Source organism: Hydra vulgaris, chromosome 04 (assembly GCF_038396675.1).
Source record: "Hydra vulgaris chromosome 04, alternate assembly HydraT2T_AEP".
NCBI lineage: Eukaryota > Metazoa > Cnidaria > Hydrozoa > Anthoathecata > Hydridae > Hydra > Hydra vulgaris.
The window spans coordinates 13,105,199-13,249,377 of record NC_088923.1 but is presented as its reverse complement, the minus strand read 5'-3'; the positions used below and the strand labels follow the sequence as shown (position 1 = coordinate 13,249,377).

Genomic DNA, 144,179 nt, shown 5'->3' with positions numbered 1-144,179 from the left:
GAGCTTTTCTCTGCTCTCGTGCTCATTTTCTTCCGCCGAGGCCTATATATATATGTATATATATATATATATTTATAATTCACCTCACCAAGGCCGAGAAGACCACTACAGATGAAGAGGCTACTTGTGGTTATAACCCTCTCTCAACTCTTTAACTCCGAAACACGAACCTTGACGAACAAGGTCACTGCGCGGAGAAACAAGTTGAGCGCGGTACTACCAGGGACGTGGCGGGAATCGAACTCGGAACCTCTCGCTCATGAAGCGAGCGCTCTACCACTACACCACTACTGAATTATATATATATATATATATATATATATATATATATATATATATATATATATATATATATATATATATATATATATATATATATTAGTGTGTTCAATAAAATAAAAATTTTCAAAATGCAAATATACAAGAGGCACAATTAAAAATGGAGCAAATATAAAAAAATGTGATTACAAAAAAAAATTACAAAAATTAGACATTTTCTTTGTGCTCATGCGGCAAAATATGTAGAAATCATAATTTGTAGATATTATTAAAAAAGGAAAAAATTAACAAGCAAAAAGTATTGGTAATAGTTGTAATAATAATATAATATTGGTAAATAAATAGATACTAAATTAATTTAGTGTATGAAGCAAACTATAAATTATAGTTTGTTTTTATATTTAGTATAATAATAGTTACTATTAGAAGACAGTTATTATTAGAATTTACTATTATTATGATAATAGTAAATTCTAATAGTTACTATTAGAAGACAGTTATTATTAGAATTTACTATTATTATGATAATAGTAAATTCTAATAATAACAACAACAAGAAAGTTAGATAATATTATAATAATAATTACAAATATATTATTTCGTAGTAGTAAGTTAATGGTTTATAAGGACTTTCAAAGAAGTCTGATGAAAGAAGTGATACCAATTCTTAAATATGCCTAATAATAAGCATATAGACATAAAGCGTAGATTTAAAAAATAAACATGTAGAAATCATTTGTAAATATTATTAAAAAAGGAAAAAAATAATAAATAAATATATATATATATATATATATATATATATATATATATATATATATATATATATATATTATTCTGATTTACTTCCAACAAGGCTGCAAGCAACCACCATTAAGTTGGGAGTTACTAGGAAAAAGAAGAATAGAGTTATAGAGCAAGGAAGCAAGGGTTGACAGAAAGTCAACTGTTTTCTTGAAACAGTTAAAGAATTGAAGATTGTATGAGTCAGGAAAACATGAAGTTGGAAGAGAGTTCCAAAGGGTTGAAATGCGGGGAAAGAAACTAGACAAATAAAAGTTTTTAGAGCATGTAGGAACATATACAGTAAACAAATGAGACTAAGAAAACTCCAACTACCTTTACAATGCATTTTAGAACCTTTTCTAGAAGAAAAAGAGCATCATTAAAAGAACCAGCCCAAATATGACAAAAGTATTTCATGCAGGCATGAATAAGAGATTTATAGAGGTAAAGAATTTAATCAGGAGTAAGAAAATGGTGAGCACAATAAAAATAAGCAACTTTAGTGGATGCTAATCTAGAAGAAGATTTAGTGAGAGAGTTGCCATTTATAAATATAGTCAACAGTATTGTGATAGTTGTTTGCAGTAAATAACTGAGTTTTGTTGGAATTAAAATTTACAAGCCACTGTGAGCCCTAGTCTGTTACAGAAGTCAGATCAGGTTCAAGATCGGCAGCCTGTTCTAAGCAATCAAAAAGAGAAGACTTTTTGTCTAGACAGGAGTATAAAGTTAACAGCAAAAAGAGCTACTTCAGATATAAGGTTGTCTGGAGGATCAATAATGTAAAGAAGAAACTAGACAGGATCGAGGATAGAACCTTGAGGTGCCCCAGAAGTTACTGGAAATAAAGAATAGTGTTGGCTAGGGTGGCTCTTAAAACAACATTTTCGAAAAAAACCTGTTCCTACCCTTTTACTTTGTTTTATATAATACTAAAACACTAGGTTTAAAATTTTTTTTGAACAAAAAATTATTTTAGGGGTAGCTCAAGACCCTTAAAAATTTGACTGGTCCCTAAAATTTTGAAAATAAAAGTTCTTCTAAAGTATGTCAACCTGGTACTCAAAAGAAGCGAAATTATATAAAAACTTTAAAAATAATAATCAATTTAACAAAAGAATAACTTTTTTCTTAAATAAATGCATAAAAACTATTGTTTTTAAGCTGAAAATAAAAAAAGTCATTATTTTCAAGTTATAAAAAAATAGTTTTTTTAAACTATTTTAAAAAAGGATTAACAAAAAAGATCACCAAGCCACATTAAAAACAATGAGTTGTGATTTTCTATCTAAAAAGGTTTTTTAATATAGAGATACATATATATGTAGTGGGAAAGAAAGGATATCTTTAAATTATTGAGTGATTTCTTCTTGTTCTTCTTGCTGATAATGAATTATGATTAAGCTCTCCATACAATGGGCAGAAATAAAACCTTAGTTCCCCATTTATTTAAACCTCTGAACCAAATTAGCAAAATAAAAAAACTTGTTTCTTTGCTTAAATGTTCCTTTTGCCATAAGATTATATCAAAGAATTGAACTTGAACAACAAAGCATTTTTAAGATTTTGCAAGTTTCCTGGTATAGTACTATACAACCCTCGGAATTAGGAAAAATGAGGTCAGCAATAATTTGCCGACCTCAATCTTTTTGAGGTCGGCATCAGGTCGGCAAAAATAATTTGATACAAAGGTTTAACCATAAAGCATAGAAACGAGGTCGGCAAATTTCTGCCGATCTCAAATACTTTCAGGTCGGCAGTTAGGTCGGCATTGCCGAATGCCGACCCTAATTCCGAGGGTTGACTATATGAAAATGTCTAGATAAATAAATTATATAATAAGAAATAAATGCAGATAAAATAAAAATTATTATGTAATAAATAATTTACGAATCATCAGATGAAAGTGGTCTAGGAAACTCAGTAAATAATTCGAAATTTTAAAATTTTCCTTGATATTAAGTTCAGTATATGACTTTTTTTTATAAGGGCCTACTAGTGTTATATATTTTTTTGACAAATATAACAACATAAAACTAAATTACTACACAATATAAAAATTCTTAAAGAAGTTGATAATCTCAATAGATTGCTTATTTTTTTGAGAATTTGAAGTCTGATATTAAATTAGCATGATAATACAAGCCTCTGCGGTAAGTGAGAGGTTTAGTTCTGGCTCTTGCCCACTCTCTCCTAATGTTGTTTACAGGAGCAATTTATGGCTCTCCCTAAAGTATAATTTTTTATATATATAAACCACATTCTTTTTATTTTTACATTATTTTTAGATATCGATTAGAATAGTTAAAATTTTTTTTGCAAACTACATCAAAATAAACAAAAAACAAAGTTCCAGTTTCAGATTGACTTTTCTATTTTTTATTACAAAATATGTGATTATTACAAAATTATGTGATTGTTTATTTTTAGTAAAGTTCTATTAAATAAATGGATAGCTAGTTTGAAAACCTAAAGAAAACGCTTGTCAAAGGAATTTTTCATTGAGAGATAAACAACTCTCGTTATGTATATATTCTGTTAACAATAGCGTTACAAGCAAATGCTTCAAGCAAGAGTAAAATTTAATTTTATATTTAATAAGCAATTTAATTAATAAATAAACAGATAGCTTGCCCAAAAACCAAAAGCTCTTGCAAAAAGCTGTTTTGAGGAGCAGCTCGCATGGCTCACCATGTTTGTTTCATGAGAGCTTTGCTCTGTTCCCACAATCATTTACCCATTTAACTGTGATACTCTCATTATACATAATGAGAGTATCACAGTTGTTCGCAAGTATAACATGACTAATAAACATTCCCATACAGTATGCGTAGATATATAACAAACTTATAGCTAATTTAATTTTTTCATTAAAAATATAAGTTAAATTGGTGTTTATACATGTAATTGTGCTTTTAATGATCATACACTAAAAATATACTAGAATAAAGGAAAAGTGTTTCAAAATTTATGCCAAAAAATTGCTTAAAAAAGCAGAAAAACACCAAAAAAACGCTAAAGGAAAAAAAACATGTTTTTTTGCAATTCTAATTATATATATGTATATACAAACAGAATTTCAAAAGAAAATAAGCATGTTAAGATATTATTGCAAAAACAAAGGAGAGCAAATAAATTTCTTAGCTCTACTTTTACTATTAATTTCACAATTTTTAACATGAAGTTTTATGAATTATTTAACTAAAAGTTTTATGAATATATCTTATTACTGGATTATATCTTGAGAGACAGAAAAATATTTTTTGATTTTAAATTTAAGTTTTATATAGAATTTCATATCAAGACTTTTTACATTTGTGTTCCTGTTTCTCTTCTAATTGTTAAATGAAACATATTTGTATAGTAGATATGTAAAAATAAAATTACACTTGATAAATATTGCATATAAAAAAAGAAATATTTTTATATGCAAATTTTAACAAACATAATTTTTTTGTTAAATATTTTTTACTGTTTATAAATAATTAATTTGCTCAAAATTACAAAGAAAAAACATTTTTCCAAGGTTCTTGATTTAATAACAACTACACCTTCAAAAGAAGTTTCACATTTTATTATGGTTGCAATCAATTGCATGGAAAATATATTAGAAAACCATTATGACATAGGAGCAACAAGCATTCAAGTTCAAGCTTTGTTATCATTAAGTAGTTTGTATAAGCAAGGTAAGCAAGTTTATGGTTTTTATGTATTATTCATCAGATATTAAAATATTTGATTACAGTTTTTTAAATTGTTTTTTTTTAATAACTAAAACAAAATGAATTTTAATAATTAGCTTGATTTAGACATGTTTTTATTGAGCATTGATTTGTTCGCATCAACAACAACAACAAAATGGAGTAAGCAACAATAAGTTTCAACCTATGATGTTTAATGTTGTTTACTGATAACTAGTATTGTTACTGTCACTAGATAACAGTTTACATAGATAACTAGATAACTAGTGTTGTTAACATGATGATAATAAAAAGTAAAAATAAGTGTATTACAGGTTGTTATAGCAACTTGTTACAATTTGTTATAGCATACAAATTTGTAAAATATTATTTATAACCAATCACAACCAATCAGGCCAAACAAGGATGCTTTATAAATTTTTTTTAGATTTTGTTGAAATTGATGAAAATGAACTTTCAAAGGAGTTGCAACTTATATGTAATGTAAGCATTTTTATAAAAGTTTTAAAGAAATTGCAATTTATATATAATTTAAGCAATTTTAATCACAATATTACCTTTTACAATTGTAATGTTATTTATTTTATTTCTACTTATATTCTTTTTTTTTTTTGTAAAGAGTATAATAACTACCCAGCTAACACAAAATGTTCAAGAACATTCAACGAACATTGCGAGCGTTCGAGAACATTTGCAACATTCGTTGAACGTACTTGAACATTTTGTGTTAGCTGGGTATATATACTATACATATATTTTTTGCACTTAACAGTTTATGCTGTTTATCACTCTAACAAACCTGTAAAAACATTAGGAGAGTCAATAATAGCAGTTTAAATGCGGTAGTGGTGTAGTGGTAAGAGCGCTCGCTTTGTAAGCGAGAGGTTCGGAGTTCGACTCCCACCACGTCCCTGGAAGTACCGCGCTCAACTTAGTTTCTCCGCGCAGCGGCCTTGCTCGGCAAGGTTTGTGTTTCGGAGTTAAAGAGTTGAGAGAGGGTTGCACCACGAATAATAACTAAAAAATAAAAAATAAAAAAAATAAAATAAAATAAAAAAAAAAAAAACACAAAAAAATGAGTAGCCTCCTCGACTGTAGTAGCCCCCCTCGGGCCTTGGGGAGGTGAATAATCTAAAAAAAAAAAAAAAAAAAAAAAAAAAACAATAATATACATTTTGTCATTTTATACCTTCTGTAGAATTATCAATAGAAAAATTTTCATGTAAAATATGCAAAAAAGATGTTTCTAAAAACCATAAATCCATACAATTTACAATATTGCTAGCAAAAAGTGTAGTAATATTGTTGTTTTTTTTTTGTGGTTATTAAGTTGCTTCAGAAAGTCCTTGCAGTCTCATTACAGAACACTGTTAAAGAGCATTTAACTAGGAAGTTCAAGCCTCCTTCACTATGCCAATAACTTTATATTAGTTATTGATCACAAGACAACTTCTTATTGGTACCATCTTTATTAATACCATCTTTATTTTTCTGTAGGCTTTGGTTAATTTTCTTTTTGCTGTTATAACTCCTTGACAGTTTACAATATCAAGAGCTTTCATTGGTGAAACTCCAATTGATATTATTGAACTGTCTAACTATTGCTCAATTAACTTTACTTTTCAACAAGGTCTTAATATTAAAAAAAAGAAAAGTTCTTTAAAAGTATGTCAACCTGGTACTCGAAAGAAGCAAAATAATATATAAATATCAAAAATAATAATTGTTTTATAAAAAATAAAATAAATTTTTTTTTATTTATATTAAAAACTTGTAAAAATGCTCCGTTTTTTATTTCTAGTTAAAAAACCAATTTCGCTACTTTTAAAACCCAACATGACATACTTTTGAAAAATTCTTTTTTAAATATTAGGGACCTGTTAAAGACCAAAGTTAATTGAGCTGTCCTTAAAATGCATTATTTAGGATTGCAATTTTGAACTAATTTTCCTGACCACGAACCACATCAGATCAAAAGGTAGCCCAAATAAAGTTCAAAAATTATTTCTTTTATATACAGTTTTGAAATTCCCAGGCCAAGCATGTGACTATTGGAGTCTTTACGAATTAGAGGAAGATACATCTATATACATACATACATACATATGTATATATATATATATATATATATATATATATATATATATATATATATATATATATATATATATATATGTATATGGGTTTCGATCTTCTCGTTCTACAGCTGATTTGCTAACAGTAATAACTGATAGGTTTTATTGTGCATTAGATAAAGGTGGAGAGGTTAAGGTCATTGCTCTTGAAATTTCAAAAGCTTTTGATAAAGTTTGGCATGCTGGTCTTCTCCATAAGCTTTCTTCTTATGGTGTATCTGGAACATCTTTAAGATTATTGAATCCTTCCTTTCCAATCGTAGTATAAAATTTGTCCTCGATGGACAGCACTCTTCTTCTTATTCTGTAACTTTAGGGGTTCCTCAAGGTTCTATCCTCGACCCTATACTCTTTTTAATTTACATTAACGATCTTCCAGATATTTTCACATCTAAGGTGGCATTGTTTGCTGATGATACTACCATTTATTTTTGTCGTGATAAGAAACCAACACTCTCTGATTGCTTGGACTCCCTGATTGAGCTTGAAAAAGATCTCACTTATGCTACAGCATAAGGCTTACAGTGGCTGGTGAACTTCAATACCGATAAAGCTCAATTTTTTTCAGCCAATCGTTATCACAATAATTTAGATCTTCCTATATTTATGAACGGCGATACTCGATGAGTCATCTACTCTTCATCTTCTAGGATTAACTCTTACTTCCAAGCTTTTTTAGAAACCATATATCAAATCAGTTTCAAAATTAGCATCTGCTAAGGTTGCATCTCTTTATCGAGCTCGTCGCTTTCTTACTTCGGGTTTTATTCTTTATCTCTATAAATCTCAAATTTTTTTTTTTTTCTTTTTTTTAAACATCTATGTTCCAACAAGGCTGCAAGCAGCCACTAATTAAAGTTGGAAGTTACTGTAAGAGAAAAGATGAAGGTTGTAGAGCAAGATAACGATTGACGGACGATTTAAAAGATTGCAAATTATATGAATCAGGAAAGCAAGATGAAGGAAGCGAATTCCAAAGAACTGATGTTCGAGGAAAAAAACTAGACAAATAAGCGTTTTTGGAGCACTTAGGAACAGTCACAGAAAAAGGATGACACTTCATTGAATGACGAGTAACACGAGAATGAATTTTAGTAGATGGCACAAGAGACACTAGCTCTTTAGAGCAGTGCCCATTATAGTATTTGTAGAAAAGAGAAAGAGAAGCAACATTACGACGATGTGATAATGGTTGGAGGTTGGCTGCAAGAGCAGGTCCAACTATGTTTACAATGCGTTTTTGCACCTTGTCTAAAAGAGAAAGGACATCATTAGAAGATCCGCCCCAGATATGGCAACAGTATTCCATACAAGGCCGGATTTGAGATTTATAGAGATAGAGAATAGAATCCAGAGTAAGAAAGTGGCGAGCTCGATAAAGAGATGCAACCTTAGCAGATGCTAATTTTGCAACCGATTTGATATATGGTTTCCAAGAAAGATTGGAAGTAAGAGTTAATCCAAGAAGATGAAGAGTAGGTGACTCATCGAGTACATCACCGTTCATAAATATAGGAAGATCTAAATTATTGCGATAACGATTGGCTGAAAAAAATTGAGTTTTATCTGAATTAAAGTTCACCAGCCACTGTGAGCCCCATGCTGTAGCAGAAGTGAGATCCTTTTCAAGCTCAAATGCCCCCTCCAAGCAATCAGAAGGTGTTGGTTTCTTATCACGACAAGAATAAATGGTAGTATCATTAGCAAACAATGCCACCTTAGATGTGAGAATATCTGGAACATCGTTAATGTAAATTAAAAAGAGTATAGGGCCAAGGATAGAACCTTGAGGAACCCCTGAGGTTACAGAATAAGAAGAAGAGTGTTGTCCATCGAGGACGACTTTTATGCTACGATTGGAAAGGAAGGATTCAATGATCTTAAAGATGTTGCCAGATACACCATAAGAAGAAAGCTTATGGAGAAGACCAGCATGCCAAACTTTATCAAACGCTTTTGAAATGTCAAGAGCGATGGCCTTAACCTCTCCACCTTCATCTAATGCACGATAAAACCTGTCAGTTATTACTGTTAGCAAATCAGCTGTAGAACGAGAAGATCGAAATCCATATTGATAGTCAGAAAGTAAGTTATTAGATTCAAGATGAGAAATTAAGTGTTTGTTAATTAAAGATTCAAAAACCTTGCTTATGATAGGAAGAAGACTTATGGGACGGTAGTTAGACGAATCAGATCGCTCCCCAGAATTTTTGAAGATAGGGATAACAGATGCGGCTTTCCAGCAGGCTGGAAAACAAGACTCTGATAAGCACTTGTTGAATAGTTTTGAGAGTATAGACGACAGCTCCGGAGAACACTTCTGCAAGACAGTAACAGGTATGTTGTCTGGGCCACAAGCTGTAGAAGAGTCTAGGCAGGAAATCACTTTAGATACATATGCTGGAGTGATATGAATGTCAAGCAATGGATCAACCTGTTTGTTGGCAATATCAGGTAGAACGCAATTAGTGGAATCAAGAGATGATATTGATGAAAAGTTTGTAGCAAACAGTTTGGCTTTGTCTTTAGGTGAGGTGACAAAGTCTGAACCATACAAGAGAGGTCGAATTATAGATTTGCCCTTATTATTGATATTATTAAAGATTCTCCAGAAGTCACGAGAGCCTAATTTTTGAGATGAGATACGAGATTTCATGACCTGAGAATAGCGGGTTTTGGCGTTAGACAAAACCTTTTTACAGATGTTTCTAGCAGTAATAAACAGACGTCTGTTTTCTGGAGAATTGTTTTGCTGATAAATATGGAAGTAACGGTTTCGATTGGCAATCGCAGCAGCACAGTGTGAGGAAAACCATGGAGGAGAGTGAGGCTTGACCTGGAATCGTCGAGAGGGAATAAAAGATTCCATGCCAGCCTGAATCCACGAAGTTATGTAAGAAGCACATTTGTCGACAGGAAGTTGAAAGATTTCTACCCCAGGGCCATCACGAAGAAAATCACAGAAAGAATCCCAGTCAGCTTTACTGTAGTTGTAAGAGGTTCGATAATAGGGGTATTCAGGTGATGAAGAAGAATGAGATATTAGTTTTAAAGAGATCAAACTGTGATCAGAAGCACCTAAGGGTGAATGTGGAGAAACTGAGCACTGACTAGGATCAGAAACAAGACATAAGTCGAGTAGAGAAGGTAAATGATTAGGGTTGTCAGGAAAGCGAGTTGGAAAGTTGACTATTTGAGTTAGGGATTGAGAAAGGCAAAAGTTGTGGGCTTTAATGCCTGCAGAGTCGCTGACACTAGAGCCAAGCCATTCAGAGTGGTGAGCGTTAAAGTCACCGACAACAACTATATTAGCTGATGGATAAAGAGAGAGGGCTTGGTCAATATGATCAGAAATAACATCAAAAAGAGTGCAGTCTTGAGATGAAGGAGAGCGATATAGAACAAAGAGAAAGGCAATAGAGTGAAGTGGTACTAAACGAAAGCACATGAAAGAATAGTCTGTGGATTCAAACCTAGTTTCACGACAAACAGGTGAATTCTTACGAATGTAAATGCCCAGGCCAAGCATGTGACTATTGGAGTCTTTACGAATCAGAGGAAGATAACCATCAACACTAAGATCACAAGATGAGACAGCTGAACTCAAATTAGTCTCACAAAGAGCAAGTAGGTCTGGTGAACTTTGCAAGAGATAAGACTCAACAGAAGAAAAGTTACTTCGAAGACCACGAATATTAGTGAATGATAGGTTTAGACAACTTGGTGATGATGATGGTTTTTTGTGTTTTCTAGTTTTTGGTACTTTATTCATTTTTAAATTAGTTTGAAGAACTTGACTTAAAGCATAGATAGTACTCAGAACACCGTTTAATAGCCCAAGCAATTGCCTCATTACTACTAATAAACCCTAAGCCGTAACAAAGGGCTCCAAATGTGGCCTCTGCAATGCACACCAAAAGTACAAACAGGGACACCATCCATGCGCAACATGGCACTGTTAATACTTTGATATTTTTCAGCTGTTGATGGAATCAGCCTCTCTGAGAGCTACCACAGAGTTCGGGAAACCTGACTACCAGCCGGCCTCAGAACCATAAAACTGAGTTTTAGAGCTGTACCCTCATAAGGAGATAATAGAATGAGTTGCCTAGTCGTAAAAACAGTGACACAAGCAAACCCATGCATTGAGTCAAGAAGATCCAGCATTCAACATCCTAAACTGGAAACAATGTATTAAAAATACATCTGCGCCAGCCTAATAGATGAAGAATGGGTGCAAGGCTGGTCAACAGATAGAATCTGTTTACCCCTTAAGTCTTTGCCTAGGAGGCCTTCTACAAGACAGTAGCTGGGTGCATTTAACATCTGCCCAAGATGAGTATTTTTATCGAGACACCATCTCTAGCCTTTAGTCAACCAAAAGCCCCAAGGCAGGGGGTGTTTTATATCGGAGTTGGCATCTCCTAGCCTTTGCCTAAAAAGGCGTATCCTACAAGGCAGCAGGACATGAAGCAGATTGTACTGGGTTACATGTTACCAGTAGCAGGATAACCTGATCTGACAAAAATCCGGCCTTGTATGGAATACTGTTGCCATATCTGGGGCGGATCTACTAACGATGCCCTTTCTCTTTTAGACAAGGTGCAAAAACGCATTGTAAACAAAGTTGGACCTGCTCTTTCAGCCAACCTCCAACCATTTTCACATCGTCGTAATGTTGCTTCTCTTTCTCTTTTCTACAAATACTATAATGGGCACTGCTCTAAAGAGCTAGCGTCTCTTGTGCCATCTACTAAAATTCATTCTCGTGTTACTTGTCATTCAATTAAGTCTTATCCTTTTTCTGTGACTGTTCCTAAGTGCTCCAAAAATGCTTATTCGTCTAGTTTTTTTTCTCGAACATCAGCTCTTTGGAGTTCGTTTCCTTCATCTTGCTTTCCTGATTCATATAATTTGCAATCCTTTAAGTCGTCCATCAATCGTTATCTTGCTCTACAATCTTCATTTTTTCTATTTCAGTAACTTCCAACTTTAATTAATGGCTGCTTGCAGCCTTGTTGGAAGCGAAGATGTTTAAAAAAAAAAATTAAAAAAAAAATTCAGACATTGAGGACCTTTTTCTCAAAACTCTAAAGATGAATTCTTTAAAATAGGATAGTTTTTGTTTAGTCCTTTGCTTTTAGAAATTTTTTAAAGGTGTTTATTTTCATGCCTTCATTTAGAAGTTATTTCAGATTTTTTGTTTAGTAAATTTTCTAATTTTTCTTGTGAGCATACATATATTTTTTGGAAATATTATTATAGGCAGGTGTAGTTTTTAGAATAGAGCAGTTTAATTTAAAAATAAGTATTTTTTTATTCAATTGCCAAATTTATTTATAGTCTCTTGAGTGTTTTTATGTTTTTAAAGATTGTTTAATGGTTAAATTAAAAAATTGTTTGTGGTTAGCGTAACACTTTCCACATTCGCCTTTAGTTAAGCCAATATAATGTTCATTATTTTGTGTGGAAACGATGTATTTGTAAATAATACTTTTTGTATAACATTTACCATTTATAGGGCAATCAGTTTTTTTAGTTTTGCCATTTATAGAGTAATCAGTTTGCAATTACAATTTTCATTATTATTATTTTTTTTAATTTGATTGTTTGTTAATTATTGCAACATTGTGGCTATTCATTATTCTTTCTGTGTTTTTTGTACAGCTATAACTTACTTTAATAGTATTTCTGTTAAAAAATTTTGTGCAGTTTATTAGTGGGAGGAAATGTTTATCTATTAATTTCAAATACGCTTTTTCAATATTCGTTGAAACGTTTTTTTCTGTACAGAGGGTTAAAGCAAATTATATTTCTATTTCGCTTTTTGCAATTTTTTTTTAAATTTTAGTTCAAAATTTATAAACCTGCTTTTTTCAAGACATATTCATACACATGTTTAGAAGAGTAAAATATTTTCATTAGAAGAGTTTTGATTTAGTCTATTGATAATTTAAATAGGAATTTGTTTTAAGATTTGAGGGGGGTGATTTGAATTTATGTTAATATACTATAATTTGTCATAAAGGTTTTTGTAGGGCTTTTAAGAATTTTCTGCGAGGTTAAATGTGACATCAAGAAAATTCACTATCTTTATAAAGTAGTGTTCATTTCTATTTGGAAGTCAATATTTTTGAAAGTTTCTACTCCATCTTAACTTCCTTGTCTTTTTTTTTTTTTTTTTTTTTTAAACATCCTTGCTTCCAACAAGGCTGCAAGCAGCCACTAATTAAAGTTGGAAGTTACTGAAAGAGAAGAGATAAAGATTGTAGAGCAAGATAACAATTGACGGATGACTTAAAGGATTGCAAATTATATAAATCAGGAAAGCAAGATGAAGGAAGCAAGATGAAGGAAGTCTCCTTATTAAAATAGAATTAAAAGCCCTCTGTAATTACTATGTGGGGTTTTTTAAATTCTATTGTTTTATCTAAAGTTTCTGCTGTAATTGAGGGGTAAATGAAATTGTTAATGAAAATTATGTCAACAAATGTGCATTCATTTTTGTTATTAATTTTAGAAAACTAATTTATAACATCAGTGGTATTTTTCCACTGTTTCATATTTAATATTATTTATTTGCCCAATTTAATTTTACCAACATGCCCTAGCTTATTTTTTGAAGGAACTAATAGCCCATAAAGGAGTTTGTTTTGAAAATTTGGCTAATGGTCTTTTAGTGTAATAAACACTAGTGCTGGTGCAACTGATTCAATTCTAACTTTTACAACTGTTTTGGCTTTCTAAATTATTTGCATTTTTTAAACTTTCAGGAACTTTTGCAATTATTAGAAATATTATTCCACAGTATTTTATGATGATTACCTGGGTAGATTTGGTATATGTTGCTTGTTTTATCTGCAAAAACTAAAATATTAGTATTTTTGATTATCAATGTCTAATTTGAGTTTTTTTTGAAAATCATTATTTATATTTCAAAATTTTATTGTTTTAATCAAGTGTAGTAAATCATTTGTCAATGACTTACTACACATATTTTAAATAGCAAAATTTAATGTTTTTTGGTTGAGTCATATTTTACTAACATAAACAAAAATAGTAAAAAAACATCTAGTGCATTTTAATTAAAATATTGTTTTAATTAGTATTATCATAATAATAAAAAAAAGGCAGAAAAAAAGTTTAATATTAAGTTAATATTTAAGGTAAAAAATTTCGTAATTAAAGACTTTTTCTTCTTATTAAATAAAATTAAAACATTTTAAAATAACTTTGTAAAATACAAGTTTCTCCTTATCACGCTTTTTAAATTAATAAAATTAATAACTTTTTTAAAAAGATAGTCATTTCAAAAGTTTTCCGGATTTTTAGTTGTGACATAAATATCTAACTCATTTATTCATCTAAATTTATCATCGATATTCATACATCGATTTTTTCATTTAAATATGAAAGAAGCCTGCAAAAATGCATTAATTAATATTTTAATTTATGTATAAAAAGTATAAATTGTTTGAGGTTAATTGTTAGAATTGTTAAATTTTTAATGTTTAAAAAAAAAAATTCCTTTTTTTAAAAAAAATGGCCTGATGAAGGGTAGTTTAAACATTGGTTAATTAAAAAAAAAATCTAATTGTTTTGATTTGCAGTTATTTTTTCTAAAAATATTAATAATGCTAATACGGGAGAAGCTGCTTTAACATCACACATGAAAGATAAAAAGCACAAGAGAGGTCTCTTTTTAGCAACAGTATTTAATCATTGATACCACCTGATTTTAAATCTGCTCCAGTTTTTGAGCATGTGTCAGAATCCTCAAATAAAGCAGAACACCGAAAAACAATAGATAACATGCGGATAAACACTGATAAAACTTTTTTGCTGAAGCTGAAATTTGTTGAGTGCTTAATATTGTATATTCTAAATATTCAATGAATTCTTCAAATTGTTCTGGATAATTATTTAGTAAAATGTTTCCAGATAGTGACATAATTAAGTTGTTTCAATGTGGACCGACCAAGGCCAGTTACATTCCGGCTTCCTTTTTTAAAAATGAGTTACTATCTATTGGTTAACTTGGTTATCTAATGGAGGTTATCTAATGGACCATATTATATCTAATGTCCATATTATTATATCTAATGGACCATATTATATCATATATCTAATGGACCATATAGATAACTTGGTTATCTAATGGACCATATTACACTGTTTCATTTTACAAATCTATAGAAAAAATTTTCAGAAGGGTTAAATGGACCTTTTAGTTTGATTTTGGGATGACAAAGTTAGTATAGTTAAAACTTATTATCTTAAATCAGAGTTTATGGGACACTCAACTGCATCTAACCTTATGCAAACATTCCTTAAACTGTATTTCTGACAAAGATAAATTAAAGAATTTTCAGGTGTTTGACAGATAGACAAAATGTAAATTTGCTTTTTTTAGATAATTAAAAGGAACAGAGGAAAGAAGAAAAACTTAATTCTTTTGTTGTTGGAACCTGTGGTTATGGTTATTTCTTCCTTAACATCGTGGTCTCCACATCATTCATAGTAGTTTTAAAACAGGGGCAAAAGCAAGTAAGTGGGAGCTAAATAGTTTATTAAAAACGATATGGCAATTTATACATGGCTCTCCTAGTAGACAAGCAACCTATGAAAATGTCACTGGAACACTTAATTATCCAATTCAGTTTTGTTCACATAAGTGGTGTGAAAATGAAAATTGTGCTAAAAGGATTTAATCACTCTTTAATAGATACAAAAAGTTTATTATATATTTCAGTAGTCTTAAGAAAAGGTAAAAATTGACCAAGCTAACTTAAGTTACACCAATAAAAGATATTAAAAAGATATATTAAGATAGAGATAAGAGAGTTTTTAGCTGGTCTGTTGACACACCTCTTTGAAAAGTCTCCTTTGAAGTTTGTTATAATACACACTGCTGTATTCATTAACCCAATTTTTATTTCAAATCCAAATTAAAAAAATACTTTTATTAATAACTTTTCAATTCTATTGCAAAAATTAATTAAATATTTGCCACCAAATTGCCACCAAAGTCAAACTAGAAAAAATCAGTAGCAAAAGTTCTTAGAAATAGTTGAAATCAGAAATTGTTTCAAGATTTTGATGTTAATAATGATTATCTTGATAAATTCTTCTCTTGCTTTTTTTGGGATGAATAAAGTTTATCGAGATTTAAAATGTTTTTAAAATAGTTGTGCTTTCATAAAGTCAATCTTCCATTGAGGTTTTAATATTAATAAACAACTTCCTGTAGTAAAATCTCTTGTTGCGTTATGTTTTATTAAAGACCGTTTGACTTCCTTCAAAGAAAATTAGTTGTTATGATTTTAATCAACTCAATTAATAAGAAAATTAACTAAGTTTAATAAGAAAATTAGTTGTTATGAGTTTTTATTGAATTATTGGATGCTTTTAATATATAACATTTTAAGGTTCCAGACAGGGGAGGTTTTGTAAATTACAAGTTTTTTGACCAATAATTTTTAATTCACAATTAATTAGTTAGGTAGCTAATGTTTTGACAATTTTTGTTATTTTGGGCCATCATTAAAGAAATTAAGTCCCAGAAAATCCTAGATTTTTTTTTTTTCTGTAAGTTTAAATTGTTCAATAAGAGTGTTTATATTTTATACAAAAAGTTTTCCAAATTCATTTAATTAGATTAAGATGGTATACTACAAAAATTTCTAGAAAGAAAAAAATTATAATAAAGCTATGTCTGCATGTCTGCATATATTTTAATGCCTGCATATATTTTAACATACTCTAGTGAAATTATAATAAAAATTAAAAAATTAAGCTCACAAATTATAAAATTACCAAGGAAACAGCAAATCAACAATATTCTACAGCAAGTCAACAATGTTTTAATGTTTTGAGTTGATATCATAGCATTTTAATACCCTGGTATCTTGTATTTAAAAACTGTCTAGTTAATTGCTAAATGTATTTCTATCAACTGTACTGGTTAGACACTTTATTGGAATGTGAGTATTGCAACTATACAATGTTTTGATTAATTAATGATTTTTGGTGAGAACTAAATAACCATTGTTACTAAATAATCATTTGAAATATTTAATTAATGTCTTATAGTTTTATTATATTTTATTTTTTATCATAGTTTTTGTTATTAAAGTTGTAAATAGATATAGATTTTTTATTGATAAATACAGTTTTTGTTTTCGTTTTTTTTATAGGTTTGTGCTTCACAATCAGTTGAAAATTTCATTATTTTGATAACTAGGAATATACATGCATGTTTTGTATTATATTGTATGATTGATCATCCTAATATAAAGTAATTTTTTACTACTACTACTACTACTACTACTACTACTACTACTACTACTACTACTACTACTACTACTACTACTACTACAAATCAAATATTATATAAAAATATAATAAAAAATTAATTTTTTCTTTTTAAGAAAAATGATAAAGAAGACACTTGTCTCTATTCTGTTAAAAAACTCCATAAAAGACTGCACTGACTTTCTTGGGTTCTTTATTTTACCCAAAAGTTCTTCTTCTACCCCACAAGTTTTACCTTGTGTAAAAATAAAATACAAGGGTAAAAATGATTGTTTTGAAAATCAAGGTATTACTGTCATTAGTGATCATAATGATTTCTTTGAAGAGTTGCTTTCATATGCAGAAATAACACTGGATAAAAAAATTAAATCTTTGATAAGCTTGCTTCAGGTTTCTTCGCTTGAAGAAATACGCTGCGAATTTTTTATTGGCTTGCTTATGCGTTTGACATCTTTGATTAAAAACGAACCTCGAAAAAATATTGATGAAAAATCTGTACTTTCAGGTAATAATCACTTATCTATATATATATTATCTATATCTACATAAAAATATCTGTATCTATATATGATATTTATATAGATATTAATATATCTTTATACAGATATCTTTACATAGACTTAAATTTAACTCTGTCTTTTTTTAATAGCACCATTGTTATAGGTTGTTCAGTGGAACTCTTACATATTGATAACCATATAGAAGATATCCAGGAAAATATAGTAGTTTTCAGTTTAATAACTGCACTTATGGACACATTTGGACATTCAGTTCTAAAAAATACACCACAGATTGTGAGTTTTGTTACGTGCATTCTGAGTTGGTCATGGTATACAGAAGAAAATTCTTTTATTATTTTGCACAAAGAAAATGAGGCCATTGACTTGTGTTTGTTATTACTTTCAACATTACTTGGAACTGGAAAGGTTTATTTTTCTTTTTAAATGTTTTTTTTACCAACTCATTTGTAATTTTTTAATTTTTAATTAAATTAGTTTGTTACAATTTATTACAAGTATTTTATTAAATTAAATAATTAATTAAGTAATTTATTACAATTTATTACTAAATGATAGTCTCGTGATTGGTCTAAAAGAAATTGCAGCTGAAAATTTAAAAGAAAAAATATAAAATACAAAAATTGTAAAAGAAAGTGCAAAAGAAATTTTAATTTTGATTAAATTTTTTTTTTTGTTTCTTACATTTATTTAATAGTTTTTTACAATTTATTTAAAAGTAAATAAAAACTAAAAAGTAAAAAAAAGAAAAGAAATCTTAATTGGCACATATTTTCTAAGTGAAATTATGCCCTTAGTGTACATGTAAAAACAAATTTCTCTGAATACTATGTATTTTTCATTTTTAAAAATTATATTCATCTCCATGGCTCCAATTCTCTCTCAACTCTAAACTTAGAAACACAAACCTTGTTGAACAAGACTGAAAAGGGATAGGTGGGTTTTCTACCACTAATTTACTACTACGTTTGCTGCATTTGAGGACATGTAGTATTATTTTTTATACAAAAATTATTCTTTTACAGTTATTTTATATAAATAATCATTTTTTTATAAAAAATGAAAAAGTGCTGTTTTTCATAAATATTTTTTTTAAAGTTGATTTTAATAAGATATTAAAATTTTTTATATATGTAAATTTGCTTATTTAGAGGCCCAAGTTGACTGAAGTTGTTGAGTTTAATGTAATGTTAATTACATTACATAATTTATTATAATGAGTTTATATATTATATAGTTTATTATAAACTATTATGTAATGGAATTAACATTATGTTATATATAAACTAAATATAATACTATTGTTTCTAAAATTAAAAATAAACAAACCAAAAACTTGTTATTTAAAAAAAGTTTATTATAATTTACAAGCCTTCTCAGGAGATACATTCAGTATAACTATGCACACAGTATTTTGTTTTGACAGCTTGGCCTCACCACTTTGTATGTTTTGATAATTTGCGTGTTTCAAAAATGTGCTGAAAAAACTAAACTGATGAGGAAATTAAAATAAACCATAAATTAAAAAGAGAAACAAAATCTTAACAAATAATAAAATAATTAAAACATAAACCAGTAAAAATAAAATCTTAAAATTAATATATATTTTTTAATTTAGAAGGGAATATTTAATTTGAATAATTAAGTCTAATAACCCATCTAATTGTTTTTCTGCTAACATTAGGTGCTAATTTCTACTAACATTGGGTACTAGCTATATTTGGGATAAAGAGTTAGTTAAATGTGATAGCAGTCTTACAATTAGTTAAATGTGATAGCAGTCTTACATTAGTTAAATGTGATAGCAGTCTTACAATTAGTTAAATGTGAAAATTAGTTACAATTAGTTAACAGTGAAAAAAAAAACGGAAAGAAATTATTTAAAAAAATAAAAAAGATAAGTTAAAAATAAAGTAAAATAACAAAAATATTTAAAAGTATAAACGAACTAAAAGATTAAAAAAGACGTCAAACAAGAAAATGAATAAAAAAGTAAAGCGAACAAATAGATTTAATAAAATAAAACAAAAACAACCAATTAAAAGCAAAGTTTAAAAAAAAAAGAAGTTCGAAGAAATGTTCGAAAAAATAACAAAAAGAACTACTTAAAACAAAAATAATTCACTACAAATTTTCTACGCTATTCTGTATCCGCCAAGAATAACAAATATAATTTTTATTTTGTAGAAGTTTTTGTGTTTGCCTTTTCGTTATGTAATTTTTGTTTTAGTTTTGTAGTTTTTGTGTTTTGCCTTTTTGTTTGCATAAAGTTTGTTATTATTTGTGCTGTTGTTGCTAATGATTTTTATTGTTGTTATTAATTGAGTGTTTTCACATTTTTTTTGTCTTTTTATATAATTTATTATAGCTTAATCATTATTTTTTTATAATTAATTTAATTTACATCTGCTTTCATTTATTAATATTGTTGTTGAATTTTTTGTTTGTTTGTTTATTTTATTTAGGTGTCACTCCAATGACTAGTTTTTAACTATATGAGTGACACCTAACCTAATTTTGTAAAATTATAAAAATTTTTAATTTTTAATTTTTGGTTAAATAAATGGATATAAATGTAATAGCAGTCTTACAATTGGTTTTAACCGTCATCATGTTATAAGTTTGGAAAAATCATGTTATAAGTTTGGAAATTTGCTGCCCGGCTCCACAACTACTTTGCAGAATCATAAATTGCGTCATAGAATTACTATCAATAGTCCTTCAACTGGAGAATCAAGCAACAGCACAAATCCACCACCGAAAAAAAAAATTAAAATCATGGACAATTATTTACAAAAAACAAGCCTTATAGAAATTGTAGCTGATCTAGCTACAGATGGTTTCGATTAATACGATAACTAACAACAAATTTATTCGCTCATTGATTCAATAAAGAGGAAATTTTCTTCCTAAAGGTCTAACAACTGTGATGAATTTAATCTATTAAGATTTTTTTGATTAAAAGGAAGTGATGAAACAAAAAGTTATTGAAAAATTCAAATGGGACATAAATTCAGCTTAATGCATGATGAATACACATCTTTAAGACACAGAAGGTACTTTGGTGTCAACCTGTGTAAAAGCGAATGTAAGAACACCTATAAAACTAGCATCATTAGGATTTATTGTTCCTGCCAGCTGAAAGTTTAATACAAAGTATTAAGGATCATTTGAATTCATTTGGTATCTGTATGGAAAGAGATGTATTAGGTTTAATTAAAAATGACGCAGCAATCAACAAGAAGCTCATGCAATTAAAGGACATTTTTGATCAGTTTTGATTTAACCATGCAATTCATCTTGGTTTATGCGACACGTTATACAAGAAAAATAAAGACAAAAACACCATTTCCCAAGGAAACGGAGAGTGATTCAGAAAAGTATGAACATGGAATTTACAATAATAATTTTAGTTTTGAATCAGTAAACAATGAGATTAATATTGAATTCCCTGAAATTTTGATGAATGTATGAAAAGTAGCGAAATTTTGTGAAGAAATTGAACTGTATTTGGATATTTATCATTGTAGGAATTCCCATTTTAATCAATGACTGCACCTATTTAAGAAACTAAGAAATTTTTATTCCAGTTTAGGCTTTTTGAAATTACTTCTAATGATGATGAACCACTGCTAGCTGAAGCACCATGTACAACATCGGAAAATTCACAGATTTTTCTTAAGGATGAATTAAATGTACTTCTCAATAAAGATAGCATTACACACTTGCCCAAATCTAATGATCAAATCAAATGGCTTAAGCAAGAGTTTTTGTTGTACCGAAATACAGGCAAAAAGAACAGAAAATCTTGGAAAAATTTACAATTCAATTCTCTCTATAAAACCCACATCAACAAATGTTGAACCCATTTTTTCAAGCTGCACTAGTTTCTGCACAAAAATCAGATCACAATTATCTGATAATTCGTTAAAATCTTTAGTTTTCTCAAAATATTTTTACAATAAAAATAAGCCATTTTAATTTTTATTTTAAAATAAAAAACATAATGTTAGAACACTTTGTTTAAATAACTTTTAAAATAAAAAATGCAAGATAAACTTACATAAGTTTTATTATTTAACAAGAAAAACCAAAAACCACAGTCAACTGCGGGTTTTTTTTAATTAAAACCGAAACCGCTGTTTTTTATAAATGTGGTTTTTTGGTAATCCTAAGTTAAATGTAATAGCAGTTGTAGATTAGTTAAATGTGATAGCAGTCTTACAATTAGTTAAATGTGATAGCAGTTTAACAGTTTGACATCTCTTTTAAACAGTTTCTTCAGCTTTGGTTTCCATACATTTTTATCATCTTCTAAAGATTTTTTCAAGGAATTTTCGATATTTTTTTATTAAGTTTAACTATCAATACATTTTTTTAAGTAGATTTGAACAATTGTAATAAACAAAGTTAAAATTAGTTGAAGGAAGTTGTAATTGATAAATTGGCATCACAATTAACTATCATAATATAATTGCTTGCGAATAATTGTATATATATATAAGACAATTGTAAATATCTAGGGAATTTAGTTGGCATATAAATTATGCTAAATTTCACAAAGAGGTATTGGTGTTTTACACAAGATTGACAAAAGTTGTTTCTTATGTGAAACTACAATAATATATATGTATATTTATATACTGTTATATTAATGGAATTTATATGGGTATTAAGTATACTGTTCTCCTGAAAAAAAAATTTTTTTTTTGAACAAAAATTTAAGATTTTTTTTTTTGAATGGAAACTAGAAAATTGGAAAACGCAAGTTAACAGGGAAACAGGTTTTTTGTCTCTACATGATTATCAAGATAAAGTTATTATCTTTGTTTTCTAATTTAGTTAACAAGTGCTGATTTTAAAGTTATGCATGAGCTTCTTCCTGCACTAAAAAATATATCTCTCAAACATGGAAATCAGAGCACTTGCAATATGGCTAATGATTTACATGTGTTTATAGCAACATACGGTGCAGTGACTTCAAAAACCAGCTCTAATATTTCAAATGAAACAGATAAAAAAACTGGTAATTTTTTTTATTTTTATTACATTAAAAACTAATTTTATATGTGTATACATACCAAATGAATACAATAAAAATTGAACTAAATCTAAAATCAGCATCTAAAAAATTAAAGTTGGCAGAAAATAAATGTCATATGCAGACTTAATAATGTCATATCCTATTCTAAATATATATTCACTAACAATCAGGACCTGTGATAAATTAAAAGTCTGTGTTCGTCACTCTACCACTTACACTTTACATACTATTTCGATAGCTTTTAGTAAATGCTACAAAAACAAGCTTTTTAGTTTTTAAACAATTAAACATCATATATTCTGCTAATGATTAATATAATATGTCTGCTGTGGGTACCAGCAATTAAATAATCGTCTGTAAATGTTTTACCACAACCAGCCCATCCAAAAAGAGTAATCTATACTGTTCTTTTTAGTAGTTAGGTGTTTAGTTTAAGTTGTAATTTAAACTACTTTACATTACCTAATGTAAAGTGGTTTAAATCACATAAATATATGAAATATCTTTTTATAGTATGTAGCAATACCTATTCATCTATATCCAGTATCTATTTATATCAATATATATTATTATATGCAATATCTATTTATTGTAGTTTGCTCTTTAAGAAAATAATTTTCTTGCAGCTTTGAATGGTCAATACCACAGATGAGTCACACGCCGTGCCTCTTGCTCTCACTCATATTCACTTGAAATCAAACAAAGAGGATAAGTGCAACTTTTTTCTCCTCTTTTTTACTTCACAAATTAGTTCTGCAGAATGTCCTTGTGGTAACCAAAATTACATATATTGGGGTTGGTATTTTACAAAAACAAACAGTTGATATTCTAACAACATTTACTCTGCCTTTTAATAAAAACCTGTTAAAGTAGTTAACTGAATGCAGTACTACTAAAATTAGCACTAATATAAATTAGTCATATTTTTAAGAGTAGTGCTAATATAAAATAGTCAAATTTATAAGAGTAGCCTCTTGTAAATTTGACTTTTGACTTCCTAGAATTTAATGACATAATTTTTTATAAATTAATCAGCAAACAGCACATTTTCTACCAAGATTGCAACTTCTTTACTTCTTTTTGCAACATTTTATAGTTACTTTGAGTTATAAACATTCTTACAAAAGCCTGAACAAGTGAGACAAGTATTGATGAGTTTCTTTTTTGAACAAGTTTTCTTTATTATAAACATATGTTAAATAAGTAATGTATATAATTACAATGTGTCAGCTTAGTGATATCAGGATTTTTGATAATCGTGAATGGAATAAACAAAAACATTTAATGTTGAATATAAAAAAAATTGTTTTTGATTTTTGCGTTGAATTCTGTTAATTGTTTAAATGCTTAAAAAGAAAAACATCACAGTTTCATCACATTTTTTATGTAAAGATTTTTTGGGAGTTTTAAACCAAAGTTTCGAATATAATATGATTTAGACAAAAAAAAAATATTTTTTAGATTTTTCCAGTGAAGTCGCTTACCATGATGCTATGAAAGATTTACTAGATCCTCTGCTTCCAACAAGAGGTCATGCTCTATTTCAGCTTTCAAAACTATTGCAAAAGCGAAATAAATTGGCTGTTAAAAATTGTGACAAGCTTCTAGGTATTAATCATATTGTGTTTTTACGCATAAATACATACATACTTATTATACATACATACATACATACATACATACATACATACATACATACATACATACATACATACATACATACATGCATACATACATACATACATACATACATACATACATACATACATACATAGATACATACATACATGCATACATACACATTTTTTTATCTAGACATAAAAAGAAATTTTTACTTTCGAGTTTCGATACCAATTTGGTTAGTATTATTTAATGTCTTATTTTTTATTTAAACTATTTTAATATAATTTAATCTTTAAAATTATCAAACTCTTAAACCCACAAGAGCTATATTATTTTTTACAGAATTCAATATAATTTTATCAAATAATATATAATGCGGTAGTGGTGTAGTGGTAGAGCGCTCGCTTCATAAGCGAGAGGTTCCGAGTTCGATCCCCACCACGTCCCTGGTAGTACCGCGCTCAACTTGTTTCTCCGCGCAGCAGCCTTGTTCGTCAAGGTTCGTGTTTCGGAGTTATAGAGTTGAGAGAGGGTTATAACCACAATTAAGTAGCCTCCTCATCTGTAGTGGCCTTCTGGCCCTTGGGGAGGTGAAATAACAAAAAAAAAAAAAAAAAAAAAAATATATATGTTAATATATATATATATATATCAACCCTCAGAACTAAGGTCGCCATTTGGCAATGTTGAACTAACTGCCAACCTAAAAGTGTTTGAGGTCATCAAAAAGTATATATATATATACATATACATATATATAACAAAATTTTTATTATATATATATAATAAAAAGATTATATTCAAGTATTTCAACTAAATCATGCAAAGGAGTGCCTGCTACATGATTTAGTCGAAATATTTGAATAAAAAATACATGATAATAAGGAGCCAAACAATGGCAAAGTACTACTGATACTGTGTTTAACCTGTTGTGTTTTCTTTTTTTTTTTTTAAAGTTTTAGAGTTGTATTTTTGAGAATAACAGAGTTGTATCTTTGAAATAAACAATTCAACAAAAAAATATCAACAAAAAAACATGACATGCATATGATTTGTAAGAAAGCTTTAACCTTTATTTTCTTTCAACAGAAAAACATTTAGCATGTAATAATAATTTAGATATTTATTCTTTGGATGCCTCAACAACTATTCTTTGTTGGTTGGGAAAGTTTTTTTTTGTTTTTTTTTCTGGTTCACTTCCGACAAGGCTGCAAGCAACTTTTAAGTATTAAGTTGGGAGTTACTAGAAAAAAAAATTGAGTTAAAGAGCAAGGAAATGGTTGACAGAAGACTTAAAAAGTTGAAAGTTGAATGAATCAGAAAAACTTGAAGATAAGAGAGAGTTCCAAAGGGTTGAAGTGCAGGTAAAAGAACTAAAGGAATAAAAGTTTTTTAGAGGATGCAGAGACAGATACAGTAAAAGAGTGAGAATTTGCTGAATGACGAGTCAAAAAAAAAAAAGAGGCTCAAGTTTAGCAGATAGAGTGGGTCCAACTACATTTACAATTTGTTTTTGGACCTTGTCTAGAGGATAAAGAGCATCATTAGAAGAACCAGCCAAAATATGACAACAGTATTCCATACAGGGACGAATAAGAGATTTTTAGAGGTAGAGAATGGAATCAGGAGAGTAAAAATGGCAAGCACAATAAAGAGAAGCAACCTTAGAAGATGTTAGTTTAGCGATCGATTGTATATATGGTTTCTATGAAAAGTCAGTAGTAAATGATAATCTAAGATGTAAAGAAGAGGACTCAGTGAGGGGTTTACCATTCATTTATATAGGAATGTCGACAGTACTGTGATAGTTGTTTGCAGTAAATAAATGAGTTTTGTTTAAGCTAAAATTTACAAGCCACTACGAGCCCCAATCTGTTACAGAAGATAGATCAGATTCAAGATTGGCTGCCTGTTCTAAGCGATCGAAAAGAAAAGCCTTTTTGTCAAGACAGGAGTATAAAGTTGAGTCATCAGAAAAAAGAGCTACTTTAGATGTAAGGTTGTCAGGAAGATCGTTAATGTAGATAAGAAACAAAATATACCAAGGATAGAACCTTGAGGTACCCAAGAAGTTACTGAAAATAAAGAAGAGTGTTAGCCTTTGAGGATGGTTTTAATAAAGCAGTTAAAAAGAAACAACCTACCTTTTTAACAAGGTTGTTGAAGATTTTCCTAAAGTCTCTAGTGCCAAACTTCTAAGATAACTTCCCGAAAAGGAAATATGAGTTTGAAGATTTAAAAAGATCGTTGCATCGTCAGAACTGCCTAAGGAAGAAATGGAGAAACTGAACACAAGCTAAGATCAGAGACAAGACATAAATCAGGGAGTGAAGGTAAAGGATTAAAGTTGTCAGGAAAACAAGTCACAAAGTTAACTATCTGAGTAAAAGATTAAGAAATGCAGAAGTTATAGGCTTTAGTGCCAGCAGGGTCAATGATGTTAGAGCCATTCAGTGTGATGAGCGTTAAAGTTACCATTAGCAACAATATTAGCAGAGGGGTAAAGAAAGAATGCACAATCAATTTGATCAGAAATTACTATCTAAAAGAGTGTAGTCTTGGGAAGAAGGAAAACAATAAAGAACAAAGAGAAAGGTGATTAGCAGAAGCACAAAAAAGAATAGTCAAAGAATTCCAACCTGATTTCACAACAAATAGATAAATTAATGCTTGTGGCTATTGGAGTCTTTGTAAATCAAAGGATAGTACCAATCAACACTAAAATCAGAAGAAGAAATAGCAGAATTTAAATTAGTCTCACTAAGAGCAAGCAAGTTTGGTGAATTTTGCAAGAGATAAGATTTAACTGATGGAAGGTTGCTTCGCAAAACACAAATATTAGTAAAAGATATATTAAAACAGTTAGGTGGTTTTTTATTTTTAATATTTTGGGTTACTTTTGGCATGATTTATGTTTAAAGAGAACTTGAAGAAGAGTTGCATAGCCACCATTAAGGAGGCACAAGCAAAGACCTATGAGAAAATTCAAGAAGATCAGGCATTCATCATTTTATGCAGGAAACAATGTAACACAGGTTTACATCTACGCCAGCCTAATAAATAAAGAAGGAGTTCGAGGCTGGTTAGCAGATTTGTTCTGCTTACCCCAAAGTCTTTGCCTAGGAGGCCTCCTACAAAACAGTAGCTGGATGCAGTTAACATCTGTCCAAAATGAGTATTTTTATTGAGACACCATCTCTAGCCTTTACTCAACCAAGAGCCCTAAAGCAGGTAAATTTTAGCTGGATGCAGTTAACATTTATCCAAGTTGAGTATTTTTATCGAGACACCATCTCTAACCTTTACTCAACCAAGAGCCCCAAGGCAAGGATTTTTAAGTTAAAGTTTGTTTCTCCTTGTCTTTGCCAAAAAATGCACACTCTACAAGGCAGCAGGGCATGGGGCAGGTAGTATTGGGTTTCATAGTACCAGTTGCAGGGTGATAGTGATGTCCTGAACCTGACTTAACCTGGCGTAATTAAAAGAAGCTACTTCCTGTAAAAAGTAACTTAAAACATTGAGCATGTTATTTTAGAAATTCATTAGGAAAAATATTACGTCTAACAAAATACTAGATATAAGGGTGAGTGCAGGTTTTATAGTTGGAGTGTCTTGTTAGTTAATGAGCTCTCACTGTATCAAAACAGATTTAAACATTTAAACAGAACATTTAAATAGAACACATAAATACGTAACTTGCAGGTGAACTAACACAGCGCCAGATGTTTAGAAAGAACTCAAACATACAGATAGATAACTTAAGTGTAAGTGAACACTGTACCAGAGGTTCAGACAGAATACTAACATACAGATAACAACTTACAGGTGAATCAAAAATTTGCCAGAGGTTTAGACAGAACACAAACATACATATAAAGTAGATTACAGGTGAGCTAAAACATTAACTAAGGGAACTCTAACTATATAAAAGAAACAAAAATATATATATACATATACATATTACTACAGGCATTTTACTACATACATATTACTACAGGCATTCCCACAAGGAAAAAGGACATGGAACAGGTTGCTCTGGGATACATGTTACCATTAGCAGGGTGATCATGAAGACCATGCACCTGACCTGACACATACAATAATAAATATGTTAACAGTACAATAACAAATATGTCAAATGTCAACTATTGATTATAATTAGATCATTTAGGAAATTAAAAAAAAAATGTGTTTCAAAATACAAATGGAAAAAAAGTTCAGTAATAATTATAATTGCAGACAGTTAGATAGTTTATAAAACTCTATACTAGAGATATCTACATTATTTTAACTAAGAAAATGCAAGTACTATGAAAAAAATCACAAAACATTATTTAAAACAATGTTTAATTTTATTTACAATGTTTAATAATTTATAAAAATGTTGATGTTTGATATTTTAAGTTGTTTTTTTTTAAGTTTGTTTAAGATGTTTCACTAAAGGTGATCAAAAAAACAACTTAAACAAGTTAAAACTAAGTAAATATTAATAAAGTAAATCTAGTAAATATAAATAAAGTAAATCTAGTAAATATAAATAAAGGAAATCTAGTAAATATAAATAAAGGAAATCTAGTAAATATAAATAAAGGAAATCTAGTAAATATAAATAAAGGAAATCTAGTAAATATAAATAAAGGAAATCTAGTAAATATAAATAAAGGAAATCTAGTAAATAGTGATTTAATAAATAAGTAATAAAATAGAGCGTTTTTATTATCATTATCATTATTATAACAGTTCATTTTTTTTTATTTGGTTTACATATTTTACTCTGATTGACATTTTACAATTGAATAAAACGTTGACTTTAGAGAATATGTTGACTTTTGAAATATTGATGGAAGTAAAACAAAATTGAAATCTAAATAAATATTATATAATAACTCTATAATTTTTAAATTTTTTTAGATTAGAATCTAAATTAAGTTCAGTATTTTCTGGTATCAATTATTCACAAAATACATAAAAGACAAAAAAGCAAAATCTTTTATTAATTATTTTGCTGGTTGAACTCAGTGTGTCAAATTTTAATTGACGCCAAGTTTTATATGATTTTTTTAAAGAATATTTTTTTAAATATTAAATAGAACTGTTCATTGTTTAGATATCTTCGAAGCCAATCTTTCTCATGAAGATACCTATTTATATCTAGCTTCTTTAGAAGGGTTACTGGCATTAGTTGATCTAAACCATAAACGTGTGTTACCTGTTCTTTGTCAAAAGTTTGCACAAATCCAAGGTTTATTTAATTTTTCTTAAAACGTTTCAATTGTATATAAAAAAAATAAAATTGTTGAGTTGTATATCAAAGACTCAAGCATGACTCAAGCTGAGTTGTATATCAAAGCATCAAACATAGCTTTTGCTTAGCAAAGTATTTTTATTTTCAATAAGAGCTTTGTTTACTTTTGAAAATTAATCTGATTTATTTTATAAATCAAGTGTAAGTACAGTTGAACTTGTGTAATTCTCTAGGGATCTCAAAATATGTTTAATAGGGGTGTTCAAAAAAATAAAACTTTCAAAACCCAAATACACAAGAAGCAAAATTTGGGGCAAATATAAATAAAAAACCATTACAAAAAAAATTTCAGAAATATTGACATTTTACTTGTGCTCAAGTGGCAAAATACCCCGAATGCCACCAAATTATTTGGCTTTGAGCTCAAGATAAATCTCAATATTTTGTAAAAATTTTTTTTCTAATGTGATCATAATGGTTTTAAGTTTTTTTTTATTGTTGTGTATCCTAGTCTTTTCATAATTATTGTTTGTATTAAAAAATAATTTCACAAAAAAATATTTCAGTGCAAATGCACATAAAAAGAATTTTGCGCAAATACGCAAAAAAAAAGAATTTTTTTTTGGTCAAATTAAGCGAAATCTTTTTTTTATTTTGAACAACACTTATGAAAAAACCAGGATACACAACAATCTAAATAAAAAATTTGGACCATTATGATCACATTAGAAAAAAAATTTTAGCCAAATAATTTAGGAACAATTTGGGCATTTTTCGGGGTATTTTGCCGCTTAAGCACAAGGTAAATGACAATATTTTTGGAATTTTTTTTTTGTAATCACATTTTTTTTATATTTGCCCCAAAATTTGGCTTCTTGTGTATTTGCGTTTTGAAAATTTGATTTTTTTGAACACCCCAAATGTTTAAATTACAAGGGTTTTTGAACTATAAGAGTTCAATCCTAAATATTAAACCATGAAGAGACCAAAGATTTTGTTTAATTACAAGAGTTCATATGTATATTGCGACAAGATTTTAAACATGTTTTTGTGAATTTAAAATTAAGCCAAACTTAAAACTGCAACTTTAAGTTTGGTTTTGAAAAGAAAACTTCTATATATTATAATAGTTATTAATAACTATTAATAATATTCATAGAATTATAAATTTTAATAGAATTTTAATAATTTATGGTTTTGAAAATTGATAAATTATTATTAGTTATTAATAAAAGATTATAAACTGCACTTGTTACAGGCTTGGATAGGAGTGGCGTGCGATGGAGGGCTATTGCTGACCACGCAAATGATTTTTATTTTTTTGACAACTTGACCACGACTGTTTAGATAGTTAAATGATTTTTAAACATTTTAGAAAAAGAAACACTAGCTAAACTTAAACTAGGAAGAAAATTTAAAAAAGTAATAATGAAAAAAGAAAACAATTTCTTACAAAAAAGAAAATATATAAGCACTAAATTAAAACTCAAAAAACTCAAACTCAAAGGGAAAATTACTTTTTGTTACATTTTTAATTGCGTTTAAAATAAATTACTCTTTTGAAACGTTTTATTAAAGTTACGCAAAATGCTTTTACAAATTACTTCTAATAATTGCGTAATGAATGAACAAATTTTATTTAAATTACTAAAAAGTGTTACATATATTATTTATTTTTATCATTTATTTTTTTCAAAAAGTTGTAAAAAAATATTTGTTTAAAAAAATATCGTAGTTTATTTAAAATAGTAATTATTTTTTTAATTTCATTCTCTGATTTCATTCTTAATCATTTCATTCTCTGATAAGTTAGTCAAGTTAAAAAAAAAATTTAAAGAATTCTTTGTAAAAATGGAAACAAAAAAAAATAAAGCAATTAAATCATTCAATTGAAACGGAAGATTTAGTTTAACTTTTTCATATATTTAAAGTAACTTAAAAAATTATCCTTCATACGATTTTTAAAAAGACATGGAAAAATAGTTTCAAACAAATTATTTAAATTTATCATAAAACATGCCTAGATAAAAAAAAATTTAAATATTACATTTGTTAATTTCCACAAAATACTTTTATTTTAAACAATCACTATAATTACTTTTTTATTTTATTTAAAGCTTTCGCTTAAAATAAAAACTTAAGAAAAGATCAACAATTAAAAGTTATTTATAACATAACAATTTTTTTTATAACTTAAGTTGTTAAAACATCAAAACCATCATGGTCATCGTGGTCAAATTGTAAAGAAAAAATATTATAAGCGTGGTCATTTACAGCGTGCAATTGCACACCATTCCTGTCTAAGCCTATGGTTATTTAGCCACTGTTTGGTTAACTCTGCACTGTTTGTCTAAAAATAATAATATTTGTTATAGGAAAAAATGAAATTTTATCAAGTGAATTGCGCATGAAATTGTGTGAAGCTATTGTAAAGTCATGTCACTTATGTGCAAGTTTACTTCCTACATATACTCAATTTGTAATACCAGCCCTTTTAATTGGTGTGAAAGATTCAGATCCATTTGTTCGAGCCAGCAGTTTGTCTGCACTAGGAGATGTTTCAGGGCTGCTACAATTTAGCTTGGATCCTTTTCTTGTTGAGGTATTTTTGAAATAATTATTTCAATATCTGAGTTGTTAATAATCTTAACAGTTAAATTTGATGTTTCTTATATTTAACCCAAAATACAGTTCATGGTAAGTCTATGTTCTACTTTCTATCTATATTTTTTATTTACTTTGCAATTGCAAGCCAGTAAAATCTTCCTTTGAACAAAAATTGTAGAATAACAAATATAATTTGGAAATGCACAATACCTTCAACATTGCCAAGATTTACCCAAACACCCAGTAAAAGGTAGATTAGTTTTTCAGAGAATGTGTGGAGATAGAGATAGACAAATCAAAAACAATGATTTAAAAAAAAAGCAACCTCAAATTCAATTATGCCTTCAAAATATTGATGGGAAACAAAATAAAAATTTAAAGAATAGAGTTAAAATGGTCCATCCTAAGAATGTCCCTGCCAACACAACAGAAGAAAAACTTACTCTGTTTGAATGAAAAACTAATCATTTTGCTATATAAAGGCTTAAGAGCTCCAATATAAAAATATTTCTAAGTGTCGTCAAGTAAATAATTCAGATAATTTAATTAAGATAAAATCCAATTTTTTTCAGTCAATCGTTACCGCAATAATTTAGACCTTCCTATATTTATAAATGGTACTCAACTAGTCATCTACCCATCATCTTCTAGGGTTAACTCTTACTTCCAATCTTTCTTGGAAACCATTTATCAAATCCATTGCAAAATTAGCATCTACTAAGGTTGCATCTCTTTATCATCCTTGACACTTTCTTACTCCGGATTCTATTCTTTATCTCTATAAATCTCAAATCCGTCTTTGTATGGAATACCGTTGCCATATCTGGGGCGGATCTTCCAAAACGATGCTCTTTCTCTTTAGATAAGGGGCAAAAATGCATTGTAAACATAGTTGGAACTGCTCTTGCAGCCAATCTCCAACAATTATCACATCGTCATAATGTTGCTTTTCTTTCTCTTTTCTACAAATACTATAATGGCACTTCTCTAAAGTGCTAGTATCTCTTGTGCCATCCACTAAAATTCATTCTCGTGTTACTCGTTATTCAATTAAGTCTTATTCTTTTTCTGTGGCTGTTTCTAATTACTCCAAAAACTCTTATTTGCCTATTTTTTTTCCTCAAACATCAGTTCTTTAAAATTTGCTTCCTTTATCTTGCTTTCCTGATTCATATAGTTTGCAATCTTTTAAGTTGTCTGTCAATCGTTATCTTGCTCTACAATCTTCATCTTTTCTCTTCCAGTAACTTCCAACTCTAATACTGGTTGCTTACAGCCTTGTTGGAAGCAAAGATGTTGATAAAAAAAAAAAAAGTTCTATTAACAGGGTTTGTACTATACCTGGAAAACCTGGAAAATTTGTTGATTTTGGCTTAAGTCATCAAAAACCTGGAAAAGTCAGGATATTTTTTTTAATCAGATACTCAGAGAAAAGTCAGGCAATTCTGATAGGGAAGTTTTACAATTAAGTTGGTGCTACCTATTAATTTATTTTGACATTTAAAAAATACCCACATGCAACCACATACCATATGTTTCATGTGGCATGTGGTTGCACCCCATTATATGACCACGCATGTAATATTTTATTTTTAAAATTTGATCGCTACTTTTTAATTTTTTTAATCTAAAATGCTTTGAAAAACTAAGCAAAAACTTAAGAGAAAATAACAGCAAACTAAACTAAAAAAAAAGAAAAAGAAATCTTAGCAAAATAGAAAACAAACAAAAAAAGTAAACACAAGAAACTAAATCTCTTTAAATTACATTTTAACTTATAATTAAATTACCTTTGGAAAAAACAACTTTGAAACTTTGATATTTTCAATGTATTTATATTATGCAAAACGCATTTGAATTAAGTAAAAAATTACTTTAAAAAAAAAATATTTCTATATTTATTTTTTATGATCAATTTAAATTATTTAAAACTGTTTCTATAATTTCAAAGCAAAAAGCTTTTGCACTTTTTTAACTAAAATTACATAAGTTACATAATAATTACATAATAACAAAATAATACCCTGGCTAAATGCAAATTATGCCATAAACATACTATATGACAGGATACTATATAACCTTGATTTACTGACTTTGCTACCAAAAGTCATTTAATACTTTTTTAAAAAGAATAAAAGTCTATATATATATATATATATATATATATATATATATATATATATATATATATATATATATATATATATATATATATATATATATATACATACATACTTTTTAAGCAAATTAACAACATGTTAATAAAGTCTATCTATAAATAAATATTACTCTCAGTACTCTCTTCAGTTTCTGAAAGACTTATCATCATAAATGCAAGTTTCAATTGAGGTCGTATCTTCAGAATTGATTGGCCCTTCACATGTGTGACCTTTTTTTTTGGATTGTCCTACTTCTATTAATTCTATAAGTGTTGCAAAAAATTGAGATAAACGCTTTTTAAAAGCAAAAAAAATGTCCCCAGCTGCCATAAAAGCATTTTATGTTGATTGTCTATAAACAGAAAATTTTCCATCAATTCTGTCACTTTGTAGCCCACAAAGTAAGACATAATCAAAACCGACTGAACGCAAATCCTTGCAGACAGCTATCAATCTTTCAGTGGTTTGCCCAAGAGGTTTTTTGGTATCATTGGTAACACATTGAATTTGTTTGGTTCCATGCTTTTATTTCATAGAGTTAAATTGTTAGAAAAATAATTGCAGATTATTTGAATTTTTATCTTGCACAGATCGGTTATGGTTTCTCAGTTTAATATTCTGCCCTTTAGCAGAAACATTTACAATATTCCACCAATCTAAAACCTGCTGAATAAAAGAGGATGTTTCATGAGCTTCTTTTAGTTTCAAAGTAGGTACTACTTTCTTATTAAATATTTTTAAAATATGTTGCACATTCTGTCTAAAATTCTAGTCTAGAAGGTTAAACAGCAGCATCAGATGTATAAAATGATTTCAAAAGGTTATCTTTTTCATATTGATTTTATTTTTTAGCATCAGAAATGGTTTTATTATCAAGAGATAACTTTTGACACTTTTCAGAAATCCAGTTGTTACGTAAATAATTAAGATAATGAACTGTATCAAACAAAAGAAACCAAACACGCTGATCATCTAATGGATGAATGGCCTTATAGTCAGTAATTCTTTTGCAGTATTGTTGATTGATTTTATGTTTATGTTTACAGATCTTAAAATAATGGCACCATTTTTTTCAACTGTTGTTATAGTTGAAAAAAATGGTGCTATTATTTTATGATCTGTAACAGATAAATAAAATCAATCAGCAATATGCAAAAAAGAATTACTGATTATAAGGCCATTCATCCATTTTTATTCATCCAGCTTCTTTCACAACACTGAAATGGTTCATTCTAATGTCTTTTATAATACAAGATCAATGTTTTTGGTAGAAATTATAGACTGCAGCTTTTGTTTACTTGGAAGCAATTAAAAATTTGATTGTTGTAGTTATAAAAATACTCATTAACAAAGCAATAAGCTATAGAGAAACTTTTGATACACAATAGTTTAAATTGTCTGGTAATAAAATTCAGTTTCTTTTGCTTGATAGAATCATTGATTTCAAATTCATATTCTGAAAGAATTATTTACACCTTTTCAATAATATCATTAACATGCAGATTATAATTATAAACTAATTAAGCTTCAAAAAACTATGAGTAGAATACATTGTTGGGATTCAATATATTGCTTAATGGAACGCTAATGTCATGTTAAAAAGCAAAAAAAGTTAGTCGTGAATACAATGTATACTTATTGTAAACAATTATAGTCATGAAGCTTTCTTTAAAATCCTTTGACATAAAAATGCATATGAATTTATCTTTTTGCCAAAATATTACAATGTTTTCATTAATTCTTTGTCAGAATAGAATTCAGAACAAGAATTTATTATTTATTTTTAAAAAAAATATAGTCATGAAGCTTTCTTTAAAATCCTTTGACATAAAAATGAATATGAATTTATCTTTTTGCCGAAATATTACAATGTTTTCATAAATTCTTTGTCAGAATAGAATTCAGAACAAGAATTTATTTTTTCTTTTTTAAAAAAATAATTCAGTCTATAATTCTACCAAAAACTATTAAGTTGCTGATCCTGAGATTGGCAGGTTTAGATTGGCAAAGCACTGACTTTGGTGTTAGTAGACAAGAAAAAGGAACTTTAAAAATACTTGGTGCACATAGCGGTCAAGTATAGGTCAAGTATTGAACTTTTGAACATGGATATTCAAGCACTAAAAAGTCATGAGAAAGAAAAAAAATATCTTACTAATAAAAATTCTAATAAAATCTGCGCAGAAATTATATGGGCATTGCATTGTACCTTAAATTTGAAACCCAGTGAAATTGATATTGGGTTTGCTGCTGAATTATCACTGTCAAAGCATATAAAAAATGATGCAGTTATTTTGAAGGATATTAAAGAATTCAAAATTCAGCGCATGCGCGTTTTGATTTCAGCTGTTGAAAAGTTATTTAAAAGATGTCCGCTTTAGTCCGTGGTTGTTAACATGAGTACTTATTTGCTGCCAAACTTTTATGCTCAGATCAAACCAAAAAAAAATAGGAGTCAAATGAAAATGCATCATCTTATTTCACTTGGAATATTAACTGCTTCTTATTTCGACAAAGTTATCAACCAGTTCTCAAAGTTTATGTCATCAGAATTTGCAATGAATTTTGGGATATTTTCATTAGCTATGATCAAAAAAATATTTGCTTCGATGATTTTTACTTCAAAAACATTGACATAAAAAAGTATCCAGAGTTGTCATCTGTCATTTAGTTGGTTCTGACACTGAGTCATGGACAGGCATCAATTGAACAGTTTAGTGTCAAGAAGGATGTTTTTATTGACAATATATCTACATATGGTATTGTTGGGCAGCCTTGTGCATGATTTCATGCTTACTACTAACCTTAACCCCACAATGTCCAGATTACATAAGAAATGAAAGTTGCCTTTAAATCTGTACATCAAAAATAATAACTCATGCTTGAGGAAGAGAAGTCAAAGAGAAAAAAACAATGCTAGATCAGAAAGCCATTATTTTGTCTTCTATCTAGTCAGTTTCTGTTTCTAGGCCCTGTTTGAGCTTTAAACAACATCAGTTGATGTTGTTTTTAATTGAAAGAACTAGATCATGCGCAATTTAATAGGTTAGTCTGGCTATCAATGCTCAATATATATTTTTAATGTTTCTAAGTTATTTTTTGTTATACTGTGCTATTTTTATCTGAAGATGTTGACTAGCAAGGGTACAGTTATAAATAGTGATAACAAATGACTAACCACAAGTAGTCTCTGTTATAGACCAACTATTGCATAAGATGTTGAAAGATATTTGTATTTTTGTACAACTTTTTATTTACATAGACAACCCTCAGAATTAGGGTCGGCATTCGGCAATGGCTGACCTAGTTTCTATGTTTTATGGTAAGACCTTTGTATCAATTTTTTTTTTGCCAACCTCTAAAAGATTGAGGCAAATTATTGCCAACCTCATTTTTTCTAATTCCAAGGGTTGCATAGATATTTCAGTTAATTTTTGTGTCAGTGCAAGATGTATTATAAAATATTTTATGTGCATAGTTTTTAGATATTCTTGAAGTTCAACTTATGTTTTTTTGAAACCTATGTTTTTGTTAGTGTTCATTCCAGTAGTGTTGTAGCGACGCAAAATTTTAATCCGGGCCCCTAAATTAATTTTCTGCTCCTCCCCCTTTCCCTCCCTTTCCTTTTCTTGACAAAAGTTATACATGAAAACAAAAACCTTATTTTTAAATAAAATTTTGATTTACTTAAATAGAAACCAGAATGTTACACTATGCAAGTCTAGTAAGTAGAAAATCTAATGAAAGTTTTTTTCTTATCTTTATAAATGCAAATATACACCTTTTAAGTTTAATCTATAACACCTTTTAAATTTAATTGAGCTACTATTTCTGCTTCAGTAATTATTAGGTCTATTGCACACAAAATGATTTGCGTTATTGTTGTCCGTAAATATGTTTAAGGATCTTTTTGCATTTGCTACTCTACTTGGTTACGTCAAATATAACATAAGTGCTGCTATTATATTTTTAAATAAACAACTTATATCATTATATGTTATTGTGGACACTGGTAAAATGCAAAAATGCGGAAATTTTCAATGTGTAAAATGCAGGAAAAAGTTTGGAAAATTTTTCCTAACCCTAAGCTATTGCTGCCCCAACCAAAACACTTAGTCAATGATTTTTATGCTTTGCATTGAATAGATTCAACCAAGATTTTATTAGTTTTTAAATAAGAAGCCCAAAATGACACTGTATATTTGTGGTGTGGTCTAATAAACACTTTATATAACTTGAGAGCCATATTTTCATCAATAAATATGAATTTCTTTTTGCATACCAAGAATTTGTAAGGACTTTAAGACAGCTGTTCGATAGTTTGTGCTCAACTTGGCGTTACATAAAATAATGACTCCTAAATTACGCACTTATGTTAAGTTTTTTAGGGATTGATTAATTGTACCTTTTTATTTTGTATCCCATTTATTTTTAAATATCTTGATTTTAACATAAGTCTGTTTTGAGGTAGAGAATGAATCCTTTTGCGAAATCGAGATTACATGAATAAATTGATGAAATACTATAGAAGATGAAATAATATCAAAAGTCTCCATTAGATTAGTCACACAAAATTTATGGTGAAAAAAGCCATGAGAGTAATTTATTATTGTTAATATGCTTAAAGATTTTGTTCTTATCAAGTACTTTGACTATTTTGCAGACAACAATTTAGTAAAATAGGTAGAGAGTTTTCAGCAAATAATTTTTATAGACCGAACTAAAGTTTGCTAATTTCTAGAGCGTGAGTAGTATTCCAGAATTAAAGAATTTATGAAAGATTTTTGTAAATGCAAAAAATATTTATAGGGGTTTAGATTGGTAAGTTAAGTGTCTGAAGCAGAAAAACCCAAGTTTTCATTATAAATTCACTCAGGTTAATATCACTTTTTTAACAAACGAAATTATTCTGAGTGATTTATTATTATTTCTTTTTTATGTGTTCTTTTTGCTTTAAATATTTCAGCTTTTACGGAATGATTAAAAAGATAGCAATTTAAGTTAATTATTCTTTCATTTAGTTGAGCAGTTGATATTCCAAGCGGATTTTTTTTTTGTGATGTTGTTGCCAATTATTTTATTATTGTTGTGTTTTACATTTGTTGCTATTATTCAAGTGATTTCATGTTTTTTTGTCTCATAATATTTAAATATATCTTTTTTTCTTTTCTTTTATTATCACCCTTCTGATTGTTAAACGTTGTATTATTTCATTCATTCATTATCTCTCATGTCAGCTCATTCACTTTTTTCTTTTTTGTTATTAGTCAGTCTTTTTTTAATAGTTATTGTTCTTCTTTTTATTATAATTATTTTTTGGTCACTATAGTGACCAAAAAATAATTATAATAAAATTTTTTGGTCACTATCTACATTATTACTTTTTATTGTTTGTTTGTTTTTTGCTTTATTTGTTTATTTTATCAAGGTGTTACTCCAATGACTAGTTTTTAACTATATGAGTGACACCAAACCTAATTTTGTAAAATTATACATAAATCTGTAATTTTTTTTAATTTTATAGTTAAATAAATTGATTAAAAAAAAAAATGAAGATAACTCAATGTCAGTCTTATCTTTTTTTTAAAGTGAGTTATTGTTTTAATAGCTTTAAAAAGCTTCACTTTATTTTTAAAGCTAAAAAAACTGTCTGAAAAAGAGTTTGTAGTTCTTAGCTATATAATAATATCAAAGACTGCTAATGTCGCTATGTTTACATGCATGCATATTAATTTTAAGAATGACTAATTTAAAAAAAAAAATTGAAAAATTTGGCATAAGCCCCTAATAGCTCTATGCCCTCTCGCGACTGCAGGCACTGTGGGCCCTTTGCTACACTACTTGTTCATTCATAGTCATCCTTAAAAATAAGATCCATACCAACATGTATAATTAGATCCATACTAATATCCAACTTAACTAATAGCTAAGCATGCACAATTCATTTCCATTAACATAGATAGTAATTTTAAACATTTTATAAAAACCATTACATATTTTGAAAATGGTCAGGGAAATTAATCTGATTTTTCAAAAAAGTCAGCAAAAAGTTAGGGAATTTCATATAAATAATTGGCTACAAACCCTGTATTAAACAACCACAAATCTAAAGAATAAATTAAATAAAGCAATCCACATGCGCATATTAAAGATAACTTTGTTTGTTTTTATATACATATATTTTTATCAAAAGAACAAACTTTACACTTTACCTGGTTATTAGGAATAGAATGAAACTATTAGTTCTAAAAAGTATGTAGTTTTATTTTCAATATATTACATATATTAAAATTTATTATAATATTTTTTTACTATAACATTTTTTGTAATTGTTTTTTTTAGATTATTTCTGCAGTATATCATGTTGTTTCAACAGATAAATCATGTGAAGTACGGAGAGCTGGTATTCAAGTGTTTTCTTTAATGTTCAAGGGTATGGGTGCAAGATTGCTTCAGGTAATGATGCACAAATGCAGTAAATAAATTTTTTTAGTTATAATAAAATATAAGTTGATATAAAAAAGATAAACTCTGAACTGCAAACTAATTAAATATCAATTAAACTGAAAAGATGAATTATTATAGTATTCATTTAAATATAATTATATACATATAATCATATACATATATATTGTCATATACATAGAATCATATGCATTCAATCATATATATATATATATATATATATATATATATATATATATATATATATATATATATATATATATATATATATATATATATATATATATATATATATATATATAAAACAAGACTTTTTTCAACAAACAAAAAACTCTTTGAATATTAATATAAATAAAATGCCAATTTTAATATAGATCTGTTTCTATATATTTTATATTTATATAAGATATACATATTTTTTGCTCGCAAAGTGTTGAGACTTTTTCAGAGAACGAATTCTAATAATAATAAAAAATAAACTAGTTTAAAAAAAGAAAATAAGGAAAAGATAATAAGCAGTTGTCCCTCATAGTTGCTCCTCACAGTTGCTACTCACAGTTGCTCCTCACAGTTGCTCCTCACAGTTGCTCCTCACAGTTGCTACTCACAGTTGCTACTCACAGTTGCTACTCACAGTTGCTACTCACAGTTGCTACTCACAGTTGCTACTCACAGTTGCTACTCACAGTTGCTACTCATAGTTGCTCCTCACAGTTGCTACTCACAGTTGCTCCTCACAGTTGCTACTCACAGTTGCTACTCACAGTTGCTACTCACAGTTGCTACTCACAGTTGCTACTCACAGTTGCTACTCATAGTTGCTCCTCACAGTTGCTACTCATAGTTGCTCCTCACAGTTGCTCCTCACAGTTGCTACTCACAGTTGCTACTCACAGTTGCTACTCACAGTTGCTACTCACAGTTGCTACTCACAGTTGCTCCTCACAGTTGCTACTCACAGTTGCTCCTCACAGTTGCTACTCACAGTTGCTCCTCACAGTTGCTACTCACAGTTGCTCCTCACAGTTGCTACTCACAGTTGCTACTCACAGTTGCTACTCACAGTTGCTACTCACAGTTGCTACTCACAGTTGCTACTCACAGTTGCTACTCACAGTTGCTACTCACAGTTGCTACTCATAGTTGCTCCTCACAGTTGCTACTCACAGTTGCTCCTCACAGTTGCTACTCACAGTTGCTACTCACAGTTGCTACTCACAGTTGCTACTCACAGTTGCTACTCATAGTTGCTCCTCACAGTTGCTACTCATAGTTGCTCCTCACAGTTGCTCCTCACAGTTGCTACTCACAGTTGCTACTCACAGTTGCTACTCACAGTTGCTACTCACAGTTGCTACTCACAGTTGCTACTCACAGTTGCTACTCATAGTTGCTCCTCACAGTTGCTACTCACAGTTGCTCCTCACAGTTGCTACTCACAGTTGCTACTCACAGTTGCTACTCACAGTTGCTACTCACAGTTGCTACTCATAGTTGCTCCTCACAGTTGCTACTCATAGTTGCTCCTCACAGTTGCTCCTCACAGTTGCTACTCACAGTTGCTACTCACAGTTGCTACTCATAGTTGCTCCTCACAGTTGCTACTCATAGTTGCTCCTCACAGTTGCTACTCATAGTTGCTACTCACAGTTGCTACTCACAGTTGCTCCTCACAGTTGCTACTCATAGTTGCTACTCACAGTTGCTACTCACAGTTGCTCCTCACAGTTGCTACTCATAGTTGCTACTCACAGTTGCTACTCACAGTTGCTCCTCACAGTTGCTACTTCCAGTTTCTACTCACATTTGCTACTCACAGATCTTGGTGATTTGGGATATGTTAAAAAAAAAAAATTTTCGCATTACACTTTGAATGGTGACATTATTTTTCATATAAATTTTGCACATAAATAGATATGAGTTTGGAAGAAAACTAAAATATTGTGTGTTAATGTTTAATTTAATGATATATCATATTTATAATATTTTATTAGTATATTGTTTGTGAGTGAATCAGTTATTAGAGAAACGATGTCAAATTTTTTTATGTTGAAAATTTTTTTTTAATCCTAAAATAATAAATGTAAAAATGTATATTTACAGTGATTTATTTTGATTATATATTTTTTATTTAGTTAATTAATTTTTATTTATATCAAAACTGGCTTTTCTGGGTCAAACCAAATCACGCAGAAGTCGACTACATCAGGGTATTTTTTCTGTGCAGGTAGAAAGTTGATCGCATTTTGTTTGCGAGTGATTTTGGGTTTGTGTAATGGCATTTGATTAGTATTAGTGGTACTATTGGATTGGAAGGCACGCACGCAGTCTTTCAATTACTGAATAGACATTTTTATCTGTGCCAATGATAAGGGCTTTTTTGGCGGTGGTGTTGATACAGCGAACTTGGTCGCCACGGTTGACGAATGACAAAAAGGTTTGTCGAGAGAGTTCTTTGTTTATCGAGAGATTTCAAAACTTTGTTGAGCTTTTACGCTCGTTTTTAAGATTGTTAAATGATTTTTGTTCAACTGGAGTTTTTTGGGGTGGATATAAATGTTATTGAAGTTTTCCGTGGGTAGTTACGAGATTTAATTAGTTAAGTTCGTAAACAATTTTGTTGATTGGATACGGACTACAACTTTAAAAGCATACATGAATCGTCTCGTTCTTTTTTATAAAGAAATAAACTAGAGTTGCAAATGTGTTTATGAGTACATGCTAGAAATGTCGTTAACATTTTAGACGACATTTTAGACAAAAAAAATCCTTTTTTTGAAAAACAAGTTTTCAAATTTCTTTATTATATTTTTGTAATTATTCCTATTTTTTACTATTGTATTTACTAAATATATACTTTTATTTACAGATTGTTTCCGATAAAATAAAAGAAGTTTATCGTTTTTTAAATTTGGTAGCACGTACCGATGAGGATGAACTTACTAGAGTACATGCCGGAAACGCCTTAAACATTTTAGACGACATAATGAAAGAACTGCTTTCAAAAAAACCTTCTTTTGAAAAGAAAATTCAAGTACTTCCTGAAATTTAAGTTTTAAACGATGATTTTCTTTAGGTTTCTTTTAGGTTTAAAATTTTTTTTTTTATTGTTTATTAAATTTTAATATCTTATTTCTATTTCAATATCTTAAAAAACTTCTTATAACAAACTAAAAGTAGAATTTATAGACGAATGTAGCTATTAACAAAATAAAGAGTATACATAGTGTCAACTGATAGTTTCAGAAATTTTCTTTTAATCCGTTTTTTTTTGACAGTATTTTCTTTTTTGCTTTAACCTACATTAAAATTACTGTTTATAAGTAAAACAATTATTTATAATGTTTATTTAAAAGTATTATAAATAAATAATTTATAACAATCGGAACATATATACTTGAAGGTCTTATTGAAGATACTGAAATCATCTTTTCTTAAAGAGCTCTCTTAGGAGATTTTTTTAATTTTGACACCTCTTTAAAAAGTTTTTGGTTAACTCTAACTGATTTTGATTTGCAATATATTTACAAATGACATTGCATATAAATAAGGATAATAGTACTAGCAAATGTATTGCATATTAATAAGGATAATAGTAGTAATAATAGGCCCTTGCGAATCGGAAATTAACATAAAATTGAATATATTTACCTATATATTTGCGAATCAAATGTTATGTTTTTTTCCAATTTCAACTATTTATAAAACATCAAGCTAACTGCAAAAGAACAGTTATATTTTCATATTTCAGTCATATTTCTGTTAGTATTCTAGTGCGCATAGTTTGACCAAAATGAGGGGGCTGTAAATTTCACATGGTCATAACTTTCGAACCCTCAAATATTATTAAATAAAATTGAAAAATTGTTGATAAATACTATATAAGCGAAATTTAATATTTTGTTAACATTTTTTTTGCTCTTACGTTAGTTAGTTACGTTAGCTGAGGTCGTTTATTTTTATTTCTAGGCTACAAATAAACACGTAAAACAAAAACATTCTAATTTTACCTAGGAATGAATATACTTATTCCGGGGCACTTAGTTATGAATGGGATATTTAGCTAGGTAATTGCGATTTTTATTGAACGAATCGCAGAGCGATTTATCGTGAGCTGATTTTTGTCGAAAAATTGAGTGCGATTAGATAATCGAAAAAAAATTGCTTTTCTGCAAACCGCCGATGCAGTGCTAAGACCAGCGCTTACTGAGTATTTCTTAAAAACTGTTTTAATAACCACTACGATGATTAGAGTAATAGCATTGTAATAATGTTAAATTGTGTAATTTTAATAAAAAGAAAGTATTGTGAAGTTAATGTTCAAAAGTTTATAATGAAATTACATTGATTCGATTTAAATAAATGGAGATTTTTCAAATCGAATCATAAATCACTTTCCTGATTCGATTCGAACTATCAAAATTTTGCAGGGCCTATCTAATAATTACTTTATACTCATCTCATAATTTTAATATTATACTATTAATAGATATTTAGTTTTTTCGGTGGGTTTAAAAAAAATTAATTATAGTAGCTGCAACAATTATAATTTTTCTCGATAAAACAAAATAAATTGAGGAAATTATATTTCAGTAAACATGATAGTATGTATTCTCTTTCAAATCTGTATTTATTGCCCCGAACCGAAGAAGTCGGGCCTGAACTAGTCAAGGATGATGCCAATTGTGGATTTTTGTATTTGCTTACACCTACATTGTTGTATGAGATCTCCTCTTGTTCTTTTTTTTCTTTAATGTTTTTAAACCCATTGCTTTTAGTCTTTTTTCTTATGAAATCTTTTTATGTAGTGGGACTAAAATCGTTGCTCTTCTTTGCACTTTATCTAACTCACCAATATCTTGTTGTGAATAAGGCGTCCATGCAGGTATAGCGAACTCAAGAAGCGGTCTCACAAGTTTTATGCCGATTAAATTGTTGTACATATTACACGTTGTAATATGTACAACGATTTAAGGTGGTACAACACCAAAAAAACTAGGAAACTGAAAATTCTTTTTGAGTTTTTCAATTTTGCATAAAATATGTGTCAAATTAATCAAAGAACGTTTAGCCAAAGTTTCAGAGCTAAATAATTTATCTTTCTTTAGATATGAGCATTTTATTAGAACACAATGTATCTTTTTTTCCTTAGCAACGGAGATACTAAATATTTAACATGGTTGCTAGGGCATTTTCTCCCTAAAAATACTATGTTCTTCTATGTTTTCCGAATATATATATATTGAGACAATAAAAAAGAATTTAAAAAGTAATATTTTATACTAGTCAAGTATTGTTCTTGTTCTCTACTTGAAGAAGATACCATTTTTAAAATCGGTTCACAATGAGCAAAGTTATTGCAATAAGTTCAGTGGCATGTTTTTTTATGACTCATAGTGTATCTATTGTTAGATACAGTACAGTTTAAGGTATCACAGCTTCAGTTTATTGCTGGTGTGATTTTGCTAAATGTATGCAATCTTATTATATAATCTTTCATATTATATATTATATTTGTTATCATCACCTGACTTTTGATATTTTATAAACTTCTTTTGATAACCTAAACTCATAAGATTTGTTTATTTGTAGATAATTAAATTTACACTCAAATTATAATTTGACAAGACTATAGTCAAGATGTCTAAAAATAGTCTTCTTTCAGATTTGAATAAGAAACTATGGGAGAGGTTTGAAACAGCCAAGAATTCAAGAAAGTATGCAAAGATTGTTGACAGTCTTGATCAAATGAACAAAATGCCAGCAGAACAGCAAATCCTGGACAGATTTAAGTGTTTGGCTGCAAATGTGAAAAGTAGACAGGAGAGAGTTGTGATAGTGGTCAAAGAAGTAAAAATCTTATGGAAAAAACTTAATCTTCCAATTCAAAAAGGAAAATCTACAGTGGAAAGAAATTGAGAATGTACTAAACAATTATGAAAAAGACAGCAGAAAACCAGGAACGCAAGACTTTACCAACTTGTTCAACGTAACTTATGAAAATGGAGAATGGTTGTGCCAAGAAGATAAAGCCTTCTATAATCTTCAGATGTCAACAAATGGAAGAGCTGTCTACTGCACCACAATTGAAGATATACAAGGAGTTCATCCTAGAAAACTAAAGTTGATTAAGCAAAAAGTCAGTCAACATAGTAAGGATCATTTAAGCAGTGAAGATGAAGAATATTTTAGCACTGAAGAAGAAAAACAAGATTCTGACAGTGGTTCTCAAGATTCAGAGGCTCCAACAACATGTAAAAGACAAAAAACTGATTATGCAATAAATTTGGTGATAAAAGCAAAACTGAGTTCAAGAAAGGCACACACAGTCTGCAAAACTCTTGCAAAAGTTGGAATTTCTATTCCAACTCCAAGTCAAAGTGGTGTTTACAAAGCTACAATGAAAGCAGGAGAAAAATTAAAAGAACATTTTATTAAAACTCTAAGAAACGAAAACTCGAGCTTGCACTTTGATGAGAAGCACATAAAGAATACAGAGTACCAGGTTGTAGTTCTAAAAAATGAAAATAGAGAAGTTAAACTAGCAGTTCTTGCACTGATCAATGGAAATGGTGAAACAATATTCAATGGAATAAAAACTGTGCTTGATGAATATAAGCTATGGCCTGCAATTAAGTTAATAATTTCTGATACAACCTCTGCAAATACAGGAAAATCTGTTGGGGCAGTCACACTACTACAGAAGCATTTTGTTAAGCTTGGATTAGACAAACCTCTTTATATTGGATGCCAGCATCATGTTCTTGATACATTACTAAAACATGTGATGAATGATTATTTTGAAGCAGCAACAACCTCGCCTAATCTCAATTATTGGTTCATTAGCAGAATAACAGAAGAGTATCAGCAACTGAAAGCATCTTTTGACAATTCTGGAGATGCTCTGAAGGAAGAAGAAGAAATTGTTTGGAGAGATGATATGGCTTTACTTCATCACTTGATCACTTGTTACAGACAGTTTAAGAAAACAGGATGCTTCCCTAAAGTAAATTTCAGAACTTTGCCAAATATAAGCAATGCAAGATGGAATAGCCGAGCAATCTATGCTTTGCTAGCTTATATTTTACTTCCAGAATTTCGACAGTCAGCCGAAGGTCAGTCATCATGTGACTTTATTAGTGGCACGTGGGCTGACATCTGGTTTTCTGGTCAGGTTTATAATCAGGATAACTACAATAATTTGGCAGCCGTTTGCAAAGATCACTCAAAGGCAATAAAGACTTTAAGGACTTTTTGGTCGGTTGAGCCGACTCCAATCCCGACTCAAAGGTCAAACATTTGTGCTGAACGTGCAATTAAAGTTCTGCAGGATTTACTTCCATTGTGCAAAAGCATTGAAAAAATAACCATTAAATTTCTTTTGACAAATAAACACTAAAACCTGTATGTTTGTATTTGTGATTTAAAAAAACCATTTTGTACAATGTATAATTGTATATATTTTTATAAATTTGAATTAGGGGGTGACATTTTTTTAATGTTGACACTTGCTATTGGATTTTTCTTGATCTTTGCATTTAAACTCCAGAAAAAATAACATGGGAATAGGGTCTTTAAAATTTGTCATATCCCTAATATATATATATATATATATATATATATATATATAATATATATATATATATATATATATATATATATATATATATATATATATATATATATATATATATATATATATATATGTGTATATATGTATACATATATATATATATATATATATATATATATATATATATATATATATATATATATATATATATATATATATATATGTATATATATATATATATATATATATATATGTATATATATATATATATATATATATATATATATATATATATATATATATATATATATATATATATATATATACAGCATTGGACAAAACATTTGCAACCAACATCGAACAATGCTAAAAAGTGTTCCTAATTTTACATGTCTTAAAAACGAAACGAACTGTACTACCACAGCAAACAGTTCAGGAGTTTGGAGTCATAGCATGCCATGACATGAGCAATCAGCTGACAGGTGACAGCACACAGGGAGATTTTCGTTGACAAGTGCCATTTTGCAGCGGACAAAACAAGTGCAACTTTTTTGGTTTGTTTCATTTTCTTAAGTCTGGTCCGTGCCAACGTCACGGAAGTTTTTTAATAATTAAAGGAAGTATCTAGAAGTTTCCAGAAGCATGCAGAAGCTTCCAGAAGTTTCCAGAAGAAGCATCTGGAAGCATCCAGTAGCATCCAGAAATATCCAGAAACATTCAGAAGCACCCAGACGCATCCAGAAGCATACACAAGCTTCCAGAAGCATCGAAAAGAAGCATCTAGAATCTTCCAGAACAGGTTCACACAGGTTCATTTTACTATATAAGAGACATGTAAATCGACATGTAATTCAGTCAGTATATGGAAGTCAATCAGTCAGTATTATCAAGACAATTTATCAAAGTGAGTTTTATCAAAGTGTTTTATTGAAGAACATCAATGCAAGAAGTGAAATACAACAAGTGTTTCATTACATCAATACAGTCCACATCCAACCAAGACGTTGCGTTCCACAGAGCATTATTGTATCATCGCAAGGTAAATATAACACGGTAAGCCTTGAGAAGCGTGATTATTTATTTTTATTATTTTTATGACTTCAAGTGCAAAAATGGCTTCCGACAGTCTTGGGTTGGAACTAAGAAAGAAAATTATTGGCGATTACGTAAGTGGAATGTCACAAAAAAGTATTTGTGATAAATATTGCGTGAAAAAATGGACCGTATCAAGACTATGTTCGCAATATCGTTCTACGGGGAAGTTGGCAGCAGATAACAAAGGTGGAAGACTGCGTTCCATCACTTCTAGAGAGAATTCTATGATCGTCAGATCCGTCAAGAAGGATCCCTGGATATCATCAGTCGAGATACAAAAGCAATTAGAGCTGCCTGTATCGGACCGAACAATCAGACGACGTGCTGTTGAAGCCGGATTATTTTCTCGACGCCCTGCAAAGAAACCGCTGATTTCACTAAAAAACCAAAAGAAAAGACTCCTGTTTGCTACATCTCATATTGACTGGAATGTGCAGAAATGGCGAACTGTCCTGTTCAGTGATGAATCGAAGTTCAACATCATTGGGAGCGATGACATTTGCCGTGTACGTCGACCGGCCGGAAAACGCCTCGATTTACGTTAGTGCCATAAGACCGTGAAGCATGGTGGAGGCAATGTAATGGTCTGGGGTTTTTTTTCTGCTAACGGTCTAGGTCCAATACATCGAAAAAATGGAATAATGGACCGTTTCATGTATAAAAATATCCTGAAAGATGTTATGCTACCTCATGCTGAATGGAATATGCCAATAAAATGGGTTTTTCAGCAAGACAACTATCCGAAACACACTGCAAAAGTAGTCAAGCAGTGGTTTCAAGACAACCACCTATCGGTGATGGATTGGCCGCCTCAATCTCCGGATCTCAACCCTATCGATAACCTGTGGGAGATCGACAACCGCAGAATTAATCGTGAAGGTGTTCGTAATAAGGATCAACTGTTTGAACAAATCCAAAAGGCCTGGGCAGCGATTTCACAAAGTTTCATTGATCACCTGATCGAATCTATGCCTCGAAGATGCAAGGCTGTGATCGACAACAAAGGATTCGCCACGAAATATTGATAGCAAAATACAGCTTGGTCAATATTTTGTCGAGTTGCACTTGTTTTGTCCAGAAGGAAATCAACTTTTTTTTAATACTTTTGATTAATTTATTAATTTTCGTGTGCAAATAATGAACTTTGTGATGAATAAAACTTGAAGAAATTTGTCTCTAAACAGTTACATAGTTATTTCTCTAAATTGAAAAAATGCAGCACTTTTATATAAAGAAACTAAATTAGCAATATTCCAAAAGTGAAAAAACTTTCAAAATCGAACCACCCTACAAAACGTTATGACGTTTTAAGTACTGATTTTTTGATATAAGGATTTGTTGAAGAAACTGTGGTCAAAATAAAGTTTTTATTAACTAAAACTATTATAACTTAATCAATTCCTATCCAAAAGTTTACATCTTGGTATCAAAAGATAGATACAAGAGTTATCTACAAATTTATAAAGGTTTCTAGATTACGGGAGCAAGAGGGGGCACAAAACCATCATCCATACCGGCAAGACTAACAATATTTATAAAAAAGTGTTTTTTTTTAATGAAAATGTAAATTTTTATATACAAGATGTTTTGTAATTAGCTATCAGACCACAGTCAAATATAGAAGATTTATCATTGTCATTGGGTGGATGCAAGGGTGATGGTTTCAAACACCCTATTGTCAAAAATGACTCTTTTTTTTATAAATATTTATCTTTATAATTAAAACGAAATCTAGTATCAAGTAAAAAATTATATTTTACTACTTTCCAACATCACTAGCAGCACACCCTTTGTTTCAAGGGGTGTAGATGGGGAAGTGGGCATGTCATCGCCTCCCCCCCCCCTCTTAGACAACCTAAAAAAAATTATATTTTTAATAAGATTCGAAAAAATATTTAAATGTAATTAAAATAATAAACTTTAATATAAAAACATCTTTTACTAAAATTCAAAGTACATCACATAATGCTTAGTGATAGCTATAGATGGTTCCCCCTCTGACCTGAAAAAAATTTTAAAAACAAAAAATGTTTTATAATATTATTTTAATTAGTTTACATCTTGGCTTTTAGTTAATGATTAAGATATTAAATTACATTAATGAAACTATATAATAATCATTGTTAACAATAGACACGACGTGAATTTAAGCTAGACCCGTCTATAAAATATAAAGCGAGTAGTTCCACTACTCGCTTTATATTTTTGCAAGTTCCACTACTCGGTGTAATTTTTTTTGTGCAAGTTCCACGACTCACTGTAAATTTTTTTTGCAAGTTCCACAACCACTGTACATTTTTTTTGCAAGTTCCACTACTCGCTGTAACTTTTTTTTGCAAGTTCCACTACTTGCTGCATACTATATATATATATATATATATATATATATATATATATATATATATATATATATATATATATATATATATATATATATATATATATATATATATATATATATATATATATATATATATATATATATATAAATATATATATATATATATATATATATATATATATATATATATATATATAGTCAAAAAATAGTAAAACCATGTAGTAAGATAATAAAATGCATGTCCAATTATCAAAAAATAATGGCAACATATTCACATTAGGAAAACATCAACTTACTGGAAACATCAACTCAATGAAAACATTAACTACAATGTCAGCAACTAGCTGGAACTAACCGTTTTTGAACATGTGTTGGACATGTTCAAAAATGGTTAGGAACACGTTTACGAAACCTTGTCAAAGCCCAAAAAGGTACTAAAAAACCAATATCAGACAGAGGTAAACTCACTTAAAACTGCATTAATTCAATGCAAAATTTATATGGTCTTGCAATCAGATCTAATGTGGGAAACTTGTATTCAATGAAGAAAGCAGTTTATGCCATATTTTTCCACTTCACCGATTTTCCTGATTCCTATACACGCCACCAGTTTTGTTCTCGTGGAAAATATAGTTGGTCCAAATACTGGGCTCTAAATCAAAAGAATTATAAACCCAAATCTACCATACCTCTGTGGATAAAAGATTTAATTCTACCAATAATTATAAATTTACAATCAGATGAATTGTTATCAAAATGTTTACATGGAAACACACAAAATGCTAACGAGGCACTTAATGGATTTATTTGGACTCGTGTACCAAAAAGAGTTTTTGTTTCTAAATCGACACTGGAAATGGAAACGTATTCAGCTATTTTAGCATACAATGATGGTGCAAAGGGTGTTATTAATGTTTTTAGACATTTTGGTTTACATGGTAAGGTATCAAATATTTCAGCGGCTTCTAATATTAAAACATGTGGCTGGATAGCTCAGCTGGTTAGAGCGTTAAACGGAAAGTTAAGTCCCGGACTGTTGCACGATACGGGTTCAAATCCTGCCACCGCCAACTCAGCGCTTGAGTAGTACTTCTGTACGCAAAAATTTTGGTCAATAACGGACGCTACTTTGGATTAGTCTTAATGACTATTTGTGGCTGTTCCTATGCTAAGCCTATGCTAACAATATCTTCGGATAAAAACATTGTATAGGAAAATATAGCATGAAAAATTCAAATAAAAAATAAATAAATAAAAAAAGGATTAGTCAAATGAGGTGCAAGTCATTAGAGAAGTGAAAAAAAAGAATAAAAACTCTTAGAGCCATCAAAAAAGGTCACCTAGATGAGGAGAAAGCAAAAGAATGTAATGACAGTTATGTTTCAGGAGGATTTTAAATTAATATTGTAAATAATATATCAAGAATTTTTCAAAGCTGTTTTTTCGTTTTTGCTTAAACTTCAAAACAGTTTCTTGAGTTAGCATTGTTCATTTGATCTGAAATTTTCAGTACTTGCTCGATACACCTATAAAATTCATTTAACAGATGGATTTTATTTTATGATCAGTCTAAAAGATCTATCTAAAAGATCTATCTAAAACGTCAAAAAATAAATAAAATATGAGGAAAATCATAACTCATCATTTACTTTGATATTAAAAAAATCTGTTAAATGGAATAAAATAGTGTTTAGAGTAAGTGTACAAAATTTCAGGTCATATGATGATGGCTAGCCTTAGATATTATGTTTTGAAATTTAGTCCAAAAACGCATTTTTTGATAGTTTTTTCCGCCATTATGGTCCTAATGCTAATTTAAATTTTTTTTTTTTTTTTTTTTAATTTTTATATTTAAATCATTTGAGTAAACTGTATTTAAAAGCATTTTTATTTTGGAGGTTTATTTCATTTATTTATTTGATGTTGTACCACCTTAAACGGCATAAAACTTAATGCTATTGAAACGAAACTTTACTCTCCGGAAAATAAAAAAAATAGTTTACTGCACTATAACCATACGTGACCATCAAATAATACCTCGTAATAAACTTAATCATCGTTAAGTCATCTTTTTAATTTCTTTAAGTATATTAAGAACTATATAACTATTTAAAGTTTGAATAGCATAAATTTTATACAGCAAAACACAATAAATCTATTCATCTTTTAAACAATTAAGAACTGTTGAGATCATGAACTCCCATCTTTTTTTTTAATATTTTGGCGTTTAAGAACATTTACAATTACAAAGTGTCTGAATAAAAGATTTACATGACCGGGGCAAAAAGAAGACTATAGTTGTCTAAGATATATAGCTTATAAAACTTTTATTCAGTCCCGTTAAATTTGTTCAGTTAAACCCACTTTTTTGAATGTTATAAAGGAATTGTGCAATATTCATAGATTGAATATGAAAACCTTAATATGGTTAATTTAATATTTAGAAAGTAAATATTAGAAATTCAGAAAATATAATTCCTGAAGATACTCTGCAAATTTTGTTACAGACAGTTCAATGTTGGAACGCGAAAAAGCGGCGAACAATTTCAAAATTACTTTTGTAGAAAACATCCCTATATGATTATTTGGTCATTTATTTTTATCTTCTTTTATTCTTGTTTGTTTTTGAACTATTTTTTTGTTTGTTTTTAGATTTTATCTTAAAATATTTTTAAAATATTTACAAAAATAGTTGTGGAACCTTAATTCCGACGTTGAGCTTCACTTCTGCAAACTCGGGTTTACAGGGGTTAGGCAAACTGGGATATGGAAGAATGTAGCTGCAGAATGTGTATAAATTGACTGACTTAAATAGGGATAAATGCAGCAAGTGTACATACATCAACTGGTTTGTTTTTAAACAAATAAAAGGATAATTGGCAGCCGTAGCGAAGTAGTTAGAGTTCTGGCTCCGAACCAAAAGGCCCTCCGGCTCTAGCCCATTAAGCGGGATTGGTAAGGATGGAGGCCTGAACTTCCTAGTTAAATGATCTTCCACGGTGCTCTGTGATAAGACCGTATGAACTTCTGGAGGACCTTAATAACCACAAAATTAAAACTTAAAAAAAAAAGTTATGCTTGCTGCCCCTGAGGGATAATGTCGGTTTAGAAGTTTGACAATAGTGCCTACTATTAAGGTTGATTAATAAAAACATAAATAAAATGTTAGTGGTATAAGTCGTATTATTACGGTTTACTAATATAACCCAATTATAATCAGGTTTTAAAAACCATTTAATCCAATGATGTATTAAGAATATATATATCATAATATACAACTGATTTAAACAGTACTTTGACTTTATTCTCAAACTTCACTGATATAAAAAATATAATTTATATTCTTTCAGGGCCACAAACATAAAAAAATATCCTTTTATTTAGAAGATTGCCTGCCCAAATCCAAACCCTCAGTTATAAACCCAAACCCTCAGTATGTACACTTACTGCACATATCCTTTATTAAGTTCACCAGTAAGTGCCCTCCGCTGTAAGTACCCTCCGCTGCGCCTATCTTTATATATATATATATCAGAGAAAGCCAGCAGAGAATGCAAAAAATTTCGAAAAGCTGATAGCCGGGTAATCAGAAAGTAAATAATCCGAGCACTACCGGAAAGTAAACCAAAAAAAAAAAAAGAAAAAAAAGGTAATTGTTGCTATCGCAATGCAACGAAGTGAAATTTGCAGATGAATATGGAAGAAGCATCTGGCGATGTTGTCACTGAAAAAAAACTCCCTTCAACTCCCTGTTTTCCTTTTTATAATGCTGGAAACTTTTGCAAATGCATTGCTTGGTTTATAATATTTTTATCGGCTACTTTTCATTTTTACAGATTATTCAAAAATGGTTAGAATGCATTTTTTATTAAAAAGCTTTAAGTATGTTTTTCGATCAATATTATTCACACACACAAAAAGCAAAGTATAGTAAACAATATTACAAATGTTATATTTGTAAAGGGAAAATAGAAATAGTATAAAACTAATTCAAACCAGAAAGACTCTGTAAAAAAGCAAAATAACACAATTATAACACAATAATAACACAAAACAGCTAATAACACAATAGTGTTGTTAGCTGTTATTTATTGTTAGTTATTGTAAAGTATACAATAAATTTAAGATGTTTAAAATTAGTAATATAATAATAACAATAAAATATTAATAAAAGATTATAACTGTTAACAGTAATTGTAAAAACAGTAAAATTAGTTAAAATAAAAAAAGCAAATAGTATTATTGAGTGAAAGTAAAAATATTAAATAAAACAGTAATAATGTTAGTATAAAAATAAAAGTTGTAAAATTTAATAGATGTAGTAATATATTTATTATAAACAGCAATAATAATAATTTATAAATAGATCTTGAATTTGAATTTTTACCATATATGGAGTGGGGAAAGGTTGTTCAATTCATGTTATTGTTTTATGGAGTTTCTGTATGCCTCATTTTTCCACTGTATACAACAAATATATTTTTAAATTGTAAGGGTCTAAAGAGGTAGTAGAAATTTATAAATGATTTACTAGAACATTTTATTAATGAATGTTGTTTATATGTTGATGATGATTCGATAATTGCACCTATTTCTTTAAAAAATGATTCACAGTTGTTTAAAAATGATTTAAATAAACTTGAGAAATGGTCTATAAAATGTAAATTAGGGTTAAATTTTGAAAAAATGTAAAATTATGCATTTTGGTTCAAATAATAAAGAATATTTGTATTTTATGAACAATAAAAAAATATTAATGGAAATTAAAAAGTCAAAATTAGAAAAGCACGTTAGTATTTATATATCAAGTGATTTGAAATGGGCCAAACAAGTTAAAAATCCAGCTAATAGAGCGAATAGTATGCTCTCATTACTAAATAATACATTCAAGTACAAGGATAAAGATCTGATAAAAACACTGTATTTTAGATGGTTTTTGTTGTTGTTGTTGTTGTTTTTTTTGTTTTAACATCTTCACTTTCAACAAGGTGGCAAGCAACCACTATTAGAGTTGGAAGTTACTAAAAGAGAAAAGATGAAGTTTATGAAGCAAGATAATGATTAACAGATGACTTAAAAGATTGCAAATTATATGAATCAGGAAAACAAGGTGTAACACAATAATGGATTTCAGTAGATAGCACAAGAGGCGCCAACTCTTTACAGCAGCGTCCATTATAGTATTCATAGAAAAGAGAAAGTGAAGCAATATTATGTTGATGTGACACTGGTTGAAGGTTGGCTGCAAAAGCAGGTCTAACTATGTTTACAACGCGTTTTAGCATCTCGCCTAAAAGAGTAAGGGCATCATTTGAAGATCCGTTCTAGATGTAGCAGCAGTCTTTCATACAAGGATGGATTTGAGATTTATAGAGAATCCAGAGTAAGAAAGTGCCAAGCACAATAAAAAGATGCAGCCTTAGCTGAGGCTAATTTTACGATAGATTGGAAAGATTGGAAGTAATAGTTTATCCTAAAAGATGAAAGGTAGATAATTGTTGTGATAACAATTAGCTGAAAAAATTAAACCAAAGTTAGAGTTTTCGTTTCAAGAATTGAGTCTCTATTATACATAAGATATTAATGAACTAGAAAAAGTTTCACAAAGAGCAAATGATACCAGAACTAAGACATCTTGAGTACGTAAAAAAATGGAAATTTTGGGTTTGACAGCTTAGGAGGCTAGACTGCTAAGAGTTGATCCAGCTGTTCAAGATATATTTAAAGGTATATTAAACAAAATCAAACAAAAAACTCTATTTGCCCATCAGGTCTTGCAATCCATTGACTTAAAAATAATAACAAACAAAAGGAAAATCAAGAAAGCTTATTATTAACGCTTTATTATTTAGAAACTGAATTAACTTATTAATTAATATATACCGGCTGTCATAGATATTGTCTGATGCTTTATCACAACATCATTAAATATTATTAACTGTTATATTAAGGTACAATTCAAATTTTAATGTTACCATATAGTTTTATAATCTTATTATATAAGTTTATATTACAAAGAAGCATTGTCAATAAAGTCATTTTAAAAGTGTATAATTTTAATCACTTTATTTTGAATAAATCTTTTTTTAAAGGTTGATTATTTGATTATCTGGCATGCATATGAAACTAAAATGAGAATCAAATATGGTAATTTATTATAAAAATATGGTATTTTTTTTTTCCAAGTTGAAAAAGTCAACTTACTTGGACAACATAATTAGATTTAATTTTGTCTGAAAGTAATGATGAAATTCAAAAGGAAGATTTTTAATCCAGCATAGTTCCAAAATACATTACTGATTTTAGGAAAATAGTATCTCTACTATTTTCCTAAAATCACTCTAATACCTTTTTGAGTTTTTGAAACTCAAGAAGAAGAACAAAGAGTAGAAGAACAACAAAGCAAAAAAAAGAACTAAGTCAAAAAGTAAATAGTTTTTTTTTTTTTTTTTTTTTTTTTTGAAGAATTGAAGCCTTGAATGAGTTGTGTCTGTACAGTTTTACCACTAGTAAAAGTAAGATTAAAAAAACAAAACATTTTGACAGTCTCAAATTCAAGCCAATAATATTTGTTTTGTTGCCACCACAGTAGCAAGTAATATGACAGACACAAGTAAAGTTTTAAAATTTTCAATTTAAAGATTGACTTGATTTTCTGAAATTAAAATTGCACATTCAAATGTAAAAACTAGAGGTAAATATTTTGTCTCATCGAAATGTTTTAGAAATCAAAAGTTGAAAAAAAAGACAGAAGTAAAAACACTTTAAAACCTGATAGTATTTTTTAATATATTTTTCAAAAAAGTCGTGGAAAAAATAGGTTATAGTGCTATAGGTCTTTTTACAGGACTATAGTGGGTATCTAAGTTGTTTTCTATTATTCTTAATGCCATGATTGTATAATAATATTTTAGTAAAAGAAATGAGGTATTTCTTATAAAAAATGACATAAAACTTTAACTCAAAATATTATTTTTATCTTTTCACATATCAGTCATATCATATCATTATAGTCATTATCAGAAATAGTCATTAGTCATAAGTGGCTAATAAGTGGTTAATTAGAGGGTTCAAGAAATATGTTTAATTTTGGAAAAATTGTAAAATACAACTTCAAATCTAGTTTTTGCTAGCTCAGATTATGAGTATTACTTTAGTACACAAAAAAGCTAACAAAACTTTTAGATATTGTAATATTTGCATATATATTGTGTTGCATTACATAAATATAGCATAAAAACAAACAAAAATAAAAATAAAAAAAGAACTAATAAGGGTATAGGGTAAAAATATATGAAATCAGCCAAAAAAAATAATTTTTGACACCCTTACGTCTCAGAATTTGTTTATTTTTACACCACTTGCAGTCCATATCAAAAAAATAATAACTGCGAAAATTTTAGTTAAAAATACCCATGGGTTCCAGAGATATCGCCACTTGAAATAATGCTGACTCAGCATTTTAGTGATTTTCTGAAGCGACTACAAAGCAACTTTGACATACAGTATCTTCATAACGGCTTGGGGAAGCTTCCTAAAATTTGGTACTCTAATAGATTTTAACTTGAGGAATCCAAAAAAAGCACCCTCAAGACTCGATTATCTCAAGAAATGCCTCATTTGTCCAATTTTGTTCAAAATTATTGACTTGTAAATTAGTGATTTTTGGAGGTAAAATAAAGACTGTGGCCCAAAATCCCGAGTAAAAAGTTTAATTGTATATCATTTCATCTTAGGTCTACTGAAAAAAATTAGATTCATTAATTGTCTCTCTAATACATGATCAAAATTTGCATTTAAAAATGGTGTCTTTATAGAAAAATTTAAATTTTGTAACAAAAGCAATTAAAATATTTTTTAAAACATTTATTTAAATAAAACATCAAATAGTGTTATTTATTAACTAATTTAGGATATTTATAGTCATGGGCCAAGGAAGACGCCCTCCCCTCCCACGGGAGGCCCCACGTCACCCCCCATCTCCCTAGATTTTTTTTTATTTTTTTTTTTACATAAAATGAATAAATAATAGTTGATTGTTAAAATACATTTTAAAAACATATTTTTTCAGTTTAAGTTTGAGAAACAGTTTATTTGCGTTACTTCAAATCAATAAATACTTACCTCTTATTTGAAAGATCTTTTTACAATTTTAAGTCATAAATTTTAAAACCAAAGATATTAAAACGTTTTTAAAACATTTTGACAATCAATATCTTTATGTAGTTTTAGACTAATATAGTCATTGACATAATAAGATGGGAATGATTTGTGATTTATTTAAACCCCCACCCCTCCTTCTCAGCCTACAATTCAAGAATTTGAAAAAAATAAAAGACATTTTAAATGCAAAATAGGTAAATAAAATAAAAACAAAATTATTTTAAACATAATTAATTTTTTTTTGTAACCAAAAGTTTATATTCTTCAAATCTAAATCAGATATGTTGTATGTACGACCTGATATTGTTCGCGGTGTAGAAATTAGGCATATAACTTCAGAATTGAGCACCCAACACTCATCAGTTCTCATTGGCCAAAGGAAGTTTTTACCTGGTCCATGTGGATGCATGAATCTGACTTTTATATCAAGCTCACTTACATCTTCAGCAATCCCTACCCACCAAAATCCATCATAAAAACTTGCAATATAATCCATTTTTTTATTATTTAATGAAATATCTACATAATGTTTGCTTTTTGGAATGATATCAAATATTTCAGTGCATGCATCAGTACTTATTTTTTTATAACTTATAGTGTTTGGAGCAATTGGAATAAAATGATGATACATCCTTGTGCCAGGAACTGTTCTTCCACCTAAATATCTTTTTTCTAATTGTACTCGTGTTTGATCAATTTCTTCTTTTGAAAATAACTTGAAATAAATTCCTTTTATCTTGGCTTTACAAAAGGAGTACATTAAATTAACATCTAAAATCTGCCCAGTAGTTATTTGTTTTAGACTTTCTTGACATACTACTCTTTTAACAGTCCCACCAATACCATCACAGGGGGATTTACCATGACTGGTAGCAAAAAATACCCATTCAGCATTTAAATCAAAGTCTTTACTGTGATGACAAAGATTGATAAAATTTTTAAAATTTTTAAATTGTGCTGCACAACCATCGGAAATGTATTTCACACTTGATACATCAGGTAGATTTTCTTTGATATATCTAGTTATATCTTCCTGAGTCTTGTAAATAAATCCTGTGTCATGATCAACATCTTCTGAAAGGTAACAAAAAGATTTATGTTTAAGAAGTTTGTTCTCTATAAAATAAAGTATAATTGTATAAAGTGAGCATTGACTTTTGCTCCAGTGATAACTTTGAACCTCATCCTGAACAACATATTGATAGTTTTCAGCAAAATCTCCTAAAATTAAGCGTTCGTTTTGGTTAAGATTTTCTTTACAGTTTTTTAAGTATCTACTTTGTGTTTTTGCAATATATGAATGAATGGTAAGGTTGTCAATGCTGTCACATAATAAATCATTAAATTCATCTAGTGGCAATGACTGTGAAAGTAGTGTTGTACGATCGGTACTCTGCCATTGCTTAAATACTACATCTTCTTCATGCTCATGGTCCATAAACTCCTGCACTAAAAAACTTTTTAACACTTCAATACCAGGGCATTGATTACATCGATGTAACATACATTCTGCATTTTCAAGAGAGCAAACAATCAATGCCATGAAATCTTTATAACTTTTATTCCACCTAATGGCATCAATGAGAAATTTTGTATTTTGGTGATGTATGATAACACATACATTGTGGGTACCTGGCGCATTAGTTGTAATACACCATTTAGGTTTAAGAGTACAAAATTTTGACAAACTGACTTTGACGTTAGGGTAGTCTTTTTTAAATGCAACATGTAATTCATTAAGATTGAGTAGCAATAATCTTTTTTGAACATGTTGGTTTTTCTTAATACTTACATAATCTTTTTTTCCTGGCATCATTCTTGAAAATTCATCACTTTGATAAAAGTTAATCACTAAATTAACTGTTTCTGGTGAAAGTGGGTTTCCAGTTTTTTTTCCGGGTAATGATAGAATTCCATTCTCATTTTTAACTTTTGCTGTTCGAACAAGATACTCAGACACTTCAAAATAGCTTGATATCTTTTTACGTGTCCATGATTTTGGTGCTAGTGTTAACATTTGCACCTTATGGCAATAAGAGTCAGTCTTTGAAATTTTATTTTTTATTTCATACATTAAAATGTCTAGATCATGGTCATTGTTAATGTTGTTGTTTAAAATGGGGCTTTTTATTTCTGTTGTTAAAAAAGTTTCTTTAATATTATATGCTAATGAGACCATTTTTGCAACTCTGTCAATAGTGTTCTTAAACTTTTGTTTTGCTACAGGGAATTTGCTGTGTTTTGAAAGACTTTTTAGTTTGACTGGTGAAATTCCAAGCAATTCTATAGTGGTATCTAACTTAATTTTTTTCTCACTTTTGGATTTCCATTCCTCCTTTGAATTTAAATCTTCATCAGTTTCTATTCCTTTTTTGTAACATTTACTGCAGAATTTCCAACCTGGGGTTACATAAACATTATTTTTTTGCAAATAGTTTGCCATGTCTATGGAAATCTTTATATTACCTAAAAAACAAATTTAGTTTTACGTGGTTAAAATAACTGAAATTATCAAACATTTTATAAATAATAAATTGTTTTCTTTTAATTTCCATATCAATTCTGTTGTAAATAAGGTAAGATTACCTTTTATAGCAATTTTTTTACTTTCCTTGTGTGTTCCAAAAGGATTGCAACACTTTGTAATTTTTCTCTCAAAATATTTTCCATAGAATTGCTCATGATAACAACATATAATTCTTATTGAACTATATTTTTCCTTTAAATTTGCTCGCCATATTATTTCTTCTTGTTTTTCACAAGGAAGATCTTTAAATTGAACAAAACCTTGTTTTCTTGAAAATCCAGTTTTGTGGCAATGAATGTTAAGACTTTTTCCAATGTCACATTTCTCCATATTAATTATTTTTATTATTTATTACCTAACAAAATAATATAAAAACTATAAAATTAAAAGTAATTCTTTAAGAAAATACAAACAAGTAAATACCTTTAAAAAGAACAAAACAAAACTTATGTTTGTTTTTTATATAAAAGAAGGTTTTAAGTCACCAATTTGAAATAATGAAATTTTTTTTTTTTTTCAAAATTAAAATTAAATTGTATGTTTTTGCATTATTTATTCATTTTATGAAAAAAAAAAAAAAAAAAAAAAAATCTAGGGAGATTGGGGGAGGGGCGTAGGGGCCTCCCGTGGGAGGGGAGGGTATCTCCCTTGGCCCATGACTATAAATATCCTAAACTAGTCAATAAATGACACTGTTTGATGTTTTATTCAAATAAATGTTTTAAAAAATATTTTAATTGCTTTTGTTACAAAATTTAAATTTTTCTAAAAAGACACCATTTTTAAATGCAAATTTTGATCACGTATTAGAGAGACAATTAATGAATCTAATTTTTTTCAGTAGACCTAAGATGAAATAATGATATACAATTAAACTTTTTACTCGGGATTTTGGGCCACAGTCTTTATTTTACCTCCAAAAATCACTAATTTACAAGTCAACAATTTTGAACAAAATTGGATAAATGAGGCATTTCTTGAGATAATCGAGTCTTAAGAGTGGCATTTTTGGATTTCTCAAGTTAAAATCTATTAGAGTACCAAATTTTAGGAAATTTCCCTAAGCCATTATGAAGATACTGTATGTCAAAGTTGCTTTGTAGTCGCTTCAGAAAATCACTAAAATGCTGAGTCAGCATTATTTCAAGTGACAATATCTCTGGAACCCATGGGTATTTTTAACTAAAATTTTTGCAGTTATTATTTTTTTGATATGGACTGCAAGTGGTGTAAAAATAAACAAATTCTGAGACGTAAGGGTGTCATGGTCTAAATAATTTCATATATTTTTACCCTATACTAAGTTATTTATGATTCAAAAGCTACAAAATAGAAGCTATAGTTTGCTGTGTTGCTTATGTTGATGACATTAGTTTATAAGAAAAACAGTTTTCTAATTTTTTACTTTGAGGGTAAAGTTAATAAGTTTAGTTTTGCAAAATTTGGAATATATTGAATATTTCAATCAGCTCTCAGCTAATAGCCTGAATCTTCTGCAGCTTTAAAGTTATACTTGCCTAGTAAAATTTTAGATAAAGCAAAACTTTTAGCTTGTGGCATATGTTTATATGACTAACTGGTCTGTTTGACTTTTGTGATCTATGATTTTTTTTTTTTTATAAATAAGCTTTCTTAAACCATTTCCTTTTTTTTTTTTCTTATTGTTTTTATTTCTGTTTTGTTTGAATCATAGAAAGTTTTTTAATAGTTTTTATATTGATTAGCCTTTTTTAGATTGGTTAGACTTTTTTATATTGTTTAGCCTTTTTTATATTGGTTAGCCTTTTTTAATTTCCACGATTGATATGCTTTTGTTCATCAGAGCTATTGTTTTCTTGACCAAGTTTATCAACGTTCTAACATTCTTGATGAACAGATTTTGCCCTCATTTTTGTCAGAAGGTTCAAAGAGGATACAATTTTCAGTGGTTTTTGCACATTTTCTATCTAATAACATCTTTTTATTCAGATTCTGATAAAAGCACTTTTGCATAATTTAACTTTTTAAATTTTCTCTTAACCTTTATACATAATTACACCTTAGAAATTTTTCATTTATAATGTATATGTATATAAGTTTTTAAAAAAAGGCTTGTACAACTTGAGTGTATTAGATGAGAAATATATATCTTGTTTACAAGTTTTAAACATTTACAAGTTTTAAACAGTTTACAAGTTTTAAACAGTTTACAAGTTTTAAGCAGTTTACAAGTTTACAAGTTTTAAACATTAAATTTTTTCTACTCTTGTTTTATAGATGCCTTCAAAATGAGTCAGTTTAAGAATTTGTCTTTTTGTATAGTATAACACATTTTTGTATGGTATAACATATTTTTGTATGGTATAACATATTTTTGTATGGTATAACATATTTTTGTATGGTATAACATCTTTTTGTATGGTATAACATATTTTTGTATGGTATAACATCTTTTTGTATGGTATAACATATTTAGGCAAAACTGCAAGAGGGCTATGACTGGCACTGCTCATGTCACATCACATCTTGCTAACAATTTTAGTTTTATTTAAATATTCTTTAAATCATATTTTTTTTAAATTTCTTTTTACTTTTTTTTATTGCTTCAAGTTTCCTATAATTGTTATAATTTTATAACAATTATAGGAAACTTGAAGTTTCCTATAATTGTTATAATTTTTTTTTTTTTTTTATAGACTATTCTGGTCACAAATGCCCATTATTGTTTGAATCAGGGTATTGGATTGGTCAACAATGGCAGCCAGAAGGATGCATTATGCATCGTTATTCAATAAGGTGCACAAGATAAGTTTTGTTAACTTATATCTTTAAAATATTCTTTATACAGGGTTCCTATTCATTAAAAAAACTCCCGGAAATTCCTGGAATTATTTTAATAATTCAGAAAGTTCCTGTAAAACCCTATGGAAATTTGTTACCATGGGTTACGCTTTTACTAGTTGCTTAACTCTCATGGGTAAAAAATTTTTTTACTACAAGACAAGATTTTAGGTTATCCTTATATTATAAAGTAGTTTTTAGATGTTGCAAGTTTAAAAATTGCTTTCTTTTTTATTAACCCTTGCTGAAAGTGTTAAAAAATAATGTCTTTGATTGGAATTTGACAGATGAAAAACAACCTTAACGGTTAAAATTATTAAAACTTTTAAATTTGAATAATATTACATTTTACTGATTAAAACTTAGTGGTTAAAGGGTTAATAAAAAAGAAATCAATTTTTAAACTTGCAACATCTAAAAACTACTTTATAATATAAGGATAACCTAAAATCTTGTAGTAAAAAATTTTTTTTACCCATGAGAAAGCAATTAGTGAAAGCATAACTCATGGTCACAATATAAGAGAAAGCATATATAACCATAAAATCAGATTCTTCAAATTTATTTGTGTGTCTACAATACACCAAAATGTAAAATTGATGTCAAGTGCTGTAGACCTTGAAACGTCATAAAATACTAAATCTCATTATTGAAATGATTGTCTGCAGCTGAAAATCAAAAATTTGCATGATTAACTAATGCAACAGTTTTCCTACAAGTTGCCTAATATTTTTTACAAAGATATTGAATGATCCAGCAATATGAAGGTGATGTCAATGATGAAAATGAATAGTTATTTAGTTTCAAACAGAGGACACTTTTTTATTCTATGTCATAAAGATGAAAAAAGTATCTGATGATAATCTAACATTTTACTTCCTCATAAAACACAAAATTGATATGAAATATGAAGTTGCTCAGATTGACAGTGTTATGATATTGCAATACTTAGTTTGCAAATTACAACTAACTTTAGTAGTTATGGTTTCTGAAATTGATAACTAGAATAATTTTTTAATAAAGTTCATGCATCCACATTAGCAATTATCATCTCAGTTTGACCAGTAGTCATACTACTGGTCAAACTGAGATGATAATTGCTAGGTGCCAAAAATAAATAACATTTTTTTTGTTAAAGCAACTTCAATGTCTTCTGCACATAAATATTATATCTCGAAAAAAGAAGTTCTAATAATGTAGTTGAACCTGCTCCATCTGCCAAGCCTGAGCCACTGTTCCATTGTCATGTTTTCCAGACTCATAAAGTTCACAGTTTTAAGTCTTCTGTGAACTGTTTTCTAGCTCTTTAACAATATTCTTTGTTTTATAGTTATTTGTGGCTGCTAGTATACTGTTTCTAGTTTTTACATCTTCGAATTAGACAACAATTGGCGGAGTTGCTACTCAGTCCTTTGGTGTTATAATGAAAGCTGAAAGTTTATAATCTAGTGAATAGAATCTATTTTGATATTCTCAATAAATCTTTTTACTGGCACTTTGTTGTTGTTACGTTTTTTGTGCTAAGTAGACCATAAATGACCATACAATTTACTTTGGCTCTTTACATCTTATTGTTTTGTTTGGTAACTTTTGTGGCTGTTGATTCTGAGTTAGCTACCACATCTGTTTAAGATGTTGAGTTTGCTGTGTTTGTGAAAAAGTTGTTGTTCAGGTTTCAGGGTGGTCTTGTCTATTTCAAGTGCTAATATTTTCTCTGTGAGAACTTAGGTTGTTATTTTAAATGACTATATCCAGTCTTGTGTCATGTAGTTACCTCTGATGGTTGACCGTTTTTTACCAGTTTGTTAGCGTGAAAATTGGATTGCCTCCAAATTCTTTTTGTTTTCTTTGATGTACTCCACTGGCTCCACTGTTTCTTCTGTTATGAACTTAAAATTGTAAGCTAACAGGTCTATCACCCTAAATAACAGTGGATTAGTTTATATATGTTTTTAATTTAGTTAACTTGTTTATGGAATATATATTTTAATATATTTATTAACAACTTTGTTTCTTTAAAAAAAAAAATTAAACTTGTTTTGTTTTTCTAGTAAATTTAACTTTAGTATGAAGCTTGTTTAAATATTCTTAAAAAATTTTTCATTTTTATTTTATACGCATAACAAACAAATTGATTTGGTTTATTTCGTGTTTTGTTAATATTTACTAATTATTTTAAACCAATTGTTTAAGTTTTTTATGTGTATTATTGTTTTTTAATCAATATACAGAGAATAAACTACTTTACAAAAGATATGTAGTTGATACTTTGTTTTAAAATTAGTTTTTGCATGTTTTAAAAAAATATGTAAAAAAAATGTGAAAGTGTATGTTGTACTTTTTGAGCCTGTTGTACGATTTTTTGAGTATGTTTAGTTTTTATTAAATGTTTTTTTTTTAGTGAGATCAAAGTTTGTTTACAAAATCAAAAAGTAGCATTTATTGGTGACTCACGCATTAGAAGTGTGTACTATGAATTGGTTGATTCCATTGCTGAAACTGTTTCTGCTGGAAAATTAGTAATTTTAAAATTTACTTAAATCAAAATAAGAAATGAATGATATAAATAAACTCCCAATAAGTAAACTCCCAATAACTCAAAACTCTAAGTAACAAAGAAAATGGTTTTACTAATTAAATTTTCAAGTTATCAAGTTATTATATATATATATATATATATATATATATATATATATATATATATATATATATATATATATATATATATATAAATATATATTTTTTTAAATGACAACATCTTGTATGAGACTTGAATAAATTTAATATATGAACATCAATAAATATGAATTCTCTCAATACTAATTTTTTTATTTTATCTAAGAAATTTTCGCTAGATTATTGATACTAGTATCTTCAGCTTTAATTACAAATTATTAATTAAATTTAAATTTTATTTAATTGTAGTTAAAGCTGAAGATTCTAGTATCAATTATCTAACGAAAATTTCGTAGATAAAATAAAAAAAATTAGTATTGAGAGAATTCGTATTTATTGATGTTCATATATATATATATATATATATATATATATATATATATATATATATATATATATATATATATATATATATATATATATATATATATATTTTTATATATATATATATATATATATATATATATATATATATATTTATATACAGGTGTGTACACTGGGATTTCTGTCGTCCGGCGGGCGATTGAGAGTAATAATTCAGCTAATCTTGGTCGCCCGCCAATATTTTGAGTCTACTGTTATCATTAAAAAAAATTTTTTATTTATATCTTAAACAAGTTTTTTAAAGTGTGTGTTTTCACTTGGAATAAAACTATATTTTCATATTTGATGAATATAGAATTATAAAAAAGATTATTTTTATTAATAATTCTTTTTTAACTTCAGCGGTTATGATATGTTATATTTATTGTAAGAAAACTATTGGTGCATTTATAAAGTAGCATTAAAAATGTCTTTTATTTGCGTCATGTTTTATGTAATTAAACTTTAAATGAATGAGAATTGTGAATTTAACAACTTTTAAAAAAAGTTTTTTTAAAAACATTTGAACTAGCGTTTTAAACATCTTCCTATTTTTATTGCCCACTTGCTCTTTTAAAAAGAAATGAACAATAATGGAAGGATAAAATAGCTTTCAATCAAAGTTTTTTTGAAGTTATTCTTTAAAATAAAAATGCATCATGTTTAAATTTTTTTTAATAATATAACAATGGAATGTTTATTATTATAAAACTTATAACAAAACTTTATTTGTATATTAAAATTTTTGTTATATTATTTAAACAAAACGTTTTCAACAAATGTTTTAACAAATTTAAAAAAGTGTTTGATAAATAAACGTTTTAACATAAGAAATTTAATTTATTTATTTATTTTATAAATTAAATAATTTAATTTTGTAAAAGCGTTTGCTAATTATTAGCAGTTATGACTTGAAAACTTTTATTTGTTCTTTATTGATTAAGTCGCTCTGACGTCAAACGAAAATAATTGCATCAACAGTCATGTTGAATAAGGTGATAACATTGCAAAGAATAAGAGAAAATCCTTAAAGTATTTTTGATAATTAAGAATGTTATAAGAAAATCATTATGAAGGCGTGCCAAAAAAACTGATTTTTTTATACCAGTGAAGAAATATGTACTAATATTTAAATATTAATGCAAATCAATTTTTAATATTTATAATATTAAAAATTGATTTGCAATAGGCTGTTGCTCAGTTAGGTTATGCAAGAAAGTGGTAAGGTTAGCTGTAGGAGAGATAGAAATTTTATAAAAGTTATTTAAACTCAAATTAAAAAAAATTAATTTAAACAATTTTGTGAAAGGTTTTTTTAATGTTTATGTTTTCAGAACATTTCACGGCTTCTACCATTTCGAATGGGGTGATAACAGTGTTCTAATTTAAACAAAATGGCGTAAGCAGGGTTGTTACGACATAATATGTCTGGCAGATCTGTCGACATATTTTTAGACATATTTTCTGCCGACATAAAATATGTCCCACATATTTTCTATGGACATATTTTGACATAATTTTATGTCTGAATTATTTTCTGCTGACATAAAATATGTTAGACATATTTTCTATCGACATATTTTGACATAATTTTATGTCTGAATTATTTTCTGCGGACATAAAATATGTCAGACATATTTTCTATGGACATATTTTGACATAATTTTATGTCGGAATTATTTTCTGCTGACATAAAATATGTCAGACATATTTTCTATGGACATATTTTGACATAATTTTATGTCGGAATTATTTTCTGCTGACATAAAATATGTCAGACATATTTTCTATGGACATATTTTGACATAATTTTATGTCGGAATTAATTTCTGCTGACATAAAATATGTCAGACATATTTTCTATTGACATATTTTGACATAATTTTATGTCTAACATATTATTTTATTTCAATATAACAAATTTATAGTGCATTTCAGCTTAATTTAAAGAGTAAAGTGAAAATAGTCTAACAGATTTGTTGCTTTTTTGCAATCAGTTATGCTTTATAAAACTTTTATTTTAATCCCTATAAGCAAAAATCAGTTGTTTTATAAAGGTCTTTTTCTGCCCTTTTTAGCGATGCATCATTTGATAGTAGTGACTAATATTGACTAGTATTGATGCATCATTTGATAGTATTGATTAGTATCGATTAGTATTGGCGATTTCCCGTTATAAGAATCTAAAAACCATCTCAAGCTGAGTTTCTATTACTGAAAGTGGCTTTTATTAGTATGACTAAATTTAAAATTATTTTTTTAATTAAAATAATAATAGAAAAAAACATTATCAGTTATTTTTAATTAATAGTTGATCTTGAAAAAGGTTTCATTATGAAAAATTGAATTCAAAAGATTCTAATAATTTATAACTAATTACGAATAATATACTTATAATTATAATAGTTATGATACATTTATCATTAAAAAAACTGACAATTGCATTATAATTGCATAGTTAACTGCCATAAACTTGCATAAAATGTTTTGAGTGAAATATATATTTTAATAATTATTTATTTTGTTTTCCTTGCGATTTAAAGTCAAAAATGGAGAATAATTTATTAAATGAACAAGTGAACACTCAATTTGAAATTAATAAAGAAGGAGGAAAATGTAAAATGTGCAAAAAATTTTACAAAGGCAAATTAAGTAACCTCAAAGATCACCTTCTTCGAAAACACAAAGAAAAAGCCGACAAAATTGAATTAGTTGAAGCTACCCCAGCTACAAGGCATCGAAATGACGATGAAATTCAATTAATTAAACGAATCAAGCTAGAAGTTGATGTAAATCAATTAATTGAAGAAATGATTCGATTAATGATGCGCCTTAACTTGTCTTTAGCATCAGCTGATGAAATCGGACAAATGTCTTTAGTAAAAAATGCACTTAAAAAGTTCAATATTTTTATAAATCGTCACAGCATGAAACGCTACATTCAACATGCATGTGAAAATATTTTTTCGCTAATAAGACAAGAAACTGAAAATGTTCTTATGTTGTTGATGTTTGATAGTGCGTCGTGATATGGAAGAAACGTGTTTGGAGTTAGTTGCAGATATATCAAGGACGGGGAAATAGTCGACAGAACCTTAGGCATAATTACTCAAGAAGGTCGACAGTTTGGCGAAATTTTGGCTGCTCAATTGGAAAATGTGATTGGAAAAATTGGAAAATGTGCTAATGATATCTACACAACTTGCACAGATCAGGGAAAGAATATCTCTCCAAAAATGCACAAGATCAAATGAAAATAATCCTTAAAATATTCTCCAAAATGCACAAGATCAAATGAAAATAATCCTTAAAATTTATGGTGACGAATTTATAGATTTCGAAGACGAAGAAATTGATATTGGCGCTTTAGAGAATGAAGAAGGGAATTATAGTGAAGCCCACACTGTTTGCGTTGAAAAATCGGTAGGATTGTTCTGTTCAGCCATGTTTTGTGGCGCACATGTGTGTCAGCTAGCTGCCAAGGACATAACGCCAATGTTTGAAGATGCATTGAATAATATAAGAAAGGTTGCTATTGAATCCAAAAAAGTAGCATATATTCAAACATATAAAAATCTAAAAAAGCCTCGTATAGACATTGCACCTCGTTGGGATTCTACTTTTTTGATGATAAAAGATTTTCATACCAACGCAGAATCATATCAAAGGATAAGACACGACAAGTTAAAGTTAAATGATGCATCATGGAGCTTAATAGATGAATATTTCAACACATTTTTACCAATACATTCGGCCATGATGGATTTTCAATCACCAAAATTATCAATGAGTGAATTTTACGTTCGATGGATTCAAATGAAAATAGAAATCGAGGACGTTTCATCAGGTGATTTGGGATTAAAATTGTTACTGACCAACGCAATTAATACACGAGAACAAGTTTTTTTTAAATGTGAAGCATTTATTGCTGCTTTAGTTCTGGATCCTAGATTTTGCTTTACATCGGGTCATCAACTGTTTAATACAGAACTGTTGAATAGAGGAATCACACAGTTGATCAAAATCCATCAAAAACTTTGCACTCGACAAGAACAGTCAAATTCTTCATCAACAGAAGAATCCTTACAATTAAATGCGTCATATTTATCAAATACTTCTGAAAAGATACTTCCGATGAACTCAGAAGATGTTGAAGCTGAAAAATTACGCCGTTTCAATGAATATACTGGAGGAGGAACAAGGCAAGGTATTGTTAATGCATCTTCAGAATCAGATGAAGATATTCGTCAACTAGTTTTAAAATGGGCTCTTAATGAAGCGCGAGTGACATTAGACGTTGAATTCAACATTCTTGCTTACTGGAAGAAAAATCAAAAAACAAAATGGGATCGGCTCTATGAAATTTTGCAAGTAGTTTACGGTGCAGCGTTCTCCAGCGTAAAAGTTGAACGTGATTTCTCTGGATTTGCTTTGGTTTATAGCCATCTATGTACTCGCATTTCAAATGATTTCTTAAACTCCATCATGGTGGAGTTTAAGAAATCATTTGAAATGCGAGTCAATTATATCAATTAAATCCAGAAACAATCTGGATTTAATTGATAAAATAAAATTCGTTTAAAAAACTTGTTTACTTATTTAAAAAACAATTTTCTACAAGGTCTCTTAATTTGCAATAGAATCTTTTGAGATTTCATTTTTCATTATGAAAACTTTTGAGGAATTGTCAATTGAACCTGTCATTTTGAAAAGGACACAAGTCCAAAACTTTTAACTATTAGTTAATAAATTTAAATTAAAAATTTCTGTATGATTTAAATTTTTTTATAAAAAATAAAAGTTACATAAATTATATATGTTCTTGATTTATTTACTTTTATGTTAAATTTCTTTCGTAGTGTAGAAATTATTTTATTAAAAACCATGTTTTGTTAATTTTTAATAGTCTAAATAAATGGACTTGTGCCCTTTTCAAAATGACAGGTTCAATTATTATATTGTTAAATAAATCATAACTATTATAACTATAAGAATATTATTTGAAATTAGTTATAAGTTACTACCAGTTAGTCTTCTTAATATGAATTTAATGAGCTGAATATAATTTTTGCAAAATATTTCAAATTCTTCAGCTTAAAGGAATTTAATTTGGCACAAAATTTTTGAAATTATGTGATTTTTTCATAGAATCTTTTGAATTCAATTTTTCAAAATAAAATATTTTTCAGGATCAACTATTAATTAAAAATATCTGAAACAGTGTTTTTTTATTATTATTTTAATCAAAAAAATAATTTTAAGTTTATTCATACTAATAAAAACCACTTTCAGTAATAAAAACTCATCTTGAGATGGTTTTTACATTCTTATAATGGAAATTGCCAATATTAATCAATACTAATCAATAGGAATGGCACTTTTACTTACTTTTTTTTTGCTTACTCGAGTTAGTTAATTTCTATTAAAAAGTAAATTACATAAGTAATTTGAAACGTTTTATGTAAATTTACATTTCCCTATAAGTAACTTATTTTTTTGAAACGACTTTTACTTTTTAAAGTAAGACTTTTTACTTTCAAAAAAAAGTTATGTAAAAGAAGATAACATCAAAAAGTAATTTACTTTTACATGTAAAAGGAAGTCACGTGAAAAAGCTATTTTACTTTTACATTTAAAAGTTAATTACTTTTGAAAATTACATTACATAATATAAAAGTTCCTTAAACTGTAATTTACATTTACCTATAAAAGTAACTAATTAAAAAAAAATTATATTATAAAATAACTTGCGTATGAAAGTAAATTACATAAAAGTTATATGCTACCAAATGTAAATTAAATTTACAAATAAAATTATATTTTTTAAGTAGGAATTTTTTATTTTAAAAGTAATAACAAATCTTTATTAAAAATAAAGGCGTTTGCTCCATGTCTGGAAGTTAACTGTCTCAAAAAACGGAAAAAAGCTGGTTCTGGCTCTGCACATAAAAACAAATTTAAATTAGATAAGCTTACATTTTATATAAATTGTAAAGTAAATTAAAAGTAACTTATATAAAGTAAGCAAATAAATTTACTTATATTTTAAGATAACTTTGACATGATCTTGTATAAATAAATTAAAAAAAAGAAAAACTTTAAGGCACTAACATTTAGTTTGCCGCAACATTCGATTTGCGCGGTTTTAGGTATTTCTTCCCTGTAAAGTTTGAAAATATCAATAATAGGTTTCCACCCATGATTTAAAGTTTTGTAATTTAAAACCCTCTCTAGTTCCGGTCCATGATAGTTTTAACTATTATAATCCTTCTCTGAATCAAACTGTCTCAAAAATGTTCACTATCTGGCCAACCATTCGAAAGGTCTGGAATTTAGACAAAGCTAAAATAAGGCATTTAGCAGAAGGCGCATATACCCATGGGTGACTCAGAAAGGGTAGTTTATTAGAAAAGAAAATAATTGGCGTAGTTGTTAGTCTTTTTTTACAATTTTTTTGCGTAAATGCATTTATTATTTAAAAACTAAGGAAAGTTTAAACTTGTCCTGAATTATGGGAGCTATAACACCATGGCCTGAAGATTAAAGAGCCCCGAACTTTATTAAGAAGACTCATTATTTTTGTAAAGATTTTTCGCCACTTTGATACAAAAAAAGTCCACCTGCTCAAGAATATCTTTTGGCTCTAAAAGTCTTATATCTTTATCTAAGTGTAGTATCAGTGGCCTAGCTACTGCAAGGCGAGTCCCGCAAGCAACTAAACCAAGAACCGCAAGGTTCAGAAGCACTAAGATATATTTAAAGAGTTTTTTTGTTTGTTTTTTTAAGAAAAGTTATCGCTCCAGAGAAACAGTAATTGGGCACCTTGGCAAAAATGCCCTTAAACATTTACCATCCCTACTACAAATGTGAGGGCACCAAATTAGTAATTATTATTGTTTTTGTTTTCTTACACTAAGTTTACATCCTCGCCAAATGAAGTGGTTGTTTCAATCTTTTTCTAAACATTCTTATGTGATAAGGAAGAACACACTTAAGTTTGGTACTTTAGTATGTTTTTGTTTATACCACAACATTGCACAATTTTAAAGAAAATTTAATATGATATCGTATAAAAACCATTTTGACCAAAGTTATTGCGTTTACATAATTATATTAATAATACATCTCATAATTTACGAGCGTAAATTTTGAGATGTAATATTGATGTAATTATTAAAGACATCATTGTGTTATTGGTTGTTTGGTTATCCATAAAGTCTTTAAATGAGGTTAATGTGGTTTTTAACAACACGTTAAAAGATTTTTAGAAAACCTCATTTGTACGTAACTATGTAATAATATTATTAGTTAAAGAAGAGGCTATTGATTAATTAATTGTAATTGGTTTGTTGATAAAAGGAACCGTTGCATGTAAAAACTGTAAAACTTTTTTACATTTTCCTAAACATTCTAATGTGATATAAACAAGAACATACTTGAGTTTGGCACTTAAGTATGTTTTATTTACCAAAAGTGTATTTATTAACCAAAATCATTGGTTTTTCAGAATCATAATATTACATCTCAGAGTTTACGCAAGTAGACATCATTATATTATTGGTTACCATAAAGTCTTTAAATGAGTTTAATATGGTTTTTAACAACACATTTAAAGACTTCATTTGTATGTAGCTTTTAATAATATTATTAGTTAAAGATGCTGTTGATTAAGTAACTTTAATAGGTTTGGTAATAAAGAATATGCCGCATTTTCAAATTATGAAACTTTTTTACATCGCTTTTAATGTGGTATAATACCACGCAATACTTGTATTTAAATCCATTTAAAGTTAAATCATGTATTTTGTTTAATTTATATTTTCTTGGATAAAATTTTTTTAAACCATTTTATTTTTATGTTAAAAAAAATTAAAAATTAAAAATTTCTGTTATTTATGCAATATTTCTTCTGTTTTAGTATGTTATTTTAGAAAAAGGTTCACCTTTTTCTAAAATAACATACTAAAACAGGAGAATTTGGTACTTCAGATACATATATTTTAATTTTTAGATATATTTTCAAAAAATACAAAACTATAATTGTCAAGTTAAATAAGGTTGTTAAACTCAAACTTCAGAAAAACAAATGATCATCAATTTTTAATGACAAGTTTTTAATGTCTTTATTATGTACGGATATTTAGAGGTTTGGCAATAGGATTATTTTTGTCTACTTCTTTTCCCCGCCTTTCGTATATTTTACAAAAGAAAATTAATAATTTGTAACGGCAAATTAAGAAAAATAAAAAGTTATAAAAATTAAAAATTCATCACTGTATTAAAGAATGTCTTTATATAATAATAAAAAAAAAAACCAATGACGAAATTATATTTTTAAAAAAAATTAATTTGATAATTATCGAATCCCATTTAAATCCCCTAAATAATTGGGGAGGTTGCTCAAAATTTATATGTTTATAGTTTTTGAACATTAAGAGATTATTGCATGGTATTAGAGACTTGTTAATGAACTTAAATTTAGTTTAAAATGTTAAAAAAATATATTTATAAATGTTATAAACTTATCATTCTCACACCAGTGGTATAAATGGGAAGTCAACATTTTTAAGGGTTTATTTTTAGCAGACTCCGATTATCGCAATACTTTTGAAAAGCTTTACATAAACATGAATATATAAATGTTTGGAGTTTGCTTCATGTCGTTACATAAAGTTAAGTTCTCAAACAAAAACAAAAAGCTTGCTACGGGCCTGATTTTAAATTTGTGATTGGAATCTGGTTGTTTAAATATTGTGATTTGCACTTTTGTTATTTTTTTTACTTTAAATTTTTTGAAAATTTAAAATAAAAAAAGTAACAAAAATTTACTGAAAAAAAAAGAATTCGATGTTATTTCATCTGTATGATAAAACAACATCAAGACAATTTTCTTCACAATCGACCATATAATTTTAAACTTGAAAATGTGCTTTTTTGAACCATCCTACTAAATACGCTATATTAAATAAATTAAAATAAGCGGTTTTTGCGGTTATAAAAAGTTATAAATTTTTTTTCAAGTTAAATACTTTTACATTTATACTTTTTTAACTTTAATTTTTTTTTTATTTACATCAGTTATTTGAAAGTTTTTTTTTGAAAGACTGTCTGGTTTAATGTTCTTGCTTTGGAAATGGCTGTACATTTTGCAATTTTATTCTAAGTTTTGTATTTTGGCTTCCTTTATTCAACGTGGTTGTTAAAAACCAATATAACCAAAAAAAGTTATTTCTGGAAATGACCAACTTGAATAATTGTTAGATAATAGAATAATAAAGGAATACTTGTTTTCTGGAATGGACTAATTGAATTTAGTTCATTCCAGACAACAGTTTTATGAATAGCTATTAATAAATAAACAAAAAAAATTAATTTCATTTTCTGAGTGGCTGTTTCGACCAGAGCTGACCATTGCCGTCCCGCATGGGAGTGAGGGGGTATCCCCACCCCAAATCTATTATATATGCATTTGAGTTAGCACATTTAGTTGGCAAGTTTTGAAGTATTGTTGGCAAATATCAAATATCGAGGACCCTTTTTTTTGTCTGCGTGTGTGTCTCTAGTTGGCGAAAAACACATAGGTACCCCTCCTCAATCAGAGACCTCTTCGGGACGGCTCTGACAACAACCACGCTGAATAAGAGAAGCGAAAAGCAGCAGCATAACTACAAATATTCCCGGCTCATTTACGGTAAATTTTTATCAGGGCCACTAACTTATTTCCTCCCGAAAAAAAATTAATACTGAAACAAATAAATCAAAAAAATGTTTTCAAAGCTTTTATGCAAAAAATCTTTCTTTCTAAAAAGTTATAAACCCCAACTTTAAAGAAAAATAAAATATTAGAGAAAAAAAGTAAGGGTACGACCTCCTTGCCCAGGAAACAAATTTAACATGCACGTTCATCGGGACTACATAAATGCTTTCAAGATAAAGTAAAATCAAAGTAAAGCCGGAATGATAAAGTAAAACTAAAAAAAAAAAAGATTCAAAAAAGTGGAGTTCTCTCCCGTGCTCTGAAAACAATTTTAACTTGTACTTTTATTAAGTTTACACAAATGCTGGAAGGTTTACGCATGCATGAATTACCCATAGCTTAGAAGTTATGCCCCCTTTCCCCATCTTCCCCTGACAAACTTTCATTATGGCCATTAACCTAATCTGCTAAACAAACAAAAAGAAATAAAAAATCAATGATTATTTAGCAGCCCCTATTAGTACTCATGCGACAGGGAGCCCGTCTTTATACTACTAGTATAGGCTATATTTGCCCCTAATTATAATAGAACTACCCTTTACGATATACGTGAAAAAAAACAGGCAATAGATTTGAATACGCTACCTATCTCAAAATTTATGTTAAATCAACATGAAATGACTGTTCTTTGAGAAAGTAAATATAACTTACTTTTTACTTACTTACCAAGTAAAGTATAAAATTTCAAAGAAAAAAATTACTTTTATTTGTAAAAGTAAATAATTTTTTTCAAATTACTTTTGTGTACGCTGTTTTTGCTAATTGTAGTTTTATTTTACTTTGTAAAGTAATAATGAAGCAAAAAAGCAACAAATTTGTTAGACTATTTTCACTTTACTCTTTAAATTAAGCTGAAATGCGCAATAAATTTGTTAGATTTTTTCTTCAAGAATATCAAACAGCAAATATGTCAGACATAAATTTATGTCAAAATATGTCCGTAGAAAATATGTCTGACATATTTTATGGCAGCAGAAAATAATTCAAACATAAAATTATGTCAAAATATGTCCATAGAAAATATGTCTGACATATTTTATGTCAGCAGAAAATAATTCAGACATAAAAATATGTCAAAATATGTTGATAGAAAATGTCTGACATATTTTATGTCAGCAGAAAATAATTCAGACATAAAATTATGTCAAAATATGTCGACAGAAAATATGTCTGACATATTTTATGTCAACAGAAAATAATTCAGACATAAAATTATGTCAAAATATGTCGATAAAAAATATGTGGGACATATTTTATGTCAGCAGAAAATATGTCTCAGACATATTTGACAGATAACAACCCTGGGCATAAGTTAATAGAAAAGAAGGAAAATAAACTTCAACAATCAGATTTGTTTTTTGTAAACTTCAACAATCATACAACAAAAATGTTGCTTAATTGTTATGTTAGATTAAAAAGTAGTTATCAAAAGCTATTTCGTTGATAAAAAGTAATAGTCTTTCGAAAACAAAAGAACAAATTTACCTTTAGCAGCAAAAATGTTGCTAAATGTAGAAATGCAAACTCAGCGGTGTACCCTCCGGTTTTTTCCCAGTCACCCTGCTGGTGGCTTAAACAGTTTTAATTTCTCATTTGAGTTGTCCGCTATGATAATCAGTAGTCGGGTGTAAAAGTTTTTTTTTGTAATTTTTTTCAGGTAAAATTAATAATTTTTTAAAAATTTTAGTTTATGCAAAGCCATGTGCTTTGTTTTCAAGGAGCAAATTATTATAAGTTTGTTAGCAAAAAAGCTATTAAAAACAAAACAAAAAACTTATGACTTCAAAAGTAACAATACTCTAGTCACTAACTGCATTATAAAAGTAATAAAACTATAATAGTGTTATTACTTTTATAAAGCACTTATAACTTTTAAAGTTCATTTTTTGTTCAAACAATATTAGTAATTCCAAACTTTAATCAAACAATATTAGTAATTCCAAACTTTAATCAAAGTAGATAAGCATCTAGAAAAAGTAAAATGGATATTCAAATATTATTAAAAACTTCAGGAACTTTTACGGATACACTTAAACAACTTTATAAAAACGTACTTTATAAAAAGTTTAGCATAATGAAAAACGTTACTAATAGTCCGTAAAAATGTGTGTAAATTTTGAAATCAACCAATAAAAAGCTTTTATTAGTTGATTTTAAAATTAATGAATGTTTTTAAGGACCATTTGTAACGTTTTTCATGATGCTAAACTTTTTATACAGTACATTTTTATAAGGTTGTTTAAGTTCCTTAATAAGTTTTAAATATTATTTGAATATTTACTCTATTTTTCTAGATGCTTTTCTACTTCAATCAAAATTTGGGATTACTTATGTTATTTGAACAAAGAATTTGGGATTACTTATGTTATTTGAACAAAATTTGGGATTACTTATGTTATTTGAACAAAGAATTTGGGATTACTTATGTTATTTGAACAAAGAATGAATTATAAAAGTTATAAATGCATTATAAAAATAATAACACTATTATAGTGTTATTACTTTTATAATGCAGTTAGTTACTAGAGTGTTATTACTTTTTTAGCTGTAAATTTGTTTTATTTTTTATAACTTTTTTCGCCAACAAATTTAAGTTGATTCGCCCCTTAAAAAACTAATTACACAGTTTTGCCTAAACTAAAATTTTGAAGACCAGACATTTTTCCGAATTTTGCATTTCACAATTGCTTAATTAACCCTTGAACTACTTTAAATGCTTTTTAAAGTTTTCTTTTAAATAATTGTAAGGAATAAAATTGATCAAAGTATAGTTTTATTAATAAACACACTTTTATAAGAAACAAACTGTGTGGTCATCCTGACAGGCATTTTTTAAAAATTTTAGTCACCCTTGGAGAAAACTAAAAGAAAAGATCATTATATTATTTCTATTGTAACTCAAGGATTTAATTATTTCTTTTGTTCGTTTTACTTAAGAAGAATTGTTTCAAATATTTTAAAATTTGCAAACTACACAAAGCATAAAATGATAATAAAAAAATATTAACTTTTTTTATTTTATTGTATAATCCAACTACCGTTAGTTTTATTAGAATCTTGTTGAAATAAAACATACACAAGTAAAGAATTATATTATACTCTTTTATCAATTAAAGAATGTTTGTTTCCTTATCAAACAATCATTAATAGTAAGTTGTTACTTTATATAAAAGAGTGTCGTTTAATTTTATAAACAAGTTATAAAAGTGATAAGTTTAGAGTTCTTAATTCTAATGTAATTTATATATTTTTTGTTGTTAAGAATTTGTTGTTAAGAATAATTTTTGTAATTGTCTCCCGTCAGTTAAATTATGCTTTTTTTTTCACATTTTTGAAAATGTTCTCAAAAAATCTAAAAAGCTGTGGCCAAGTTGTGGCAACTAAATATTATATGCCTAGTCAGATATAAAGTGCAATTGCACTCGCTTACCTACCAAAAAAGAGTTTCAGCATATTTTTGCAAACTTTTGAAGCATGACTAAGTATGACAATAGTTTGGTGGAAGTGAGAGCCAGTCTTTAACTCATTGCTTATCTAGTCCAATCATGTCAAAATCAGGTATAAAAAAAGGCAACTAAATATATTAGACATTAATACCAACATTTTTTATCCATTTTATAATTTCCCTTGATATTAAGTTTTACTTTGTTCTCAGGTTTATAAAAGTCAGAGCTAGACATATCAAATGACAGAATTGCTAATGCAGTTTTTGCCTTCTTCTCTAATGTTAATTCATCTTCTAGTAAAGCAAGAGGTTTCATTGTTGAATCCAAATACCAACAATGTTTATACTGAGACTCTACAACATTAACAGCTATGGGTTTTGTACATACATTCTTGTACAGATGCATTTGATGTATGGGTGTTATTTCAAGAAAAGAAGCTTTGATGACATCCTCAGACTGTTGATACCATTTTGCTTAATAGCAAAAAATAAATTCTTTTGTGAGCTAAATTTTAGTTTTCAGTTTATATTTTTCCTGAACAAATGTAATTTAATTTGAAGTTGAAGCTTTAGATAATAAATTGCTTTTCCTAAAAATCTTGAATGATGAATAGCACCAGTTAGATTAATCACCAGGGATAAATAAGTGAAAACTGCAAGCTCGCTTTTATCATCTCTTATAATACCTGGTTTACCAACATAGGCTCTGCAAACTAACAATTACTCTTTAGCTGCCTTTTATAAAAGCCTGCTTTTAACCTTGTTTCAATCAAATCATAAAAGTTGAATTGGATTACAATTAAAACAAAGTTCTTCAAAAATAATTTTAGATTTTTGAAAAGAGAATTATCAGGTCCAAAAGTTAAGCATTCATAATTCAGTCACATGATGCCTACACGCTATTTGGAGGAGATAAACAAAGAAACAAAAAGTTAGAGAGGGATAAAATGGCTGTTAACATTATTAGAGAGACTTTTTAGAACTTAGTGACATATTCCTCTAGTTTTTGATATAATTTGATACTTCTTATTTAAATTCATTGCACCTAAAAAATGATTTTCACCAGTGGATGACGCTAACAGAGGTAATCCAAGTGGGTAAGTCTCTCCATTAACGTTAACTAAAACAAGTATTTTAACCCTTCATTAATTTTTGTTTCTTTGTTTAGCTTAAAAAGTTCTTGCCGTTAAAATGAATTATACATGAATATGGAGATGCATCAATGGCTGCCTTAACATCTTCTTTTATAATAATTGATATATTTTTATTTTTTCATTTTTCTATGTGCGATACACTGGCTGCTTTTAACCTCTTTAAAATCAGCACCTAATTGGGATAGAATTTTAATTGTTACCTTCTGTAAAACATTTGGCAATATATCACAGACTGTGGCAATAAGCAAAATATTACCAGCATAAATATCTTTCGGGATTTTTGTAATTACTGTACCTGGTATTTTAGAGAATTTTATATGATACCAATCACTTGGATCAAAATAAGAATCAATTAAAGAATCTTCGCTTAGAATTATGTCTATAAGTTCATTTTTGGGTATATCATCTATTAAACACTTAGGCTGTGAACAATTTTTTTTCCTGATGCTTTTCTTTGCCTAATTTACAGAAAAGTTTAAGTTTTATTCTTTATTTTAGAATCAGATATAAAGTTTTATAAATTTGTGTTAGTTTATTAAAAAGTGTAGTATTACTTTGTAACTTTAATCTTATTAAAACTCTCTTTTTAATAACTGATGTTATGTTTATACTCTCCTGTAAAAAAAAATACTTTTTTTTTTAAAGAGAATTTTTAAAATACACATAACAAAAAAACATTTTGAAAATATTTTTTTTTTTTAAATATCTTTTTAATTTTCTCTCAGTTTAGCTGCACCCAATGATGCAATATTAAAAAAAAATTTCAACTGCAATGATTGCTCAATTAGGCTACAACACTACTCAACTATGCAACAGTTGCGTAGTGTGTGGCAACTCTACTGTGCCACACACAACGCAACTGAACTACAGCACTGGTCAAATAAAATTTTAGTTTTAAGTTAAAACATTGAACACATAGTTTCCAGCACTATTCATTATTTGATTGTTTATTTATATATTCTTTTAAATTATTTTATATATTCTTTTATATATTTTATATATTATATATTCTTTTATATTTTATATTTATATATTCTTTTAAATTATTTTATTTATATATTCTTTTAAATTTCTATATTAGATATGTGTATACAATCGGATGTTAAAAGGAGATTTTATTTTTTAGCACGAAAATCTTAGGTATGAAGATAAAGCAACGAATACATCAATTGTAAGCATATATTGTATTTTATGTTCATTATTTTAAATATTATTTTTTGTTATTTTGGATATTATGTAATTTGTAGTTTGTGTTTGGATATGCAATTGGTAGTTTATTAGTGATGTAACCATGGCAAAGGCTGATTGTAGCTAATAATAGGATTTATTGTATATATATAAGAATAATATAATAATATTAGGGATGTAAAATGCATATATAAGATATATCTATACATCAATGGTGACTCAGCAAATTACATTAGTTTACTAATCAGCAGTTGCTGATGCATCAATTTTGGCAAATAGCCTGAACCACTACTGGTACATATTACAGGTAGACAAGCCTTAAAAGCTGCGTGATCTTTTGTTTAAAAAAAAAAGAATTTCATTTTTAGCTTTTTTCTGTTCTTTTTTTTTTTAGCTAAATGTTTTTTTCAGAGATGTTTTTATATTCATATTTAACTCTTTCTTTATATTTTTTCTTTCTTTGTTTTGTTTTTTTGGTCCTCAAAAAACATATGGTTTAACTTGTATTAACCTTTTTTGAAGTATTTTTGATTCCAAAACTTGTTTAGACAAACTAATATACATTGATATCAACAAAAAGAGTTCAAAATGTGTTTACTGATCAAGTCAATTCAAGTTTTGATACTGAAGTACTTATAAAGAAAAAGGCTACATTGTTCAACAATGTAAAAAAACATAAATGCAATCATGGTGTATCTGATCAGAAGTCGTTACTAGATGATCTATAAAGAGTTTGATAAATATCTTATTGAAAAAAATTGGCATGGCCAAGTACTCCTGGTTTCTGATGAGAAGGGTGAATGCTTTAATTTCAATGTATTAAAGTTCTAATAATTATGAAAAGTATGTTTGTTTGTAATTCCACCTAAAACCACTGGTGTGACAAAGTTTTCAAGTAACCTCAGCAAAAACCTCCATTAGGGTGTTGACTTTTTTACAACACATATGTCCTATATTATTTTCTAATGAAAAATTATCTATAATAACATAAAATCATATTCATTTACTTTAATTTTTCAAAAATATCACCCACTAAAAAACATAAATATTACTAATCATCAAAACAATGTTGTGTTTGTATTTGCAGTTTGTAATTAATTTTCTTTTTTAACATCTTAATATTAGATAAAATAAATTTTAAATTAAGTTTCTTAGAGTTTATATATTGAGGCAAGTGCTGGATCTTTACAATAATTGATGGTTTTTTAGTACAATGTGCTTTTAGACAAGTAAGAGCTTTCTGGCAATTCCCAACTTTTTTGATATCTTTTTCAAGATCACTTAAAGTATTTTTATTAAAAATATGTTTCCAACATCATATTTTGTACCAGGTACCAACCATATTTTGTGCCAGTTACCACTAACAAATTTACAAACTACTTCTAGTTGTTCTATGGATGAGTTAACAAGAAAATAACTTATAAATACATAAATTGCTCTTGAATTCTATCTTGCACATTGAGGAGATGGTAATGTATTAGAAAAGTAATTTTAGGAAAGTATTTATTTTCTTTATAAAAAAATAGGCTTTGCATAGGTTGTAAAGCAATTTTATAATATCTCTCCATCCTAAAATTTTGCAGTTTAATGAAGGACCATTGTTGTCAAATGCTATAACAAGATTTATGTAGTTTTTATTTATTGAGTTGCTTATAATTAAATTCTATAACAATTTTTGCAGTTTATTTTTTTTGTAGTCTAGTTACTATACCATTTTTTTTTTACCAGTTGTTTCAGCAGTTGTATCTGCTATAATCATTTTATACAATTCTGTAAATAAAGAGTCAAGAATTAAATTTAAATCTTTACTGCTTTATCATCTTTTAAGACAGGAACAGCTAATTTTACTTCTTTTGTAATTTTTTAGTTCCTTTGTAACATTTTTCAGAACCACTACTTGGTATTTGTTATAGTTAAAATATTTTCCATCAAAATGGAGACCAATTTTAATTTTTAAAATTTTTTTGATATGACATTTTTAAGTTTTTTGCTTCTCTCATAATTGCTTTATATATTGATGTCTATATCTAATCCAATATCTTTAATAAAAAAGTTGCACACCCTAACAACTTTTCTTGATGATAACTTTGATGATGTTGATAATTAAAAAACTAATAAAGTTGTGCATACCTCTTCTTTCTGGAGTTTGTATTTATGGTATTTATGTGTCAAAACATCTATCTTCACTAGTCTCAATTACCATAGTATCAAAATCAGTATTATTATCTGTATCTTCTATAGAGTATAACTTCAACTTTTCTTAATGATAACTATTGGCAATTTCAAAACTGGCAAAGTTGTGCATTACCTCTTTTTTCTAGAGTCAGGTATTAGTGTGTCAAAACATTCTCCCCCACTAGTCTCAATTACCATAGTATCAAAATCAGTATTATCTGTAACTTCTATAGATGAGTCAGTGAAGTTTTTATTTTATATTTTTCTGATTCTCTTTGATGGATGAATTTTTGTTGAGTCATCTACTTTATTATAACATTAACCTGCTCTTCCTTGTGTTTTTATCTGCAGTTTATAAAATTTATCTTCACTTGTTAGCCACACACCCTTCAAATCAGTTGTATCATAGAATTGAGAAAAAAATTGTTGCCTGATTTTTTTGGTTTTCTTAAATATTTATTATAATCTGTTATTAGATTTTCTACTTTACGATGAACAGATTGCTTTGATAAAGTTAGGAAATGAAAATTTTTCTCACAATTCTCTCAGTTCCGCAGTGGGCCTGAATTCACTTTTACTGGACAAAATTCATAACTAATTTAATATTAGGGTTATTTTGACTAAAATTAGGACGAGTAATAGTATAATGTCTGCGTTGCTATGGATACCTAATTTTCAAAAGCAAAAACCTTGTTTAGGTATTTGCAGATATTTTTACAAGTGCTATGTTCACCAAATTTTACATAGCTACCAATATGAGGTTGCCTTTTTAAAAAAGTGAATATATTTTTTATTTAGTTGCTATAGATACCTAATTACGCTTAGCAACAACTAACTTTTATTAGTTGCATATGTTTTATTTGTGCTATGTACACAATTTAGCACATGTTTTATTAAAAGATCCTCGCTTTGATCCTAGCTCGCGGAAAGCAAAACTTATTTAAGTTTAATACGATTAAATAGGGTTATTACACATGCTATTACACGTAGCTAGATAAACTTGTTAAACTTGGTGTTCAACCACAAACTGAGCAGCTCTGACTAGAATTAGTAGCTGTATTGTAATTCGGCAGTTCATCGTAGATAAGGGATGTGGATTTCTCCAAACAATCATCTCCACTCGACCAGAGAATCTTGTTAATTAAAGTGGTATATCAAACTTGCATAGTGGTAATCAAACTTGCTTCTTGGATGAAGCTTCTGTTTTTCAGCTCATCAGTAATTTGTGTATATATGTTTTGCCAATTGACCCAACAAAACGATTTGGTAACATGTTGTACTTTCAAAAGTTGCTATTTCCAAGCATCTACCAATGCTTGGAAATTGATGCCTGCAGAGTAAGTAGTAAGTACTGTCCAAGACTCATGGCTAGGCAAACACTTGCCCTGTTAATTTTAAAGAAAATTAAAGTTTGCATGTAAAAAATTTTTTCTATAAGAAAGAAAGTTGTCTCTTTAATGCACAGTCTTAACTAATTACTAAGCACATTAATAACTTGAGTATCTCTGCATGACTTATGCACACAAATTTCTAACGGTGTTTTTATGTTTTTAGAAATTTTTAAAACCTTTTTAATGTTTATAGAGATTTTAAAACACTTTTTAAAAATCTCTCCCTTTTCCTTATAGTATATAATATCTTTATATATGTTATGCGTATAATATCTATAGGCCTTTAAAAATGTTTTACTTTCTATTCTAGAAAATTGGAAAAGACTAAAAAAAAAAATTAAGTGTGTAAATGAAAGGATTTGAACCCACGCGAAGCACTTCTACCATTTTGGCATGTTATAGTATCATCTTTTAACACTATTTAATACTCTATAACTCTATAAAAAAAAAAGGTGGGGGGGAGCTTTTGCCCTAAATTTAAGCCCACATCTTATGTGCCTTACGAGATGTGAGCCCTCTTTTTCCTCTGCAATATGCTGAAAAAGCATCGTAAAATATATCTAAATTAAATTTAAAGAAATTATGATATGATAAAAGAAGTAAAATCATATTAACACTACAAACCACTTTACCTGTTGCTGATGTTTTTTCTAGAGCATTGTTAAAAATAGTTAAAATCTGTAAGAAAAGACATTTATTGCAAAGACAATTAGCTATTACACAAAATAATGAAAACATAAAAATTATTGGTGCAAACAAATTTTGAAATTCGACCAGAGAATAAAATTATTCTTACCCTGATAGCAACAAACTGATTTCTTAGTTTGTTGCTATCAAGCTACTGATCAACATAGTAAATTTTAAATAATTAAAGTTTACTATATTAAAACCATATTTTAACAGCAGACAAAGTAAACTAATGATAGTTGGTAGAGCACCAAAGTTGAACTAAAGAAATAAAATAACAACTAAATTTGAAATATTTCCAGTTAAACATGTCAAATAACTCGACCATCATGAGATAATAAAGGTAAAATTATAAAAACAAACAATAAAATAAATAAATGAAAAGAATATAGTAAAATGTTTATTTTTTTTTAAAGATCCTTCTAATCAAAAAAATTAATGTTTTTATAAACAGATAAGAACACATCAATAAAGAACATGCACAGTGAAAAAGTGATTTTTAAGTTTTTTCGTGAAGTTCTTATTAGTTACCCCCTTATTCTTAACTGACAATAAAATATTATTCTGACATGGAGAATCATAAACACCGTCACAGCAGTAAATTATTTTAATATTTTACACCTTTTCAACAAAAAATTTTTATAAACATAACTTAATATAAAAAAAAATAAAAAAAAATAAATTGGTATTTGTTTACAAACAAAATATTGTTATTATATAATAAAGACTTGTTTGAAAAAATTTGTTGAATTAAAAAACTAAAAAAAAAAGCAACTGTAAATTTTATAAGTAATTTTAAAAGATTCTTTAGAAGTAAATTTAACTTGATAAAATGAAACCTCAATATTGCCACCAGAAAATAACACTGTACTAAATAATTAGATTCATTTAAAACACAATTATCTAGTGGCAGGTTTAAAGGGGGGGGGGGGGGGACATGAGGGTTGTAGCCCCCTCCCTCCCTCCTTCTTTTGGAATATTTTTTAAAAAATATTATTTTGCAAATTGACTATTATACAGAATTGGGTTATTATACTGACAAATGAAATTGACTATCATACATAATTATTCGTATATAAACTTGATTACTAGACTAAAGTACAAAAAATTAAAAAAGAAAGTTACTTATAAATGAAAATATGCGATCCTTTTTTTTTTTTTTATAATGACCTTTTTGCCGCCTCCTTGGCAAGTGACAAAACCCGTCCCTGTGAATATCTAATATAAATTTATTTAAAACCAATAACAATTAAAAAACAACTTACTTATATTTAAAAAGAGTTCGTCTTTAACTTCTATAAAATTAACAGCCTGTTAAAAATCAATGCATCAATTACAAAACAGAATCTGTTTCACTAAGTAAAACATTAAAAACAAATCAAAAATTACATACTATTTATAAATAAAAGTATATTCAATATATTATATTATATCATTTATGATGATGGTAATAGAAGATTTAAAGATAATTCAAGAAATACAAAAAAATCTACAATGCCTCATGCATTAACAGTTTATAGCGTTCAAGTTGACTCTTCCAATATTATAAGAAGTATAATACTATTTTGATGGTTATCGAAATTCTTTCATTGTTGCGCACTTGGTTTAGAATGTTTAGGGGGGGGGGGGTGATAAAAAAGCTATAGCACTTTAAATTTCTTTATTATCCTAATATTATGTAATTTTAACTTTTTATTATTACGAAAAATAATAAATTTAATAAAATAATTCATTTTAAATATCAAATTAAAATTTTTAATTATGTTCATAATAAAAACATATTATTTAAATCTCCTTACTGTGATTAAAAAGGTTTTGGTCGCTGTGTGGCAAGTTGAAATTATCAGCTTGCCCTTTTTTTAAAATTTTTTTATTTAAAATGCAAAATAAAACAAATTTATAGCTATCTTTTTTAAAAGGTTTTTTAGCTTGAATTTAAAAAAATTCAAAAAATAATTAAAAAAAAAAAAGTTCCAACAATAGGATTTGAACCTCGGCGCTCTACTTCAGAATGTTGGCATGCTAACCGCTTGGTAATACAGTCTTAAATTATAGGACATTTTAAAATTATTTAACAAACAAAAAGCATAGTAAAACAGAATCGACCACTTCACTGTTGACCAAAAGGCATATTAGGTTTGATGGAGTGTCACCTGGGATTTTTTTTACTGATTAAGTATTGTTTTCATTATACTAACATGATTTAATCATATTTAAAATTAGTTTCACTTGCTAAGAGTGAAAGAATCACAAAACTATGAACCCCCTCCCCCAACAACAAAAATTAGGGGGTTGTTAATTTTACATGGCCACAACTCTTGAATGCCAAAGTATTTGTTGATGAAATTTGAAATCTATTGATTAGTTTTGATTTAGTTTATGTCAGTAAAAAGGTTTTTATTGAAAACCTATTTAACACAGGTGGGCATGGGATGTCTAAAATTGTGGGTTATATTTGTCCCTTTGCTCCAATCCCACAACATTTTCTAAGGCAGCTTTATTTTACAATATAATAAAATTGAAAAATTTTACAAAGCATAATTTCTATAACTATACAATATTATCTTTTAATTCCAAAATCAACAACAGCAGTTTTTAATCTATCTCCACAATCTTTATGATCTATATTACGTTTATATTTTTGCAACGTAGGCTTAAACTTTGCATGAGTCGCATCACCACACTGTTCTGCATACTTTGTCAAGCCGCATCCTGCATGCTTTACAAAAGGAAAAACATGGCAGCATATAATATGGATTTTCCATGACACTGTTAGTGTCTTTCCGAGTGAAGAAGCTGTCTCTTGTAGGCATAAAAAAGCATCTTTAAACAACGCTATTTTGTGTTCTGAGTCAGGATCGAGATATATTCCAAAACAAGCTTCTTTTACAGATTTAAAAGCTCTTAAGCTTTGGATTACAGGAAGTAGATAAGGTACTTTAAGTTGCACTTCATGTTGAAGTTCATCAATCAATTTTAAAATTTTATTTGCATTATTACCATCCCAACCAACTCCATGATATCCTCTTTTAATTATATAGTGTTTTTTCAACCACAACTCAAAACCATCCCACTCAGTAAAAAGAAACCTTGCTATTTTATCTACTGCTCCAATGAGAAGATGCAGCTCAGGTGAAGCAACTAAATTTTCTAGAAAAGTATTTTTATCAGTGTTAAGATATATTAGGCGTTTGTTCACAATGTTATCAAATTCCTTCATGGACGATCTGATAGATCCATTTTTAATATATGCTTCATAACAGGAATCAAGATTGTCAATAGTTCTAAGAGTTCCTATATCAAGCGTACATTTGCCACTACACCACAAACAAGCTTTTTTACCTGCGTGCGATGAAAGAGCAAATAATACATTGGCACATTTAAGATCAAAAGCAATATAATAGTTTGCATCATCAAGATTAAGTTTCTCAAGCACTAATCTAAGGTTTTCATATTTTTCAGGAATATCTTCAACAATCGCTATAATAAGAACTTATTGAACGCCACTATTCATAAATTTATTTTCAGATTCTTGTTCTTCAAAAACATTCAAAAACTTTAAGGAAGCCTCCTCCACCATCTAAAGAAACTCGTACAAAACCTACACATGGATTTAAACCTCTTTCTTTGATAATATGCAGGATTAAATCAGAGGGATTTTCAATATATACTAAATCTCTTATGATAGCTTCATTCTGGTTAGAAACAAATTCAATTTGTTCTATGCTATAAAATTCATCTAGTTGTTCTTTAAGATTATCTAGTTTTTGAACTATATTTCCTTCCACAGAGTCTCTTGTATTTAATCCAGTTCTAATTGTAGAACAAAGTTTTTTAGTTGCATTATCAGAAAGTTCAAGAGAGACTTGCAGTTCCATGACTGTTTGAAGAGAAAGTTGTTTACTGCTTCTGTTACTCTTTAAATTGGGAGCTCCAACTCTAATAGAGATAGCTGTTCCTCGTGTTTTTAGTTTAAAAAATGTCCCTTTTTCTATACCTTCGCTCTCCATCTTTTTTTTAATTAAAGCACTGGCTATTTGTTCTGCATATTCTCCTAATTGTAAACAGTGACCAATTAAGTTGTCTACAGCAGCAGTTTGGGTACACTGATGAGAAATGCCTCGTCCAGTAACAAGAAAACAAATAATGCATACATTTTCAGCTACTTTCGGTTCACTAAATGTTGGAATTGTGACACCCAAACATGGATCAGAAGATCGCCTTTTGTTGGCCCAATCAATCTAAAGCATTTCAGACTATAAATTAACAAAATTCTACTACAACTTAACAATAAATTATACAAAGAGATTTGTATGTAATAATTTGCTTTAGTTATCTTATATATTAAAATATATGTCTAAATATATATTATAAATAATGGATTGTTGAAATTTATTGCTAACAATTGCATAAACAGGAATAAATGACCACCAATATAGTACATCTACACACACAAATATAACTTTTTTACATAAAATTGAAAAAGTATACATATAAATTATATGTATAAAAAAATACCTTAGCAAATTGAAGTTCCCATGATCCCCAAGAAGTATGGCCGCTCTTAAGAAGGTATAAATTTTGTTTACAACTGCCACATATGACATTAGGAAAACTCATAATATTTTTATCATAACCATCATATATGTAGAGTTTGATAATATCTTGTATTCGGTTGGTGACTTCAGATAGCGACTTACATCTTGCACTTTTTTCAACCCAACACACTGCACAAACCGAATCACGTAAGAAACTGTTTCCAGACATAATATATTTGGTACTTTTATTTAATAAGTATTATTACTTATTGCTAAGAGTAACATCCAGACAATTTTCATTAACGGAGAAGCGCTCTTTGATTTTTTATCTTATTGAAAAAGTCAAATTTGTAGTCTACTAAATACCCAACAGTAACATTTTAAAGCAAGTTTAAATTTTAGTTTAAATGATTATACGGCGAATTAAAGAGGTCTTCTACGTAAAACTCGGTACTCAGTTTAACTTTACTTGCTCATTTGCACATTTTATTTGAAAATTGATTTGACAATTTTATTGTCTTAGCAAGTGAAACTAATTTTAACTATGATTAAATCTTTTTACTATAATGATAACAATAACTTATCAGTGAAAAAATCCCAGGTGACACTCCATCAAACCTAAACTCATCTCTGGTCCACAGTGACTTGAGATCAAAATTTAGGATATGTTGTCACAATGCAAGTAAAACTGTAAAACTTGATACTACATAATAAAATATTTAAAGTTACATAATAAGATATATATTACGTAATAAAAATTACATTTGCATACACTTTCGTTCAAAGATATTTGCATAGACTTTTGTTCATGTATTCTTATAAAACAAAGTGCTGCGACTCTTACTCGCCAATTACCGCAGTTGCAATGGCTGCTTAGTGTTTTGTGTCAAACACATTCGAAAGGGCACTACTTTTATTAAGTTCAGCATTATTATAAAGAGATTTTAAAAAGCGCAATATTTTATGTAAATGTTATTTATTTCCATCGATTTTGTAAACATTTTTTTATTTATAATTTTTTTCTTTCTAATTTGCAATCGTGTCTACTCCAACCACATCATTAGTATATTCATTAAAATTTTAAGTGTATATAAATGGTTTTAAAATGTTTTATAATATCTACATAATGGTTTAAAATCATTATGACATCAAAGTGCTGACTTAAGTTTTTATACTTTTGTCCAGCCACTGGCCCACTGTGAGTTCTAAGCAAATTATTTTGATTCGATATAACTTTGACTTTTCTAAACAAACAACTGATTTGTATCTTTTAGTCACTGTAGCTTTAGATGGAATTCTTTTTAAACTGTTTAGATTTTCAATACTGACTACATGTTTTCTTGTACATTGTGAAATCTATTTTTTTCTAAATTTTTCTTGTTTTTGTTAATTAAATTCTTTGATTACTCATCTGACATTCTAAAAAATAAAGTGCTAATGAAATTATTCCACTATATTAAAAAAAAATATTTGAAAAATATACAATTTCAAGATAAAATTTAATTATCTTTGATTTGCATGAAAGGTAATATTACTAATTATTATTTATTATTATTTTTTATTATATGGTAAAGTTTTTGGAGATGATTTTTAGTGTGTATTTATTCTTTTTTTTGATTTGTTTATTTCATATATATACCCAATATAACATATTATCTTTTCAAATAGTTAAACTTTAATGTAAAATTAATTAAGAAAATGTTTGCTGTGGTGGGTGACTTTTCTTTAAAATTAAATCAAAGAACAGATATATTCAACTAATATACATAAATACTCATCCACTAATCCTATAGTGTTATAAAAATTTCATAAAAGGTATTAAAAGTTAACACGCTAAGCTCCATCATGAGGTTTGTTTGTTTGAAAGATAACATGTTTACTGATTTTAACTCAATAAATAAAGAAGCTTTTTGATAATATTAGAGCATATTTGGAATAACTGGGATCCAAAACAATTTATAGTCAAAACTGAAAGATGTGTAGGAGGAACTTCTTCATAATTAAATGCTAATGAAATAGTACAGATCAATTTATTAAGAGTTTCTGTATTAATACTTTTAAAAAGTGTTCAACTCAGCACATCAACTTTTGAAAGATATGCTGTTGAATCTCCTAATAAAAAATTCAACTGTTACTACAAGAGTTAAACAAATTCACAGATCAATGAAATGATTTTTCTTTATTAAATTTTTTTAGTGTTTTCTTTTTAATTTTCATAAAAATACTTGGTTATTTTTAACAGTTTTTTTTTGAAAAAGAAAAAATCTTTATCTATTAGTTACAGGTACAAATGTGAGTGTAGGGCTTTTGGGATCCTTGGGTTTTTGAGGTTTATCTGCCTGTAATATGTGCAAAATATATTTTAGCAATACTGTTATAAAGAAAGATTTTTGTTTAATTTTTTTTGGATATTTTGTTATGGTCCTTAAAAATCTCTAAAATATTTGTAGGAATTTTATTGGTACCCTGAACTTACAGACACAATGGAGCAACTGTTACTAGAGTGGATTAAGGTAGTAAATTTTATGTGTGTATATATAAATTCTTTCTATTCTCTTTTAAGTGGTTTATACCATGCTATAATCTCTAAAAATTTTATATATATATTTTTTTTTCTACATCAAATTTCAGTATAATACCAGTATAGTTCTTACAGCTACATTAAGGCTGGCTGGGGTTCTTTTTACAATGTTTTTTTTTTATAGTCCTTGCTGAAAAGTGTGTGAAAATCTCTGAGATTAAAGCAGGCAGTTTGTTTTAACATGGTTAATTAGGCTTTTTTTAATTAGGTTAATCAGGCTTTTATTTTTAAAATTAAGAAGACAACATATTTAGACAATATTTAACATCACAAAGATTTTCATAAAGTATCTATAGTCTAACTTAAAAAATTAAAGTGTAAAGTGTTGAGAAAACCACATTTATTCTATTTTGCAGTAAGAATTTGTTTTGAGTTTTTAGATAGTTCTATGCACCTAATTATGTTATAATTTTAATTATAAAATGATTGTATGTATCAAGCCTTCTCAGGAAAGGCGTGCAGTTGCATGCCTTATATGACCACGCACACAGTATTTTGTTTTAACAACTCGGCTATGGTATTTTGCATGTTTTAAGTTAGAGAGTTTAAAAAATGCGCTGAATAAACAAATGTAAACATAAACTAAAATTAAAAATAAATAAACTATGAATTGTAAAGAGAAATAAAAACTAAAAAAAAAATGTAAAACTAAACTATAAAAATAAAAATCTTAATGAATGATAAAATGAAAAAAAAATAAACCAGAAAAAAATAAAAGCATAAAATTAATGTTTTTATTTTAATTTAAAAGTGTTTCACTATGAAGAATTTAGAAAAAAATTCAAGCTTAATTACTTCAAATCTTAATTATTTAAAAATTTTAAACTTTGATTTTTTCTAATGTCTACAAAGCAAATAAAACATTAAAAAAAAATTCTGTTAGTAGGATTAGAACCCTTGACCTATGCCGATATGACAGTTGCACCTCATAAATGATACAATTAATCAACTTATGTGCTACATCAACGTGGCTATAAAGGAAAAATTATTAGCTTTAAACTATTGATTGGAATGCTTTTAAAATAATTAAATTTGATTTACCAATTGAGGGGCTTTTCAATTTAAAAAAACGGGTTATTTGGTTTTATTTTCTCTGGTTTTATTATTTTTCATATAATTACCAATATATGCAAGAAACTGTGGCTAAGTAGTCACAAAAAAAAATGTATGTGTGCTCATATAAGGCGTGCGATCGCACGCCTTTCCTGAGGAAGCTTGGTATATATGTATGTATGAATTGATAGAAGATAGAATTGTTTATTCTTTTATTTTATATAGAGCAGAGGTAAAAAACCAGATGTTATCATCATGGGGGTAGCAACTGTAAGCTTATTTGTATTTTTTAAGTTGAATATTTTCTTTAAATTTTAGTTGTTGTTTTTTTTTGTTTTTTGTTTTGTTCTTAGTCTTAAGTTTTTAATACAATTATACCTATTTTCTAAATGTAAGTTATTTATCATAAGAATATTGTTTGAAGTGCTTTTACTTTTGATTTTTATTATTTATATTCTAAAATTTAAATTTTTTTTAATTTTCCAACTTTAAGTAGATTTTTTGTATTTGATTTTAGTGGACGATTAAAAAAAATTTACCTTTTCTTAGTGTTGATTATCAAGGTATAATTAATTTTTAAAGTTTAATTTTTTTTTGTCTTGTGTAACATTTATTAAAATAAATAACAGTTCCATATTCAGCACTCAAAATAAGGAAAAATGATAGAGGTTTGTATCAGGTCAGTAAAAATATTTCAACACTAAGGTTTTACCATAAAACTATGTTGGCAATTTTTGGCAGACCTCATAAACATTTAGGTCGACCCTAATTCCAAGGCTGCATATTTAAATAACAGCTCCATATTTAAACTAATATTAACGTAGTTAACATAAATTACTTTTTTTTGTTTTGTTACAGAAAAACTAAACTCATTGTCTGGTATCATTAAGCTAGTTGGCCAGAATTTAAGTCAAAGCAAAGCAGAAAAATATGATCATCTTTCAAGTCGGTTTCATCATGAACGCCAAGTGATTTGGATTCAACAAGGTAAACATCGATTGAGATCAGAATTCATGATGAAGTAATAGTAAACAAACGTTCAGATAATCTTTTGCTTTGTCAGTTAATGTATAAGCTAATACTCGAGGATATTCTATGCATTATTCTATTAATTATTCTATGCAGGCTCTTATGGTTGTCCATAAATTATGTCATGCTTTAGAGATGGGGAAAGGGGTTAGTAGTTTGTGACGACTTATAGGAAACTTAATACTAAAAAAATACAATCTTGTGACAAAGGAAGGAGGGGGGGGGGGTCAAAAGCAGTCAAAAATTGCATGGCGTAATTTTTGGAGGACTTCTTTATGCTATTTTAAAATTATCTCAATTATTATAAAAGAACAATTTTCCCAATAAAATGTTTAACATTATATAACTACCATAGTAATATATAACCAATTATGTAATATATTACTATGTAATGTAATAAATAACTATGTTATAATTATATAATTTATAATTATGTATTATACATTATATAATTATTTATATTATTATAGTATGATATTACATTGCGTTTATTTTTTTTTAAATTTATTTTACTACAACCTGCATTTAAAAGAGTACATACTGTTGTTAATATACTGTTGTTAATAATCAATTTTGGGCTCAGTTGGCAGGTTGTTTTACACAAAAAATGGCTTGACTCAATTTTTTTAATTTTAAATAAAGGGGAATAAATAAATTTTATTTAACTTTAGTAAAAAATTTACTTTGCTTCAAGTTAACACTTTTTACATTGCTTTAAGTTTAATGTATTTTTTTAAACAAAAAATTTTGATGCACATAATTATGATAACAATTCAAAATCAAAATGATGGTGATATGAAAGCTGTATAGACATATCATGTTAACAGTGATAGTGGTATCAGAACAGAGTGTTAGAGTAAGATCAGAGTTAGTGATGGTGTTCTAACAACTATTGCACTTGTCAAAGATGTTGTTTCATTAATGAAACATAAGTATCAAGAATCTGTTGTTAAAATAAGAAAATTATAAAAAAAAAGCAACTTAAGATTAATTCAACCAAATAATATTGGTTGATATTCATTTATTGAAATTTATTATTAAAATTATTTCTTGAAATAAAAATTAATGTTAAGATGATCATTTTGACATTTTATTTAAAAAAGTAAATTAAAAAAGTAAAAATATAAGAAATACATGTAAATATACATGAAAAAAAAAGAAAGATTAATAACACAAATAAATGATATTCTCAATTAGTAGTTTTCAGTATTTTTTCACTCAGCAATTATTTCAAAATTTAATGATAGTTCTGATGGCGATAAACAAGTCAGCACAGATAACTGTTAAACAACATAATTTTTTATAAATAAGTTAAACAACATAAATTATTTATTGAACAACATAGTAGTGATAATAGACTGAGGGGAAATTGGGTTAAAGATTATTAAAAAAGGGATATTTGTTTTTGAAGCTAGCAAAGCCATTGTTTAGATTAACTAGTTAAACTAAAATTGTTAATAATCAAATAGAAAAATACCTGATGATTGACCAAGTAAAAATGAGTGGTAGAAAAATTTCTGTTGTAGTTGAACCCTTTTTTTTTTAGATCCCGTTGTTGAAAAGAAATTAAGTGATTCAAGAAAAACAATTACAAATAAAGAAATTGATATTTATAATTATGCTGCTCAAAAAATTCTGTAAGTATATTTACATCATTGTCTTGGTAAGAATCTTTGCATTGTTCATTTTTGTGCAAAATAAAATAAAAAAAGAAATGTTTTATTTAATCAGTTAAGTCTTTAAAACATGTTGCATGCGTAGCAACAACATGCTTTAATGATTTCGATTTTGTTTTTTTAATTTACCAGGGAAATGATATGCTTAATTGCATTTACTAGTAACTATCATGCATTAAATTTCATTCCTATCTCCTTATTCATGTCATACAGCAAAATTATGCTCATTGGTGCTATAACAATTATTTTCATTGATGTTATAACATACTTTGCATAATATACATAAGTTTCGAGGCTAAATTGTCACTAAAAACACAAACTTCTGTAACTGTCTGATAGAAGCCTAATTTTTTTATTTGTGTTTGCAACAACAGGTAATTTTGTATAAATTTTTAAATCAGAAACTGTTGGATTGGAATTTTAAATCAGAAACTGTTGGATTAGAATTTTAAATCAGAAACTGTTGGATTGGAATTTTAAATCAGAAACTGTTGGATTGGAATTTTAAATCAGAAACTGTTGGATTGGAATTTTAAATCAGAAACTGTTGGATTGGAATTTTAAATCAGAAACTGTTGGATTGGAATTTTAAATCAGAAACTGTTGGGTTGGAATTTTAAATCAGAAACTGTTGGATTGGAATTTTAAATCAGAAACTGTTGGATTGGAATTTTAAATCAGAAACTGTTGGATTGGAATTTTAAATCAGAAACTGTTGGGTTGGAATTTTAAATCAGAAACTGTTGGATTGGAATTTTAAATCAGAAACTGTTGGATTGGAATTTTAAATCAGAAACTGTTGGGTTGGAATTTTAAATCAGAAACTGTTGGATTGGAATTTTAAATCAGAAACTGTTGGGTTGGAATTTTAAATCAGAAACTGTTGGATTGGAAACTGTTGGAATTTTAAATTTTATTTTGATCAAAATGAAATGCTTGTGTTTCATTCAAAATCATTTTTCTGCCGAGTTGAATAACAGTTTTAATTTTCTTCTGTAGTTTAAACTAACTTTGTAGTTAGTTTAAACTACAGAAGCACTTAATGATAATCGCTAAGTTTTTGGAAAAATAGAAAAAATGGTTTTTTAAAACTAATAAAATTTAAACACATTTTTCGGCATCAAACTATAGATTTCAAGTGAAATCCACTATTGTTTTGTGCTAAAAAATTGAGGAGAATGAACCTTTAGAAAAAAGCCTAAATTCTAAAAATTAAGTATATTATTTTCCAATTAGTAAGTTTGAATCATCATTTTCATCATCATCATCATCATCATCATCATCATCATCATCATCATTTAGCATTCTTGTGTTTCCTCTGCACTGGTTAGACAAAGTAAAACAATCAGAAAATATGTTTTTAAACAATTTTGTTGGCTAAATTTAATTAGTATTAAAAAAAATCCTTTTTTTTTTTAATAATTAAATTTAGCATAAAACTAAGCATAGTGGTAAAATGTAAAGAATGTGTATAATAAATAAAAGATAGTGTTTTTATGTATGTTAGCATATTTCTGAAGTATTAAAAGATAAATAATGACAATCTGTAACAACAACAACAAAAATGAGTATCCTACTTGACTGTAGTGGTCCCTGCAGCCTTGTGGAGGTGAATGCAGTAAAGAAATATAATTTCTTTTTTATTTAATTTTTTTAACCAAAAAAAAATTAAGAGTTTATAAAAGAGCAATACAGCATGCATTATTAAGTAATGTAATTAATGTTTTGAAACTATAAATATATATTATATATTAAAATATATTTTTTGTGGCATTAAAATTCAAAATAACAGTCTTTCTAATTTTAAAAGTCAGTAATTAAGAAAATGCTAATTATTTTGGTAACAGTTTATATTTCCTTTTATATGCTTTAGTCAGAAAACTGGTTATGTACGCATTTTAAAGTCAACTGCTTTGATGGCTTCTGGAATGCCAGAGGAGACAACAGATGGTCTTCATTATTCAAAGTTTATTCTTAAATATGTATGCTGGATTTTTTTTTTTTTAATTTAATTTTTAAATCACAGCCACCTTTAATTTGTTTTTCAAATTAAAGGTGGTTAAAGGTCTAAAACAAATCAATTTTTATACTTTTTATAATTTTTATACTTTTTTTATTTCTATTGTTTTAGAAAGTGGATGCTATTCTAAATAGCTTTTGCAATAATTATATTTACCCAGATGATGCATCGTGCTGTAAAGATCTTGAGCGGATCACTAAATTACAATTTAATGCCTTTTCAGTTTTGGGAACTTGGTAAAAATCTTTAATTAAATTTTGAGTCTGTAAGATTAACATATTTTTAATGATAAAGTTGTTTTTTATAAAAGTTTTTTCTTTTTTGAATTTCAAAGTAAATTTTAAAAAGTATTAAGTTATAAAAATAGGCGTTTTAAAAATAAATAATGAAAATGATAAATGATGAAAATGGTAATAAAACCGGAAAGTTTTTTTTGCATGAAGTCTCATGACATATCTGTTATGTTTTTTTAATTTGCATAAATATTCCAAAAAGCTTTTAAGAACTTTTGGAATTCGTTCTGTCCTTCATGATTTATGTACAAACTATTTAACTAAAATTTCAGAAAAACTATTAAATTTATTGGAAGCTTACTTAAGAATGCTGGAAAAGCAGTCTTTAGGACATGGTAAATAGCTTGGTGAATCCTAAAGGGATTTAATTCAAAATGTTTTATTAGTATCGCAAATTATTCAGAGAAAAAAAAACATTTTAATATAACTTTTTTTTAAATAACTTTTGTTATAAGTTTTAATTATTTTAAATTTTAGTGTTCTCTTATGGATTCTAATGGTTTTTACAAGAAAAATAAGACAAATTAATATCAAAGGTAATTTTTATTCTTTAACTTTTTTCTTTTTCTAGACAATAAAAAAGTGTAATTAATAATTTGATAATTTGCTCTTTTTCATTCCTCCTCCACCTTTATTACACCCCTTCGTCTTTCCATTCCTGCTCCACCTTTCTTTGAACTCCTTAGAATAATATTGTTTTATGTTACTTTAAAATATAAATATTTTAATATAAATATGTGACAAAATATTCATTTTAATTTTTACTAATTTTTTTTTTTTAGTACTTTTCTGTGAGTTAATCGTTTGTAAAATACTTAGAAAAAATCCTCAAGTTTTTTTTTTTTTTTGTGTGTGTGTTTGCAAAAAATCTTTGCCTAAAATCATATATTTTTTAACTTGGTATTGGGGAGAGACCATCATGTTAATCTTTTTTTAGTCTGTAAACTTATTTAATAACTTAAAAAATATACAATCCAAAAGATATTTTTTTGTGAATTCAGATAATAAATATGATTTTTTTATTCTTTTGTTGTAATGATTATTATTTAGACAAGGATAGGTTTTTACTTTTTAGATTTAATTTAATTATTTGTTTATTATTCTATTGTAGAATTATTTTTGGTGTTTATTTTGTAGTTTGTTCTTTTATTTTATTATGTCAAACAAATTTTATTGGTAGCAGTTCTAATTACAATCTGTTATTAAGGTTTGACAGCTGAAGAAGTTAAAGGATATGATTCTTTTTCAACTGCTCCTTGGTTATACTCTGAAAAGATGTATATTGTCATAAAAAACATGGCTAAACTTTCTGGTATTATGTTATACATATTTCTGGCTGATAGGTATTTATTTTAAGTTATTATATTGTTTTAAGATTTGAAATTATAAACAATTATTTTTTTATTTCAAAATTTTGAAGTCAAACAATAAAATTATGGAATAATTTCTAAATAAAAAAAAATTATTGTTTTTATTTCATCTCATATGTATATATATATTTTGGTGTTGTTGTGTGTTAGCTGTTGTGTGTTTGCTGTTATTAAGTTTTTTAATGTACAACATTTTTATTGTTAAAGGTTATTATTGTTAATGAACTCTACATAATTGATACATGTTGAAAACTAAATTCTATTTCAGTTTTCAACAGAGTACATAACACAGCTACAACCTACCAATTAGAGAAAAATCATAGATAAATGACGTTATCTAGATTTTGATTTTAAGGTGGTAATTTTTAAAAATGACATTTTTAACCGTTCTTGTTCACACTCTAACATTTTTAGCTTTGATTAAAAATTGCTTAAAAAAATTACTTAGATTTATTATTACTACTTATCTTACAAAATCAGTCTAAAAAATCAATTCATTTCCATTTATTAAAATATTTTAGATTTGAGGTTTAAATTTAGTTTTACAGATACTAAAAAATACATCAGTGTTTTATTCATATTTTTTGTATAAAAAAGTTTCTGAAGTCTTTTTACTAAGTATTCCAAGAGTTAACGATGACCTGTTGAGTCTTCCAGGTGAGCTATGTGATAATGTAATCTGCTTTATGTTGGATCAGGGCTCAATTTAATGGTCAGACATTGTCCGGGCTAAAACCTCAGATTGTTCGATCAATTTACAAAGTAATCAGGCATTTTGGCCGAACGGAATTAAATTCTACAAAATAAAACTTGGACAGCAATGGTGTGCCATCAAATGCTATTGCTGACCACGCAAATGATTTTTTTTGTTTATAGCTTGACCATGACTGTTTAAATGTTATGATAATTTAAATGTTTCAGAAATGCGCTGAAAAAAGAAACGTCGAACTAAACTAAAGAATAAGCAAAACAATTCCTTACAAAAAAGAAAATAAATTAGCTTTAAAATAAAACTAAAAAAACTTGAAGTTAAAATTACTTTTTCTTATGTTTTTAGTTGAACTGATCTTTTAAAACGTTTAATTAAAGTTACACAAAAAGCTTTTACAAATTACTTCTATTGGTTGTTTAATAAATGAACAAATTTTATTTAAATTATTGAAAAGTGAAATTAAATTATTGAAAAGAAAAAAGTATAATATTTTTAAGTTGTATAAACATTTTTTTCAAAAAGTTGCACAAAAAAAATTGTTTAAAAAAATAACGTTGTCTTTTTAAAATCGTAATTTTTAATCATTTCATGGTTTAATTAGTAAGTCAAGTTTAAAAAAAAAAAACTTTTAAACAACTCTTTGTAAAAATCAAAACAAAACAAAAAAAATAAAGCATTTAAATCATAGGAAGATTTATTTTAACTTATTCATAATTTAAAGTAACTTAAAAAAATAATCTTTTAAAAGATTTTTAGAACCACATGGAAAAATAATTTCAAACGTTTAAATTTATCATAAAAAATACATACCCACTAAAAAATTTTAAATATAACATTTATTTTACACATAATATGTTTATTTTAAATGATCATTATAATAAATTTTATTTAAAGCCTTTGCGTAAAATTAAAATTTTAAAAAAGATCAATAATTAAAAGTTATTCATAACTTAATGATTTTTTTTATTGCATTTAATTGTCAAAACATCAAAACAGCTGTTGTCAAATTGTAAAAGAAAAAAAAAAGAAAGCATTGTTTGTTACAGCGTGAAAATTTAAGTCTATCTAAATAAACATACAATATTAAATTGAAACTATTTTATTAAAAAAACAAAAATCTGCAATGAAATATTCTAAATAATAAAGAAAAGAATTTACGACTTTACTAGACTAATGTTAAATAAACTGAATAACACAATGAAGATTTCGCTTGCATAACTCGATCCTGTAAAATGGTAAAAATTAAATTTTAAAAATTTGATCAAACAATGTCCAACCCAAACAAGTTTTGATCAGGCATTTTTTCCAGGACTTTATAAAAATCTAAATTGAGCCCTGGTTGGATTTTAACAAGTTCACTTTTAAAGGGGTTTTTAGTGATTATCTCAATCGTTTAAATATGACTTAAGCCACTTTTGCTTAGTGCTGTCAATATAATAATGTCAATATTTTATTTCTAATAGGAATCACCTGCATAAGGTTCATATATTATAAAAACTTCAAAATTTAAAATGCTCATCAAAAACCTGTGTTGTCATATTTAGATCAAATATATAATATCAAACAATGTGTCAAATATATAGTGCATTTTAACAGCTTTCAATTATTATTGACTACTACATATTTTTAATATTGTTGTTGTTGTTGTCATTGTTATTATTATCTTATTCTTTATTCTTCTCTCACAATTATTCTTTTTTATGTTTTTTATTTATAATTAGATTTCTCAATTGTAAGTTATTTATTTAGAATGCTTGACTCTAATTGCTATAGAAAAGTTTTTTTTCAAGAAAAAAAGTTAATCTTGTCATTTAAAAATCAACTTTGATAAACGAAAAATAAATTTTAAGTCAATAATATTTGTGGGTTTTGATCTTTTGTCATAGCTAAATTGATATATTAGTTTATTTGTTTTTTTCCTTATTTTTAGTTCATTCTTATATGATAAATCTCACAAACAGTATTCACCAACTGCTTTCTTTGTGGTTTTAGCTGTTTTATTTGTTGCAGGGGTTGCTTTTAGAAGAAAAGCAAATACTGTGAGTACGTTTAAGTAAATAAAATATACTGTTATCTGTTGTATATTTTTTGTTAGTTTTATGTGCATTTTTATCAAAATGGCTTGGTCAACCTTCATATTTTTGAAAACTTGTATTGTTAAAATATTGAATGCTAATTTACCAGTTTTAAATATTTTAATAATAAGAAATGATAAAAAAACAAATAAATAAGAAAAGAATAATAATTTTAACAAACATTTTTTCTTGAAATTAATAATTCAAAATTGAGTATTTTTATTTCAACCAATCAACATAAATCTCTTTTAGTTTTAGTTTTTTGAGTGGTGATTTAACAAACCTAGATACTTAAAAAATTGCACAGAAACAAAAGAAGTACACTTTTGACTTTTTCACTTTACAAGTAGTCAGCAAATGGAACTCCCTCCCACGTTGTAAATGGAACTCCCTCCCACGTTGTAAATGGAACTCCCTCCCACATTGTAAATGCATCATCCTTGAGTAGTTATAAAACAAACTAGACAATTACCTAAATAAAGAAACAATAATTTATGATTTAAAATAAGAAAGTATACCACATACATAATATATTTGTATGACAGGTTGACAGGCATTCATGTCTATTACAAATCCAATTTATAAACCTTTAAAATAATAACTATGTTCCTAGTAGTATTTTTATGCATGTCTTTCTTTGTAGAGGCTCGTGTTATGGATTCCAATGTTAACAAAATACATTTAATTAAGTTGTATTTAAGCAAAAATGTTACAATTTATTTATATTGTTAAAACACTCATTTATATACTCAATTTATATTGTTAAAACACAATAAGTTTTAGTTGTATTGTTAATTTACAATTATTACAGTTTGTAAATCAATTGCCATTGGTTTCTAATGACAGCCACTTCTTAAAATGCTGTAAGATGTTTACTCTTGCTTTAGGTTTCAGGTAAATACATTTATTGCTGTAACAATTTTATTGAGACTATGAAACAGATTTATCATGTATTTATTAAAGTTTTTGAATTTAAAAAGTTAATATTTGTAGTTTTAAAATGAATATCAAGTATTGGTCAAAATTATAGTACAAATGTAAAATAAAAATTGGATGATAAGAATTTAATGGAGAAAATACATTTTAAGTTACCATGTTTTAATGTTCACTTTAGAATAATACAGAGAAATAAGCTGGTCATAATTAAGCACATAGTACTAATTTTAGTTAAAAAAATATTAGAATTTAATTGAATATGAAGAAATGTTGAATCCTTTAGTTCTAAAAGTTTGAGATATATGATCTGTACCAGAATTTACCAATCTAATGCAAAGATCATTTGAAGTCTTGTGTTGTCTTGCATAAAATAACAATCTTCAGCTTCGGAATCAAAAAGAGTCTCCATTTAGTCAGGTAATTCAGCAATAACTTCTTTATAACAAGAAGCATTCAAACGACTTTCGTAAAACTTCAATAAACCTGTTCCATTTGCAGAAAAATATCCCCATACAGAAATGGTTTAACTTCCATCTTGTGTTTTTGTTGTAAAATTTAATGGTAAATTTTTTTCATTAGGAAGACAACGTACAAACTTACAATTCTTTCTATTTATGATAGAAATGTGATTTGTCACTAAATGCCACATGGTGCCATTGATTTCGAGTCCAATCAACATAGCTTTTACACCAAGTGAGTCTTTTTCTAGCCTTATTTCGATAATAATATCTTTTCTGTGTGTATCTTTTCAACCCTTTCTCTAACAAACAACGACAAACTGTTTTTGCACAAATGGTTTTTACTTTTGCAGTATTCAACTCCATAGCAATTTTTCTACTTGAATCAGTACTATTTTTTTTTAGCAAGTGTCACTATATAGCGGTCTTCAGTAGAATTAGTGTATCTACGACGTCCTGGTCAATTTTTCATTGGTAAATTTAATTTTATTAGAAATATTATAGTCAAATTTTCTGGAAGTTTTAGCACGTTTAGCAATATAAGCAAGTTGTCTCTGCTCAAAGCTCACTGCTTTGCAACCCATTGCATAAATTTTGTTTTAATTTTAAAATTACTGAAAAAACTTTGAAAAATTATAGTTTGCTATTTTAAATAATTAACTATGACGCTAGTAGATAAAATAAAATATCATACACAACAATGCGTCAATGCATTTAATCCATACACACTGTCAAAATTATGTATGAATGTAAGTGTGCTTAAAATGTGACCAATATTTTTTCTTTATGTTTGTAAAATTGTTCATTTCTAAGATAAATAATGAACGAAATTTTTAATTTTATATGCACATTTTAAATGACTAATGTAAACACATTTCAAAAATACAGTACCTCTCAACAATATGATTAATGCAAACAAAAGTTATATATATATATATATATATATATATATATATATATATATATATATATATATATATATATATATATTATATATTTATATATATATTATATATTTATATATATATTATATATTTATATATATATATGTACAGTGAAAAACCCAGAGTTTATTTGGAGATACCGCTTTTTTTCCAACAACGTTTGGAAGGGGGGAGGGAAGGAGGGATGTTTTTGAGTTTACCACACACCCCACACCCCCACTTCCCCGGTGTACCAGTGGACAATGTTACTATAGTTACAATAAGAAAACTATTCTACTTAACGCTTTTGTTGCAAATACCAAGCTATATGTCAAAATTAACAGAAATGTTTTATCTGCGCATGCTCATTGACGAAAAGATTCGCTTCGCTTGAATCAGCCTTTAAAACTGGAAAACAGCCTTTAGTAAATAATTATTGAAAATTGTTTAAAGTAGTTTAAACATTTATTGACTACATTTTAGTTAATTTAATTTTGGGAATAATAAATTTTTTAAATAGTTAGTAATTAAATGTTTAAATACTTTAAACAATTTTTAATCAATATTTACATTACATAATATATTTACATATATATTATGTAAAAAATAAAAAGTCATTGTAATCGTTATTTTTATTATTTTTAAAGTCAAGAATATTTATTCATTTTATCACCCAAATTACAGGTAAAACTTGTCAACTTGTTTCTCCGTGCAGCGGCCTTGTTCATCAAGGTTCGTGTTTCGGAGTTGAGAGAGGGTTATAACCACTAATAAGTAGCCTCCTCATCTGTAGTGGCCTTCTCGGCCTTGAGGAGGTGAATAACAAAAAAAAAAAAACAAAGTGTATAAAACTAATAGTTTATACTTTCAGTCTTAAGTCTAATTTAAATTCTTCTTGGAATATTTTCCTCCATCAAATTTGTAAATACTAGTCTATGTTCTCTCATATTTCAGAGTTCAAAGGAATGGTTCAAAATTGCCGCTATATTGTCTCCTATGTCATCATAGCGATGCCTAATCCTTATTATTTTCCCCTTTATCAAACGCTGAATGAAGTTTAACTCATTGGTTGCAAATTTTTATAACTTCATTGATAAATAAGTTATCTTTAGTAACATTAGATATCTAAGTCAAAATCAGGAAAAAACAAGTCGGGTTGTTCAGTAGTCTGATTAACAGATTTAATTTGTTTTGAATGAGGATGGTAGATATGTCATCAACTTTAAAGAAGGGACGCAGGTAGTTTTTGCTGTACTTTGATTTATTAAAGAGGAGTTTTAATGTTGACCTTCCAATAGCGTCCAATTTATTAGGAAGTGAATTATTACAACTATTGGAGCTCTGGAGATTGAAACTGAATAATACGTTTGTTTATATTTGCCGTTTGAAGTGCACCTATATTTTGTGTATGATTTTGATTATCCCATAGGAATTCAAGGTGTTTCAGTTTATTATTGAGGTATAGGAAAAAGCTGTTTATTTGAATTGCGTTTTTTGTAATTGAACTTTTACCAGATATAATAAACTCGGTTTTTTCAGAGTTTAGTTTGATATATAGGTTTTGGCATTGTGACTGAACTTTATTAACCAATTCTTGTAAACCAGAAAGAGTAGGACTTTGTAGGATTATATTGTCTGCATAAGCAATAATACCAGTGTATACACCACTTACTTTTGTTCCAACAGACTGCAGTCTAAAACAGTTTGATTTAATATACTTTGAATGTATATATTATCCGAGTGGGCATGCGTCGTCCTGGGGACGTTTGTCCCACGTCTTACAGATGTCTAGACATCCATGATAAAAAAAACTGATTTTTCAAAACAATCAGCATCGGCCAATGGTTACCATGACCGATGCTGATGCTGATGCATTGGCTAAATGGTCGATGCATCGGCAGGCCAATGCATCCGTGCACTCCTATATGTGCAGCTTTATATGTCACATTTTCTAACTGGTGAATACTTTAAATGCAAAGATTTTGTGACTTATACTTTTATACTTAAAAAATAACACAAAAACTTTTTTTTAATATTTAAATAATATATATGTGATTGAAGTTGAATTTTCACAGAGAATACTTTTTAACTTAAATATCATATAAAAAATTAAACTTTAAGGAATAAGAGAGAAGCTTTTCTATGCCAAAATCTCCATTATGCATAAATTGATTTTAAAAGTATATAAAAGGATTTTTAATGTTTTAACAAGAAAATATTTTTTTAATGCAACATCGAAATATCTTGAAGAAAATTATTTTAATGAAAATCAACTATAAATCTAATCATAATTTCTTAAGTTTTTTGATAGTTTAACCAGAAATAGTGACAGAAATGTAACTGTTATACAGCTATTATATAATTGTTGCACTATAATAATAAAAGATATTGTTATATAACTTCAAATGTTACTTTTACTCTTCAAGATAGTAAAAAACTAAATCAGTTTTGTTTTTGTTTTCAGATTTTAAATCTTTAAAATAATTTCAAAAATCTTCTTTTAAAAGCAATTAACAAGTTAAACTTCTTTTAAAACCTAAAGCTTCATGTAAATGTAGGCTAAATGGAGGTATCCTTTTTGTCTTTTTGAAAGGCAAAAAGTTAAATTTTTAAAACTTGTTAAACTTTTGTCTACTTTCATTCCTGCACAGGTAGCATGATTAATATTTTATTTATAACTGCAAACACATAATATAAATAATAAAAGTTTCTACAAATATTACAAGTTTTCTATTATTTAAAAGATTATTTCTGCATTTTTATTTAATGTTCTGTGTTGAAAAATAAATAAAGTTTGAGTCTGTATACAAAGTGAATCTTAATTACTATCGCATTTTTTTGAAGAAACTTTAATGCATTAGCATTGACACATGATTTATCCATAGCAATTGTTCAAGTATAAAAACTGGGTTTAATGAGCGATGCAATAGTTTGTAAAATTTATTATAACTAATGTACATTTATAGTTATCTCTTAATTAGTTGTAAAAATTAAAAGCAAAACAGCAAAAGAATCTGATTTTTTTTTAACCACAAATGTAGAATATTACTATTCTTATTTACAACATCTTTTTGTGATTTGTCCAAATATCTTCCAGTATAATAAGTTTGAGTTGATAATTTCATTTTATCAATTAAAGTATTATGACTTTTAAAATTGTCCTATAAAATAAATATTTTTATGGATTGAACAATTCAAATAGGTATTTAAATTAAAAGGTCTTCTATTTTTAAAGCTTTCTTGAAAATAAAATTGATTAAAATGAACTTTTACTGCTTGTTTTGGTATTTTTTATGCTTGGGAAGTAGTGTAAGTCCATAAATTGCAGTAAAAGTGCAAATTAAATTGTTTAAGATGAAAAAGTTGAGTGTCCTTTAGACTTGTAATGTTGTCTGCTTTCAAGTTGTTTATTACAATATTTGTCAATCCTAAATTATAAAATGGAATATTTAAATAAAAATGGAACAATGATTTAAGTATAATTTAAATCTTTAGAATATATAATAAGTATGATACATATAAAAAAAAAGAATAGTAAATATAGATAAATTAAAATTAAAATTTAGTATTGCTGAAAAATTTTCAAATTTTTTTTGTACAAAAGTTTTCAGAAATATAACAATAAACTTGATTAATTTAATTAGTGAAAAAAATTTTTTTTTTTAAAAAAACTATCTATTTGTTTTTACAGTCTTTAGTTTTAAATGATGATCAAATTGGTGAGTTTAAAGGATGGCTTATTCTTGTTATCATATTATACAATTACACTGATGTTCAAAAGGTGCAACAGATTTTAAAGACTGAGTTTCATTTACTTAGGTTTATATTTAAGTTTTTTAAAATATATTTTGTATTAAAAATTATAGATTTTAATTAATAGCCATTCTTTTTGCATAGATTCTGCCTGTTTTTGTTAATGTTCGTTTGGCTTTTTCCTTTCTCTTGTTTTTATTTGGTTTCTCCCATTACAAGTATTTTTGGTATTCAAATAGTTTTCATTTATATAAAGTTTGCAAGGTAAGTTTTCATTTTCAGGTAAAACCTAATAATATTTTAATGTTTAATTGACAATTATAATGTGAATTTTTTCTCGACTTTGAACTTTGCCTATAAAAACAAATTCATACAGGTTTCCCTGGTACATTAAGGTTAGCTTAAAATATACAATTGTTAAAATAGTTTTATTTCAGAAAATGATTGTAGTAGTCAAACATTTTTGCCTTAGTGAATTTTTTTTTTTGTAGATATTGGCACACATGAACATTTTTTGTGTTGTTGTATGCTTAATTATGGGTCACACATACCAATATTATTTGTTGCTTCCAATGTTATCTTTATGGTTCATTGTTATATATTTTTTCATGGTTTCATTTCCTCGTACAACACACAATATTGTTGTTAGTAAGTCAAAAATTATTTTTTATTTCTATTCAAAAATTCAAGAGAAAATTAAAAATTATAATTTCTTTTATGAATATTAAAAAAATAATATTTCATTTTAAAATAATGTTGTTGTATAATGAAATAATATAAGTCACAGTTTATCAGGTTGGGTTAGATGTGTGGTTGTTTAGCTTGTGTTAAATTGCTATCTGCCTATGTTGATAAACATTATTAAAATTTATTTATTTGATGAACCTTATTTCCAAGAAATTTTCTAACAGTTTGTAATGTAGGTTTTTACCAAACATAGTTGTTGTCATTAAATGTCATCAAAAGTTTTTAAAAATTATTGAATTATTTCTTATTAAAGTTTTCATTGACAAATAACATTATACATTTCTTATAATATTTGTTAAGGCAAAAGGTTTAATTCTAAGTTCATTTTTCCTTTATCACTATCCTATTTCATCACAGATACTTATTATTTTTTTTAATAGCTGCAGTGTTTAAAAGTTTGAAATATTTTTAGATCAACCCATATCAAACAATTGGATGATTGCCAAGTTTTCACTAATGTTTGCTTTAGTTTTTGTTGTTTGGGGAAATGAGGTAACATATTTTTAGTTATATTTACATAAAGAAATGTATGGAGTAGGAAATTTACAAATTTTTTGAAAATATTTTATGAATTTACCTATTGTTGTATTAAGATACAGAATTTTATACACTTGTTAGTTTTCAATATCAACAAGTTGTAAAAATGATTGATCAAGTTTTGAGCATAAAATAGTAACCAGTTAAGCATAAAAAAATACATAAGTGTTAATTACAGTCAAAGTAAACAAGTCAAGTTTGCATAATTGAAATAAAAAAATCCTAATAAAAAATAAATCCTAATAACAAATGATGAATCGAATAATCAACCCATTTAGGGATAGGTATCACAACTGGATCTAGGGGTGAATATCATGACAACGATCATTAGTATTTTGAAATAAATAGAACGAAAAGGTTTTCATTAAATAATTCTATTAATTCAGTTTACTATTAATTAATTTCAATTGTTATTTCAATAATTTTAGCACTTATTTAGAGGTAGTCTATCAGTAATCTCAATTGCTCAGCAACACATAATAATACATGCTGATAATACCACATGATTTGCTGTGATATCTTTTCAGCATACATATCTTTATCAACCAGTTCTTCCATCAACTTCTTTTTTCTAATGTAATGGTTATACTGTTTATTGTTTTACCTTAACTATTAAATGTGAAACATCATGGTTGTCTGATGAAATAGGATGACTGATTTTATAACAGACAGTTTGTTACTTACAAAAGAGTGTTTGTTACTAAAACCATATTTTGAACTATGAAGAATTTATTCTTTGTGACTATTTAAAAGAAACCTTCAAAAAAGCATTTAGAGTACACTACATTTAAAAATGTATGTAAATTATACAATACGTTTAAAATGAATACACTACGGTGCACTATATACTTTTACTAAACGTAATATAAAGAAGTCGACTTGAATTAAATTAGAGATGGACGCAATTCAAAATGTTTTAAAGATGATTTTTAAAATGTTGTTGCATTTTGAAGCACCTTTTCCTTTCAATTAAAAATGCAGATGTATCACAAAAAAAAAACGTCACAGTTGCATTGTGAGTCACAGTTTTTCTCAATTCAATATAAATTTCAAAGTTACAGTTTCTTCCAATTCATGTTAATGTATTATTTTAAACATATTAGTGCATTTTAAAAAGAGATGTGCCAGGTACCCGGGTTGAACCAGGGGACCCGGCAGTTTTAACAAAATATTTTCAAAGATCCCCGGTGCCGGGTAGAACAAAAAAATTTTGGGTACGCAAAATTTTGTTGATGTACCCGGCACCGGGTATCTTTGAAAATATTTTTACAGACATAACCTTTAAATGCTGTAACTAATAAATAATCAAAATAATAAAACAAATTTTGTTTTAGTGTTACTTTAAATTGTGTAGAAGTATTATTAACCAGATAAAAAATAGTGCTTCAACCAATAAACTTCTTGATAGTTATAGAAGTTGATAATTCTTATGTACTAAATCTAGGTGTGTCTCACTTAAATTACGTTTTCGAATATATTTTTGCTATATTATATTGCAAAATGTTGATAGCAGATAATATTGCAAAAAGGAAAATGATTTATACATATATAAAAACCGTTAACTAAAACAAAATAATATGAGAATACAAAAGAAATTAAAAGAAAATAGTTAGTAAAAAAAAACAATTTCTTCTTTTTATTGTTTAAAACGAGAGAGAAAAAAAAATGGATGAAAGTTTAATACTTTGCGTAGGTCGTTTTTTTAAAAGGTTTTTGTTAAATGATTGTTTACAATAAATAAACATTTAAACCAATGACATTTTAATCAACATAGAAGATTTTCAACTGAATTTTTTTCCCACGATGTTTGGGAAGTCAGACAAGAAAGCAATGGTTTTCGCAGGGCCGACGACACTATTTTCAAAGTTAAGGGTACACTACCTTATATCAAAAAAAAATTCCTCGATTTCTTATAAAAATCGTCAATTTCTTTAAAAAAAGAAGATCCATACAAAAGTAGGGGGAGGGGCGTGCCCCCTCAGAAACAAGAGAGGACGCGCTCCTTCTTGTTTCTGAGGTGTGCAATCTACCCTGCACCACGGCAGCTAAAAACAAAGAAGTATTGCATAGTTTTAGGGGGTTTTAATTATTTTTTAGCCGTTTTTAAAAATCTAAATTCTGTTCAAATGAAGTTTTCAATCAATTATTGTCTGTAAATTTATTTGATTGTCTACTTTTTAATTATTTCAAACGCTGATTTTGTTTTTCATTTGTCACAATCAAAAAATCATAAAAGAAATTGAAATGAAATACAGCAAAAAAGTGTTGTCTAAATTATTTTTTACTTGATTAAATTTTTTTTTATTCTTACTTATTTTAATGAACTCAGTGCTTGATACCCGGTTTTTACCACCGGGTACCCAGAATTGGGGACCCAGCATTTACTGGTTCCAGCGCACCTCTAATTTTAAATCATATGAATGAGCACATGAATCATTAATAATGTTGAACATTTTGTATTTTATAAGTAAAACAAACTTTTATACAAACTTTTTCAAACAAAGTTAACATAAAAAAAAGCATTAATGATGCACTTAGAAAATTTTTTCAAGTCAGGCTATTTGTAAGTCAATGTAGCAGCACTCCGTTGCGAGTCAGGCTAACTATAAAAGTATTGCATATTAAAAAGTAAATATTTTACTTTTAAAAAGTTTTCAATTGAAAATATAAAACTAAATTGTTTAGCACACTGTCGTTAGAAAAAATATCTTATTGGTCAGCTAGTTTTTATTAGTAGTAACTGACTGAAAGATGTTTACTAGTAACTTTGGTAACACACTTTTACTGATTTCATGTTTAGACAGGTCCAGACATGTTTGTTTTGTTTATTTGATGCAACAACTTCAAAGTGAAAATGTAAAAATAATTTTTTTTAGCACACTGTTGTTAGAAAAAATATCTTATTGGTCAGCTAGTAATAACGGACTGAAAGATGCTTGCTAGTAACTTTGGTAACACAATTTTGCACAGGCTCAATTATATATTTTATTTTTTTTTTAATTTTATTTTAAAATATAAAACAAAAAAATTTAAATAACTTTGCATTTTTTTTAGTATAGTTTTTAATGAAATTCTTATACTGGTTGTTTAACTTCGAATTTATTTAAAAATAAGGTCAAAATATTTTTAAAAAATCTTCAATATTGAACTTTTTTACCTTAACAATGCTCACAAAATTGCAATAATAAATAAACATTTTTTGCTTCTTTTTTTTTTTATATTGCATAATTATGTAATACTTATCAAATAGATATTTTATTTTAAATATGCTCGATGCTTTTCACTATTTTAAATGTGCTCGATGCTTTTCACTATTTTTGTTTATGTAAGTAAAATACTAGTCAACCAAAAATCATTATATTTTGCTGTTTAAAAAAGGTATAATTGTATTTTGCACCAGCTTTATTTCACCAGTGTAAACTGACTTTCATGGGTGTGGAGACAAGCATGGGTGATTATCCACCATTCCTGCTGAGGCCTATATTTATGCACACACTATCACCCATATGTTTGGAAGTAGGTAATTTTCGAAAAATTCAAAATAATGTCGATATATATATTAAAAAAATCCATTTTTATGATATAATTTCTTCATTCAAAAAGTCAATATACTTTTATATGTTATCAGTCTAATCTGTACTATATAACTACTTTTATTTATGTTTAAAGATTTTGGCACTTTGAAGTTGTTGTATCTAATAAACAAAACAAACATGTCTGGACCTGTCTAAACATGAAATCAGTAAAATTGTGTTACCAAAGTTACTAGTAAACATCTTTCAGACTATTGTTACTAGCTGGCCAATAAGATATTTTTTTAACAACAGTGTGCTAAACAAATTATAATGAAATGGTGACTAAGTATGGAGAGCATGCAAGGAGTGCTGCTACATCAATTAAGGTTTTGGGTTGGAACCACAGCCATTTTTTCATATATTTTAAAATATTGCACACTGTACATTATTGTAGATAGAGCTATTTTCATTTTAAGCGATACTTTTTTTTCTCATCCATCAGAAATGTAAACAAAGAAATCAAGTTTTATATGGCAAATTCAAAACAGTTGAATTTATATGCCCCAGTTTACCTCTAATCATAAAGTACAAATTAAATTTTTTTTCTTTGCAGAAAGTTAATCAGGACTTTAAGTCCTAGCTGATTTATGAATCAGCTTCTTTAGAAATACATATTGAATGTATTTTGTTATAGGTGCAACGTGTCAAATTACTGTTTATAATAAAACTAAGACCTTCGTTTGGTGAGAGTTGTTCAATTTTTTTGTGTTTTTAGTGAGACATAGTAGAAGTTAGAAATAATACTTTTTTTTTAAAAAACTTTAATCAAATTGTTGCATAGAAAAAGCAGATCCTTACAGTTTCGATTCGATCTTTATTAATTATTTTAATGACAAAATCTCGACTCAAATCAACTGCGCTTTGAGTAACTTGCTCAGTAGCTTAAAGGGTTACAATAGGTTTAGAAGATAATCTGTCACAGCTGCTGACATCTGAAAAGATCCAAAAAATTTATCAAATAGAAGTTCTTTTTGGCAATGCCTAGTTTTTAGCGTATGATAATGGTTCATAGGCAAAATATTGATTTGTATTAAAGTATTTGAAAAACACATTTCTCTGAAAAAAATTCTATATTTTGATCATCCTACAATTTTTACATTTTTATTGATTATCCTTTGTAGTGTTTGATTATTTTTATTCCATTTATTGATCATACTTTGTATTGTTTAGTTATTTTTATTCCATTTATTGATCATCCTTTGTAGCGTTTGGTTATTTTTATTCCATTTTGTCTTGACTTTTTTGATAAAATAAGTTATTAAATTCCTACTTTCAAAGTCAAGATCAACATTAATATTATCAGGATCAATATTAAATATTTAATTATTGTTTCCAATTCATAAAAATTGTTTTTATGTTATGAAATGATATTCTCTTTCAATAAATCAAGTCTGGCAACACACATTTTGACAAATATTATTCAAACATTTCATAAAATATAATTTTTCTTGCTATTAGTTGAGATAATTTAAAAAAATATTAAATCTAAAACGCATCAGAAAATGTAAAAATTTAAGAGAGAAAAAATTAAGTAAAATGAAGTTTTATTATACATGATAAAAATATTTGTGTGAAAATATGTTTTTTATAAGTTGTAATAAGTTTTCTTCTGGAATTAATGTTTCATTAAAATCTAACTATATTAGAAATTTTTGTAGCAGTAATCTGGTTTTTTAGTTAAAATTGTACTAATAGTGTTTTATTAAATTTTAGACAGTGTGTGATTGGTTGTTTAATCTTTTTCCTTTTCGAGAGCTTTTTGTTGGTAGTGATGGCACAATTGAACAATGGAAGTACAGTTCTAGTCTTCACAGATATGTGAGACCTATGATTTTATTAATAATAACTATGCAGTTTTATTTGACAACTATTAGGTCAAAAGGCCAAATCCCAGGTTCTTATTAAAATATAAAAATAATAATTTTTTTTTTGTAGTCGGTATTATTTATTTTTGTAGTCTGTATTATTTATTTTTGTAGTCTGTATTATTTGGCATGTTGACTGCATATATCTATGTGACCTTGAAGCGCTACCATTTGCTTGATGAAGAAGAGAAATGGCTCTTTTCTAACTATAAATTATCAATTGGATTTCTCATTGGATCAATTTGTGCTTTTTTGGTAAGCATTTACTAAGTTATGTGTTCAAAACCTTAGTTGCTTTTTCTTTGCAAGACTAAGTTTAAATAGTTGTTTTTTCTGCCCAAAGAGTATTTTCGTTTTTATTTTTTGTTCTATTGTTTAAGATATTTATTCGAAACAATTATAATATATTCGTGAACCATTTAATGTTTTAATATATTTTAACTTTAGGGTTATCAAATACAAGCATTTAATTGTCACACAAAAGAGTTTTGTGATCACACTCATTCTTTAGCATCTTTTATTCCTGTAAGTTTAAATTTGGTACATTTATTTCCTTAGTATGTATTTGAGATGTTTTGAAATATCTTATATTACCAATATGTAAAGTGTCTCTAGAAAAAATAAAAAAAATTAATAGCAAAAGTATATTGTTTAAATTAAAGTAAAAATTTTATAAAAACAATTTTGCTTTCACTCAGTTATATTGCGTTTGTTAAAAACCACATTGTATTCTTTACTCAGTAGTAGTTTAGAGTTATCTTTATTGAAAGATTTAAGAGAATATAACAGAATATTATGATAGTTGTCTGAAAAATATTCGTAGTACATAAAATATGTTGAGTTGATAAGAATAAAAAACAATTTCATAAATATAAAGTAATAGTTGTAAATTCAAATTTAAAAAAAAAATTAAGAATTAGTTTGACAATATTCAAATATATAAAATGAAAAATAATTAAATGTTTTTAATGAAAGGTGTTTAATTTATTGTTAACGTTTCCAGTAATATTTTTTTCTCGTAATATTTTGCAGTAATTTGTTTCAGAAATTTGATCCAGTAATATATTACAGTAAATTGAGCTTTAGATCAGGATCACCATTCCTGCTACTAGAAACATGTGGTTCAGTGCAACCTGCCACATGTCCTGCTGTTTTGTAAGACTGTTTTTTTAGACAAAGGCTAGTAGAAATTACTTTTAACTTAAAAAACTTCCTGCTTTAGGTCTCTTGGTTGAGCTGCAAATTATCCATTTACTTTAATTGCTGGAATTAATTTTTATCCGAGAATAGATTGGTGAGTCATGAATCTAATAATTGATCGAAAATCAGTTTTTTGTCCTTCTCAGTCCTCTGCAATATCAATTGAAAGAGGGTAGTTTGAAATTTGGCTTTAAATCTTTTGGAAAATTTCCGTTTGATTGAGAAATATACTTTTTAACTCTTAAAAGCGATGTTACTGTGTAGTGGGACATTATTGATCAAACATGATAAACAATAATAAATTTTGAACATCATATAATTGTAGTAAGGGATCTTCCATAAAGTATACATCTAGGTTTAGAGGGAGAGGCTGGTTACCCAAAAACGTACAAATGCGTAAAGGGGTGTTGAAGACAGTTCATCTCTCCTAAAACTTGATTTCTTTTTTTTTAACAAAAGCATCGAATTTCACGAGTTTAAAAAATTAATGTTATGTTATATAATGTAGTTATGCATAATAAACTAAAAGTTTTTTGTTTTTAGTGTGATTTTACTGTGTATGAGCTTTATGGATTCCCCCCTAAGAGTATTATTGAATATCGTAATTGCAGTAAGGGTATCATTGGTCAATTTTTGAAAAATTCTCATATTGAAGTGGGTGTTATAAAATATTAGCATTTTTAGGATGATGTTTATCGCATTGAATATAATATACAAATATCTCCTAACTTTGTCGCTTATTGCATTAGACATTGATCATGTATGCAAGCAAAAAATATAGGCCCTCTCCAGATTGGCAACATCAAGCTACTTGGTTCTTGATTCTGCCATATTTTTTTTTTTTTTTTTTTTTTACATAGAAGTAATCTAAAAAGCATCGTTTGAATATTGAAGTAATAAAATATTTTTTGCTGACTTAGCTGATATTATTCAAAATTATTCGTCATGAAGATTTGCTGCAAAATATTTGTTACATAGCATAAAAATTTACGCATAAAATAAAAGAACAACGAGAGAATAGGCTCATTTAGTTTTTAGACTGAAAAATATGCTTTACTAATTTAAAACGTACTTAAATGCGAATAAAGTTAATGTTATTTGTTTTTTAGATAGTATCGTTTGTGGTGATGCGCAATATTTCAGCAAGATTTAGATCCCAGTACAGTTTATTATTTGCCTGGATTGGCGATATGGCGTTAGAGGTATTATTAACAATTATTGCATTAAGCTACAATTTGAAAATGTATTTATGAATATTATAGATTGTTATAAATTAGAACGAATATATATTAAGAAATTATAAAGTTATTAACATTTGAATGCATTTTAGCTTTTTGTAGTACACCACCATATCTGGTTGGCAAATGATAGCTTCGGAGTTCATGTTCTCATTCCTGATTATGTAACTGTTAACGCGCTGGTGACATCATTTACCTTCATATGTGTTGCTCACGAAGTTAAAGAAATTCGCAAAATTTTAGCTGACGCATTAATAATAAAGGACGTCATGGTGATGTTAAGGAGATTGATTTTGTTTTTATTTATGTTAGTAATTGTTTGGTGGCACAAAATTCATGACGTAAAACCAACTCGTTATAAACCCCATTAAAGTGGAAATATGCATCCAGTGAACCATAGTCTAATGCCTATAAAAAACGATAGCTTTGATTACTGACAAGCAAAAATTTCTTATTAGAAAAATTTAATATGGGATTGACTTTAAAATCTAATATATTTAAAGAAATTTTGAAGAAGTTGTTCAAAAAGACGTAAATCGTATCGCGCAACTTTTATAGTATTTTTTACTAGAATTTCTGTTAAATTACTATATCGAGGGTATACTGCCAGAACGCAATAAGTCATTTTTCATTGTTTTGAGATAATGGCAGTTTAATGAGAAAAAAATTTTTCATGCAATGGTGTATATTCCCATTGCATATTTGAGAATGATCAATAACTTGGTATTATATAGAATATAAGGTCTGGTGCGTTTTGGAAGTGATAAAGCATATAATAATGAGTGTTTATGCTGACTTAACTCAAAACCAACAAAAAATGACTTAGTGCATTCTGGCAGTATACTCTCGATATGGTATATCTTTTAAAATTTTTTATTTTGAGTACTTATTTATAGTACGTTTATAGAACATTAATTTGGAATACCTATTTATAGTATGTGAAAAACTTTAATTTGGAGTACGTATTACAGATCGATATGTGCTGAAAACGTTTCACAGTCTTGTATTGCATTTTGTTTATTTTGTAACACCTAACATGTGAGCGCTTGTGTGTTTTACATATATATATATATATATATATATATATATATATATATCCATTAAAGATAATTCTTCTAGAATTACAAATCTTTTAGAATTAAAACTCTTTTAGTCTTCCTTGTGGCTTCTATTAAGGGGGTACCCCCCTCTGATTTTAAATCTAAGCATTTTTACAAAAAAATGATTATTGGTAACATGCTTATATTAAATTAAGAATAATGGACCAACTTTTTTTTTGAAAATCCATATTGTTGCCATGGTAACAACAAAATGACCAAAAAATGACTTTACGCCGGCCAAAATACAAAGAAAATGAGTCATTTCCACCTTTCCATACTGAACCATAGTGTTTTTATAAGGCAGGTCTATGATATGAGTGGAACAGATTTTTCATAATTTTTTTCATCACCACAACAGGACGATCAAAGTTTAAGGTCAAATTTTTTATCATTTTATTGACCCAAAACTTTTTTTTTTAAATTCAAATAAAATCCATTCCATTCATATCATAGAGTATAATATGACAACACTTCATGAAAATTTAATTAAAAAATATCATATCGTTCTCCAAATATATTGGCCGGCGTCCACAAATTGCGATTCTGAGAATTAAAGTAAAAACATTAAATACAGTAATATTTTATTCATAAAATAGGTAAAAAATAATAATCAAAATTATCAAAATCCACCAGGCACATACAAGTCACCATCTTTTTCAATTATTTTGTCTTTTTTTTTTCAACTTTTTGGCACGTAAAAATTGCCGTCTTGACTTATTATCAGGGTTTTTTTCGATATTCAGCATTTCTTTTTCATTCATTATTTAATACTTTGCATCCTGCAATCATATGAAAGCCTGGTTCCATGTTCAGTTCTTTAAAAATATCAAATGATGCTTTTGCTCCAATATTAAAGTAAGCAACAGCATCATATACACAGTAAATAAAAAACCCGTTATATTTTTAAAAAACATAACGGGAGTTTTCCTCGCACATAACGGTTAATTGCCGTTATGTTTAATACTTAATATGTATGAAAATAACATAACGGTTTTAGCGTTATGTTTTTTCATAGCAAAATTACCTTGAACATAACGGTTACATAACGCTAATTAGCCGTTATGTGAGAGGAAAACTCCCGTTATATAACGCGTATTGTACCGTTATGTTTAAAACCTGATATAACGGGTATTTATCCGTTATGTTACCCGTTATGTCAAATTATAATTATTTATTTTAAAGTAGGTTTTTTGAAACGCATGATTAATAGCAGAAACTGCTAAATAAACAAACAAACTAACCTTGAACATTTTTTATGTTTATAAAAGTTAAATTAAAAAATAAAACAAATTTATGCAGTTTAATTTCCTTATATATTCATTTTAAATTATGTTTCATTATCGTGAAAATTATTTACAAAATAATTAAAGAAATTAACTTATTAACATTTATTAATTCAAAAATACTTCACATTGCTGTGAAAAGATTGCAAAAGAAAAATGCATTTTTTAGATGTATCTTGAAAAAAACCTAGAAGCTGCCTAAAACAAGATGGATATGTCAAATCTAGCAAATAATAAACGGACATCAAAACAACCACCATTTCACATGTACTGATTAAGGGCTAAACATCCATCTCGACACCTCTACGACTCCTTACTCCATATTCCGTTTTATTATAGATAACTTGTGGACCATACAAGCTTGGCACTCTTAAGTATTCATGTATTGAATCACACTAAAATATTATAAATACAAAATAAGTATTGCAACCATTAAAAAAAAACTATTATTATTACATTAAATGGATTTGAATCAATGTTAAGTTTATATTTTATAGAATTGGCTTAATACCAAATAAAAAAAATTAATAAAACTTACATCAACTTTCATAAACAACTTATCAGTTGTCTTCTTAGAAATAAGTGATTTCTGGAGCAGCATTAAACTTTCAGTATGGGTTTGCGAATCAGGAGAAATCCAAACCAACATCTTTTGAATCTTAAGAGACGAGTCTTTAAAAATAGGGTACAAACGAATCGCTTCTTCCAGCATCAGTTCAGGAGCATATGTAACTCTTATTGGAAATACACTATACGTCTCGTTATTAAAAAGATGTCTGTTTAGAATAGACAGTGTTGAAAGTGATGGCTTTTTCTTATTAAATTCATTCTAGGTGAAAGAAAAAGTTATTTAGATTCTTTATTTTATAGCTATTTAATAAAATAAAGTAACGAGTTGACACTTAATATTAATTATAATATTTTTAAATTTTTTGCATCTAAGTTTACTTAATTAGACTATAATTTCTGATATTAGAATTAGAAATCATTTTTATACAAAAATTTATAAACACAGAAAAAATCTTACTACAACATCTTGTAATAGCTGTTCTTTATCTACAATTATTCGGACAAAATTAGATTTACTGCTCGGCTGCTATTATTGATGGAACTATTTACAACAGAAAAATGAGGAAATCACTTTTCCTTTAAACTTTGACATTTACTAAATTGTCTTTGGTCGATAATTATTAGGCAACTTTTTGAACAAGAAATCCTAACAGAAAATTAGAAAATTAAATAAATTGAATCAAACAATTTATGTATGCAGCAACAAATTTGAAAATCTGTAAAATATAAAAACAATGGAAAAGGAAGGAGATCAAAAAAGTATATTAAAATAATAAATATTACAAATTTTAATAAAAAAAATAATTATAGTATCAAAGACGTGATTCTTACCCATTTATGGCTTTAAGAAGGATATAAAGAAATGCAAGTAGACTTTAACTTATTTAAAAAATATTTTTCATAACAATATTCTATTTTTGATATTACTATGATTAGGTACATGCGAACAACAAAAAGCTAATAAACAAGACATTAGCTCTCTAGATATCACCTTATCTTCGATAGAAAATTTGCTGCTCAGAAAAAGTTTTATGTGAGGTGGAAAAAAATCAATAAGAGTTTGTTTAATTTCACCATCAAAAGGGATTCTTTTAATCTAAAAATTTATTATCAATGTCAATATTAAAAACATAAAAGGAATAATAAAAAACATTTAGTTTCATCTTGTGAAAATTGACAAAATAAAACATTTACAACCACTAAAGTCAGTGGTGTACACTGGATTTTTAGATGTTTGAGTCTTGACACTAACAGGCATTGTGTGAACTCCAAACTTTTGTATGTTTATTCTTATATCAAAAAAGAATGTTTTGCAAAGAATTGGGGTGATTGAAGCTTGGGAACAAAAAAACTTTAATTTTTGGGTCCACCCAGCCCTTAATATGGGAGCAACAAGTTTATAAAATATTATAGTAGTAAAGAACATTGTTAAGCAACATACAAATACAGCGAACTCCCAATATCTTGAGCCTCCAAGGGACCAAGAAAATAGTTGAATTAGCAGCATTATTATATATATTTAATAATTGAAATGTAATATCTATATACCTTAAACACTTTTAAATTTTGAAAAACAGTTTTCACATACAACTAAACCTTCATGACCATGTAATTTAAGATGTGATATCATTACATATTGTTTACTTGTTTGAAAACTACAATTAGAACAAGATAAAAAACAGAATCAGAGTGACTATCTACATCAGAAAAAACAGCTTTACCAGAAGAAAATCTCTTTCAACTTTGAACAAAAATGCTGAGCTCATTATTTTTTGCTAAGGATAAAACTTCCACTTCCAGATTTTGTTCATTTAAAATGGCAACAAATGTTTCAGAATCAACTTCACATCCATTCCACATGATGCCACTTATATCACTGTCACCAAACTTCTTAGAAGCTAAATAAGTATAATTTTAAATTAAATAGCTCAATCATTGTTTTTAGCATATGTAATATTTTGAATATTATGAAGACAAAAATGAACTGTGAAGAACTTGAAGATTGATTTAAAAAAAATGAAGGTTGAATAAACAAGAATGTGCATTAAAAAATAAGCTTACCATTATTTAAAAAGTCTGCAATATTGCTATTACTAGCAAGAACAGTTTTTCTTTCACCAAGATACCTGACAACAATAGCCTTTATCATTTTGAACTATTAATTATTGTAGAAATCAGTAATGCAGTTATTATTACTTAGAAAACTTAAATTATACAAATGGTATATTTAATATTAATTAACACTTGCAATATAAAATAAAATAAATTTTAAGAACAGTAATATGTAAAAAATAGTAAGTATTAAATAAATAGTAGTAAAGAACATTGTTAAGCAACATACAAATACAGTGAACTCCCAATATCTTGAGCCTCCAAGGGACCAAGGAAGACACCTCCCCCCTAGTAAATCATTAAAGTTGCTTATGAATTATACTCTGCCCCTTGTAAATCATTCAATATGAGATGTATGTTAATGGTGTTGAATGACAATGATAGAATTGATATAACTGTTATTATTATGTAGCTATATATCTTTTGTACTGCAATTGAAATTTCTAGAGCTTTTGATATATAAGTTGTAGGATTATTTCTTTAATTTAGGAACATTGGAAAAAGGTTACTGTCAATCTTACTTTAATTAGTATATTTATTGTCCAAAATATAGTAATTTTAATTTAAGGATATAGTAATGTTAATTTATATATTTTGTCAAGTTTAAACTTCAACTTTTTTATTTTTGCTATTTCTTTATTTGTTTTATTTTATAAACTGGTATTATATATTATATATTTTTATTAAAAGGATTATATTTTATTTGAATTTAAAAATGTCTTCGTATTATATTCTTTTTTCCCTTTTTTTTTTAGTTCGTACTTGAGGTTCTGCCCTTCTTCATTATTTTAAATTAATTGCTCTACTGTTGAAATATGGTTTAAATTTAGTAAATTTTCATGATTTAAAATTTACTTTATTGATCATTTGCCAACAGTTTAGGTTGTAAAATTCTATTTAATATAAGGTAAGAATAACTTTGTTCTCTGGTAATACCACTAAACGTTTTGTGATTATCAATATGTTAGTTTTTGTTTAACTTTATTTTTGTGTAACTGTATTTGTCATGGCTTTTCATGGCTTGTAATGATATTGTTCATAAATGTGTTTGTCATGGCAACAATATTTTTTTTTTTTACTTGTGAAACGCTGTCAAATGTTTTAGAAAATTTAAATCATGCAAGAAAAAAAGATAAAGGCTTACTAGTTAGAACAGAAAGTGCTCATGTTTATGTAACGGGTGATGCGGAAGTTATCGGACAAAATAAAAACGTCAATAACTTATTTATAAATAAAAAAACAAACTACAATTTTTTTTTTTTTAAATAAAGCATTTATCTTTTAATAAAAATATATGATTTTTTATATGAAAAAACACCACCATCTGCATTTGATCTCAATTTTGCTCTGACGCCTTTCATATGCGACTGTAAAAAGTTTAAATCAATTTCTTGTAGTTTTAGTTTAATGCGATCAATCAAAACTTGCTCTGTTGAAGCTTGCCTATCTCCCTCGTAAACCTTCTGTGCCAAATGTCCCTAAAAAATTTTAATTGGTCGTGCTTGAGGCACATTTGGGGGATTGGATTCTTTATCAACGTAATAGGCATATTGGTCCATCCAATTTAGCGAATCTTTAGAATAATGAGAACTTGCTAAATCTGGCCAAAATAAATAGTTAAAGTCTCCATGATACTTGTGAATAAATGGAAGAAGTCATTTTTCTAAACATTCATTAATATAGATTGATGAATTGATCGCTACAGCCTTGGAAGTGCGAAACAATGGCTCGGACATACCACGGTCAGATATGGCTATCCACATTAATAATTTTTTTGGAAATTTCTCTTTTCCTATAAAACGAACACTTTCTGGGCATGTCTTTTTGTTGTTTGTGTAGTATCCAGAATTTGCAGGCATGATGTCCCCTGCAAAACAAAAGTATTTTTCGTCATCGATGACTAGAAGCGATTTTGTGTTATAGAGTTGGTTAACTAGTTTCCTGCTTCTTTTCTTTGCCTTTATTTGTTGTTCTATAGTGTATTTTGGAGTATTTTCACGTTTTCTATATTTAATATTCATTTTTTTTAAATGACGACTAATTGTCAATTGATTTACACTAAATTTAATACCTATTTTTCTCTGGCTGACCCCTTTATGAATGTTGACAAGTCTTGTTAATTCGTTAAAAAAAAAACATTTTTAGTCGCTTTTGAAAAGATTCTTGTTCAGCTGCATTTAACCTCATTTTAAATAATTGTGTTTCAAATAATCAAGTTTATATTTTATAGAACATTTATGCCTACGCATAAAACCACAAAAACTAATTATTATGCTCAAATAATGAAATTAGGATTTGTCCGATAACTTTCGCATCACCCGTTAACCAAAAATTATTATATAACAGTTGATATGCTTATTGTTAAAAAAAGCCTTCACCTCGAGTAGGTAAGAATAATGATTTATTAAGCTCAGTATCTAACATCAAAATTGATTGCATTGCTTCTGAAGCACCAATACAAGAATGTATTATTACAGATGATCCAATTACAGGGGATGCAAGATTTATACTAATAGCATTTCTACATTTCTACTAACAACATGTTCTACAACATTTGAAATAAATCCTCTTTAAACAACACTAAATGTGCACTACCAATCTTTCCACTACTTTCAACTGAGGATGTCGAAGATATCTTAATCAAATGTTATCAGATAGTGTTATACATTATTTCCAAAACTTAATAAAAAAATGTTTATCATAAAATGGGCTTGTAAATCCAATTTCATAATCATTTATCATAAAATGGGCTTGAAGATCAAATTTTGAAACAAAATTTTTTTTTCAAGGCACTATGTTCACAATCATTTGTTCAAATCATTTATAATGGGCATTACCATTGGCATGCTCTCAGCACATATGGTTCTAAATATGGAGAAATATATGTACTTGACAGTAACTTTCAAGGAAATTTATTAATAGATAAACAGAGCCGAATATGTTCTCTTTAAAATTATGATGAATCTATGATCAAAGTAAATATTTTACTAGTGCAGCAGCAAGAAGGATATGGTAGATTGTGGTTTGTTTTCGCTGGCTTTTGTTAAATTTATTTTATCAAACAACAAACACCCTGTTGAAAATATTTGGTTTGACCAAAAGCAATTTAGAAGTCATGTTCTCTTGTGCTTGAAGGAAAATGTAATGAGATCTTTTCCACTTTCAAATTTTGCAAGTCGTGGATGCCATTCAAAGGAGTTTATATTGAAAATCTTCTGTTCTTCCAGGATGGTTTTGACACCACCGTATCAAGTTATTTAGTTATCAAGTTATTTAGTTATTTAGTTATCAAGTTAATAAGTTGTTATACATATTTTCCTACATAAATATCATTTATATGATAATACCTGCCTAAACCTTTTGCTTTAGCTTATGCAGTGTGATATCATCAGTAACTTTATGTAGACCTATTATGTAATATGACATATATATATATATATATATATATATATATATATATATATATATATATATATATATATATATATATATATATAATAAATAAATTGAATATCATTATATTAGACACATGATATAATGCAAAACTTGCCTAATGTTACATAACAGAAAGCGCGAAAGTGTTCCAGACTCCATTTTGAGCAGTAATAACATGTGGTCTTGCTCTAGCTGTAGAACAAAATGAATCCTAATCTATAAACAAGTAAATTTTAATATTCTCTTATGTTATGATATGCTTATTAAATATTAAATTTGAATAAATTTTTTAACTTTGTAGTATGTATTTATGTAATATATATATATATATATATATATATATATATATATATATATATATATATAATAATATTTTTTTAAATTATTTTTTTTACTGCTTATTTTTTTATTATTTATTTTTTTATCTACTTTACCTAATTGGCGGTCAACTGATGAAATTACCACTAGATAAACCATTTTTTGTAAATAAAGTAGAATTAAAATAATTGAGCTGGTATATATATCAAAATTCGCAATGCATAAATGTACAAACATTTTTATATGTAAACCAAAATGATATTTACAGTTTGCAATGTTTAATCAAAAAAAGAAAGGATCTTCTGAAAATAATTAATTGAGGGTGAGAAGTCAATTAACCTTGTAGATTAAATCATAATTAATGACATTGATTATCGAAAATAAGAACCAACAAAGTTGTAAAAAAGTGTTAACATTTTCTTTCATAAATTCTTTCTTCCGAAGCAATGAATAAAGTGAAGAATTTAGTAAGTTGTGTTAAAGGACAGGTGGTAGATAAAAGAGCTGCAGCACCAGTCATTGCCATAAAAGAAACTTCACCTATGGAACAGTTTGTCTTTGTAGACCTAAGGGAATAGGTGGCCACCCTATTCCAGTTCTACCACTTAGCATTGTATTAGATATTTAAAGTTTTAGCTTCACATTTTAAGTCTATAATAATGTAAAATCTCTGAACTATTTCCAACATTCACCGACAAGAGCAAGAAGGCTTTTTAAAGAAGAACCAGAACTGAGAGCAAAAGGTCAGGTTTATTTGTAACACAACACAGAGCTGTCCAACTCTGGCGCGAAAAAGCTGGTTTTATTACTAAATCAAGTTGTTCCAAGTCGGATTGACTTGGATGGATTGAGTCGGATGAACTTGCTCTCTATGTTTAATCAGTTGAGCAAAAAACTTGAAAGTCATTTTACCAAAACTTGGATAAAAGTTGCAATAACAAGGACACAAATCAGGTGGATAAACTTGTCATTCACTGAAAAGACTTGAAAGTTCATTTGTCACTGAAAAGACTTGAAAGTTCACTTGTCAGCAAGTTCTTGAAACTAGAACCCTCTGCAATAACTACATTATGAAACTGGGAGTGGATGGTGGTGGTGGTTTTCTAAAAGTAAACTTTGTAATCATGGAAAAAGATTCATCTTCACAATCTTTGCTATCAAAACGACTTCTCACCCAATCTCTGGCCATAGATTCTGGTGTTAAGCATCAGTTACTGATTGCCATTTCTGCAGATCTCCAGGAAAACTATAGCAATATCAAGCAAGTTTTTGATCTGCTAAACCTTGAAGAACTTCTCTTTGCTTTTTCCTGTGATATGAAGCCATCAAATATCATTTGTGGTCTACAAGTACATTAGTGTACACCCATGCTCTTAGCGTGACATTTCATCAAAATATCTTGCAAAGTGTGGATCTCTAAGAACTTTTTGATCAAGCAGAAGAGATTTTTAGGTATTGAATGGGGCTAGTGCTAACATCAAGAAAGCAAGTTCATTCTGCTATTGTTTCGCAGTGGAAGCTATTAAAGCTCCACCACTTATATGGAATCATCAGACTGTAATAGTCTTAAGAGCAGGAAGAAATGTGTTGTGTAAGGGCAAGGGAGTGCTAGATAAACTATAATATTTGGACAGGTGTCCAGTATTGAGAGGTGGTGTTTAAGAGGAGAGTATTATTCAGTGATTAAGTAAGAGTTAAGCAAGTATCGTTTAAGTTAGAATTAAGTAAGTTTTGTTTGAGTGTTCTGTAAGTTTGTGTAAACTATTGTGTTTTGTGTTTGTAGTGTTCTAAAAGTCTTATATGTCATTTAATATCTTAGTTTGTATTAATCTGCATGTTCGTAAAGACTTTGATTTTTGAATCATAGCCATATTAAACATGCGTATCATGGATGGCTCACAGATGGTATGGATACTGTGATCTGATGTGGTTCATGATCTGGTTAAATATTGTATTATTGACATGGTTAGAGAAAGTTGTTTGTGTTATGTTTAATTTTCGTTTAGTCAATATGTTTTAATGCGGTTCTTCGTTTTATATTTATGTTTACATGGGCTATTTAAGATACTAATTTTATATTCAGTTTATATGCAAATTAATATATTTTATTGTACTTATTCTTTTACTATTTAAAATAAAAATGGTATACTATAAATATCCATTTTATATTAAGTTTATTTTATTCTAGTGATGGTACTTGTTTTGTTTTTTAGTTTATATTTATTTTTATTTTAAACAATTTATTGAAATTATTCCTTTTAGCTTTTGTTTATACTTAAATTATGTTTATATAGTGTGGTGCAGCTGTTCGTTTTATATTTAGCTTATATTTAATTAAATTTAACTAACATGCTTTAATGGAAATATTAGTCATTTTACATTTAATTTACTTTAAATGGTTTCATGAAATTATTTGTTTTTTATGTTTAATTTTTTTTTTTTTGGTTTTAATTTATTTATACAGTACTGTCCGATTCTTTTAGTCTAAAATTAGTTTGTATAATATGAACGCTTAAGACCTGTAATAAATTTGATACATCGGAAGAGTAGATATAATTTTTTTTAAGAAATTCATTCATCAAAAACAAATATTAAAGCAATTTTCTTTCCTTTAAATAAGAATACGAAACATTACAAACCTTGATGAACATAGCCCCTGCAAGGAAAAGCAAGTCTGTAAACAAAATTTTGTATACTTCATTCACTGACAGAACCATTCAAAAAGGGTGAACATAAAAATTCTCTATAAGTACAAAAAGAATATATATTTTTTTAAATTTCCGTAACCGGAAAAACTTTAACTTCTACAAAGATATTTTTAAATTTATTTAGCTAATAGCTTACCTAAATTTTTAAATAAGCTATAGTAGTATCCAATTTACAAAACTGGTCTTTAGTGATTGTGCTATTAAGAAATGCTTAGCAACTTTGCAAGTAATCTAAAGTAGTTATATTAAGTTGGCACAATAAATTACAAAATGTACCTGTAGGTTTAGGATGTATATTACATTCAAATCATTTTCGTTTACGATGCTGCTCTTTGGCTTAACTATAGTGTAAATCTATAATCTTGTTACAAGAAATGTGCTAAAATATTTTTTGGCTATGACAAGTACTCAAGTGCTAAAAATATGTTTATGGAGCTAGGCCTGCCTACTCTCGATACTTTACTGCTTAACTGCAGACATAGTTTTAAAAATCAGCTTGTCACCTGCGCAGTAATAAGTTAACTGCGTATGAATTATGTATGAATATGAACTGCGTATGAATTGTTAATTGACTTTTTTTTGTTTTGTTTTACTAGTGACCTTGTATTGTACTTGTTGTATGAAATAAATGAATTATTATTATTATTATTATTATTAAACAAAAAACAATTTTAAAATCATATATTTTTTTAATTTTATACCACCAAAAAAAAAAAAAAAATATTGTTGCCATGACAAACACATTTATGAACAATATCATTACAAGCCATGAAAAGCCATGACAAATACAGTTACACAAAAATAAAGTTAAACAAAAACTAACATATTGATAATCACAAAACGTTTAGTGGTATTACCAGAGAACAAAGTTATTCTTACCTTATATTAAATAGAATTTTACAACCTAAACTGTTGGCAAATGATCAATAAAGTAAATTTTAAATCATGAAAATTTACTAAATTTAAACCATATTTCAACAGTAGAGCAATTAATTTAAAATAATGAAGAAGGGCAGAACCTCAAGTACGAACTAAAAAAAAAAGGGAAAAAAGAATATAATACGAAGACATTTTTAAATTCAAATAAAATATAATCCTTTTAATAAAAATATATAATATATAATACCAGTTTATAAAATAAAACAAATAAAGAAATAGCAAAAATAAAAAAGTTGAAGTTTAAACTTGACAAAATATATAAATTAACATTACTATATCCTTAAATTAAAATTACTATATTTTGGACAATAAATATACTAATTAAAGTAAGATTGACAGTAACCTTTTTCCAATGTTCCTAAATTAAAGAAATAATCCTACAACTTATATATCAAAAGCTCTAGAAATTTCAATTGCAGTACAAAAGATATATAGCTACATAATAATAACAGTTATATCAATTCTATCATTGTCATTCAACACCATTAACATACATCTCATATTGAATGATTTACAAGGGGCAGAGTATAATTCATAAGCAACTTTAATGATTTACTAGGGGGGAGGTGATAATTCAGACCCAAGTCTAGTGATTTACTAAATAAAATTAAACAAAATTTATTTTTAATATTTTCTCCACCAGTGCATGTCCGAACCAAAGTTTCAAACTAAGGATAGAAAACAAACAAACTAGACTTTTAAATAATGGACAAAGATGAAAGAGTGATAGACATGGAAATAGGACCACCACTAAGATTAATCAATAATGTCATTCAATAGAGTGTCATCATAAACAGCACCATTATAAGCAAATTTTTAGTCACATCATATCTTTTTTTATTTTTTTCTAATCATACTTTTTTGAAACATTTCTGTCAAACCCATGGTGACAATCTAAAACTTCATTAGAAACAACAATATAAGGCATTCCTGAATAAGGAATTTTCCCAAAGTACACTATTATTCGCTGTAATTGTATCTACAAGGGTGGCCACATAAAAATTTTATAAGAAAAAGAAGATATTAGAGGATTTTAGTGGGAGATTTTGCATTTAATTTAGAGAATTGTTTTTGCAAAACTACAAAATTTTGAATAGAAATAGAGAATTTTAGAGGATTTTATTTATAGGTTTAACGTCCATGTTTCCACATAACTGGACGTTAAACCTATAAAAAAAATCCTCACAAAATGTCCAAACCCTGACAGGGGTCGACAACGTCATTTTTTATGTTAGATGACATTGATTTGCTAAAAGTTTTTTAAGATTTTTTACAGCCCAATCCTCATTTCAGACATTAACCAGTTTTGCAGACCATGAATTTTGAATATTATGCAACCATCAAGAAATGAAAAAACAAAAAAAAGGGGTTAAAGAGGAGATTTTATCACGTTTTTAACTTTTTAGAGGATAATATAGGTACGCACATAAAAATTTTAAACTATTTATATATAAGACTATTATATATCATTGGAAAGAGCTTTAAATTAGTATTAAAATGGCGAAAATTTCATAAAAAAAGAACGATTGTATAAAAAGTTATGCTACTTTTAGTATCAAAATTTAACTACAAGGATTACTTAAGAAAACTGCGACCAACTTCATAATTTCACGTTCGGTTAACGGTAGTTTTGTAATAAAACTTTGTTGCAAACTCGCGCAGTATTTTCTTCGGGTTTGAATATTTATTGAAATTCTACTGAAGTAGCGATAACAATAATTTTTTTAACTAAAATAATATTTCTTATATAAAAAAATTTAAAAATCAATTTACATAGGTATATAGCAAATATTGCGAACATCATATAAAAACGATTATAATAATATTGCGTACATTTTGAAAACAAAAATATTTACCAGTAAAACGCTTTATCCTATCTATTCTATATATTTTATAGTATAAAATATATAAAATATAGGAAAAACGTGTCACTGGACTATCTGATATTTTTATTTCTGCCCCCTTTTCACTGCAGTTATAGTTTAAAAATGTTACCCCGTTCCACAAAAATTTTTGAATTACCTTCTTATAAAAAAACTTGTTATAAAAAAAACAGACGTGTATTTATTATTGGTGGGGCCTTAAAAAATAGTGGGACTTACGCAATTGCACTTGCGGCACTACGACACTGACCTTATCATACAATAAGCGGAAATATATTATGTCAAATATTAAGATAAGTAGTTTCAATATCTCTTTCGATATATACCCCTCTTCTAAAATAGATTACTATTCTACTCCAATAACATAAATACGCCATTCAAATGTAAATAGTTATTTGCTTGTAAATATAATTAGTAAATAAAAAAAAATTACACTTAAACAATTATTTTCCCATTTGCTTAATAATGTTTTTAACAGAATTGTGGCTATGAAAATAGCCTTTTTTGTGTGTAAATATTTATACTTCATAATGCGAACAAGGCGCAAATTTTCCTTTTGCCATTGATCATTGACATCCTAAGAGATAAAAAGTCGATTCTTTAGTCCATAGATTAAACACTATTAAACGGTATCTAAAATAAAATAGATCTCTGAAAAAATATAATACACAATCATCAAGGCAAAAGAAGTCAAATATCCTGATTAATAAATACCTAACTGTTACTACTGCACTAATAAATATAATCTAAATAATATATATATAAATATAATCTAACTATTTTCTTGTCTTATTAAGACATCAACATTCATAGAAACAAAACTCTACAAGCTCTTAGTTGAAACCTTGCAATGATAAATAAAAATATATCTAAGTAAGCTCTAGAGTAAAAATAAATCAAAATAACTTAACTTCTGATGCATAACATAATTTACCATTAAATAGAAACATCTGTAGAAGCAAGTTGATCCCTCAATGTTTGCTGACATAAAAATAAAAGTTAAAAAAATAATGATCTTATTATAACCAAACCATAAAGGAATCAATTAAAACTATTAAATCAATATAATAAGAACTCCTGATGTATAACACATTTTACTATTTAAATAGAAAAATCATTGATGAATAAAAAAAGCCAACCTTTTAATGTTTTCTTGAGCAACTACTCACCATAATACTTGAAATAAAATACATTAAAATAGTTTAAAATATAAAATATGTCTAAGGTTGATATTGGTTAAATAAAATGACTTAACACTAACATTTTGTCTTGTTAATGCATTAGCATCTGTGTATCACCAACATCATCATCAACATATTTGTGACAAGTCAAGTAAATAGTTAAGTTTAACTTTAAGTGAGCTTTCCTGTTTCCCAGGAGGGTGTTCATGTAAATGGTGCTCACTTTGCAACCAAATCAACATTATTAGATATTGGTAACTACCCAACTACCTGAAATAAAAACTGATATATACAATTAATGAATTTAAAAAAATATCTTTTTATAAGCATACAAAAAAAGGAGAGGATGGGGGGGGGGGGTGAAAGAGTAAAATAGATCTAATAAAAAGATCCACATCTGTAAATGAAATCTATTAATGCAAGTATATAAATTATGTTATTATTTACAGTAACATATACCTTTTTACTACCTATTTGCACACAATTTGCTTATGATAACATCAAATCACCGCTTATGATGTCTGCAGATAATTGATATTTGCTCATATCGTATTCAACAGCATCATCGTCCTCGTTTTCATTTGGTTTCCAATAGGAAACTATATAGAAAGCATTATTTTTTTTTTTAATGCTAAGAAGCCTGCCATAGTACATATTTTGGCTTTTTGTGTCAGCATCATACCACATGTGGCATATACCTCTTCCAACAGCATCTCCATTGAGAATGTCTTCAATATCTGCAGTTTCATTATTTTCCAGATCTGGGAAGAGTTGTTTTACCTGTAGAGGCATGCATTTTTTTAATATTTTTTCCACTTTTCTTCTTTCTTTCTCTTCCTTATTTTGAATCTTTTTACCCATGCGTTTAATCAATTCTGCCTTCATTTCTTCATGGCATTGTATGTTTGCTAAGCGCTTTTTACCTGCTGAGGAGATAGACCAGGCTATCAATTTATTTTGTATATCAGTTGGTTTTTTAGAAAGAAAATCAGTTGTCTTATTCTTGCATGCGCAAATTTTTGATGACAAATAACAAATTGTGGCATTAGGAGATTTTTGCTTTGCAGCACTAAACATACCCACAAGTTCTTCACAGTCAATATTATGTGGACGTGCTGATAACGTCTGGGACTTGAGTTGGTCAGTTAAGGTCATAGTAAACTGTCGCTCATACTGACGCTTAATAACACTAATGATAGCATTTAGACAGCTGGCTGATGCGTCCCTCATTTCGTCAGTCCTTGGGCAAAATTCTATAAGTGATTGAAAAACTGGATCATTGAGATCACCTCCAAAAAAGTCTGTTTTTCTGTGAATAAGGGAAAGAGCCTTTGTGCTGCTTTCAACAAGTGCATTGCAAACATTTTTGATCACTTGGATGCCAGACAAGTAGTCAAGTCCTGGTACAACATAGAATTTTTTCATCCAGGGACCAGTCACTAACTTTCCAATTAAACCTAGGGCACACATCTCGCGTATACCTAAAATTAAATAAAATATGCCATAAAAAAAAATTAGAACCAAATATTTTAATTATTAATCCATCATAACATCTAACCTGTTTCAGATGTGAAGTCTTGGAAAAGACTATTTCTCAGTCCTCCACATAACACTACTCCAGAAAAAAGAAAACTCTGAAGTTTATGGTAGTGATGTATTAAAATTCCACACGTATGAAAAAGTATGTGCAACCGATTTCCCCTATAGCGTGGTATAAGTCCTCTAGGAAGACCATGCTCGTCCAAAAAGGTGACAAAGCCTTTTGGATCACCTATAAAAATAAAATTAAAACCAAAAGTGCAATGCAAAGAAATTATTTGCAAATTTGAAACAAGTATGTTAACACATTTATTATGTTCAGATTTAAATTCAAAATAAAAACTTGAAATAAAATAATTCAAAATATCAAGAAAACATCATTATAGTAAAAATATGATAAGAGTTTAGCATATTTATTTACCTTTACCATCTTTGTAACGGAGTTTATTTAACTGAACAACAATGTTTGCTGCAAAACAATCTTTACCAAAAAGCTTCCCTTTTGAAGTTTCCAAAGCTTGTAGTGACGACTTGCAAGCAGAAGTGATTGTATCCAATGGGTGAAGGTGACAATTCAGTTCATTAAGAGATTTCTGCCAAAAAGTGTTTAACTTTGTTACAGTTGCATGGTTCACTGTCACTCTGTCACTCATTGTGTTAGTTATGTTGCTGATAATGGTGCTTCGTACATCAGTATATTGTTCCTAGTAAAAGTCACTATACAACTTAGCAAGATTATCCACAGACTTTGTAATATGACTCATATAGTCATAAGCTGTACCACCAGCAAGCTGATCAATGGCTACAACCAAGCATGAAGATTCAGTTGTTAAGTGCACAACATTAACATGAACACCCTCCTGGGTTGTGGCATCAAAACCAAGAGTCAAATTTTTTGTTGAGAATGCTATCTCAGCAGCCTGGAGTTCTGAAATAATACCCAGCTCGCGCATCATCTGCTCCACAGTTTTGCGATGCGGAATGTCACTAAATCTATACCCAAAATATTCTCCAACTTTATGAAGAAGTTGGGGCACACTGTGTGTAGGAACTTGACATTCCAGCATGTCATAGATAAGTGCCCTAAGATCAAATGAGTAAACTTTTTTACATCTGGTGCTTTGTATTTTCTGCTGCATTTGCTCTATCTTTTCCTGTAAAATAAGCATATCATTTTGCAGGACACTAATCTCTACATTCTTGTCAGCAAGTTGTTGACGTAAGATAACTTCTTCAGTAGACAGCTTTGTTTAGGTGGATTTTTTTAAACGAAAATTTGAAATTTGAAGCTTATTCAGCTGTAAGTTTAGACGCTGGACTTTTAATTTATTCCGCAAACTTCGAATCGTCTTTTCTTTGCGAGCAATAGCCTCTTTGAGATGTTTTAATCTTGGCCTTGTTTTAATTTTTTCTTTTAACACCTTTACATCCTCTCTATGCTTTTGTTTTTCGGTAGCAATTTCAGTCGCAAAAACACTTAATCTCCGTTTAAAAAGTTTTTTTCTTGGTGTCAACTGGTCAGCTCTTAACCTGGATAACAACGGACTTCTTGTATTTGGCAAAGACAAAATATTATTATGCTTAGGAGATGAGGCAACTGACAAAGATGAAACAATTTTACTTGAATTTGGGGTTGACTGAAATGATTGTGTTGCTGGCAATGTTGTTGCTTGACAAATGAAAGGCTCGTTGCAGAAGTCAACAAAACGTTTCGAATCTCTTAAAAAATTGCAAGCCCATTTTTTTGATACATTAATAAGAAATTTGGTTTGACTATAGCAAATATTGAAGCCATAAAGTTTATTGACTTGCTCAATAGTTAATTGATGTGATTCATTATTGTTGATGAATACAAACAGAATATGCCCATTTTTACAATTGTTATCTACCTGCAAAGGCAATGCAAAGTTTGATTCTAAATGGTTTTTTGCTGCACCACGAAACACACACATATTCTTTTTGGGACCCATAATACCATACAATGTCACATAGAGTTATTTCTAAAATGAAAAAAGAATTTTGGAAAATTGGTTACTTGCTTCTGTTTTAAGCAAAAACATTTAATTGATATCATTTGTATACAATAAATATTGAATTTAATCAATCATGAGTTAACTTTACCAATGGTTTAAAATAATTTATCATGATAATAATTATAAGCTTTATAACCATATGGTTATCATCTCGTGATATATCACCTATAATCTATCAATTATGTTATGATACTGATGACATTGTATTATGATAGTCTATGAGTGATATCTCACTCACTTATCATAACCAACTTGCATATCCTTTTTATTATGATAAATTTATTTTTAAATTTAATTCTTAATAAGTAATAAAAGTAACAATAAAATATTACTATATAATAATTATAATTATAATTATTATTATCATTATATATCATTTTCAAATCTATTATAGACACACACACATATATATATATATATATATATATATATATATATATATATATATATATATATATATATATATATATATATATATATATATATTATTATTATTATTATTATTATTGTTATTACATATTATTATATAAATATACATATAGGAGGAGGGGGGCTAACAACGATCTTTATGAAAAGTTCGTTGTTAGCCACCCTCTGCCTACCTTAATTCTCCGGAAAAAGTTAAATTAAAGTACCTATACTGCAACAAGTAATAAGGTGTCTGCTACATAATATTTTTTAATAAAATTTGGCATGCACTTAGAAAATAAGTTTCTGCACAGTGAAAAACAGATTTAAAAAAGTTATCAACATTCCTTAAATATAAATTTTACATCTGATCAACAACGAATTTTTTCAGAACAGTAAATTTAATGATAGCGGTGGTAACTACTAAAAAGAACAACATAAAAATAATGCCTAACTTTTAACTTTTTCTAAAAGTATATACTTTGGTTCAAAACTCCACAAAATAACACATTCTTATAGCACATAAGTACCTATTTTGCTACAAAAAATTAGGTGTCTGCTACATAATATTTTTTAACGAAATTTGGCATGCACTTAGAAAATAAGTTTTTGCACTGGGCCCAATAGATTTAAAAAAGTTATCAACATTCCTCTAATATGAATTATACATCTGATCAAAAACGAAGTTTTTAAGAACCATGAATTCAACGATAGCGGTGGTAACTACAAAAAAGAACAACACAAAAATAATGTTTAACTATTCTACTTTTCAAAAAATATATATGTTGATATGAAATGCTACAAAATAACACAAGAAAATACATTCTTACAACACATACGTCCTGCAAGCTTCACTAAAATGGTCGAAGTTTTTGATTACAAGATCGGTGCCGTAAATCGAAGGATACGCGCATACCTAGATAATAAAGGATTTTAGATGATTTTGAAAAAAAAGGACTTTAGAGGATTTTAGAAGAGCAGTGGCCACCCTGATTTAAGAAATATTGGGTTAGCAACTTAATGCAAAAAATTTATTAGAAAATCCTGCAAAAATTCAAAAAGTAAGAATACTTGGCAATCAGCTAACCTGTGTTACCAAAATTTTTATTAGAATAATTCACTACAAATTGTCTCCCATCCTCTTCAACAATTTCTAAAGTAAAAATTTAATTTTAATCTAGAGTTGTTGTCAAATTTTTCTTTTCAAACTTCAATATTTTTATTTTAGTTAATTATGATTGAATAAATTTGCTGCGATGTATTATAATCGTTGAATTGAGGTATTTGAATTCCTCACAAATTATTGTATTGTGACGCATTTAAATCACAAATTACAAATATTGACGCAACTTTTAACAAATTAATCCATACGGAATAAATAACCTCGTAGAATTCCACTTTCCTCAGAGCTTTCTTCAGAAGTGTTCAGGCTTAAATTGTCGTCATAAAGAACTGAATATAGATCCATACCAATATTTACTTTAACAACGTGTCAATTTTTGTTTACTTTTATGTATAAACTCAACGGTTTCCGAAAAAGCCTACCTACTTTTGAGCAATGGGAAAAACTCTACGGCAAACGAAATTATTCACCTCCTTTTGAGCCATGGGATCGTCTGCTAACCATATATTACCATACCATAATGATTTAGACGTTATAACACTTTCAACATAATTTCAAGTTAACATAACGGTTAACATAACGCCAAAATTTTCGTTTACCGTTATGTAACCGTTATTTTAGCGTTATGTTTTTTGCTGTGTACACCAATTTCTAATTGGGTAAGCGAGACAAATGTTTGTTTTGGTATACGATCCCAAATCATTCTGTTAAACGATTCATTAGCATTTTGTGTTTTGCCGTGCAAACATTTTTGTAACTCACTGTCTTTACTTAACTCTTCAAATATATATCTCACTTTTATAATAACGCCCATTGGTAAACCCGGTCCTGGCTTATATGTCGTTGTTTTACTTATTTTATCAGCATTGTATTTGCACCAGCTGTCTAAACCAGTAGGGCAGTGTAGAAAATGTAAACTATTATTTTTCGATGAAGCCACATGAAATAGCGATGCTAACACTCTTGCCTTCATTTCCTTTAGGTTACCTACATTTTGTCTGATTGCAACTCCAACAAAATTTTGTTAGCGATCGATTGTCGCATCTGTAAGACGCCCTTTACCACCCAGGCCTTTTTCTCTTCTCTTTAAATTACGCAGTCGTGTTCCAACTCTCTTTTGATAATGTCCAACGCATTTCAGCTTTTCAACTTCTATATCAGGGTATGTATTTTTAACATTCATGTAACTTTTACCGTCTCCATCACCTAAATATTGAGTATATCTTAAATAGCAATTATCAATAGAACGCTGAAAAACACGTTTTGCTCCTTCTGGCTCCATACCACCAACAGAACGATGGTAATTATACTTACAAACATGGGAATTTCTCCATTGTGCATAAGCATTTGGATTAGAAATTTGAAGGTCTTGATTAATACTACAACTTTTACAATATCTAGACATGACTTCAACATCCAACACTTTGCCACTAACAGTAGAGATAACAAAAAAGACTCCATTCAGCGATGAATATCCTCGTTTATGCCATGTACCATCGCAAGATACACAAATATCAGTTGGTGCCAAAGATGTTTTTTGCAATTTATTTGCAGCATTTATCATTGTTTTTTCTGCTACAGTTTTAACAGCTGTTGCAATTATTTTTAGTAGTTTTTGAAAGTTGTTTTTGGCCATAGGCTTAGGTAAATTCATAAAAGTGCAAAACTTTTTTATGCCTGCATATCCATGGCCCAATAGTCGCATGCAATAAATTATTCCCTTAATAGTATCAAATCCTTTTTTATTATTATCATTGATAGAGGTGTAGAACTGATGAAGATAGTTGCAATCTTTTTTTTGACACTTAAGATATAACAAGGAAGATAAACCATGTCGTTTATTATATCTCTCACCTAATGAGAGTGTGGGACTACCACATTCTGGACACAGAAAAGAACTAAAAACAGAAACCAAAAACAGCAACATCAATGATACGATAACCAGATATACAAGGTTTCAAAACAAGTGTATCTTCTAAGTCTTCAACTTTTCGAGACGAAGCTGACAAATTAAGTGAGTTTTTATTATTTTGTTCCAAAACACAAGTGCTGTTAGCAGCATTTAAATTAATAGTTGGCAACTCAATACTAACATTATCAGAAACACTATCAATGTTCACAGATTTATTAAGATTTCCAATAAATCCTTTCCTTTTACGGTGAGTTTGTGTACTTTGCTTCACTCGACAATCTTTTCCCATTTTCACTAATAAAACTAAGCTGATAAAATAACACTATAACTGATTTAAATTGTCATACTTGATGTAGCAACCTTTACAAAAATTCTAGAAAAATTCATAAAGAAGCTGTTCAAGCTTGTACATAACAGTTATAACACACATCAGGGTTGAATAAAGGTAAAATGTAGGATGTATACAATTAAACTGATATGTATACAGTTACTGGATGTGTACAGTTAAACAGGGCTCCATCTTAGGTCCTCTACTATTTCTAATATCTATAGTCAACGATCTATATAAAGCATCAAATACTATGTCTACCATCATGTTTGCAGATGACACCACTTTATTTCATTCTCACAACAACATTATTTCTCTATTTCAAGTTGCAAACAAAGAACTAGAACAAATATTAATCTGGCTTAACGCGAACAGCCTATCTTTAAACACTGTTAAAACTAAGTTTTCCTTATTCCATTCTAAACGAAAGTTTCAATATATTCCTAAATCCTTACCAATGCTATATACAAATAACATGGAAATTGAGCGCTCTTTCA

The 144,179-nt window shown here is 27.9% G+C and overlaps 3 protein-coding genes and 2 long non-coding RNA genes across 6 annotated transcripts in view; 2 read left to right on the top strand and 3 right to left on the bottom strand.

The window, feature by feature from the left end:
- The window catches only part of LOC100205535 (transport and Golgi organization protein 6 homolog), a 50,678-nt gene extending 6,563 nt beyond the window's left edge, over positions 1-44,115 (top strand). Inside the window, exons 3-13 of the mRNA XM_065795497.1 lie at positions 4,592-4,751; positions 5,194-5,249; positions 17,098-17,198; positions 17,332-17,720; positions 17,879-18,141; positions 22,576-22,759; positions 24,239-24,385; positions 29,508-29,642; positions 32,021-32,247; positions 40,754-40,867; positions 43,746-44,115. Coding sequence (XP_065651569.1) covers positions 4,592-4,751; positions 5,194-5,249; positions 17,098-17,198; positions 17,332-17,720; positions 17,879-18,141; positions 22,576-22,759; positions 24,239-24,385; positions 29,508-29,642; positions 32,021-32,247; positions 40,754-40,867; positions 43,746-43,928 — 1,959 coding nt within the window. The 3' untranslated portion in view covers positions 43,929-44,115. The remainder of the gene's footprint in view (positions 1-4,591; positions 4,752-5,193; positions 5,250-17,097; positions 17,199-17,331; positions 17,721-17,878; positions 18,142-22,575; positions 22,760-24,238; positions 24,386-29,507; positions 29,643-32,020; positions 32,248-40,753; positions 40,868-43,745) is intronic.
- Positions 44,116-55,499: 11,384 nt separating this feature from the next.
- Positions 55,500-121,352, top strand: LOC101234927 (N-acetylneuraminate 9-O-acetyltransferase). Of its 2 annotated transcripts, none has more exons than XM_065795496.1 (23): positions 55,500-55,735; positions 65,251-65,350; positions 67,797-67,914; positions 83,917-83,961; positions 95,220-95,282; positions 96,629-96,673; positions 96,921-96,966; positions 97,262-97,390; positions 98,979-99,069; positions 100,982-101,090; positions 101,240-101,364; positions 101,899-101,957; positions 102,629-102,764; positions 105,434-105,542; positions 111,587-111,676; positions 111,793-111,912; positions 112,140-112,296; positions 112,808-112,887; positions 118,221-118,325; positions 118,487-118,627; positions 118,820-118,897; positions 120,682-120,774; positions 120,903-121,352. In XM_065795496.1, exons 1-23 carry the CDS (start codon positions 55,576-55,578, stop codon positions 121,179-121,181), a joined length of 2,478 nt encoding a protein of 825 aa, XP_065651568.1. In that variant the 5' UTR covers positions 55,500-55,575; the 3' UTR covers positions 121,182-121,352. The 2 variants fall into 2 exon arrangements, with proteins under 2 accessions (XP_065651568.1, XP_065651566.1); XM_065795494.1 differs by having other exon boundaries at positions 55,516-55,735; positions 118,820-118,901; positions 120,686-120,774.
- Positions 62,227-63,082, bottom strand: LOC136079581 (uncharacterized). The gene is made up of 2 exons (XR_010638045.1): positions 62,635-63,082; positions 62,227-62,514 (listed from the first exon to the last, which is right to left on the bottom strand). It is a non-coding gene; the product is annotated as an uncharacterized LOC136079581 (long non-coding RNA).
- A 2,088-nt stretch (positions 121,353-123,440) lies between the features above and the next one.
- On the bottom strand, positions 123,441-124,390 carry LOC136078991 (uncharacterized). Its single transcript, XR_010637842.1, has 3 exons — positions 124,221-124,390; positions 123,732-124,022; positions 123,441-123,588 (listed from the first exon to the last, which is right to left on the bottom strand). It is a non-coding gene; the product is annotated as an uncharacterized LOC136078991 (long non-coding RNA).
- An 11,707-nt stretch (positions 124,391-136,097) lies between these two features.
- Positions 136,098-139,874, bottom strand: LOC136079580 (uncharacterized). The gene is given in 6 exon segments (XM_065795493.1): positions 136,098-136,139; positions 136,298-136,334; positions 136,420-136,609; positions 136,799-137,820; positions 137,898-138,110; positions 138,300-139,874. Coding segments are annotated over 3 exon segments (2,754 nt in total). The 5' UTR covers positions 139,849-139,874; the 3' UTR covers positions 136,098-136,139; positions 136,298-136,334; positions 136,420-136,609; positions 136,799-136,828.
- Positions 139,875-144,179: the final 4,305 nt, after the last annotated feature.

Bases quoted from the DNA above. Each gene is read 5' to 3' on its own strand.
- LOC101234927 (XM_065795496.1), top strand. From the start codon at position 55,576: ATGAATATGGAAGAAGCATCTGGCGATGTTGTCACTGAAAAAAAACTC. The intron at 55,736-65,250 runs GTTAGAATGCAT...TTTTTTTTATAG, and splicing joins TTACAGATTATTCAAAAATG to ACTATTCTGGTCACAAATGC. The intron at 118,628-118,819 runs GTAAGCATTTAC...TTTTAACTTTAG, and splicing joins GATCAATTTGTGCTTTTTTG to GGTTATCAAATACAAGCATT.